Here is a 144,179-nt window from a genome sequence, read left to right as displayed (position 1 = left end):
AAGCATGCACCAGGAATGTTTGAAGCTACAGTATTACCTTTTCTTGTTCTTTTTTTTTTTAAAGGCACATGCGGTTAAATTGTGGTTTTCAATTTTTTCGTACATTCTCTTATACTTTTTTCTCTCTCTTGATTATGCAGTTTTAAAGCATTTTAGATCATTAATGAAGGCCTTGGCTTCTAATAAAATAAAATAAAAAACACAGCAATGAATAATATTAAACATTTACTAAGGTAAACTTGGAATACTTTTTAAGGCACCTGAGACAAATGGTGTCTAGCAAAGTTCACTTGGGTAGTATTTTTATTAAAATTTTTATTTAAAATACTGTGTCTTTGGTTGAAATGGCTTGGCAGGAATGTATTGATAATTTTACAGCCTTTTCTAAGCAAGAAAAGACAACCTACATTTGGCTTCACCTATAAAGAAAGCTGATAATGCTTCTTCCTTTAGATTACTTGAAATGTCATGCATGGCATCTTTCCCCATATTTCGGAATTCACACTTAAGAATGCAAATGTATGGCTGAACAGAAACTACTTAAAGCTCATTTCTACTGACATTCTAAGTTCTTCCACTAGTTTATTTGTTTGCTTGTTTGGTGGTGTTTTGGTTTGTTGGTTTTTTTTTGTTGCTTTGTTTTTTTGTTTGTTTTGTTGTTTTGTTTTTTTTTTTGGCTGACGAGTAGATGAGAAAATGCCTTTGGATTTCTACTTATCATTTGGAACAGGAGTGGAGAAATGCATCGAGTCCAGGTAAACATTGACTGCATGACTCAATGTGCTACACAGCAGCCAGACTCCTCATGTTTGTGCAGAAGAGACATTCTGGAGAAAGTTTTGGAGCAATTTTTACACTGGTATTTCTTCACATCTGAGTGGGTCTGCAGATGAGCCCTCAGATTGGATCTGTCTGCAAAAGCCCTGTTGCAGTGAGGACAGGAAAACGGCTTCTCTCCTGCAAAGGGAACATCAAGAGAAAATAGGATAAAGTTTTTTTAGAAAAACACATGTTTAGGACAGGTAAAACCTGCTTTTATCCTAAGAAACAAATGAGAAACAAAATTGACTTGTTATAATAAAAATATGTGTAATAAAAGGTTAATCAGGCCACAGATACAGCAGCTTTCTGTACTGCTGGCTGTACTTGCAGAACTCTAGTCTACTCAGAATATGCTGCTAGGTGCAGTCTCTGAAGACAAGCTGCTGACACCTTCTGCATCTACAGGTGCAGTACTTCTAGACTGGGCTCCTCCCAACATTTTCAAATATTTTCATAGAACTTTTTCTGCTTACTGCTGTATGGATTACTAGGGAACAAGGCCTTTGACTGAAAAGCAGCAAACAGCTGTACAGACATTACATCGTACCCAGTGTTATACTCAAAACCCAGTTTTTGCCTCAATAGAAAAAAACCATCCACTTGGCTGATGATGTGTTTCTAATTCTTAAGGATTTGAGACAGTGCATGCAAAACTTGCCAGCTGCTTAAGGAGTCAGAAAGCAGCCCCTCATGCACTGCCATTCTGTTTTTTGCTGCCTGATTTCAGAGTCAACTGGAACCTTCTCAAAGTTAGTAGTTTCCAAAGCCTAAAAGTTAACATAACATTCTTAAAGCAAAACCTTCAGCTAGTGGAAATGGGCTAAACCATCCTAAAATTATCAGGACAGCAATGCTGATTTATGCCAGTATCTGGGCCTCAGTTATGAGACCATGCTACACTCCCCCCTCCCACCCTCCCTCCAAGAGGGAGAAGTTAGCCTTTTAATGATTTAGTTGAAATTCAGTGGATGCATTTCAAGGTTAGTTAAGAAGCACTGCTGGTTTTACCACCTGTGGAGAAAAATAGCAAAAGGCATCCTGATGTTATAGTGACAAAAAACTACAAATGTAATGCTTGTTCTTACCAGTGTGAGTTCTAATGTGTCCTTGAAGTAGCCAGGGTCTAGAGAAAGCCTTCCCACAGATCTTGCAGACACAAGGTAGTGTGTGGGTCCTGATGTGCATCTTAAGCGCTCCCAGGCTGACATACTCCTTGTCACAGTACTTGCAGCTGAACGATTTCCTAGACTGGGCATCACAGTGCAGTTGCTTATGTTTGGCCAACCCAGAGAAAGTTGAATAGGTCTTGTTGCATAAACTGCACTGAAACTTTTCAGCTTCAATTGCATGAGGGTCTGAAAGCTTTGACTGGATTCTCTCTTCTTCATCGCTAATGGGACTTTCTGAACCGCTGTGATCTTTGGAGGAGGTGTCAGAAGGTGGAGGTGGGCTGACTCTTCCCAAAGATGAGGGGTATCCAGAAAGTGGAGACAGGTCATTGGGTAATGGAGACGGTAGCAGCCCAGTTGTAGTCCACACGGTAATGGGATTGTAAGCTACTGAGCTCAGGATCTCTGGCTGTGGTATGATAGGGACTGGATAGCTTTCGTACAGGTAGGGGGATATAATCACTGGAGAAAGAAGAACATTTTAAGGTAAGAGAACTAAAAAGTACTTCAAAAGGCAGCAAAATTAACATTCTGGGGATTAAAAGCTGGATAAATTAAACAGGATAATCTGAACATAACAGTTAAGAAAATACTCTTTCATACCCATATTCTGATGGGTAGAGACAGTGCCCTTGAACAGGCAAATTGCAGTTGGAGAGTCTCTTCAAGGCAGCATGCTGCTTCTAAATCCGTGCAGCCTGACACAATGAAACAGTGAAACTTCCTGAAGGATTTGTGTAAAATTTCAATTCCACCACCAGCAGATATAGAACAGGAAAGCTCCAAATCCTCTTTAAGTAACTTGAGTTCAAGTGGATGGGTAAACTTTCATGATTCATTCTGGTCAGCACTGACATATTTCTCACAGATATTTCTCCTTGTAAGCAGGAGAAAATAGAGCAAGCAGTGAACTAACCCGTCCCCTGCAGGCTGCAAAGCAATCCCACCCCTCCTCAGAACTGCCACGCAACGACCGCAGCCTCAGAAGAGATGCGGTGGCACTAGATTTCGTTTGGTTACCTGTATGTGTGTCCAGCTCGCTGTAATTCGGCTTCTTGGATGAATTGAAATGTTTCTTGACCAGGAAGGAGCGTGGCATTTTGGTTGTAGGGTTTCTGCTTCTTCCAGACTCTCTTTCCGTGCGGGTGGGTGTAGCGGTCCCGGATGGCGCCCAGCACACAGGCACACGCTGTATCACTGCGGGCGCATTGGTCCCGGTCCCGGTCCTGGTCCTGGTCCCTACAGCGCTGCCGGCCCCACGCAGCCCATCCACTCCCGGTTGTGCAGTGGCAGTGCCGAGGCGCCTTGAAAAGTGCTGTAAATACTCTAGAGTCAGGTGCAGGGGGGAAGGGTTTTCCGCTCCTCCAATCGCTTCGGGATGTTCTCAAGCACTTTTCCAAAGAGGCTGTTTTTCTGGGAGGGCTCTGGGGCTGCTGGCTGAAGGATCCAATCCCACTCGAGGGGTTTGGTTCAGATTTCAGCTCCTCCCGCTGGAGACAGCTGTGAACGAGGGAGCGAGCTCTAGCAGAGTGCGTTACCCTGCTCCGAAGCGGGGGCATGTGGCTCCGTAGAACTGCAGACTAGAAAAATGTGTTGGTTAAAGTGCTTGAAAATTAAAGGTCAGTTTACTGATTCAGCTGAATTCTTTTTTTTTTTCTGTCTGACGGAGACCTGGATAAGTCATAAGCACCGAAACTCCCCACTCTTATTTTTCTTTCCCCCCCTTTCTTTTTTTCTACCCCTCTTTTTCTTTTCTTTTTTTTTTTCCATTTTTTTTTCTTTTTTTTTTTCTTTTCCCCAGTCTTTCCTTCTTTCTTTCTTTTTATTTCTTTCTCTGTTTTTCCTTTTTTTTTCTTTTTATTCTTCTTATTTTTTTCTTTTTTTTTTTTTAAACAAGTCTGGTTTCCAGATGTTTGATACGAAAATTATGATGGAACAAACTAATCGTTAGGGGCAGAACAGGGACATACACACACACATACAAAGCATTACAAGACAACAAGTTCGCTGGGAGAGCTAATGGAAGCCTTTGAACTGACTGAGTGCCTGCTACATTTGGGAGCTTCCTTTGAATGGCTGCACTTAAGAAAGGCTGGAGATGAGCAGCCATCCTCCCTAATCTGCAGCCTTCCAGGTAGAAGGACCAGACAGATACTGTAAGGGACCAAGGAGAGGAAGAAGCCCTGTAAAGGATTACATTTCAGAGCAGGGTGATAGGTTTTATACAATATGCATACTACTTCAGATTGTTCATATGAAGAATACTTTCTCTTTTTCTTTAAAAATCTGCAGAATGCAAAACCTCGACCTTTCCTTCCTTGGGAGTAGTTATGTCACTCTTTTGCCTATCCTCTTAGGACACACAAGGAAATTTTCCTAATTATCCAAAGCAGTTAAAAGATGCACAGATAAGCAAACCCCCTAAAATTATAGACTGGGTAATTTAATGTCTCTTAAATGTCCTTCTCCATTAGTATATTTAGGACCTCTTGATTTCCTATGAAGGTGTAATCTGTGTTGTGTATTTCATTTAAGATGAAAGCCTCTTAAATGTGCCACAGAGTTTTCTGGTTATCTAGATTGATTTAGGGGAGATATTTAGTCACAGATAGGTTTTTTAATTTTAAAATATTTGCATTTTGGAAATATGGACAGCTGAGTGCTGGTAAATTTCTAACACAAATTACGCTCTGATTGACTCTTGGTCTGCCTTCCCCACCCCTTCCCCCCTCCTTGTGTATTAACTACACCTGCCTGGGCACATACTGGTATGCCGTGCTGGTGTGACGCTAGGGCTCTCTTCTGTTGGGAGGAGGCAAGGAGGGGTGTTTTACAGAGACCACCCCCGCCCATTTTTGCAGCAGGTGTTGGAATAGATGTGAAGAAAAAAAACACCCCGTGGGTCTTTTAAGACATGCAAGAGCAAAGTGCTTTGTCAAGCTTCATGACTTCTTAATCTTGGGGAATGCCAAAACAAGTGCAGAGAAAGTTAGCCATTTGTAAGAATTGATTAAAAAAATAATCTGTTCTGCATCTAACTCTGGTGTCTGTTAATGAAAGGTGTCATATGGATTTCTAAATGGTGAGAAACATACCCAGGCTATGGGAAGAAAGGGAGAGTGGCAAGGAAAGGGACTTCCCAGGTGTCTGCTTTGCAGCTGGGGCAAAAGGAACAGAGGTTGCTTTTCTCAGAAGGGAGAGCAGTGCTTGCAGAGACACAAGCTGTTATTTTCCTTAACTCCACAGAAATGAAGAAATCCACAAAGAATTTTTAGAAGGTTGCATTTGTGGTCCTGCTTCCCTCTCAACTCTGTTCCATCTGAGAAGTCCCTGTCCTCTGCCAACTCTGGGAAAGCATTGCATTTCAGGATGTGAGGCATTAGTCTGTATCTAAATAGTGTGTTACATGAGCTGTGATTCAGACCTTGAGCTGGTTTGTGTGTTGAAATGAATGGAGCCATGCAGATTTTCACTGGCTCAGGATCTGTTCTTTTGTATGTTTTTTAAAAGTAAAGGGTCTGATTCACCAGTGAGGTACTCCCTCTCAGGATATTTTCACCAGCATTACACTGGAGTGATGCAGTTAAATTAATTGCACTTATATAAATTACAGGAGCGTAAGCAGTTAGCCCACTGGCTGAGGTGATTGGAGGATGTTAGGAATTGGATAGAAGGCATGTTATTACATGGTCCTGAAAGGATATTAGCAGCACATACTACCTGAGTGAGGTCTGCTGTCAAAAAAAGGGAGAGTCTGCGTGAGGAGTGGGTGAGTCAGAGTAAACAGGTGTTCTGGGTGTTTACAGCAAATGTGGATGAGAGGGCACTTGGAGATGTGTGGCATCAATCCCCATTCAGGGAAGGCAATATAAAGGTCGAATGCAGAAGACAGGAAGTTTCCCCTCCTTGAAGGAGCCAGGGAGGTGTAGAAGGTGGCAGGTGGCTCTGATAGTCATGCTGCCTGCAATCAAAGCCTTGCATCTACCTCCAAAAAATCAGATCTAGAGCTTCCCTCTCACATTTTACAAGTAGTTGGTCTTGTAGGGATTCTTTTTGATTTTACTTTGAAAGCTTGTGAGCTTGTGTAAAGCTGTCTTGTTAATGCCATTGCGCTGCTAATTGCTGCTCTGCAAAGTGTGTAGGAAATGATACAAGCAATTCTGCTGCCTGAAACCTTGGCATGTGCTTTGCAGCACCTAAATGATTAGGACCAGAGTTTCAACCATGCAGCAGAAATGACTCTTTTTTTTTTTTTTTTTTAAAAAGGCCACTTGTTCATGTGCACAGATAACAAGCTGTGAGCCTCACTTTAATCTTCCCATTTCTGACAGCTCTACCAAATCCCTTTCCTTGTCAGGTTTTTTGAGAAGGGCAGCAACTTCATTACTTGGCCTTCTGGAAATGGCAGGGTGCCAGAACTATGTTTATTATCAGAGGGAAGAAGAACCCAAGCTAAGCAATCAGCACCTTAATTCTTCTCATGACAATATTTACGTCCTTACCGAACATCAATAGCAAGCAAGAGAGTGGATCAGAAAATGTTAAATATCTGGATAAACCACAGCAGAATCAAGAAAAATAGTTTCAGAATAGCAAATAAGTTGTGTTGGATCACTGTTCCCATATTTCTCAGGCAGCACACTTAATTACATTTTGACTGCTATGGAGTCCACAGCGAGGTTTGGAAGAACCCCCAGGAGGCACTGAGCGCAGCGGACCATACCAAAAATAGCACTGGAGGTTTATTGATGAAGGTGATGACTGTATCCTGGAAGAGGTAAAAGCGCAAGTAACTCTCTCCTACAGTGTAGCTCCTGCCATGCATAAGGCTCCTACATTTCAAAAGAAAGTGTGAAATGGTTAATATGAGAAAAAAAAAAGGTGAGTTTTCAGTAGCCAGTTGAATGTAGAACATTTCAACTCAGCTTCGATGTTACCATTATGCTTTCATATTTCCCTCTTAGTGCCACTGATGTATCCTGGAAAGTATATACATGGTGTAGCTTTCAGTAGCACTAGAAGCTGAGGAGTACCTCAAATGTGATTAGATTGGATGTCAGAGAGAAATAAGCCCAAAATTAACAGAGTAGAAGGAAAAAATTAGGCAATGGTATTAATTTCTCTTGCCCCAGCATATATGCCTTAATTAATTTTGAAACACACTTTTAGAATACCTTTTCTTTCATGTTTTGCTCATCCTTCCAAATGCTCACCTGAATTATCAGCATAAATGGTAGCAAATTTAAAGAAGGACTACTAAAAAATCACATCAAGCTCCAGACTTGTAGGCTCTATCATAGGTCATGATAAATGTATGCAGTTTGGAAAGTTTTTCCCAGTCAAGCAAGAAATCTCCACATTTTGAATTTTTGCACCAATAGACATATTTTCTTCTAAAATCGGTAACTTTGCCAGAGTTTGGGCCTATTTAAGAGATGGTCTTTGAACAGCAAAAATCTAGTTCAGTCTGAACTTTCCAATAAGCCAAGGCTCTTTGAAGTGGGTCTCTTAGAGATCTAAGCCCATCTATATTTTATATATATCTATATGAAAATAATTTTTCTAACAAATCAAGTTGCATTTATTAATAGATGCAAAATGGTTCCTTTTGGATTAAGCAGTTCAAATAGTCCTGGCTTCTGTGTGCTCTCTCTTTCACACCTGTCTAGCTTCACTGACTTAAGAGAGGTCAATTTAAAGTCAAAGTAGCCCATAATAAAGGAACCTGGTCATAGTTCAATTTTCCTACGTTGTTTCTACATTAAGATATTTCAACAATGGGCCAAATTCCCCTGTCATTCCCATCTGTAATGTCTCCACTGGCTCCAGCTGAGCTATTTCAGATTTACTCAAGCAGAACTGAGATCAAATTCTAGTCCAATAAATACAACTCTGTTTACATGTGTAGTGCTGTGACAAGTATTCGTTAAACAAAAGTGTGTTACATCCCAGCTCAAGCTATTGCACTCTAGAAAGCAATGCTGATCTTCCAGTATGCCACTGCATTATTCATACGAGGAAGAAAAGATTTGAAAACGCTGACCTTGGGATCCAGGGAGCGAAGCGAGAGCTCGCACAGCGTTATGTGGTTGGAAAGAGCCACCTGCTGGGCACAGCTGCCGCCGAGAGCGGGATGCTCCGCGGAGCCAGCACCGGGCCGGCCGCCCCACCGTGTGGCCAGCCCGGGAAATGGGGATGCTGCCGGCACCGGGATGGACCGCCGCCCTGCTGGTTGCGGGAGGCTCTGGGGAAGAGAAAGACGGGGGGGCCAGCATTGGCAACGAAAGGGCTAAATCGCTTTCTGAAATTTGTAATATGGCTGAGATCTATCACTTGTGCACAATTTTCATCATTACTTTTCGTTGCCTAGAGCAGTGGGACGTGAAGGCATCATAGGAGATTTCCTCTTCTGGGAAATGCGTGTCTGCATGTGTGTGTGTACATGCCCAATAGATGTCATAGAATGGTTTGCGTTGGAAGGGACCTTAAAGATCATCTACTTCCAACCCCCATGCCATAGGAGGGACACCTTTCACTAGATCAAGTTGCTCAGAGCCCTATCCAGCCTGCTCTTGAGCACTTCCAGGGAGAGACCATCCACAACTTCCAGTTCATATTAAGAATTTCTTCCTAACACCTAATCTAAACCTACTCTCTTTCAATTTGAGGCCATCTTCTCCCTTGTCCTATCACTACACGCTCCAGTAAAAACTCCCTCTCTTTCCTGTGGGCTCTCTTTAGGCACTGAAAGGCTAAGGTCTGCACTATATACTTATTTGGCAGTTGTTGTACATACCTCATTACAGTCTATAACTTCCTCATGTGGGGAAGCAGAGGGGCAGGATTTTATCTCTTCTCTCTAGTGGCTAGTGACATGTCCAAAGGGAACAGTATAAAGCTGTGTTACAGGAGGTTTAGGTTAGATATTATGAAAAAGTTCTCCACCTGGTGGGTAGTTTGGCACTTCGACAGGCTCCTCAGGGAAGCGGTCACAGCCCCAAACCTGCCAGAGTTCGAGAAGGGTTTGGACAATGCTCTTAGGCACATGTTGTGATTCTTGGGGCTGTCCTGTGCAACAGAGTTAATATTTCTGTTTCAGTATATATTCGTCATTTTGCTGTGTCAAGAGAAGGTGAGAGCTGCTGGATTTTCTTCAGTGGCACTCTGTTTCATCCCGAGGCCTAAGGACTTTCTCTAATCCCTGGTGCTCAAAATGACAATAGTGCCACAAGGCTGGTTCACCACCTATATTGCCTATTCTTCATTCCCTCATTTAATTTTATGTATTACATGTACACTGGATCCCAGGTAAATGCTGTACTTGACTTCTCTTATACTTCTTAGATTGACTTCAAGAACTGGGTCTTTCTCAAGGTCTGTTTGGAAGTTCCCGGAACCCCAGAGATTTCTGATGGTGAAGATCTGTGTTCTCCTGAGAACCAGCTTCTTTGCATTTAGACTAGTACTCTGCTTCTGGCTCTGTTAAGCTTGATAAAGGCATCCTGCTGTATCTTCTGCTATCGCTTTAGACAATAACTGTTGCCAGCTGCAGGCCTGATGTCTGAAAGTCCTGTTTTGTCTTTATCTGTTATCGCTGGAATAGCTTTGAGGGCAGGCTGATGTCTGGAGCCTTTGTTTTTCCTTCAGCAGTACCTGGCAAAAGGCACAGTGCAGACTGTAAGGGACTGGGTGATTCAGCATGCCAGAACCTATTTTTGACATTGCAACCAGAGACCTTTTTAGTCCCAGACAAATCAAGCAGTATATCTTCAGGATTACCACACAGTGACTCCTTTGCAGGGCTCTGTTCCTGATGGGAGGTTTCCCAAACATCCAAGACATTTTTGAGGGCTTTTCACCACTGTAAAAATGCTAAAGTCTGCAAAAATGAAAAGACACAAATGCCAACTCTGGTTTCCATGAGTATGAGGATGACTGGGCCTTCTGCTTTCCCCACTTCCTTCCTCAGCAACTCCACCAGACCTGAGGGATGTCTGCACTTTGAGTTTCTTACTAGCTCTTGTGGGAGCCTTCATCTGACTACAGCATGTGCTGGAGGAGTTGATCTCCTTACAGCACATCTCTGTTAGGCTGCTAGAGAGGGCACCAAGTGACCATAATCTTTTCCTTTCATGGTGTGGACAGTCAGACATAGTATTTCAACCAAACTGCTGGTTTGCTTTAGTAATGTTCTCTGGCAATTGTACGGTGTTTGCACCAACTACTGTACATTTCAAGTAATAGTAACTTTGTTTGTTTGTTTGTTTGTTTTCTGTGTTAACATCTGGCTTCAAAACTGTTTTACTGCATACTGCCAGCACTTGGTTACATTTCTTCACCCTCATGTTGTGCTGCCTATCGGTACTGGTGGGAATGCGCTGCATCTGTCTCTGCACGTTGGCTAGAACTGGATACATCACTGATCTCAAAGTTCATTTGTAGCTCTGTTGGTATGGCTGATTTTTGGATCAGCTGAATTTTTGCTGATCTGTCTCTCCAGCATTTTTTTCCGTGGTCCTGAACATTTCCTCTGCAATAAGTTGGTGCTCACGTACTTTTCCTGTTCTTCCGTTTTTTAGTAACACTTGTGCAGGATTAGTGTTTCTTCAGTACTCAGCTCTGTAAGGTGGTATGAAGTGCACAGTGAATGACTGTCTCTAGGCAGATCACTTGTATGCCTCCAGTACTACATGAAGAAGTCTTAATTTTTTGATACAAGTATCTAATTTTTTTCCTTTTTGGGGACATGAAACCTGTGTTTCTCTGCAGTCCTCTTCTGTTTAATACTGCTCATTCTGCCAAGGAACTGTGACCTGGAGGTGTGGTCTCACCAGCACCTCAGCAGCCTTCCCCACAGAGACTGCTGAGGATTTACCCTCATCCCTGCTTCAATTGCATTTTAACTCGTGGAGTGTCTGTGCTTATAGGTAGCGTATACCAAGAAGCCTTGTACTGCCTTTTCCTCTAGTTCTTACCAATGCTTTAGTTCTTAGTGAATTGTGTCTTTTAACTCCACTCTTATAAGAAACAGAGAGACAGACCTTTTCTGGACTCACCAGTGCCAGTAGGGTTTATGAATAAGATGGATAAGAAGACTGAGAAACTGCATTGCCACAGATAAACTGTATATATATGAATAGATATTAATATATATTCCACATGGAAGAGGTTAGAAACTGCCTTGAGGCTTAGCATCACAGATGACTTCATGTCTTCAAGTGTAAACTGGTCTTTTTTCCCCAAAACTGGGTGGCTACAGCTAAACTGTCTATTAGAAACAGTCTTGTAAAATGACGAATAATGTCTAGCCCTCAGCTAGGAGGATGCTGAAGCTTACTGTCCAAAGCCATGATAGTAAAACGTTAAAAATGAAATAGTGTAGACATTTGTAATCCTGTGCCTTGTCTCTGTTTCGTCTGCTAATCCAGACGTAGTTCATATTCCCAAAATCAGATTGATTCTTCATTGAAGGAAATATTTCCAAGATGTTGAACGCAGTTACTAAAACAGGACAAATCCTTCTCTAGTGCCTCATATACACATTTCTTTATAAACTTCTTGTCTTCCTAACAAGTTATATGCATTATACTGTGTATTATGACCTGACACGTATCTGTCCAGTGGAAAAAAAAAAAAAAGAAAAAAATTGATGTATTTTACTCAAATTATGCTGTAATTTTCTTATGTGTAATTTCAAAACTTCTATATGAGCCAGTGAATTTCTAAAATTCAGGCTATAGATTTTTCCACCTCTACCCCTGTTTTTCAAAACTTTGTGTCAGCTTCATCCACTCATTATGAAGCACCTATTTCTGCTTATTTTGTATCAGTTTTGTCATAGCCTCTTATCCATTGTTATCCTCCTATCCTCTTATCGATACAGCTATTGAAAAATCTCTAGGTACTTGGTAAATGACTTCAAGAAGATATAGATATTCATGATATCTGGAGAACAACTACCATTGATCCTGAATGTCTCACTGTTCCTCACGGCAGATGTGATAGAGGCAGGTGATAAGGTGAAAATGCTGAGTCCCATATTATAAGCATCATCAGGAAGAAGAAGGAGTAACCAGTATGATCAGCTGACATCTTTTGAAGTGGGAGTAATAAAAACTTGCAAGAGGAGGTGGCCTGTTGCAAAATCACAACTAACAAGCATTCCGTGGCTGGTACTATTTCAATAAAGAAAGCAAAGACTTTGTGGTGACACTCTATATGTGATAGCCTACATTTCAAGTGCACAGATGTTTGAACCTTGAAAGAGTAATATCCTTAAAACTTTAGAGATTACCCTACATCCTTTTCACTTGTGATAGAACAGCAGTCCAAACAGCAGGTTTTCAAGATGAAAGGTAACTCTATATTTAAGGCTTGATTCACTTCATCCTGAGAAAAGTTTCATGTTTCATCATCCCAAAAAACAGCTCCCATTTCTTCAGCAGTTTACTTCTGTTTGTGTTTCAGTTACTGTTTCTCATTTCAAAAATAGGACTTAAGACATTTCCCTATCTTCTAAGAAGTTTTCAAGACTACTGCTTTAAAACACAGACAATATTAATGAGGAAATTAGTGATGCCTTGGAGTGGATTAAAGCCTGGAAGAAAATTCAGATGTGGAAGAGGCATACGGCAAGTGAACGAAGGGTGGAGAAGACAGATGCAGCTGGAATGTGCACCCTGGAATTCCTTCAAGGTTGCATCATTTCCCACCCCAGAAGCAAGTGGTGGTGCCATATTATTTTACTTTTTTTTTACGCTGCCTTAGGTGTGCTTGTCCTACCCTTTCCCTTCAGCCACTCTGCTCCTGTACCTTTTGTTCACATGTTCTTATTCTTTGGCAGAGTAACTATCTGAGGTACCATTTTAAGAGATTGTGTGCTGGACAAAAAAAAAATCTCAAGCTGGAGCTGAGGCTTGCCTCCTGGTGAAGGAGAGATATGAATGAATTTCTCCTGCCATGTGTTATTGCATAATTCATGAGTTGAAATAACTGTGAAATGCTTTGCCGAAATTTTACAGATCAGCCAAGAAAATGTGCATTGCAAAATTCATGATTGATAAATACAGAATATAGAAAAGAGAAGCCTTCAGGGCTTTTAAGAGGATTGCTTTTCATGTTTTTTTTTTTCTTTATTGCAGTTTTGTTTTCTCATTAATTAGACTTAATATGCAAGTCAATATTTATGTGGGTGATAACACTGGCTTTACCAGCTGCTAGAAATTGCTCATTTCAGGCAATTACCTGTTTTGAAATTGCTTAATCCCCAGTTTATTTATCCCCATGCAGAATAAATTGCTTTGAAGTGAAGTTGAAACTTTTTTAGTGACTTGAGCAGATTGCAGAGGCTGATCCTTGAGGAGGTGAAAGGCAATTTTACCTGAAGTTTTGTCTTGATCTCTGCCCCCATCAGTGGTGGCTGCCAAATTGCCTACATTCCACATGGTGATTTTTCTCATTTGATCACTTTTTCCTTATGGAATTAAATGATGTACCCAAAAATAACCTTGTGGTCTAAGGAAGCTTAAGAAAACCCAAACCCAAACGAAACCCTAATAAAATGAGCTCAGCATTACTTTTAAGCCATCACTGAAAGAAGGAGATTCCATCAGCAGGCCTTTGGTTTGCATGCACTTGGGAAAGTCCCCAAGTGCAAAGACAGCTGCGTGGGCAGTGACTGAATAGCACATTTTGCTATGATCCGTGTAATCAAGTTATTTCTCCAGTTACATGCAATGTCAACTGATGTGATACCTCACGTCTCATTAAAATCTAGAGAATTAAACTACCTGGAGAATCGGAGTAACATTTGAGAAGACATAATAGCACAAAAGATCAAGGGAATTCACTCTTAAGCATTGTCAGGGATGTTAACAAAATTACCAGTGAAGAAGAAAAAATGAATCAATGATGAATAATCATGTACTATATCAGGTAAGTCAAGCCTTTGTCTCTGCGGTAATTAACTGTTCCAATGATATAGGCTGGCAATGTAATGAGGAAGCATCAGTGAACATGCACTAATTACATTTGCTTTCAAATTCAACAGAAGCTGAACAGCTGTTTGGTGCAGTAGGTAAATTAAGTGCACTAGTCAGATCCAATTTTGAAGTGAATCCTTGATGTCACTCAATGATTAATGTGTAGGCTGAATGTTTAAGGGCATGATTCAGCTAAAAAATACTTTCACTCTGTGTCTTATTACTTCTTGCTGTCTTGATCACATCTTCCCTATACAAAAGTGTGTATGTCTGAAGGGGGTAAGAAAGAAGCAGCTGAGGAAAGTGATTTCTGTTCTCCTTGCTGAAATTTCTTATCAATCATTTGTGGGGAGCAAAAGAAGAACAGAATTTATTCTTTCCTGCTGAGAAAGCAGCTGTGGAGATAGTTTGCAAGACTTGTAGTTATAACCTGTACCTGGAAGTAAACTAGGGCACTCCTCAGAGGAAAGATCACATTAAAAGACATTTTAAGCAGGAAAGGAAAATTTTAACTATATTATGTTAACACATGAAATCCTCATGAATTGACTGAGTGGCTCCATGACCTGGACCATTCCATACTCCCAGCTTTTCTATTACAGAGCCAACGCCTATACTAGGGACTAGAACTCTGGCCTGGAGTAATAAATTGTAATAACAAGAATTTTTCTTACTGTCTCCTGCTATGGCTGAAAAATATATTCAAAATTCTAGTTATCCTGGTTTCAGCTGAGACAGAGGTAATTTCTTCTTAGTAGATTGTACAGTGCTGTGGTTTGGATTCAATATGGAAATAATGTCAATAACACACTAAAGTTTTAGCTGTTGCTAAGTAGTGCTTACTGTAAGCCAAAGACTTTTCAGTTTCTCATTTTCTCATGCTCTGCCAGGGAGCAGGTGCACAAGAAATCGGGAGGGAGCACAGCCAGGACAGCTGACCTGAATGGGCCCCCTGAAAGGGATATTCTGTATCACAGAATGTCATACTCAGTGTATAAACTGGGAGGGCTATGAGGGGCTGATCTCTGCTTGTGGTTAGTGGGTGGTGAGCAATTGTATCAAACTGTTCTTATCTCAACCCACAGGTTTTGCATTTTTCCAATTCTCCTCGTCATCCTATGGGGTCGGGGAGGGAGGAGGGAGTGGCAGGGTAGGGATGTGTGAGGAGTGAGGTTGCCATTTTGGACTGTTGTGGTTCAACCCCAGCCAGCAACTGAGTACCACGCAGCTGTTCACTCACTTTACTTGAAATAAAGTGAAATACAAAACTGCTACTAGTATTAACAATGAAAAGAAGAGAAAGAAAACGCTAGAAACACAAGTGATGCACCATAGAATTGCTTGGGAAGAGCATGGGAAGCTGTAAAGTCCTCGGCTTAGGGTAAGCACTCCTTAGCAACAGCTAAAGCATCAGTGTTATCAATGATTCTCATACTAAATGGAAAACAGAGCACTGTACCAGCTACTAAGTAGAATATTTTCTCTATCCCAGCCAAATCGGGACACTGATATTGCGCATTTTTTCTCCCCAGCTTGTAATGAATCTGGAGGGACAGTGGTTTTCCTTAGGAGCTGATATTGCAACTGACATTGTCTAACATGTCAACATGGACACTGCAATTGAGCGCACCCTCAGCAAGTTTGCCAATGACACCAATCTGTGTGGTGTGGTTGACATGCTGGAGGGAAGGGATGCCATTCTGAGGGACCTAGATAGGCTTAAGAGATGGGTCTATGTGAACCTCATGAAGTTCAACAAGTCCAAGCGTAAGGTTCTGCACCTGGGTGGGGGCAATCCTAAGCTCAAATACAGGCTGGACAGAGAATGGATTGAGAGCAACCATGAGGAGAAGGACTTGGGCGTGCTGGTAGATGAGAGGCGAACATGACCTGTCAATGTGTCCTTACTGCTCAGAAACCCAACCATATCCTGGGCTTCATTGAAAGAAATGTGACCAGCAGGTCAAGGGAGGTGGTTTTGCCCTTCTACTCTGCCTTTGTGAGACTCCACCTGGAGTTCTGTGTCCAACTCTGGGCCCTGAACACAACAAAGATACTGACCTGTTGAAACGAGTCCAGAGGAGGACCATATATATGATAATATGATCAGAGGCCTGGAACACCTCTCTTCTGAAAACAGGCTGAGAGAATTGAGGCTGTTTAGGCTGGAGAAGAGAAGACTTCAGGGTGAACTTAGAGCAGCCTTTCAGTACCTAAAGGGGGCCTGCAAGAAAGATGAAAATGGACTTTTCAGAAGGTCATGTAGTAATAGGACAAAGGGGAATGGCCTTAAGTTGAAGGAAGGTAGTTTTACATTAGTTTTTCGGAAGAAACTCTTTACTATAAGCGTGGTGAGGCACCAGAACAGATTGCCCAGAGAGGTTGTGGACTCCCCATCCCTGGAAGTGTTCAAGACCAAGCTGGATGGGGCTCTGAGTAACTTGGTCTAGTGGAAAGTTCCCTGCCCATGGCAGAGTGGTTGGAACTAGATGATCTTTAAGGTCCCTTCCAACACAAACCATTCTATGATTCCATTATTCTATGGTTCTATAATTGATGGTACTTAATCTCTGGTGACTTTTTCTGTGCTTCATAAAAAATCCCAGTCTCAGAGTTTGATTTGGAGTGGGTTAGCACTGGTCAGTAAGACCTGAAGAGCCACCACAGCTGCTGCTTCTCTATGTAAAGGTTGGTAAGACAGTCAGAAATCAGGAGAAAACATATTTACTGTCAGCCATGTGCATTGTCAGAGAGAAAAAATCAGGATTTACTTATTTAACACCTTTTCTTATTTGCATTCATCTTTACATAATGTATGAAGGCTATTTTCCTTCTTCTAATTTTTAAACCCAGAGTAAATCCATAGTAAAACACTAAGTGTAATGAATGGCATAATCTATTATCCTTGTATTAGAGAAGGGATTTTCTGGTTAGTGACATATGACAAGTCATTGCCTGTTGTCATCTGAAATTCAGGTCTTGGTCTTTCTCCATGTCTTGATTAGCAAGTGCCTTTCCTTTATCAGTTTACTTCAGCCAGTGCCCTGTTGTGTCTGTCACAGTGATAGACTCCTTTAACTGTTTAACGTAACTATTATTTTTTAAAGGAAAAAAGACTCTTTCTAATAGGTCAATGTTATTTTTGAAAATGAATTAGTTATGTTCAGAGATTCTTGTCTCAGGGCAGCACAGAGAATATATAAGGAATTTACATTCAGCATTTTTGTCTGGATGCTACTTCCCTCAGAGCTCATCAGCAGTCCTGCTCCGAAGCATGACTTTGATTTAGGTGCATTTGTTAGCTGCATATAGATGAGAATTAGTTTTAGGATTATTAATGAGTCTACAAAGACAGAATCATGGCAGTGAAAGACAGAAAACAGCCTGTCATCCTCCTTTCAATGAAAGATTGTATGGTTTCCAGAAATGAACTAACTTGGTTAGTTCAGTACTCACAGGGTCAGGTGCAAATTTATGGTCCCTAAGTCCTCTCTAAATGCAAATACTCTGACTAGAATCAGTACTTTGCTTAAGAATCAGGTATTGGCGATTTCAGCATGTACTGATACAGGCTTGGTTAAAAGAGTTTTAGTGGAATCAAGCTACATCTTTAAAACTGATCTCCTTGTCATAAAATTATAGTTCCTCTCTCTGATGTCACAGAATCACAGAAAGCCAGGAATAAAGAAGTCAGTACACTCAAAACTTCTTAGACATCCCTCTTCTGGAAGCACAACAAGGGTACAGAAAAAGAAAAGGTTATACAGACTTGCTCAATAAACCCTATGTTGTAGTCAAGATATGAAAATGTGGTCTGCAAGGCCACACTGAACAAGATCACATCCATCTCAGAAAATAAATTGCAGATGCTTTGCAGAGCTCCTTGAAGGTTAAACTGAAGGTCTGCACAATTGAATACCAAGTATAATCAGAAACAGCGAAAGCCAAAAACCACCCCCTCTGTGCTTAAACACAAATACATTGTGGCAAACTGCCTCTAAGAAGTGTTCATGTGTGATTGGGCGATCAGAGAGAATTGACCTTGAATTAAGGAGGCTATCTCAACCTATAAGTCATAACCTTGAGGTTGGGATTTCCTTCTGAAAACCAACCCTTCAGTGAAGAGGAGGAGGAAAACACCTTCAGCTGCCTCTGGTTTGGGCAAATTACACCATTTCTGTCACTTGTAATCTGTGACATAGACACATTGGGGACAATATTGGCAAGATAGAGAGCCTAAAGCTAAGAAGAGCGCATGTTGAGGGTGTGGAGGGAGACCATAAGGGAAAAGCATGTTTTTTAAATTCCTTTACAGTTAGATAACTTACTCCATCCTTTTTTTTAATTGAATCATCTTTGGAACTGTTACCTTTCAAGTCTGCCTTAAAAATATTTGTGTTCTGTGGCTTTTCACTGCTCATCTATCAGTATGTCTCCAAATGTCATGAGGAAGGCATTCACCTAAATTGGTATACAGCACATGTATTATATCACACATTACTTATCATGCCATTCAACAGTGAGAAAGAATAACATCTCTATGCTAAAAGAAAAGGCTTTGCTGACATCTCAAAAATTCTTCCTATAATCTTACCAGATCAACATTATTTTAAAAGCGGAAACTATTTAATGGAGATTAGGACATAACACCTACAGACTTGCATTGATGCTCACAGAAAAAATGTAGACCAAGAGAAGAGAAGTGGAATTCAAGGAGAAACACATAGCATCTCTAAGGCAGCAGAAATCCCTATGCTTAACTTCCTTCTCGAGGGCTGGTCTTTTCTTAGGGATGCTAATACACAGTTTATTTTGTGAAGGGAAATGGCTTTATCACGGTGTCAAATGAACAGCTATGCAATAAGTGCTCTTTGCATAAACATACATACACTCCCTCCTGTTAAAAAGTAGTGACTTATTTTCATCCATTTGTATAATGTTTACCTTTTGAAATTTACTGCTAAACCCAGCAATTTCTAAGGAACATTATAGATTCTATTTGGTTTGAAATTTACACTAAAGTCTTGATATTTGTCTCCAAATCCAAGGAAAAGATTAGCTTAATGGCAAAAACCACTTTTTGAAATAGGCAGAATATTCTCCCTCCTCACCAAAAGAGTTAGATAATGAAACCGAAAAAATGAGAATCTGAAAGGAACTGAAAACAGACTCTGAAAAAGATTGAGTAACACAGAACATAACAATATAAATGAATGTGGTGGGTAAAATCACATTGGACAGAATAGAAACAAAATTAAAGGAAAACAGAGTTTAACAAGATAGGGGGCATGATGTCAAATGAAAAATATGGACAAAACCATAAAGGAGACAGGGTGGAATAATAAGATGATGATTGCAAAAGATACTGATTGAAAATGGAATAATGTAGAAGAATGTAAAAGGGAGCAATGACAAAGTGTAAATGAAAGGGAAGGAGTAGGTAAAGAAATTTAAAGAGGCCTATGTCCTAAGGCACTAAAATGAATAATTTCCATTATAATGTTAAAATCCATAAAATAAAATAAAAATCTATAGATCTGGATAAAAATCCATAGATATACACTACCGAAGAAAAGTAGGAAATGGACATTGCAATAAAATAACTGTGTTCAGAAAGTGGACCTTCTAAGTTTTGTCTTTGGAAAGAGACAGAAAGGCAAATGTAAAGAAATTAAACACATCTGTAAGTTTCCCTTCCATGGGTATGGCTAAGATGTGATAAGCTAACACTGACAATAAGACTTTTCTTAGTCATCATGATATGTTAAATTTTGGAAGAAAAGAAAAAAGTATAGCATGTCACATTGTTAAGAGTTTGATTTCAGATAAATTGTGCCTCTCGGCTTTTACATGAAATGAATTTTGCAGTCCCAGGGTACTCAGGCATGGATGAATACCAAATCATGCAATGTCTGTGGTACTGTGAGAACTCATCACACTTGGGAAATCCATCCTTTTTCAAACCTAAGAGTGTAATAAAAGAAGGGAAAGAGACTATATTTAAGCTGCTGTAGCATAGGAGTATATTGGATAAAGCTTGTAAAATATAGTCACTGTGTCTATGACGGGCAGTTCTTTTGTGATTTCCTTTTTATAAGCTCAGAGAATAAGCAAAATTTTTACCAAATAATTCCAACAAAGACCCACAGGTGTCTATCGTTATGACTAAGAAGAAAAAACAGGAAAAGTTTTTTTTGCTGAGAATGGCATCTCATTAGCAATAAGACCATGAAACAGAGAGTATACTGTTGCAACTGACCTTTTTCCTGTTTGGAACTCTGCATTTAATGTTATGAAAGTGAGATATGACTGTATCTCTCAACATATGACTATCTTGTGATTCTGATATCCGACAACCTCTGCCTAGACTTTGGAAAATCACTTAATCTTTAGTATGATTTGATATGTCTGAAGAGACTTATGACTCATAAAATACTTAATCCATTCGTATTGATATACAGAAGTGATGTGTTTTGCTTTTTCATTGACGCTGTCATACTTTCCACGTTTTCCCTATAGAAAAGTAACTTTCTGTTTGGACACCTTTCATTCTAGAGCAAAGCCTTCAAGAGATCCAAAACAAATGTTCAGATTTTTAAGAGAGAGTGTAGTATTTTCATATCTGCCTGTCACACTGGCCACCTTGAATTCATTGCACTTTTGGTTTTCAAGATTCAGTGGGATCAATTTAAGCTGCCTTCCAAAAAGAGAGAAAAATCAATCACATTCACCAGTTACATATTTATATATAAAACTGAGGACAAATGTTCTGCAAATAAAGCTTTTTAAGCTACTCAACAATATCTATGTGATTGAAATCCATAATAGTCCGTAATTCACTCATAAAGTTTTGCCATTGTTTACAATACAGAGTGATGACTAAAACTTAGATTTGCTCACTATCTGCCTGCTTGACTTTCTGGTTTGAGAAAAACAAGTGTATATTTTACTAATATAAAGAAACCTCAACAGACATAAAAAGGAAATGTTCATTAGTTTATATTATTGCTGCAACATCATCCAAAATTCAGAAGGAAAAAAAGTTGTAAAATGCACATAGGAATACTATAGCTGTAGTGTAGGGTAGCTATAGCTTCTTTGCTTTAAGTTGCCAGAAACTGTAATTTAAGTCTCAATATCTTTACCTAGCTATTATTTCATATTCCTCCAATTTTTTTTCTAAGCTTCCATTGTGATACACTAAAATTTGCGTTTCCTGGCAACCTTCAGTGAAGTCTATCACTATACCCTTGGTTAAGACTGAGGAAATGCTGTATAATGCTCAAATGTTTTTTCTAGTTTAAGAGTGATTCTCTTCTTCTGTAAGATAGAAGGATGTATGACTTGCAGGAAAAGGCCTTGCCCATTTGTGATTTTGAGCATAGATGCAATTTGTTTTTGAGACCCCAATTTCATGGGTAAGAGTGGAACTGAAATATCGCTTGCTGTCTGTTCCTGCTCATGCTTGCTCTCAGGAGCTCTAGAAAGGGAATTATCAAAGGGTGAGTTAGGCAGGGTTAAAGTACATATTGCGGTCACATGATGTGGAACTTTCCTTCCATATTCATTAGAATATTCTATGAATTTTGCAATATTTTATACAGTTTTTCCAGTTAAGTCTCCAGGTTGTGTGTAGTGGCATCACAGCTGTACACTACTCTGTCAGCATAGCAGTGTACGCATTTAACACAGAAGACTGCATTGACCGTCTGGCTGTGATTCTTCAGGATTTCTTGCGTTGCAATTCAATGTATTTCCTTCTGGTTGCCTTGTCTTTCAAAAAAAAAAAAAAATCTTATAGATTTTATTGGTCTTCAAGCCCAGAGAGCCCAACTGTGTATTTCTGAAATTTTCTTGTTTGAAATGCTAAGGAGCCTCATACAGCTATCTCATGTTGACATCAGTGTTGATACGTTGCTGCCTTTCATAAAGTGTTCTTCGAAAGAAAGCCATCTCACCAAGTTTGCTTTTAACAACGAGCTATAGGAACACCAAAGAATGAAACCAAGAAGAACTGCAACAAGTGAAGAAATGTGGGTGCAATTTTTTAAGCCAGCCAGGTCAAAAAGAAACTTGAACAGGCCCTCTGGAAGGCTAGTGGCAAAAAGATGATTCTGTTAAAGCTCACATCTGCTTCAGCATGTGACAGGAGCAGCTGCTTACCCGCACCAAAAGGCTACACAACACAGCACTGTACTAAAAGACTTGAGGTAAAATGTTAGCAGTATAGTCTTTTCTGTAGCTCATTTAATGTAATATTGACATTTCAATATGCTTATACAGTAAAATAATTTTTTGGCAAGGCTTTTTAAAAATACACCGTAGTCTTAATTAATTCACTTCTCTGATCCAAAAATTGGCATATGAATGGCCACAGATATGGCAGAACCAAACACATATTCATGCAAATTAATGATATGTAATGTCGGTTGTATTTTAAGGGAATTTGACACTTTTCATCCTGAAGTTTATATATGAAACCTAAACCCATAGTAACGTTGAAAAGCTACTAGCATGTATTAAATGATCACATTTGTGTTCAGTTTTTTTGTTCATTTTTCAGCAGTTTTTCTCTTTGGAAGTGGTAGAATAACACACTGAGATTATTATAATTTTATTTTTATGTAAAATTTAAAATGAATTTAAAAAGTAAACAAAATAAAAATAAAGGAAACTGTAAAGTAACAGAGGTATTTCAATGTCATCAATGGTTTACCATTATAATGCCCTTGTGCAAAAACAAGCAGCATCATGGGAAGCAGAAATTATTATGAAGTCTGGTTTTTAGAATTGCTTCCTCTGCTTCTTTTGCTGCTGTCAAATAAGCAGCGAGTTCCAACTACAGCATTTCCATGGCTGGATATTTCATAACGTTCCTCTTCTCAATGGATTTCTGAATGATTTTTTGAGAGATCAAACTACATGCTCTCAGTGAAGGTACTAAGAAAGCCATCCTTGTCCAAATGACTGCCTTTTTTTTTTCTTTAAATTTTAGAAACTCAGCACATTAGAATTTGTTTTATCTGTCAAATTTAATAGTGTATACTATAAGCAAAAATTACAGGACGTGCAGACTCACATATGCTATGTATACATAAAAGATGATTACATAAGTCTTGTTTCTTTTTGGATAAAAATGAATTATGACTTGCCAGAAGCTTGAAAAATAATTTAAGGAGATTAGGAGAAAAAAAAATAATTTAAACTGTTTCATCCATCCACTTTCTGGTGTTTATGTGCATAGTTACCTATACAGAGCTAAGAATTATATCTTCAAATTTCAAGATGTTCAAAGTGATCTAGTACCTGCGAGGATATGTAGCATGCAACATAAAAGAAAATAATTTTAATGATGCTATATACTGCTAATGGATAATTTATTAAACAAAATATTTTTATGTTTTTTACTTAACACTCTGCAGCATGCTTTTGAACAGAAAAACCTATCATGCAAGGTGGTAAAAGGTTACAGTGTCTTTGAAACAAGTATATCTGCTCTTTAAAAGCAGATGTTTGGTATTGCAAAGACATAATGATTGCAAGGAAGAATTTTAAGTCTTATCCTTTGGTTTACATTTAGTAATTTGACTAGTGTCTGTAAAAATGAAAAATCTTCTTAGAGGTTAGTTTTGTGTTTCTTTATTTTTCAAGGCAATTATTCACCAACTGTTCAACAGTCATGCTAAAATTACCTATGCAGTAAGAGAGAGGAAGAATGTCAAGGTTATATACAAACTCTGAAATATTTGAAGGGCAATCCAAATTTAGCAAGAAGAGAACAAAATCAGGAAGAAAAAAACCCGTTCTTGTCCTTGAATTTTCTCTTTGAAAATTGTATATGAAGCAGGCTTAAATATTGCACTTCATACACTGCATTTTATGTTTCTTTTGAGCTGCTATTTTTACTCTGTTAGTAAAACCGGTGAAATAAAATTAGATTTTTTTTAAAGCAAAATGCCCAAATCAGTGAGAGATGCTAATTAGCACTAAATAAGTGCTCAGCTCACTGGAGTTTTTCTCCTCTTGGTTTTGGATTTCCTACATTTCTTCCTTTCTTGCCTCTATTTTTTCCTAACTTCTCATGGATGAGGTTGAATCTGGTAAATACAAAATCGTTGTAGCCTAATGGAGAGATTCTTCATAAGTTATGCTTTTGAAGTTAGAAGATTTACTGATCAAATGAATAATTGAACATCATCAACAGTATTTTGTCTCTTTACATAAATGCCTGTGAGTCAATGACTTTGGAAGATTTTGAGAACTTGAGGCATCATCCCAGAATATGCTGAATTGGAACGGACCCACAAGGATCATTGAGTCCAACTCTTAGTCCTGCACAGGACCATCCCTAAGAGTCACACCATGTGCCTGAGAGTATTGTCCAAACACTTCTTGAACTCTCTCAGGCTTGGTGCTGTGATCGCTTCCTTGGGGAGCCTGTTCCAGTGCCCAACCACCCTCTTCGTGAAGAACATTTTCCCTAACATCCAACCTAAACCTCAGGCCACTCTCTTGGATCTTATCATTGGTCACTACAGAGAAGAAATCAATGCCTGCCCCTCCTCTTCCCCTCAGGAAGAAGCTGTATTATGTACATGTGAAAGATTTTGGGGTTTATACTTAATTAGACACAAGTGAAAATACCACGCTCCTGCAGACTTCAGCATTTTCTTTCTAATGCAGATTGACAGAGAAGGTATTTCCCACCAAGTCATTTGATGTTGGTATGTTCTTGAGCTCAATGGCAGTTTATTGCCCACCTCTCTCTGCGTCTGAGATTAATGAGACAGTTAATTGGGCAGTTTCCACTTGGTAAAGCGAGCAAAAGGGGAGCACTGTGAAGGGCTGCATGGGGCTGTGAAGTGAGCAGACTGTGTAGCACGATGGACCCCTCTGCTTTGCCTTGTCATGAGTACATGGGTGTCACCAGAGTGTGATTCTGTGGTACCAGTCTGCCTACAGCCCTGCCGTGTCTGCCTCACACGCACTCTCATGTCCCACCTTATTGCATGAGAAAATGCAGGTCTGGAAACTTTGCTCAGTACACATTTGAAATGGAGGAGCATGGAGGTAGATCTGGGCTGTGCACACAATGGCAGGATGAATAATTTTCCTCAATTCTATGTACATTTATTTTTTAACATTGAACTTGTGGTTCTCAAGAAGACTCATTAATATATCTGAAAACTGATAGTCCAGGTGATATAACCTGATGTTCAGGAAAGTAGACTTTGGCCTCTTCAGGGATCTGCTTGATAGAGTACCATGGGATAGAGCCCTGGAGGGAAGAGGAGTCCGAGAGAGCTGGTTGATAGTCAAGGATCACCTCCTCTAAGCTCAGCAGAGATGCATCCCAACAAAAAGGAAGTCAGGCAAAACTGCCAGGAGTCCTGTGTGGATGACAAGGAGCTCCTGGATGAACTCAAACACAAAAAGGAAGCCTACAGAGGATGGAATAAAGGACAGATAGCCTGTGAGAAATGCAGATGAATTGTCCTAGCAGCCACGGATCAGGTTAGGAAAGCTAAAGACCTGATAGAATTAAATCTGGTCAGTGATGTCATGGGAACAAGAAAAGCTTCTCTAGGTATGTTTGTGAAAAAAAAAGAAGACTGGGAAAAATGTGGTTCCTCTCTGAAAGGAAATGGGAGACCTGGCTACCTGGGATATGGAGGAGGCTGAGGTACTCAATGACTTTTTGCCTCAGTCTTCACCAGTGTGGCTCCAGCCACACTGCCCAAGACACAGAAGGTAAAGACAGGGACTGAGGGAATGATGAACCACCTACTGTAGGAGAAGATCGTGTTTGAGACCGTCTAAGAAGTCTGATGGTGCACAAGCCCATGGGACCTGATGAGATGCATCCATGGATGCTGAGGGAACTGCCAGAGGACGTGGTTACGCCACTCTTCATGATATCTGAGAGTTTGTAGCACTCCAATGAAGTTCCCACTGACTGGAAAAGGGGAAGCATAACTGCCATTTTTAAAAAGAGAAAGCCAATCATATCCTGGGTTGCATCAAAAGAAATATAACCAGCAGGTCAAGGGAGGTGGTTCTGCCCTTCTACTCTGCTTTTGTGAGACCCCACCCAGAGCATTGCATCAAGTTCTGGGGTCCCCAAAATAAGAGGAATGTGAACCTTCTGGACCAAGTCCAGAGGGGAGCCATGGAGGTGATTAGAAGATTGGAACACCCCTCCTATGAAGACAGGCTAAGAGACTTGGTGCTGTTTAGCCTAGAGAAGAAAAGGTTCCAGGGAGACCTTATAGTACCTTTCCAGTACCTAAAATGGGCCTGCAAGAAAGATGGCAATGGACTTTATACAAAGACGTGTAGTGGCAGGACATGGGATAATGGCTTTGAACTAAAAAAAGAGTAGGTTTAGACTTCTTTACTGTATGGTTGGTGAGACACTGGAACATGTTTCCCAGATCAGCTGTGGATGCCCCATCCCTGGAAGTTTATAAGGCTAAGTAAGATGGGGCTTTAAGCAACCAGTCCAAACCATTCTGTGATACTGTGAAAACCTATGAATAATAGACTTTAAAAATGCACATTAAAATTAATATTTTTTAAAGTAAATGTCATATTAAATTATTCTTTCAATGGCAGGAGCAACCTTTTTCTTTTCTCCACATGGTTTTCAAATAGTTAAGTATTTGGATAGTGCTTTTGCTAAATGGACAACCTGGGCAACTTGCCCAGTGGGGGGAAAAAAAAAGAGCACACCTCTCTAAAACATCAGTTTTGGCAGATTTTGACATTTTTAATATTCTGTGACAATTTGAGAATGACCATAACAGCCAAAAAGACTAAGGATATTCTTAGGGTAGCAGATTATTGTCTTGTAGATGCCTGATCTAGCCACAAGAGAGCACTGTAATCCAAAGAAGGCCAGTTTCCGTAAATTAAGTTCATGAGACCCGAATGTGTTGTTTTCCCCCACTTCTTTCAGAAAGCTCAAGAAATGATGACTATGATTATTGATGTTTGCACCAGTCAGATAATTAATTATTTAGGGTTTTCCTGAGAAGTGAAAAGGTCACCTTCATTACACATAACTTTGAAAAATATTGTGCATGATATTGCAGATCATGAAACATTAAAAGGCAAACAGTAATTGAGAATTTCAGCTCTCATATATTTGTCTTACATGTCCTTTCAGGTTTGAAATGCTTACATTTATGCATTAATGAACGGTGTGTATTAAGAAAAATATGATTAACAAACCCTACATTGGAAAAGCAAAGGCTGAGTTCTTTTCTGTTGTGTCTGTAAGGAAGATGAGAATTGCTGAAAAGAAAGACTGAGAGAGATTGTACAGTATTACTTTTCAGCTTCAAGAAAGAACAGAAGCCTAGTAAACAAAGGGTCCAGAAAAGACCAGACAAGCAGGAAAATTGAAAATCAGGAAAGAAAAAGAAGAAATTAAGCTCTAGGCAAGAAATATTTAAAGGGTGGGCTAGAAGGCAACATAAGAAACTTGATTTCCAGTTGTACATCCTACCAGCCTCTGGGCATGCACATGACTGCTCACTGCACATCTCTTTTTCTCTGAGCTTCTTCAGTAAGCAATGGCTGTATTCCAACTCTGCTGTTAGCTGCTGTAGCGGTGCATCCCCTCCACCCCCATCCTTGGGCCTGATCTCAGAAGCTCCTGATAAGCCTTGACCAAACTCTCTGAACGGTGAAGTATCTCTTGACCTTATCAGTTGAGCTGTGAAGCATGCCCTGATCATACTAGGAGCTCTTGCATGGTAGAGGTGGGAACTATCAGAAGCATCAGCTGCCCAATCATGGTAGGAAACAAAGGATAAGCTCCTTTGTAGCCTTGGCAAACCATTTACCTGAATTATAGGCTGAGTGTAGCGGTACCATTGTGAATTTTAGCCTTAGTGGAATGGTACCATTTTTACTCTAGTCTGGGAAAAAAGCCTATTGGTTACTGACTTGGGTTATGGCCAGGATGAAAACCAAAGTCAATCATCTTGTGACACTATAAAGAGGAGTCCTAAGTGAGACCCTCAGAGCTCTCCTGGATTGTAGTGAGCTGTGTCAGCACCTCCCTCTGAGTGAGATGCCCCTCAGAGCTTGCAAACTCTCAAGCTTGTGATACTTGAAGAACCGTTGCTGATAATGAGGCCCAGACTTATAACTCCCACACACAAGTCTCCACACTCCTCAAGGTGCAACCCTTGCCTCTTGGGAAACCTAAATTTGCTGTGAGTGTTTCATTGAGACCAAGGGGAATTTTTTGGTAAATACCTTTACATACAGAAATAGGTGTATACATCATTTTACCAGTGTGCTTGTGACTTGATTATTGTATGAATGTTACTATCTCAAATCTATAGAAATAGTTCTAGTTGTAATAAACCCTATAGGATCACTTTGTAAATGTTAAAGTACTTAATGATTAAGTGCTGATAGACCTTTTTGCACTCTTATCTACATCTCTATCCTTTGCACCCTTACCCCCTTTTGCATTACCAGCTTCATGTAAATCATTCCAAATTGCTTTTAATTTGATCTTCCTTTGTATGCTTTACCCTGTGTAGTAAGTAATAGAGTGAACCTTCAAACTCTGTCAAGTGCCATCAAACTCTGTCAAGTTGCATTTTCACAAATTCATATTAAACACTGCTTTTGCCAAGATCTTTCATGGTGTTTCTTTAAGCAACCAAACCAGTCATTTGCAACAGATGCCAGATAGTTCTAACAGCTCTCCTTGGTTTAGCCTTGGGAAGATCCATATCCCTCTTCCCATCTTCTTGCTAATACTGTGTGGTGAGGCTGCTGAGAGAGTCTCACCTTATTTACTCAGCTTCCTTGGGTGTCATTTCCAGATATGGAGTTATTTCTTGTGTAAGTTTGAAGAAAGCGCAATGCCCTTTCTCCTCATTGCCTTGCAATCTCCGTCTCCACTCCCATGGCATCACACTGCCATAGAGACCTGTGACCATCTGCAGGATGGGGTTGATTTCTGGGAGGCATAATATCCTGCCTGGGGCCATGTGACTGTGAAAATGGAAGAATACCACAGTAGGACAAGTACCTCTGATCAGAGTTTATGGCAGAGACATTTCGGTAGGGAAAAGGTGGCATAAAGAGTGGGTTGAAATAATAATGAAAAAGATTTTAAAAATATAAAAATTTATGTATTACATCTCCCAGGCTAAAGAAGTCTATTTAGAAGGGTTAACAGGGAGAAATTTCAATAAATGTATGCCAAACATGCCAGCTGCAGGGTCTTCCATCAGTGATTCTTCTAACATTTGAGTATACAAGCAGCTTGAGAGTTTTATCCAGATACATAGAGTACAAACTTCTGAAACTCACTGAAAATAAATAATCAGTGAAAGATCAGTGTGAATAAAAGGATGGTTCTATGATATAAACAAATTATGTAAATTCTGTAGAGATCATATTTTAACTGTCAGAGACATCAGATTAAAATAGTCTGTAATTTATTTCATACTTTATGTCTGTTCTCTGCTAGATGGCTCTAGCCTTTTGGAAGTACCTTGACAAGGAGAAATAGAAGGTATAGGACTGTAGGACTGGAAATGAAACTGAGAGAAACAACTTTAACAATACGACAAAGACAAGATTCTGCAATAAATTTCTTGATTATTTTTGTGCCTGAACTTATAAGAAACTTGAAATGAAACTAGTAATAGAATTAAATTCACCTTTCAGGGTTGTTTACAGTGAGGCTCAATGATGTACAGTGGGTGCTGAAAATGGAATTTCTTCTACTAAAGCTGAAATATTCTTGTTAAGGTGAGTGTCTGACCCACTCTGCATGCAAAGCTACATTTTTATGACCATAATTGCAAGATTTAGTGGTGTCATCCTGGTGCCAGTGGCAGTTTGGAAGAGGTCCTCAGTAGCACTCGTGGTCACTTATTTGAAGGGTTATATCTAGTGACTGGACGTATTGTGTATTATGCCAATTCAACTTCTTCCATACAGTGGAAGGATAAACAAAGCTTCCATATTATGGTTACATCTAAAAACCAGTGGAGGCAAAGGGTACATTTTGCAGCTAAAAACTGATCAGGAGGGCACATGCGGTAGTTAAGACTGCCGGCACTTCTGTTTTAGTGCTGGTATATTTTCCCTTCTACATTAGGTTGGAGGCTGACTGGAATTAAGTGGCTTTGGGAGGGAATTTCATAATGGAAGATGGAAGGACCATCATTCACGTCTCAAGAAGGTGGTACCAGAAAACAATATATAATGTTGTGCCACGGGAGGTTTAGGTTAGATATTAGAATTTCTTTACAGAGGGGGTGATCAGACATTGGAATGGGCTGCCCAGGGAAGTAGTGGATTCTCTGTCCCTGGAGATTTTTAAAAAGAGACTGGATGTGGCACTTAGTGCTATGGTCTAATAATCGCAGCAATAGTGGATCAAGGGTTGGACTTGATGATCTCGGAGGTCCCTTCCAACCCAGCTGATTCTATGATTCTATGTTTTCAGTATTTACAGAAAAGAAGAAAATCAAATACAACATGCATTTAAAAGTGATGTGAGAAGGAGTTGCATGGTTTGTCATCTGGTAGGGTAAATGCTTTGAAGTATTCTGACAGAGCATTGAAGACCAGGCTTAGTTGCCAAGTTCATTGGTCCAGACCAGAGGAAACCCTGTAGATTTGCAGTGCAAGATGTGAAATAATATTTTTTTATACCTTAAATATACCTTTTCTCTTAGATGCTCTCAAAATCTTTCTTGGTAACCTGTTTGGTTATAAACTCAGCAAAATACAGACAGCTATTCCACTTTCTTTGCTTGTGATCTTAGTATAGCTGCAGGTGTGTTATTTACAAATCCTTTATTAAAGAGTTATGTTTGTTGGTTTTTTTCCTTGTGAATTTTTTCAAATGTTACTTGCTAACTGTCCTGTAAGTGAGAATAAAAAATTTAGTAGCTCTCTAGGAAAAGTAAAGAAGAAAATGGGGAAAATAAGAGACCTGGAGGAGAATCTCTAGGGTAGCTGTGAATCTTTGGCTGTGGGTTTTTGTTACTGACCCTGCATTGCTAAGAAGAGAAGCCTCAAGACAGGGTGTAAGCTTAGCCTCTATGTTCTGCTGAGGACAGGATGGGTACTTGCTGTTCAGACGTGAGGTTTGGCTCGGACAGTGAGAACCTGGCATGGATCACTGGCATCGGTACTTTGATGATGGAAGCCTTAAGACAGTCTCACCATGGAAGACCATGCCAAGGGATATGTCAAAACACATTTTTGTGACAGGAAACACCAACTCCTCCCTACTAGTCAGGGAAGTGGCTAGCTCTCTGACTATAACTGTGGTAAGTGAAACTGTCAGATAGTCCTAGCTACAACATTTTCTTGCATGAAAACGGGAAACACACAGCACACTTGGCTTCTTGCAAGTTAATCCGGGAGGGAAGCTCAGGATTATTTGACTTCCATTTTTTGCTATTGGATCCCAAATCTCAAACAGTGATTCAGCTCCCAGAACACCACACTAATTTGATACTAATCCATGAAAGGTCATTGCTAGCATAACAATATCCTGTAATAGTAGAACAAGAATATTCAGTGGCATTTTACATGTGTTTGCTGCTGTTAAACTAGCATTTAGTGACACTATAGATCTTATGCAGTGGTGAATGTTAAAATTCCCCCCCCTTAATTCTATCCCCTGGTGCAAATACAAATACTGGCTAAGATAAAAACACATTGAGAACACTGAGAGGGTGATAGATGCATTGTGAATGTAATGTTAATCTGAATCTGATCTTTGACAAGATGCTATTTGATGAGGCAAAACAGAAGCTCTGGGTCTTGATAACTGAGCCAGGAGGGTCTGTCACAGATGAAAGACTATGAAAGTTGGGATGTCCCCAGAGCCTTAAGAATCTGGAGAAACTACTCAAAGTAGAACTGACAGGGATGTTGATTTCACTGAGGCATTGATTTTGCTGCAGGCTGAAGAAGTTCCAGTTTTATGAGAAATGTCAAAAAATGTTGGGTTTAGCCTCATTCAGACCTAGTGCTTCTGCATTTTCATCTTCACCTTCTCACTAGATATCTCTGTGTTCCCTTACTAGCACGTCTTCTAACAGACAGCCAGAAGAAATTGTGAGAAGGACTAAAAACAGTTGCTGTTCTCAAGTTCATTATATGCCCAGCATGAAACGCTTAACACGTAACTTATTTTCATAATGCTTGGACCATTATTTGAATAAAAGAGTAAGCCTTTCTTGTATTCATGTTGAAAAAGTGACAGTCATTAAAATGAACAAGTGCCTGTTACCTATGAAGTAAGCCTTGGAGCAAGTTTCTCTCTGATCCCAACATCCAAATGAAGAAGGAGATGAGAACGGGAATCATAATGAGAAAGTGGATGGAAGTTAATAAACAGTTGCCTTTGGCATGTTTTTATTAATTTTTGGTTGATATGGGGAAAAGGGAAAGTGTTTAGTGAAGTTTTTGTGCTTCACAAAATTATGATGAAAATAGCAGTTCCAGTAAATAAGTGTTGAAGTAAAAATTGCTCAGGAAATATTTATATGAAGAGTGAAAAATCAGGCAGCAATTTTTTTTTTAAAAAACAGCTGCTTTATGTAGTTATCCCTATCAAAGTAACAATTAATATCCAAGTAACACACAGCAGCACTTTGTGCTGTTGTGTGAGAAAAATGTTTTCTGGCTGTTCAATAAAGCTATCAAGAGAGAGGAAAAGCCAGATTGTTGTTCCTTTCCTAACATTGTGCTGTTGAATGAGAAGAAAAGCCAGCTTTGCCCTCTGCAAGTCTCCTTGCCCCAGGCTGTGATTATATTTGTTTTAAACTTTCTTCCAAAATCTTACTTCCTAGAGTTAAACCAAAAGAAAACATTTTGATATCGCAAATGTAGGGGGGCTTTTTTTTTAAAGGTAAAGTCTTTTTATTTTTTAAAGTGAACTTAGTGTGTTAGAGCCTGCTTTGACTTTTGCCAGTTTTATATTCACAGGTTACAGGTCTCTGTTGTTGCATAGAAGGAAACACATTAATTCTTTTTGCATTAGGAATCGCCTTGGAAACATCCACTGAAAGTTTGATTTTTTACTACCTGTTGCAACATCACAAGACTGGAGCTCCTTCAATTCTTTCATTTTCTAAAACTCTCAGTGAGAATTTCATCAACAGTAATCTGGTAGCCTGAGCGCAAGTGCACTTGTGCAAGTGGCTACAGAAGGCCTTTCCATTGCATTTTTGTTTTCAGATAAGCAGTTCCGTTGAACCAGAGCTCCTTTTTCTATCCTCTGTGTGTCACTCGTATGTCTTTTGCTGGTGCATGGAAACTCTTGTAAAAGAGTTGCCTATTGCAATTCTGGGAAATTTTTTTTCCAAATACAAGATATTGCCTTGGTCTGTGTAATTATATACTCTGACTCTGTCAATGCCTTTGTAGTTAAGGTATTCTTTGGGTAGTGTTGTAGATTCTCTGCTGTGTTCACAGGCATACATACACTGACAGAGATGAATGATGTGGAAAAAATGGAAAGCAAGAACAAAAAGTCAATTGCATACTCAATAAGCCCACAGTTCTCCCAATAGAATAAATTACTTCTTTCAGGAATGTGGAATTTCTTTAGACTCATAAATGCTTTTACGTCTTTTTGTGCTTGTCTGAGTTTTGGATCTATAATCTGTATAAACCACATCTGTTGCAGAGATGAGATGAACTTGAATTGCAACAAAGAACTTTTTTCGCATTACAGGAGAAAAGAAGTACACAGACTTCTAATTAAAATATTCATTGACACTGTATATTATGAGTAGATTTGGTTCATGTTTTGAAGAATTTACAAAGGTAAATTTTACAAAGGAAAGGACCTCAAAAATGGGACTTCAAAATGAAGAGAATCTTTTCAGCTGGAAAATAATGAGCAGCATAAAGAAATTGTGCATTGCATATCGCTTTCATCATGGAAACAGTCTGGTGATATTTTCCTTACCCTTATTTTTTTCCTGTAAATTTAGGTGTCTGAAGCTTGGTCTTCCTGTGTGAACTTTTATACATTGAGTAGATAGGCTGAATATACTAGACACATTAGACTTCAGCTGAGCATTTCCGCAACATGAGAGCTCAGTATGGATGTTTTTGGCCAGCTGGATGCTCTGTGCAATTTCACATTTGCACAACAAAGATTTATTAACCTGTTATCATATTAACTTAACTTAATTTTAATACAGTTGGAAAAGTTACTTGAGACAAATATGTTTAAAGGTACTTTAAATTTCCTAATCAAATGATTATCAGATTAGGTCTTGAATAATTTCAGACTCTCCAGGACAGGTGCTATTACATTTCAACACCACAAAAATTTTGAATACTCTCAAGAAATAGTCAATGAAATAAATGAATAGTTTTGATAAAATTATTATTTATTTTCTTTAAGATTACCAGGAATACTTTGCCAAGGTTTACGTATGTGATGAGATGTTCAAAATCTTCAGTCAAACGCATCCATACAGAATCATAAAATCATTTAGATTTGAAAAGATGCTTCAGATTGAGTCCAATTGTAAGCCTAACACTACCAAGTCTGCCACTAAACCACGTCCCTAAGTCCCTTGTCCACGTGTCTTTTAAATACCTCCAGGGATTGTAACTCAGCCACTTCCTTGGGTAGCCTGTTCCAGGGCTTGAAAACACATTTGGTGAAGAAATTTTTCCTTATATCCAAACTAAACCTCACGTGACACAACTTGAGTATGTTTCTTCTTGTCTTATCGCTTCCAACCCTATCACACTCACTTAGCTACAGCCTCCTTTAAAGTAGTTGTAGAGAGTGATAAGGTCTCCCCTACGAGCCTCCTTTTCTCCACACTACGCAAACCCAGCTCCCTCAGCTGCTCCTCATAAGAGTTGTACTTTATATTTTATATTCATAACAAAATAGCTAATTCTCAAATAAACATATTCATATTGTATGTGAGATTAATGTGGAGTCACAGGACATCAAGTATATTGCATTCAGTGAAGGCACAACAAAATCAATGAGCAACTTAAAGTATGTTGAATATTGTAATTAAAAATATGTATTTTAAAATATCACTAAGCAAGATACTATTGGCTCTTCTAAAGGCAGATCTTGAATCTGTAATAATGACAGATATGCACAAAGATTGAATAGTATTTTACAAACTGATCTGCTAAGGTTTAAGGTGAGAAAGGACAGACTTCAAAAATTTTGATTCATTTCATTTTAGGATAAGTCCTGGAAAATTTGGATGTTATTTCATAAAAAGTTTACTGCAATGTACTGCCGTCTCTTATTATTTCTTCGACATTCTCCTGCCTTGACTTCTGAAATTTCTATCTTCTATCAGTTTTGACCTTTATTACACTCAGATTATTTGCTGTATCTAAAATTTTTACTCTACCTATTGTGTGAGTCAGCACAAGCAAGCAGCTAGGACAAGCACAAACCCATGGCTAAAACACAAAGAGTAAATTTATTTCTGTTATTCCACTAACTGAGGTATCCCTGAAGCAACACCACTAAGAAGTACATGCAAGTGGAGATGCATGCACTGTTTAACTCAGTCCACGCTAGAGGAATATTGGCCTGCTGTTCAAACCTGTTTATCAAGGGCTGTTTCCAACTACAAAGTCACTTGAGTATATTTACAATCCTCCTTGCCAGTCTTCCACTTTTAAGCTGTTCCTCCCAACATCTGTAGTTTAATGAGATCCTATGAGGAAAGGCTAAGAGGATTGGGATTGTTCAGCCTGGAAAAAGAAGGCTTAGGGGGGACCTAATTGTGTCCTTCCAGTTACTAAAGAGAGCCTACAAGAATAATGTGGAGAGAGTATTTACAAGAGCATGTAGAGATAGGACAAGACGTTATGGTTTCAGACTGAAAGAGAGCAGATTTAGTTAGGATATTAGGAAGAAACTCTTTACTATGAAGGTGTTGAGACACTGGAACAGGTTGCCCAGAGATGTGGATGCCCCATCCTTGGAAGTATTCAAGGCCAGGCTGGATGTTGCTCTGAGCAACCTGGTCTACTGAAAGGTGTCCCTGCCCACAGCAGGGGTGTTGGAACTAGATGATCTTTAAGGTCCCTTCCAACCCAGGCCATTCCATGACTCTGTGACTCTTCTGATGAAGTATATAGCTTCTGCCAACACAGAGTAAAGATGTTGAAGATTACAAGGGCTATGTCTACACTGGCAAGCAGAACAGAACAATAGCACTGATTCAGTTGGCAAAAATAAAATATAAGGTATTATTTAGATATGAAGGGGCCTCTGGAGGTCATCTAGTTCAGCATCTTGCTCAAAGCAGGTCCATCTCAATCAGGTTGCTAAGTAATAGTACAGTTGTTTTAAGTATCTGTAAGGATGGAGATTCCCCACCAGCTCTCATAGTAAAATAAACACATAAACTACTAGGATAGTGATGTTATATTTTTTTTTTTTGTATTTTGTAGTTCTTCTAGTCTCATGCCATGACTGAATACCCATAAGTAGCAGGAAATTTCAGGTTTGCTAGTAGAGCAACTCTTTAGGCTTACTTTTAGCTAAAGAAATCAAGTGCATGTAAGAACGGTTTGCCATGGGAACCAAGATAAGATAATCACTTCAGAAGGACTCTTCTGAGCTCAACTAAAATGCTTATGCTATCACACAAGGTTTTCTTTTAGGAGGACCTTCCTGTCATGACCACCTGGTTGATTCATTTCAGTTTCTTCATCTTCTCTGTTGACAGCTTTAATGAAAAATATGTCTGATTTTCTGCATTATAATCTGATAACAGTGATGACTCCTCCAATTTTGTGGGCATTGCTAGAAGACATATATAAGCCTTGGAGTTCTCCAAAAAGGCTATAGGATTTTTAATGTGTGCTAGAATAAGGAGATGAGACAGATTTCTTGCTTGATAATGATATCTGCTGGAAAGGTATATCCCTATCTGATTCTCTCCGAAACAGCAGATTAAGGAGAAAATTCTGGGATAGAGTAATATGACAGGTAAATATAAGCTACACCAAACAGAAACATTTTTTAAATTTAGGCAAAAATTAGAGATTTTTTTTTCTCCAACAAAAGAAACTTTGTTGAACAATGGAATTTTGATTATATATTTTTATCCCCACAGATAAGTGAGAGTCAAATCAGCTTCTGCTTTAATGATGTGAACCATGCTAGGGATCCTAAGAGTCAAGACATGGAGTTTTTCAGGAAAATGAGTTTTTCTCTGCCTTACTTTGATTCTGAAGAAAGTCCTTATCACATAATCGTTCAAAAAAGTGAAATCTTGCCAGAGTCCTGACTGAAGTTTAACATTTTGACTGTTAATTGAAATCTGTAAATTACAGCCAATGAAGAAATTATGCTCTTGGTTATGCTGTATAGCCAAGCAGTCACTCAGGGCTGTTATATTTCTCACAGCTGCAGTACACAGTAGTTTTCAATCTAAACTCAATTTAAGGAAAAATAGGCAAGCTAAGAATGAACCTGAAACTTTATGACAATATAACATGAATTTTCTGTAACATAGTATAAAATTCTCCTTCAAAAATGACCTTTGCCCCTGCACAAATGGCTTTGTGAGGATTTATAGGTATAGCACCAAAGAAAGCTTTACAAATATGTAGCTACATATGCTGTGGTTACACTGTGGTAATTTAAACCTCACAGGCATGTTTGTACACTGTTCTTTTTTCCTGAAGTCTTGTAAAAAGGTTCAAAAGTTTTGGTGGCTTGGCAGTATGTTACTTTGATGCTGAGTTCTCTTTCTTCCCATTTGAGTACTCAGCCTCGGGTCTGACTATAAGGTCAATCTTAATAGATAAAGCTATCATGGCTAGGCTTCGCGAACGAAGATTTGGGAAGGGCTCTACCCATTTTTCATGCAAGCGCGTTGGTGGCTAAAAAGGCCAATACGAGAAAGGCAAGTCCGGTTGCAAAAGACACAGCAGAAAGACTCCTTAGATGGTATATTCTGCAAGGTTCGATTCTTTCTGCGTTGTCTTTTCTCCTCAAGAGTGATCCTGCGTGCCTTCTCAAAAGTATCAGCAGCGTTATAAATGGTCTGTCTCCAGGCCTCCCGATTAGAGGCCAGAGTGGACCAGTTATGGTGATCAATATGCCCGAGGCTGAGTTGTTGCTTCAGGGAGTCCTTGTATCTTTTCTTTGGAGCTCCTCTCTTGCGGCAGCCAGTGGCAAGTTCACCATAGAGCAGGATCTTAGGGAGGCGGTGGTCCTTCATCCTAGAGATGTGCCCTGCCCAACGCAGTTGCGTTCTCAGGAGCATGGCCTCAATACTCGTAATTGCTGCCTGTTCGAGAACAGATGTATTGGTCACATAGTCTGACCAATGGATGTTAAGGATTGTACGGAGGCAGCGTTGATGGAAGCGTTCTAGGAGACGCAGGTGGTGGCGGTAGATGACCCATGATTCGGAACCATATAAAAGAGTAGACAGCACTATGGCTCTGTAAACACTGATCTTGGTGCTTTTCTTCAAGTGTTTATTACGCCAAACTCGTTTATGGAGTTTTCCAAAAGCACTGTATGCCTTCGCTAACCTATTGTCTATCTCCCCATCAATCTTACCATCTGAGGAGATGAGGCTGCCTAGGTAATTAAACTGTTGGACTGAATTGAGTTCTGACTGGCCGATGGTGATGTGGGGACGGTGGGGGACTTCCTGAGGTGCAGGCTGATGGAGAACTTCTGTCTTCTTTAAGCTGACTTCCAGCCCAAAGAGCTCAGCAGCCTCTGCAAAGCAGGATGTTAAACGCTGCAGAGCTGCTTCTGTGTGGGCAACAAGGGCGGCGTCATCAGCATAGAGCAGCTCCCGGACAAGATGGTTTAGGGTCTTAGTATGGGCCTTCAGTCGCCTTAGGTTGAATAGGCTTCCATCAGTACGATATCGAATGTAGATACCGTCCTGATCATCGAGGTCTGCCAAGGCCCTTTGAAGCATCATACTGAAAAAGACTGTGAATAGGGTAGGAGCGAGAACGCAGCCTTGTTTCACACCATTCTTTATTAGAAAGGGCTCAGAAAGTGTGTTGCCATATCTGACTTGGCCGTGCTGATCCTCATGAAGTGAGATGATCATTTTAAGGAACTTGGGGGGACAACCTAAACGTTCCAAAATCTGCCAAAGACCTTTTCTGCTCACAGTATCGAAAGCCTTGGTGAGGTCGACAAAGGTTACATAGAGACCTTTGTTCTGTTCCCTACACTTCTCTTGCAGTTGTCTGAGAACAAATATCATGTCTGTGGTGCTCCTGTTGGCTCTGAAGCCACACTGACTTTCAGGTAGAATTTCTTCTGCTATAGCGGGTATTAGTCTGTTCAGGAGTATTCTTGCCAAGATTTTGCCAGCAATGGAGAGCAGAGTAATACCACGGTAATTTGAACAGTCTGATTTAGTACCTTTCTTCTTATACAAGGTGATGATGACTGCATCACGAAGGTCTGAAGGTAGTTCGCCTAGTTCCCAACAGCGCACCACAAGCTCATGAAATTTAGCATGGAGTGCAAGGCCCCCATGTTTCCAGACTTCAGGTGGGATTCCATCAACCCCAGCTGCCTTGCCGATTTTCACCTGCTGTATGGCCTTGAGGGTTTCTCCTAGAGTGGGGGCAGTATCCAATTCGTATTTCACCGGTTGTTGTGTGATGGACTGAATTGCTGAGTCTTGTACTACACGGTTGGTACTGAAAAGAGTCTGAAAGTGTTCAGACCATCTATTCAGAATGGAGGTTTGATCTGTTAGAAGCGTTTGACCATCTGCACTGAGTAGTGGGCTTTGGACTTGGTATGTAGGCCCGTATGCTGTTTTCAGGGCCTCATAGAATCCTTTGTGATCCCCTGTATCTGCACAGAGTTGAGTTTTTGCAGCTAGATCGGTCCACCATTTGTTCTGGATGTCACGGAGTTTCTGTTGGAGTTTGCTGCAAGCAAGACGAAAGGCTGTTTTTCTAGCGTGACAGGAAGGCAGTGCAAGGTGTGCTTGGTGGGCGGTTCTCTTCTTCCTCAACAATTCCTGGATTTCTTGATTATTTTCATCAAACCAGTCCTTGTTCTTCTTGAGGGAGAACCCTAAGGATTCTTCAGAGGATTGCAGGATGCTACTTTTAATATGCTGCCAAATTGTTTCGGGAGAGGAAACTGCAGAATCTGTGGAATGGTTATCAAGCTTAGTTTGAAGGTTTGCCTGGAATCTTTCTCTTACTGTGGCTGATTGGAGATCGTTAACTTGGAGTCTTAGATAAAGCTATAATACCCAGAAAATAATACAAAACCCCCTCAACTATCTTCGGTTTTGTTGTGATTTTTTTTCTTAGTCTTTAGGTCCCAGGTCTTGTGATAATTAGCATACAAAATATAGTGAATATCATGGTAGTATATCAGGTCTGTTATCCTTTCTTAACTGAAAACCAGCTCTATATTCTGTTTAGGTGCTGAGGAAAATGCTATTGATGGTTCCTCCTAGTTACCATGCGTGTGTGACTACTTGTGGCATCTCAGGAGAAATGGCAAGAGTGACATGAACAGAAACAAACACAACAGGATGGATGCACATGAGCAGGAATGGGAAGGAATATTTGAACACTAAATTTCCCACATTATCTAGTGCTGTCTGTAGGTCTGTTCCATATTTCCATGAGTTCCTCAAACACTCCAAGCAGTCTACAAGACTCTCCACAGAGAGATGCTTTGTGATACCTGTTGTATAAATAAATATATCTAACATGAAAATATACAATTTAAGAAGATGAGCAATGTATAAAATGTGAAGGAGAAAAAAATGTAATTCATTAAAATAACAGTGGTGCAATAGGAACTGATATTAGTTTAAATTTTTAAAAATAAAATCAGTTTTACAAAGGTATGATATAGTCTTTCTTTAATCTATTTTTCTGCTGACTTCAGTGCAATACCATGGGGGATAAATCTGGTTGCAATCCTCAAGCAACAAACAACTTCTCTTCATTAAAAATGAAACATCCCACTTAATAGAAGACATCAATTATTCTATGCTTTGTTTTGAGGGTAAATCAGGGGTAACATAATGAAATCAACAGAGTGGTACTGGAGTTAAACTGTTTGAAGATTTCATTTTTCCAGATCAGATTCTTTCCAGAATTTCTCATTATCAACAGATTTTTATGATTTTTCAGTTGAAATTAAACCTACACAGAAACTGAGTAGAGTATATCGTGTTCTTTAGTCTCTATGTAAACAAAGAAAAGGGTATATAGTGTTTCCTAGGTGTCATTCCCCTTGTTTATTTGACTGCCGAGATTATATTTTCCTTTCTACCTTGATTTCAGTAAAGTTGTTTTTGCGTGTTTGTGTGACATTTCACCATGTAAGAGAAGCACTCTGAATTCTTGACAAAACCATAAATATTGCCCATAATTAGAACCACAAATTATTTACTGATCAGAAGACACGATGTAAAACACTGCCATCTCAATGAGATATCTTATTTCAGGACAGTTCTTAAGGATGTAGACATGCCAGAGCCTACATGACCACTTGACTTCTTGGTGTCAAAGGCTATGACTCAACACTAATGCGCAGAGTTATTTTTGTCTTTACTGCTACCTAATGGTAACGTGAGTAACAGTGCAGGACTTGAAAATAGTTCTGCATTTTATCAAAATTAAAGTGCTACTCAAAAGCTCCAAATTGTTCCTCTCCAGAGCCAGTGCTTAATAAATCTGACAATAAATCTGAAGTGCAGGAAATGATATGCAGATGAACAGCTTACCTAGTTTGTACTTAGGAGGGAAGATTTTCATATACAAATGACTTAATCCAGATATAATTTGGTTATATGTTTAGGATCATTTTATAGAAGAAACCAGAACAGGACAGATAAGGTTCCTTACATTCCTTTAACATCATAGTCAGTGATACATTTTCTCTGTCAGGTTGAAATGATACCTTTTTCAGGCTTCACCTCTGGTGCCCTGATTCTTCATTCTAAATTAATGCTATTTTTTCATTTGGGAGACTGGAAAAACTAGGTGTGTTTCAGAAGTATGGATACATACTATGTGAAGGCAAAATCTGTCAGCATTTTCCAAGCATGTCTTTTGTGCAGAGAAAGTCCAAATACACCTTGTGTGAACCACTACACTAAGATCAAGTCTCGCTTTTCCCAAAGCAGCTCTTTTAGCACTTGCTCATTCTCTTTATTTTGTGTTTGGCTAGTTTCCTTCAGTAACAGCATAGACTTTTACCTAAGACACCTCAAAAAGCAATCAGAAAAAAACAGTGGAGTGTTTCCTAAAAGTCTGATGCTAAAGGTTGCTGAGGATCTTGCTGCTTCTCAACATAAAAGGTATATAGGGCAGAGTAGGTTCAGCACCAAGAGAAAACAGGTGATCTGCAAGAAAATCCATAACAACAGGAAGCAGTTATTCCCTTAACATGAGAAGTTTTGGCCACAATGACACCTTGGTATCACTGGCTGTCCTAAGCTTTCTGGGAATGAGGCCAGCTGTGGTCAGGTGATGATCTCTTTATGCCCTATATCCATCACACACATTGCTTTCCAAGTTGTTTAATTGTGGTGTTATAAACTTTTGTACTGTGCTTATATAGGAGAATTTGATTAGGTTTTCTAGATGATAATGAGTACAATAAATATATGCCTTACTATTGCCATGTGTATTTGAAAGTAGTAAATTGCTCATCATTATTCTATTGCAGAAATGAAATTAGAAGACTCTGTCATTAGCCAAATGATGATGGCTATCACTTTTTAATCAAAACATATAATTTTATGGCTTATGAGTTAACTAATGATTGTGGAGCCTGATCTGAGGTTGATACATGACCATAACACAGATCTCAGGGGCAATCCTGGTTGATATGACAAAAAAAAAAAAAGCAGGTTTTTTTGGGTAGTGCCTTGTTTTGCATTGGTAATAATCTTTTACTATTTCTAGAGGCAAAAACAAAGACAGGTGTATCTAGATTTGAACCCTGATGGTTATTCTCCTTAATATAATCTTTTCTGTCTATAGCCCACTTTGTAGTAAAGTGGGAGGAAGACTTCAGCTGTCAATGTTTCAAGAATCCACAGCCCACCTCTGACACGTCCTGGCTGCACAGCCTTGACCCAGGCTGCTGAGAAAGTTGCTAAATTGAGACAAAGTTGTGCCAAAGTCTGTCAAGTCTTTAAGAACTTTTGAGACATGGCTAAAGAGCTGCTCAATAATTTGCTGAGAAAAATATTGCCCCAACACAGTGCAAAATCTTAAAGGTGATAAGGATTAGTCCAGCTGTCAGTGCTATTGGTGTGTTGGTATTGATGGAACTGATGGATGAGGGCAGCTCAGCAGCAGTTAGCAGCTCTCTTCCAGCTCCCTGGAAGAAAGCTGCAGACTCTCTTCCTCCACAGCTGATCCTCACTTCACCAGCAAAGTCTCTTTAAGTATCTTATTGGGACGGAGAAGGTGTTAACGCCTAGCCTAGCAGCCTGTGAAATCCTAGCCAGCTTCTGTGTGAGTTGACCAATAAATCATTGCTTTGTACTTTTAAGTATACTGCTTACAGATCACCTTTGTACAGCCCAGGATACCTAAACAAACCGGCTCCCAAACATTTAAAAAATACTTTTTTTTTTAACATAGAGCTGTGCACCCCTTATCATGAACAAAACACTGCGTTTGCCTAGAAGAATACATAAGAAAACATATGGTTTCATGCCATTCCCTCAGGTCCCATCACTGTCACCAGGGAGATTAGTGGTTGTCCCTCCTCTTCCTCTCATGAGGAAGTTGTAGACTGCAATGAGGTCTCCATTCAGTCTCATCTTCTCCAGGCTGAACAAACTAAGTGACCTCAGCTGCTCCTCATGCAGCTTCTCCTCTAGACCCTTAACCATCTTCGTAGCCCTTCTTTGGATGCTTTCTAATTGCTTTATATCTTTCTTATATTGTGATACCCTAAACTTGGATAAGGAAAAAAGCATGAAAATCGATTTCCTACTTTGGAGATCCAGATATTATTTAAATATATGAGACTAGACAAAGTTTCATTTCCTTCACTTTAAAATCAGAAAGAGAACATAAAGCTGAGAAAACGAAGATTGCCCTTAGTATTCAGAAGTGGAAGTGGGAGTCAGCAGGTTGATCTACACCTTTAAATCAATCTTTTGTTTGTTCTCAAGCTTGGATTATATTTTCTGATTTGGAGCGATTTTTAACTTGTTTGCAAGTTGAGTAACGGTGTAAAAAGGATGAATTGCCTATAGTACAAGATCAATACAGATATTGAATTGAAATAATGGAGATGATTTTATGCTTTGGCAAATGTCAGAGGAGCTCAAAGAGAGCTTGACTGTAAATACCTGGGACAGGATTTTACCTTGTTTATAGAGGTGGCTGTAGCATAAGCAGTTTAACTGTTCAATGTGATAAATGGAGAAATGGTTTCTACTTTTTTCTACTATCTTTGTTCTTTATTTTCAGAACTTAAAAAGTTTTGATTCTGTATATGTATTTTCAAGCAAGTTCTACTGTTGCAGGGGTGTACAGTCTCTTTTTCTATTAAAATCTGTTATTAAAATAGTATTGTAGCAGTGTTATCTAATGAGAGTGTTGCTTGCCTCTCTCTAGACTTCTTGATGGAGGGTGAAAGCTCCAGGGCACTTGTGCTCTGGAGGACAGTGAGTGGCTGCGAAGCTGGCTAAAAACCCAAATTTTCACTAGGGGGGAAATTTTGACACTCTGTAATGATTTCATCCTAAATAATAAAACTTAACATTTCTCTCAGGAGATAAATTTCCCGAAAATTTTGATTTGGAAAGATCAAAATCATCATGCTAAAATGCTTTCTTCTCCGAAATTATGTCCAAATGTTTAATTTTGATAATGCTTGCTGTAAAAACACTAGCTCCAAATTCCCATCTATGGAATACATTTTAAGATTTGAGACAGAACCGTAGAGAGAAATCAAGGCTAAACACTGTGTTTTGAGTTTGAATAAATCTAATAATTTCCCACCAGAAATATACTCCAAGTGAACATTTTGGTTTTTGACCAAATACCATTTTTTTGTAACAGACAGCTGTGCTGTAAAAATAAACATTTGAACAGTTCTTTTTGTTATTTCTTAGTTTCAGCCTCATATTGCTCAAGTCAGCATTACGAAAAGATCTACTATTTCAGCATGCAGTCGTTGGTGCTAGCTGCTCTCTTTGCTTGTTATTGAGCTTTCTTTTTTTTTTTTTTTTGAAGATGCAGCTCAACCCTATATATATTCAAAACTCAGTGTCCTTAAAATATTAGAACGATTGCAAACTATTACATCATGTAAGTGATACACACAAACAGAATTACTCCAGGATAAAGTTCACTGTAGCTTACATCTGCCATCAAACTTAATGTGTGTATCATGGTTCTTTTCTGCTCCCAAGGCTCACTCGTGTTGTAATTTTTTTTTTACATTGAGGCTGGTTCATCATAAAAAGAACAACTGCTCTTTGTCATCCTTAATCTTTTCAAGGTGATTTAGATTGTTGTGTTTTTTTTTTTTTAAACACATAAGAGACAAATAACTGTCTCATGTACCCAGGGACCTGAGATATTTTTTCCATCCCTTCTGTTCCTTAACGGATATTCTCCAAGCAACCCTGACAAGTAATTTCTGCCCTTTCAGAACTGAGCAGGTAAATCAGCCAATTCCCAAAGCTTTGCTAGTGCTTATAACATAGATTGTAACTACAGAAAATGAAATAAAAACATAGAAGCACACAAAAGCATAAGCGTAAGCTTTATCAGCTTGAAGATGAGTTGGTGATGAGCATTGCAGTAATACTAATAAGAATGCGATTGCATTGGCACATGTTGTGTCTATGCTTTGAAGATTAATAACCTTAATTTCAAAACTGATTGCTACAATAAAAGTCAGATTGAAATAACAAAAAATTATTTCATTGGTGAAATTATTTTCTTACTGGAATTATTATTATATTTGTCAAAAATTTTCTTAGAAATTGAAAGGGAAAAACACTTTGGAGAGCCAAAATTATTAGATGAGAGTGGAATGTAGTTCAGTTTTTTCCTTAATGAAAGGGGAATGTATTTCGGTCTTTTTCTTACATGTTGAAGTGTGAGAAATCTTAACATTATTGGCAGTATGTAAATAATATCAAACGCAAACTCTTGGCAAATTTCAGCTGCAATTTCTCATGAAAAACAGCTGTAAGATCAGAACCAGTAGTACGATACAAATTGCAAAGATTATTATTATTTTTAAATTTTACTAAGCAGTGCAAATATGGAGAGCAAGTTCTGAAGTATTACAGAGTGACTTCTAGCATTTGTGCAATGTGTAGGAGCTGACTCTATAACTACTCAATAATACGAGGCAAGGAAACTAGCTCAAGAATCATCACATAATTACAGCATGTTGTTGAATCAAATAAAAAAAAAATAATTGTTAGTGTGCTTCCTGGCATGATTTCAGTTCAGGGCAAATAATCTTTCCCACACAATTCCTGAATGTAGTCTTGGGACTGGCATAGACCAGGGTTTCTGTTACAGGTCAGTGTAAGTGAGGCAATCTACTCTGGAAAGCTGAAAGTATACCCACATGGTTAGAAAGCATGCCATGACCTTTCCCAGAAACGAGACCCTGTTCTATTTGTTTTTAAGTATGCATCCATTGATCTCACTATATTGCCAGCTGACCTTAAATGACACTCCCTCTTTAATGAATCATGCATATAAAATAGGCTCTCTCTTTTCTCCCACTTGACATCAAGTATTATGAGCCTTTGAGAAGAGGTACTAAGGACCTGATACAATCTTGAGCAGGAGAAGGAGCAAGAACAAGCGCTAACAAACATTCTGGCTCTAATTTTCTTCAGTCTGCAGTAGGGGAGAGGTGGTAGGTAGGGGAAGATTGTTTCTGACCTCAGCAGCTCCCCTATATATCAAGGACCAGAAAATGAAAAGGTCTCATTACAATCAGATGAGATAATGGGGAAAAAGGTAAAGCAATAGTATTTTGGTATTAAGTTAAAAACTCAGCTAGTGCTATGAGTCATTACACACCAATCAGTTCAACTCTGCTCCCTTTCCTGTTATTTTCAACAAGACGAGCATAATAAAAGACTTTTCTAAATTCTAAGCATACATATGCACATGCATATACACCTATTTTAATCATAAAGTGCAGAGATATATTAGATGTTTCATGAACAGTACTTATATTAAGTACTCTTAATGTAATATTCTTAGCATGTTCTTCTACAAAATAGCTCACAGATCATCTGCATGCTTTAAAAGAAAACAGCTGGGGCTGGTTTGTGGTGAAGAATAGCTTACTTGCTTGTGTCTCTTAATAGAAAGTATGTAAAGATAATTTACGTGCATGGCAGTGACAAGAGATTTTGAGCAGAAAACACTCCACTATAGTGTCATCAATTAATTTGTCAACATATTAGAACTTCTTCAATGGCACAGAAGAATCTGCCAGGACATCCTGTTTACAAAATAGCACCTAAGTAGCAAGTAAAATCTGATTCTTACTGATTTTGCAAAAGATGTTCTGAGTGTATAACTGTATAACATAAAGGAGAATGTATTAAACTAACAAGCTAATTTGTGAACAACAGAGAAAAGCTGAGACAGGATTATTAAACAGTCAACAGAAACTGATAATTACCATTGAAAAATCCTGAATGCCTTTGAAGAAAGTAATGAGTTGGATGTGTTGCCTATGGCACTATGCATTAATACAGAATTTATTTTTGCTTTCAAAATATCTTTGACAACATTAGAAATTACTAAGTTGGAACAGTCTGCCTTTGCCTATCTCACTGTGCAGTCAGGACAAACAATTTAAGATGACCTACTGAATCACTGCGCTTAGTCCTACACTGTTGTGGATGAGAAAACCAGGGTCATTGCCAAAGATGCTGCAGTCCATCATGTGGCAGTGTTCATCCAGTCACTACAAAAAGCTGCTTGTGGATTGCTTTACGCTCATTTGGCTGCACCACAGTTTCTTCTTATATTTCAGCTTGGCTTTAATTGCCAGCTTCAAATAATAACATGTAAATAATTGTCTCAGTACATGATCAGCTCTATCCTTCACCTTCACAGTTTTGATAGATTTGGGCAGAGTCCTAATCCTGGACTCTGGCAGAGCTTTGAACTTCAGATTAAAAGGAAAGCTGAGGGTGACTATGTTCCAGTACTGCAGAGTTACAGATGAATGATAATACTGTATATATAGGATGAAGAAATGTGCATTAATCTGTCATTACACTTAATGAAATGGAATTGGTTTCAGAAAAAAGATAAATTACAAGACTTAAGGGTTTTTCCATCTGAAAAGAAATACAATATGTAAAAGCATACTTCATATCTAGAGAAGCATCTTAGTATGGAGAAAGACAGAAAACTGGTCTGGAAGGGATCCAAAAAGGTTAGTTAGCCTATCCCCTGTTCCAAGGCAGAATAAGTTATATATAAATCATCCCTGAGAGATGGCTGTGTTATGACCTCCTGAAAAAAACCCCAGTGAGGCAGACACTACAGCTCCCTGGGCAGTCTACTCTATTACTCAATGATCTTGCCATTAGAGAGTTTATCTCTGGCTGCAGTGTAAGACCCTGCTTCTTTTACTTTTGTTGCTCAATAGAGGTAAAAAAAAAAAAAGGGTTTATTCCCTTTCTCTTTACAACAAATGTGTGCTACAGAAGAGCAGAACACTCTCAGGGGAGTACTCTACATACAGAGACTGTGATATGGGCCATATTGCTTTCCCAATTTTAGCAAAGTCAGCAATTAGCCTATTCAGCAATTAAAGTCATGTAATAAGTTATCTATCTTTACAAGTTCCTGAACAGAAAGCTAAAGTGTTCATTTAAATCTTGCTGGCAACTGCCCGCCACTTTTCCCTGTGGGTATTTTTAGCTCTGACTGCACGACAGGTGCACACATGCACTCCGTACTCACGCTGCCCTGGCCGCAGACCAGGCGTTCATGAGCCGTGTGTGATGGATCGTGTTAGCAGGACACAGTTATTGAGCCTGCAAGTCTGTGCGTCACCTCATATAGCAACCAGAGCACACTCACACCCTTCTTGAGCTGTCTTTTTTAGTACTAAAGGACTGCCTGCCTAGGGAGGTTAGAGTGAGTCAAGTCAAGCCAGAACATAGGCATGGCAGGGCATGAGCTGACCCATAAGAAATGTCTGTGTAGGAGGCATGCACAGAACATCAAGTACGAAGGAGTGGTAGGTTGACTAATTAAAATACTTCTCCCTGTGTTCCTGACCCAATTTCGAAACTCTGAGTGTTGGGTAGAAGTCAGACTGCCATGTGTCTTGGGTGATCTGGCAAGAGCTCAGCTACAAAGTGACATGGAAGAGGCATAAGGATGTGCATGGAGACAACCTGGTGCCTAGAGGGGCCTGTTAACTTGAGAGCCTTGCACAGAGGTAAGGCTAATGGCCTTGGCTCCTGAGAAGCTCTAGATCCTGTATATGAGGTGCTGTTGGTTGGTGAGTCAATGCACGAGTGGGTTCATGGGTGAACTGGACCACCAGGAATAGGATGTGTGAGGGTCTCAGTGTAGTGAAGGAAATGTCCTCTAATTTCACACACTCTCTTACTTCTCAGAAATGAGATGTCACTCCCATATGGGACCCCTGGTGGCCTAGTGGTTAGCATGCAGGACTCTCACTGCTGCGACCCAGGTTCGATTCCCAGTCCCCCGGGCAGATGGAGCTCGTTAGCCCTGTGAGGCCATCCATCTATGAGGTCACTCTAAACAAACCTACGTCCTGAGGACCTCACTGCCATTGTCCAAGCTTGCTTGGCCCCGGCAGATGAACCTTAGGATTAAAGGGTGGGCTCAGTTCAGCGCATGCTGTGTCTCACCTAAAAAATCCATTGCGCAGGCTTGAAAGGTAAAAGACCTTTCCCAAAATCTTCGTTCGCGAAGACTGGCCATTAAATGTTAACCCTAGAAGTACTTTTGTGTGATGCAGCTGAGTTGACATTCAGTATAGGGCAAATTATTTTTGTCTTAATGTACATTAAAGAGGAACTGGAACACGACATAACCTAGCACACTGATGTCCCCATGTAGATATGTCCACATGGGTAAAAGTAGAATTTAGTTCAAGCATATTTGTCTTTCACCTGACATTTTATCTTTACTCTTTTTTGATTTTTTTCACTGTGTTTCTAACTGACCTCAGTTTCCTCAAAGAAGGGTAGTAGTTCAATATCTTTCACACGTGATTGAAATTAGAGTTCACCCTTCTTTAATATTAAAGGTAAACAAGAAAATTAGAAAAGTACACAAATTTAGGTTTAGTACTTTTTCTAATCTAAGATTAATCTAAATCTTCATCCTTTATAACATATATAAGTCATAAAACTATGTACTGATATAAGATAATTATAAGAACAAGAAATACTGCTAAGTGGCTGTGTCAGCAGTTTTTGTCCCAATAATGAATTTTCTAGCTTTTAAGCTTGTGTCCACATTAAAACAGTAAACACATTATTCTGCCAAAGAATTCCCATTCCCACCAACCGAACAAAATAATAATCATGTAATAAGCTAGGCATAACTTTCAGACATGCATAGGTATACACTTTTTTCTTTCAGAAACTTACAGTATTTTCTTCACTTCTATGCATACATTAATACTGTGAACACATGACATGATAATGAAATAAGACTAATGGTTTGCAGTAGGATTCTAGAGCTTCTTAATGAAATTGAAGAAATTGGTGATAACATTCAATTGTATAGTGTGTTTGAACTATGGATTCTGTTCTGTTCTTGAACAAGTCTGAAAACAACTCTATATTGATAGACATGTAACAGACACTAGAAAAATACCTCCTGCCTTCAGAAGCAGTCCACCTCGGTGCTTTAAACGTAACCAGTCGAAGCTTTGCAAATTGTACTCTTCTGTCAGTCAAGGAGTTGATATTTTTTTCCCTCAGAACATGTATATTTTATGAATGTAGAAGATTGGCATGTCTGTACCTAAGAAAAACTTTCCTGATGAAAGCTTGCCTGAAATCCATCTTTCTTTGACATCTGGGCACAAGGCTGAGGAAGAAGAAGAGTGGTTTTTTCTTTCCAGTTTCTGGAGAGTATTTTGTTTTCCTCTGGCAAACTGCTGATTTCAGTCTTATGATAAATTTTTTAGATGTCACTTGTATTTATGAATAATTAAATTATATATATGTGTGACTTTTTGACATTTAGTTTTAAGGTGGAGTGTATGTGTTAGAATACACAAATAGAGAGTACATTAAGAGAAAATGTTGTTTCTACAATACTATATTTTAAAAAGAATTAAATGTGCACATAGGGAGAGATTTTGTACAACAGAAAATAAGTTAAGGACAGAATATCCCCAGTGGTTCTAGCTGCAGAGATGCGTTCTTTCTCAGCTTTAAATCCAATATCAACAGACTTGGTTAAGCCATTAAAATCCACAGAGATTTTGTATTGTTCACGTTGCTAGGAATCCCAGAACATACACATTATTAAAACAATATGTTTTTGAGAATATCCCACATTGGTTTTCTATGAAAAATACATTAAAACCTGAAATAGAGGAAAAAGCCTAAAATATGGCTTCAAGCCACAGAGACAAAGAACCTTACATGAGGAACAATGCAATTAGGAATTTGCAATACAATAATGTTTAATGCCTTCCCAATCTGCAGGCTAATCAGAATGGTGTAGATCATTTATTCTATGGCCTGATGCAGCCTATAATTGTTACCTTTGCAACCTTGTCCAGTCTGCAATGGCTGCTTTTCTTACTAGTCTTTCAGGACATGGCTGTTGAATCAGGGAATAGTCCTGAATTCTGAAATTGTGACTGTGACCTTGACTGTCTGTTTGAGGGTAAATACTCCTTTTAGTCAAGACTACAATGACATATTGCATTCTGGGTTTTAATATTTATAAAACCCTTTGTGCTGGTTTAAAAGTTAACCAGCAAGGCAAAATGAACTCAATTCAAAAGAGAGATTTATAAGTCAGAATAACAATTTATTAAAATAATGCAATAAGTACAATTATACAGACAGACAATTGGTTTTAACCCACAAAACCCAAATGTATAAACCAGCACCCTGGGGTATGAACAAGAGTGGTGTACCTTGGCCCACCCCCGAGTCCAAAGCAAAGGGAGAGGGAATAAACCTGCTGGTGGGAGAGCTGCTGCAGTCTGGTCAGAAGTGGTGATTGCAGTCCAGTCGAGGGTGGTGGTCTCAGTCTAGTTGAAGGCAGTGGTCTGGAGTCTTCCTCTGGGTCCCACGAGAGAGAGCCCCAAGGCTCTGAAACTCCCAGTTATATACTCTCCAGTTCAGGCGGGAGTGCTCAGTCCCTCTCTCAGAGTAGGGAATTCCATAAAAGGGCATGCAGATGCTCAGTCCCTCTTCCATATAAGGGTATCAGAGCGGGGAATTCCATATAAGGATATCAGAGCAGGGAATTCCATAAAAGGGTACAGGAACATCTTCCCACCTTGCAGGCCTCTACTGACAGCAGTTTTTGGGAAATGGCATGGAGGCTATAGAATACACAGTTTTGGGTTACACCCATCCAGGGATGAATTGGTCCCAGCCGTTCTAACCAGGACACCCTTAGACAAAAGGTGCTGCATATTCCAAATTACAGTTATAGGTCTATGCCCTGAAGTCTTTCTTTTCAGTTAACCTGATCAGTGGGATTTTAGTTGAATTTGCCTGTTTTCAGGAGGATTTAAGCTGTTCTAAGCTGCATTAAAGAAGGTGAAATCAGAGTCATTCATTTTTCTCATAGTTATGGCAACATCCTGAGGCATGTTAGCTTGTTACACATTAAAATTCCTTGCTTATACATTAAACCAAATATAGACATTTATAGGGAATAAAGCAGAGAATGGATAGAAAATGCTTTAGCTATGACTTGTGATCATGAGTGTTGAGTTCAGAAATCTGAACTTGCGTTTGCCTAAATGTCAGAGGACGTTGCTTGTACGTAGGATTAAACTTTCAGTGTTTTCCTCTCGCTGTTTTTGCTGTATTCCATTGGGTTACCTTTGCCCTACAAAAGGCTGTTTATTACTACATAATAAGTAGAGTACGTGATCAGCAAATTAAAAGCAGAGAAACACATCTACAGCACAACAGTCTATTTTAGTACCCAGTGAAACTAGGGTAAAGGTTACAGCTGGTTAGCAAATATTTTGGCAGCACATATAAAGGAGCGAAAAAGGAAATCCAGAGTGCTGAGCTTTGCACTATCAAATGCTTTTCAATCCATATTAATTTTTAAACACCATAAATTGCTTGGCTTGAGCATACAGGCATAAAATAGCATTGACAATGTTTTTTAATATGAAGGCTTGAAACAAGCTGCTGACATAGATCTTTTGAAGACAATTCCACCATTACATATCAATGAAGAAACTTTACTTTTGAGCTATTTCATATCAAGGCAGTTGAATACCTTGGCTGGAAATATAAAATAGGATCAACCAGTTTATTCCTGTTGCTGTGCTCCTCCCAAGTATGGTTCAGCAGAAACAGGAAAATATTCTTTTAGGGCTTGACTTTACTGCACTGGTTAGCTTAAATTACACTACTTGAACAATACCCACAGGGTTTAATTCAAAGGAATGTAAATAAAGAGAGCAATGAGATGGGCAGAAATGGTTTGGAGTGCAGAATGTAGCAGTTTTTACAGAGGGACCATGTGATTGCTCCCGCTCCACATGAACACCAACAGATCTGAGTTGAAAACTGTCCCCTAGTCTGATAGCATTAATACCCCCTCGTGTACAACTCAGTTTGAACTGGAAGGCTTTACTGGTATGGATGGGTACTCAAACAGGCACTGAGCTGGCCTTGGACTCTGGGCTGACACTCTTGGTGAGACAGGCCATTAGTCCTGTGCCATGGTCTGAGGCGGGATGGGGCCGTGACGCAGCACAGATGGGTTCGGGAGACAAGGTAGGGTGCAGATGGAATGCTTTATTGAGGCATGCACAGGATTTTTTATCAGTTCAGGTGGGGAAAGGGCCAGAACATGGGGTAGAGCATGAGACAGATAAACGGGGGAACAAATCGGGATAGGGGCACAGGCAAAAGAGGGAGGAACGTGGGAGGAACCTGGGAAGGAAAGGACGAATGGAGGCTGCCTCCTCTCTGCAGCTTCTCCAGCCAATCAGCAGGGAAGCAGGGAAGTGGACAAGCCTGGGCATGCCCGGGAGATACAAATTCTGGGGAAACATACAATGTGTATATACATAATAACTGTAAAGTCTGTATCATAAAGTCCTTTCAATCTCTGTACATCTTTTTCCACTTCTGAAGTTGTTCCCATTCTGATTCCTGGTCCTTCACAGTCCTGAGTGTGTCTCACAGCGTGGGAAGACCTTTACTCCTGCCCACCTTGCAAAGCCAGACTTGAGGCAGCTCTGAGCCTAGCAGCCCATGTCATGCTCAGTCTATGGGGTGGGGTAATTCACTGCAAGTGAATAATATAAGAATTTACAGTAGCCTATGGAAGGTGTACTCATTATTACTTATTTACTTTATACTGGAGACTGTGTTTGAGCCAAGTCAACTTTTCCTTAAAGAGTACTGTGTAGAGACTACTCACAGCAGGCTGGGCAGAGAGTAAAACTTTGTTTACACCTGAAAAACAGAGAGTTTCAGGGTAAAGTTACTTTGTTTTCTGTTTCTCAGAATATTAGTGAACTTTGACCAGTGCAGTATGTAACTTGGCATGCTGTGCTTCCAGGTGCTCTAGTGCATATTTGCTCTAGTTCTTCCAGCAACCCTCTGTATCTCGCTTGATGCTGGGAAGAGAGACAGGAGAGGTTACATCTGAAAAGTACATGATGCTGTTTTGAACACATTTTTGGAAGATGGAATAATATTCTGAACTTATAAATTCAATCTCTCTCCAACTGAATTAACACCAGGGACTAACAACAGCAGTCCTTGATGCAACAGAACCAGTGTTTGGGGTTTTGCTTCAAACATAATAAAAGTATTTTCCAAAAGAACCTATAAGCAATTTAAAATGTAATATTTGGCCTACCATATATGAAGCAGCTTTATATAAACATGATATAAAATGTTAGCAGGGGGAACCTTTTGAGATATCCAGTTAGATGAATAGTCAGTCCGCCTTCCAAACAGATTTTCTTATAATTACATTATGTGATTTTCATGCACGCTATAAAACATAAGGCAGTGGCAGAAGAGATTGCAGACTCCGAGTAAATAGAATCTATAGGCCAAACTACACAACAGATGTATGCTATCACAAGACTTCCACAACATACGTTACATGCATTCAGTAGGTGTTTTGTACCAAATATATCTTTGAAAGTTACTTCCCTAAAGAGGCTCAGCACAGAGTCTGTACGTAGATTTTATCATCACAATGTTGTTTACCTTGCTTTCCTGACTTGTAAGCACAAACAGTGAAAAAAACTCCCAACAGTACCCCATCATGGTGTCAAAGCGGGGCATGGCCAAAAATGTTTTTTTCTCTGAAGACCTATCTGCTTGTGACAGCAGGTCATACGAATTGTTTTGTTCATCCTTTACGTAGTTTTAAATGAATTTAGCAGATCTAGGAGTTCATGGATTTTGGGAGGTAACACTGTGTTCCAGGACTTTCTTCAGAATGAGGTGCACACATTAGAATAACTGAAAAACCCCAAACATTGACGCAAAGACATATTTTCCCTCAAATGCACTGGAAAATGCTAGAATTTATCGCTGCATCTGTAACAAAAATAAATATGTTTATCAGAAAAATGATGCAAAAATAGTTGAACAGAAGACTGTGTAAAGCACCAGATACTACAGGGTAGACCTAGCAAGGGATTTTGACTTTTGAGGACTACAACAGTCTTGCTTTTTAACTCATAGTACTAAAAATGGTACCAGACAAGTACCAAGATCAAAGCATATTAGTCTTGAAGACTAAAAACCTTTGTAAGGACTGTGTAAGCTTTAAACTTCCCATACAGAGGCTAACTCAGAGTTCCATACAGAGGGATTGCCACAGTTGTTGTCTAAGTTCAGAGATCCTTTCTGAGATGAATTAGGTGGCGCAAGAGATTCCCTGCTGTGCTAAGCATTAGAGTTAGAGAAAAAATATACAATCCAAACTCCTTCCTGTCCCTGTGGAATTCTACGTGTCCCAGCAGAGAAGTGGATGTTGCAGCCCTTGTTTCCCAGAGTGTAAAGCCTGCAGTGATTTTGGGCCTAGTTACCAAGGAGGGAAGAGCACTCTAGTGGGGTTTATTCAAAAATAGAAAAGGATTCTGGGCTTTTGAAAGTTTTTTCATGAAAGCTGACCATACTTATTCTGCCATACCAGAACTCAGCCAGAAAATTTTGCTTTTTTAAACTAAAAAGTAAATTCCATTAAAATCAACTCCTGCTCTAGTTGATGAGATTGCTATAAGAAAGGCTCCTTTCTTGTGCATCACCTTTACTAGAGCTCTATATATGTTTAACAATTAACAGTGGCCAAAATTCAGGAAAGATATCATTCTGGATGACATTGTCTATAAAATGGAAAACTGAGATCACAGGAAAATGCAGACAGGTTGGCAAAGGAAATGCCAGAGTCTCCCTCTTTTGCTACCTTCAATCATATCTTCCTGGAAGATATAATTCAGACAGATATAAGACTTTGGGCTCAGCAGAAGCCAAAATCCTGTGGCTGCTGTTGTACAGGTGCTTGGATGAGTTTATTTACTATTCTTTAAATTTAATGAATATGAAACACAAGAGAAAGGGCTCCAGCCCAATCAGTATGGGCTGTATGAGCTGAAAGAAAGGCAGCAGTGAGGAGAGGAAAGAGATAGAACCTTTCCAGCCTTAGAAATCAGAAGTGAATCCCTTGCTGCCAATACTCTTACATTGATGTAACAGCAAAACAAGATGTATATGCAGCTATTTAAAAAGCCTTGCAAGGAAGGGAAAGTATAATGTTTCTCAAAGATGAAATAAGCAACCATAAAGGATTTTTTACCTTTAGTAGTATATAAACCAAATTAGTATATTTTTGGATGTGTACAGGTAACAGTGTTGCGTTGCTGCATTTCCCCAGTATCACATGATCTGTGAGTAAATTTTTTCCTCCTGCTAGCTTATAAAACATGGATGGTAAGATGCGTGAGTAGTGCCGTAAATACTAGAAAAAGGATTGGAGTGCATATTGCAGAGAAGCAATAAGCAACCAACAATGTATGGGTAAATGTGAAATGACTGGCTGCTCTTCAGCAGCGCCCTAGGAAAATTGTGATTTTCAGTTACGATCTGTTCAGTCAAATTAAAGTCTGATGACTGCCTCAAGATGTTCATTTATCACCCAAAATAAATCAAACGGAGAGAACAGGCAACAATACGTGATTGTATTCAAAGACAACGCATCAGCACCTATGGGTAAAATTTCTAGCAGCAGCCAGATAACAGGGGCTAGAAATAAAAGTGCAACAATAGATCACATCAGGACAGGATATTATAGAATCTCATCTTGGTTCATAAATATAAAATAATGAAGTACACTTTCATGGTCTTACCTGCCAAACTGTATTAAAAACTTGAAAAGATGTTATTGTTGCCTGTTAAAGCTGAAGATTTGGTCAAAAAATTAAACAGATTGTACTGAAATGGGTAGACCTGCTTTTTCTATATATGCAGACCTGAAAAAAAGATGAAGAAAGATAATAGAGTATGTAATGCTCATTTTTAAATTATGATTTCCTCCTTGATTTTTGTTTTTGGATTCAGATTAAAATCTTATGAAACCTTTTGGTGATCTTCAAATTTGAAAGCTCTACTAGCAAACCTGAAATATTCCACAGAGCTATGGTCAGTTACCATTCAAAAGACCAGGAAAAAAAATCTGAAAAATTAGGTGAAAATCTGTGTGGAATTACAATTCTTCCTCCAAGCATTAGTTGGAAAGCATAAAGAGTGCTTGAACAGAAAGTCTGGCTACCAGATGGAGGATCAAGGTAATTGGAGATAATGCAGATTAACAGATGGAAGCCTAAGAAACTGCTGAAAACAAAACTTTAAGAAAGTAATTTTTTGTACCAAGCCCTTTTCATTTTTCCTTCTTTTGCAAAATGTGCAAGATGCAAAGCAAGTATGTGCCCAAAGTTGACATGGAAGTGCTAGGCTGAGTATTAGAAATGCAAAAAGTACTTCTTTCCCACATGTCAAACAGTTTCTCTGTAAGTTGGTGCAGGCTTGTGGGCTGTGCTCCAGCACAGTAAGATGTGCCCTTCTCAAGCACTGATATGAAGGACTTCTATTTGAATTTGAATTTGAATCAGCACTGAGCTTCACAACAGGAGAAGGTCTACACCACTGGTCAGACACCTGTATATATGTACACAACCTCATTCCTTGCAGGACTCTAGAGTACAAAGCCTAATTTTCCATGTTGTTCAGTCTGTGAAATGTTCCTGAGGGTGGACTGAAAGCAAACACTGGCAGAAAAACTCTGGAAGCACTCCCACACAAAATCTGAGTAGCTCGCCAACTGGATCTTCCCTACTTAGACTAGGACCCCTGGATGAGAAACGTTTTTGAAGACTGCTGACAAGAAGGGACAACTTAGTTAGACATGAATGAGAAACTGCTTCCAGGTAAGGCTGCACAATTGAGGTAGAATGAACCTGTGTATGTGCTTAGGATTTGTGAAAGAACAAGATAAATATTTCTACTTCTACAGACCCCTAGGCTAGAAGAGAGCTCCCTACCCTAATTGCACAGTCTCTGAAATACTCATTACATTTCAGAGAATGTGATAGCATTTTCATAGAAATGACATTTTCTAGGAAGGACATGTCTTGCTCCCTAGCACCTCAATAACCATTCAGACTTATCTATGTGCCTGCAGTCCCCATGGACACAGGAGTCAGCTGTCTGAAGAGGACATGACTATCTGAACCATGCGTGTAGGCACCTACACATCACAAGTACCAATTTCACTGGGATGAGTGTGTTCCCTCTTGTGGACAAGAAAATGCAGTAATTCTGAAACCTGTAGTAGATGTGTGCATGGCTCAGTCTTTAGTGCATGAATTGCATGTGGCTTCTCAGCTCATGAGGCTGTATTAAGCACAGGCCTTGTACAGGGAAAAATGTGGGGTAAAATGTCACCGTGATATCCTACCCAGAATAGATGAATGTGCTATCCCATCTGAATATAACAAAGATGTTCAGGGCAGCGTAGACTTTCACCAGACAGGAAAGTAGCAACTGTGGCTTGCAGGCTTTCATTGCATCCACAGCCTCAACAGATTTGCTAACACCAGATTGCTGTGTCATGGATCTATAGGAGTCTGGCAGAAACAGATTTCAAAAAGAAATGCCCATACGTTTCTAGATTTGGAAAGGGGAAACAGAAAGAGGTGTGATACCTCTCCAGTAATGAGCAATTTTTGAGATAGATCCATGAAGATAATCTTTTGTGTCCAGAAATTAGCAATACATGAATGTCAATCATCAGGAGAGGCTCACGATGCATATTCAGAACTATTAAGACTTGGAAAAACTGAGTTTGATGGTGACATCTGTCATACTTTTGGTGCATCAGAAAACCACAGAGTTTCAGTTGGTGCTGACACAACTTTTGAAGAGTGCAGTCTAGGAGATTCAGTAGCCAAATGGCCTCCAGAAACCATACAGGGGGATAGGTTTTACTGTCCTTGAATCTGAAGATACTTGGAGCTTTTTGCCACCTCTGTTGTCCTTTGTCGGTCCCATAAGCTGTAGCTTGCTGTAATACAGTGATCACAGTGCAGATGCTGTAAGACAGCAGCAGGCAGTGGTCCTAGAGGCCCTGTAGTCTGTGCAAGAGCAAAAGACGTCTTTCAAGGGAGGTATAAGAGCTTGCATGATTGCAATCATGGCCTTGCGGACTTTGTCGTTGCCAAAGCAGGAACATACCTGTGGCAAACTAAGGGAATAACTGCAGACACAGACAAGGCACTACAGCCTAGGGCCTCCTTACTATAATCATGGGAATGGTGCCAACAGGTGTTAATTCTGCCTGCTTGCCTTGCAGCACTACAGATCTGTGAAAGAAATAGCTGAACAGGAAAATATCTACATGTCAGATTTCCACGCAGCTCAGATGGGTATATATATAAGACTAGTGCTAATGATTACTTGCTTCCAGATCTTCAACTCTACTAAAAAAAAAAGGTGAGGTTTTTTACGTGCCTATTAAGGTTGTGTTTTTTTCCTCCTACAAGCCCAAAATGACAAAAATTACTATAATGATCCTTTGGTAAGATGCAAATTTGCAGAAAATGGAATTTGGAGCCATAAGGCAACCAAGAGATGTTCCTTTCCAAGCTGAGCTTGCTGCCAGTTCAGAGAACAGGGTGAGCCAAATTTCATTTAGTACCTGGAAGAGCACAGCAGGGAAACCACAGGGAGAGGAGTTTGCTCACTGGTAACACAGCTGCTTCATAGACACTCTTGTGCTTCTGAGGTGCTGCCAGGGCCACCTTGGTCATTATTGTTAACCCTACTCCTTTGGCAGATGCCTCCACTTGTTCAGCCTCCTGTTTTTGAGTTCCAGTATTTGTAGTGAGGGGGTGACAGGACCAAATTACACAATTAGCTCCTAATTTCTAAGGTTACTTAAGTAAAACAAAAATGAAAGGTTTGACATGGATTGAGTGCTTGAGTTTAAACAATTAATTTGAGAAACCCTAAATAAATAAGTCAAGAGAAAGGAGACAGTGCTTTTAAAATTATCAAAATGCTATCAATTTCAGAACTATCAAAGTTCCTATTAATTTCAAAGCCATAAAATCACATACACTTTGATACAAATCACTGTTAGAACAATATTTTGCAACTATATTTTGTGATAAAACTGGAAAGTTTTCCAGTAAGATTTTTTGATTGTACTTTTGCTCATTTTTTGTACCTCTGGCAAATTAAAGAAGTCATTATAGTGTAATAGAAAAGGACATAATTTTGGACTGAGTTACAATTGAAATTAATTAGGTTAATGAACTGTGTCTGAATCATTGCTTTCATACTCAGAAATGCTGTTTGGTTCAGATCGTATTTTATGCCTCTGTTATAAGTACTACACTTTCAGACAAATCAAAACCTGTAAAACTGTATCTGTGATATACAGACAAAATCACAGTAATTACATGCAAAATTTAAGTGTCTGAGCACAGGATTTGTTCATACTTGTTGGCTTTTAATTTATCTCTGACTAGCTGTTCCTACTCTATATGCCTCTTGTGACTGATGTGCAACTATCTTGTCTGCATTTGCCTGAAATTCTGCACATTGCAAATTGTGCATAAAAGAATATGCTTAAAGATGTAAACAACTGAATTTGAACTGCACTTATTTGTGGATATTTTCTTTAATGAGCTAATTAGGAAACAACATTTTATTAAAAAGTTACAGGTTTTAGGAAATAAAATACAAAAGTGGGTTTTTGAGGATGAGTGTCTCCAATAATATTCATAAAAAAAGCTTTAACATCAGGTGTTTGGGTCACCCAAATGAGATTACAGAGCTAGAGCTCTGTTGTTAAACCAAAAAATACCTGTACCCAGATCCTCAGAAGTATTTAGAAATACTCCTCTTGTATTCTGTTCAGGCACTGGTCCTTCCAAAGGCTGACAGCACCAAGCTGGTGAGTTATGGAGCAGATGTGTGAGAACTGAAGCCAATGCTGAGTAAATGACTTCGTTCTGGCAGCTTGCCTAACTTCAACCTTGCTGCGCATGACCCAGCTCCAATACCAAAGCTCTTTCAGACACACAGAACTACTTTTTCCCAAAGGTGACGTGTAAGAAAACTGCAGCTGTAATGGCAAGCTGCTCTTTTTAACAATTATTTCCCAAACTGCAGGCCAGTACCTTTCTGGCTGTCCTGAAAGGGCTTAAAGTGGATTGGTCAAATATCATGTGGCAGCAGTTCTCTCTCAGATTGGCAGTAGCTGATACAGTAACAAGTGATGACTTGCGGTTGCAGGATTGATAACAACCCTAAACTGCTGACAGAAGTTAATTTTCTCCAAAGTGAAGGAGTGAATATGAATACTTTTAGCCAATTATAAGAGATGGACTGATATGGACTGATAGGGAAGATCTAAGCTGCTGGAAAATCTATTGGAGCCAAGTGAACCAAGCGGAGGTGATTTTTTCAGAGTTGCATAACCCTGTTCTAGATATTTCTAAATTCTCTTGCTGTGTTCAAATAATCTATTATCTGCATTTGTTCTGACAATGATATGTAAAATTTATCCAGCACTTCTACCAGCTTCTTTTGCTCCGACTTTTCTCTGGTTATACAAGCAAGTGAAGCACTACAAAAACAGAAGCAAAGTTGGTTACAAAATGGGAAAAAAACCATAACCCATAATAATGCAGACATGAAGCCTCAATCATTTGAGTTTGACACTTTATATTGACTGAGAATTTACAGAATTTGTCAGGGATGAAGACAGACAATGAAAGATTTGATCACATAGTTTTTCTGTCCTGAAGAGAGCCTGCTTTCTGGAAGCACAGAGTAGGTCAAGACACTGCATGGCTCATTTGTGGATAATAATGAGATCTTCAAGCATTTAATGGGACTTGTAGATAATTGCAGGTATCAAAGAAAGGCAAATGTTTGAAAAGCGTATATCTATTTCCACATAAAAGTCTCTGATGGCCTTCTTTTCATAGACAGAGTATCACAGAATATTCCAAGTTGGAAGGGACCCACAAGGATCATCAAGTCCAACTGTCAAGCAAATGGCCCATACAGGGATTGAACCCACAACCTTGGCATTATTAGCACCACATTGGATGCTGGCAGCGCAAATCTCCTGTTTTACGTGGCATTCTTATTACTCTTATTCTAAAACAATTAGGATTAGATGTGAAATGATAGCATCTCCTCATTTCTTCAGTCATTTGCTGAGGCTGTCAAAATGCATCCAGGCAATATCAGTTGCACAGGGGAATTTTATCTGTATTACCATATCAATTTCACATGGAAAGAACTCGTGACAGTTACTCATGTCAACAAAATAATCATTCAATCATAACTCTTATAATCATTGTAAATGGCAACTTTTAATCAAAAGCAACAAATCTATTGCTTCTCTTGACCTGACAATCTGCAGACAACAATTTTCATTCCATTATCAACTACAGTAGTGGTACTGTTATTAAATAGACAGTATTTTTTTTCAGTGACTGAAAGAATGAAATGTATGTATAAAACATCATAGAATCATAGAATTGTTTGGGTTAGAATGGACCTTAAAGATCATCAAGTTCCAGCTCCCAGCCATGGGCAGGGACACTTTCCACTATACTAGGTTGCTCAGGTAACATCCAGCTTGGCCTTGGACAGTTTCAGGGATAGGGTATCCACAACTTTTCTGGGCAGCCTGTTCCAGTGTCTCACCACCTTCACATTCTTTACTATCTTCACAGTAAAGAATGTCTTCCTAATATCTAATCTAAAGCTACTCTCAGTTTGAAGCCATTCTCCCTTGTCCTGTCATGACATGCTCTTGTGTAAAGTCCCTCTCCATCTTTCTTGCAGGCTCCCTTCAGGTACCAGAAGGCAACAATTAGGTCACTCCTAAGTTTCCAGGTGTCTCTGGATGGAATCCTGTCATTCAGGTGTGTCAACCACACCGCTCAGCTTGGTGTCACCTGCAAATTTGCCAAGGGTGCACTTGATTCCTTTGCCTATGTCATTAGTGAAGATATTGAATAACTGGTCGAAACACAGACCCCTAAGTGACACCACTTTTCACTGATGTCGATTGGGACTCAGCCATTTACACTATCCTCTGAATGTGAGCTAAGGCCCACTGTCATCCCTGATTTCCTCCTGCCTGCTGCCTGTGTTGCAGAAGATAAACTTCTATAGTAAAACTTCTGAGAAGTCCGTATCACAAGATTTGTGAATTGTTAATGCCGAGCAGTGCACATTATGAAAGGCTACAGTTTCAATTGCAGCATTGTATTTTTTTGGACATGTATGATCTATTAAGTTTTAGAGAAACTCTGGATTAATGGATCCCTTGCCATCTTTCATTTCCTCTTCTGTGTTTCTAGGACTGTAAACCTGTACTTATACTGTTTTGAGCTTTATCTGTACTGGTTTAGCAGTAGTGAATATGACCTCAGGTTCTCAATTGCGTGTAAACAGAATATCCTGACACAGACAAACCAATTACATCCACATTATGGCCCCAATTTGGTGGGATGTTTGTGGGTTTTCATTGCAGAATTTGTGGTATGTTTGTATATTTAAAGCTGTCTGCCTCATTCACATCCTGAAACTATGAAGCATATTGAAAAGAAGAGGTCCTGTTCTCTGTGGTTACTCTGGAATTGCTGAAAAGAAAGATAAAATCTTCAATTAGGAATCTTTCCTCATGGCTATCTATGCCCCCAACCTATTCTATGATTCTGTGAAATATAATGTTTTTCCTGTCTTGAATTCAAACAGAGTAATTTTCTGCTAGTCTGACCTTCAGATCTTGGGTTCTGGCATACCTGAACAAGATACCTCTAACTGTTAAAACTAAGTTTCCAGTTCAAAAATGCAGTCTCTGTCTGGGCTATATTTCTTTCTCCTTTTCTGAAAGCCTTTCTTATCCTTTTGTAGTTCCTCACTCTGTTCTTTATGCTGTTTTCTATTTTGGGACCCTAAATTTCACGAGAGATGGGTGTGCTGCCTTGTAGGAGCTGATCATACAAGGAGACGAAGCCTTAGGAGCCCTAGAATTACTTTGAAAGACAAGATGGATCAACAGACCTTTAACAGTTCAAACATGTTTATCCAAACAGGATAAGGGAAAGCTAGGTCAAAGACAAATTACAAACTTAAGAAAGCAAAACAAGATAGGAAAACAAGAGCATGCAGATAAGATGCACAGTACATCACATAACAAACAAATCATGTCAACAAGAGCTTCCAGAGATAAACATGAGGATATGTAGACAAGGGGATGTAAAGAAGTCCCTCATTGTCTTTCCTCAGCTCCAGGAAATGCTGCCAACTATACCTTCATTGCCAGTCAGATGAGTTTATAGTTAGAATAAATTCTGCTGGGATGCTGGGCGCTTTTATCTTGTGAAGTGCTCAGCTTGGCTACCTTTCCTTTCTCATGAAGTCAGCTTGAAGTGTAGTATCAGTATGTCATGCTTAGAGGCTCAGCACTGGTGTCAGTTTGGACTGAGACTGGGATGAATGGTTTCAAAAAGAAGTGGCTTTTATGGTTCTTTTCTCTCTTTCTCTCTCTTTTTTTTTTTCTCCTAAATTGTCACAGAAGCAGAGATTGGCAGTACCTGTTCTCTGCTTTTTTATTGTTAACATGTTGCATATTTAAGGCAGAAAACACTCCCAGTTGTCTGAATGGGACTGTGCTCCAGCTCTTGCTGGACTAAGACTCGGCACTGTAGCAGCCTGAGCAAAAGACTTTCCACCAGCAGCATTTGTGGAGATGGAAACTGTATTAGATTAAGATCTAAGGAAATACAATAACCGGACCCTAATTAGCCATCTACACAGAAATTTTGAACATGGTATGTTTGCAAATGGATGCCCAGGAGAGACTCATTTGTTTGCCAGCTTATCGGGCTCTGGATCTCTTACACTAGGCAGCAGTGACATCACATTAAATTGACTAACCCTAGAATTAATGCCAGGGTACCTTGTCAGGGAACAGAACATGATTGTCCATGCAATTAAAATATTAGAAAGGTCCTGGAATGGCTTAGGGTTTTCTCTGGCTTCTTCCCAAAAAATTCCCAAGCAGCTTGGGATTTAATGCAAGCAAGAGACAATTCTTCACAAACATTTTGGATGTAAACATATTACTTTGCAGTATAAAACAGTGTGGCTAGAGACTATTCTATACGAGTTGTCTTCAGGGCCAAAGAATGGTACCAAGTATATTTAAACTACTAGTTCAGACAAATTCTAAGCGTGTGGAACTCTAGAAAAAATGGTGGAGTCCCTAGGTCAGTCCTAATGATGTTTGCACTTCTGAGGCTGGCTGGTTAAATTGTGGGAGAAGAAGGAAATAACAAGTATAATGAACTGAAGATCTGACCTGATGTTGTTGTGTGATAAATCCTCCACAGCCAGCATTTCTCCTCTGCATGCTGGTATGATTTGTGAGTGGATTAACACCTGCATTTTTCTTCAGGTGTCCCAGTACAAAATGCAGCAGGTATCTGAGACATATGAATGACATGCTGGATGTGTTTAACGCAATAAAGAAGATGGAGATATACAAGGACATACTGTGTGTGTTTACTGTATAGTGGCTTTGGAGGAGACAAAAGGAGAACAAGATGTTACAAGAATGAGCCTCTATGCCAGGCTATTTGGTCCTCCTGATAACATGGCTTTCATTAAATGTAGGGCTAAGATAACTGTCATTTTCTTGTTCTTGGGTGTGTGTTCCCATTCACTACAGCAGAGTAAGCTCCTAAAGTAACAATGAATGCAAGTGCCAGAACTCCCAGTAAGGAACCACTTTGACTACCAGGAGTGGTCATTACTAAAAAGCTTATGATTTGCAGTGGTGCCACACACTGCAGTCATGAAGAAAAAGGCCTTTTTTGTCCCTTCTATGCTCAGATTCTCCCAAGCAGCTTTATGGCCCTGTGTCTCTTTCGCAGGCTATATGCAGTATAAATTTCCATTCCCCTCCCAACTCTTACTCTGCCATTTAATTCTTCATCAATACCTCAAATTCTCTTGTTTTTGATAGATGAGCCCTGCATTCCTGGTGAGCTGTTTGGCTTGGAAGAATATTTGAAGAGTAAAACAAATAAATGAAAATGATAAGTGATGGTACTGGTCCCTGGAAGTAGCTAACAAATCAAACAGGTTTCAATAATAATTTTTGCATAGCAAAGTTTTGTTACTTTATATAGTGGAAGTACTTAATTTCTTTAATGCAAGCCTCTTTTACAGACTCCTTCCAAAATTTCACAGAACAGGTATGGAAAATTATTTGTTGAGATAGCAAATAATTAGAGTCACTGAAAGATCCATGAAGGAAATATTTCTGAAAATTCTCTAAAAATGTTAATACACCCATTACAAAATACTATCCAGGAAAGTTCAGTCTTCTCATGGAGAGTCATTTCATGACACAATTCCCTTAAAATAAGAATGATTAATAATGATTAATAATTTCTTTTAAAATTTGATTGAAATGCTAATTGCAGATGAGTAATAAGACTTATTAATAAAAAGATAAAAAATTTGCTCTTCCAGAAGATTGTTTTGTGGGAAAACTCAATCTTCATGTTCCAAAACTGTATTTTTCTGCATATCCACGTGGAAAGATACTTTCACTCAAATTGTTCATATCTCTCTAAACATTATTAGAGTACCCATACAGTCATTCAAAGAACACAGCCATGAAGCAGCACTCTACAGTTTCTGATGCCACACTACTCTTACAGAAGTGTAAGTAACATGGAAAAGTAAAAAATTTTCACAAAAGTTCATGAAAAGAAAACATCCAAACCAAGTCCCCAGAAAGATTGGCATCACGCTTACAGATATTCCAGGAAGTGAAAGAGTAGGCAAGTTTATTAGATAAACCTTGTCTAGTGAATAATTAACAGGTCAGCTTTAAGGTCAAGCTTAATATAAACTCTTTGTTTGGTTTTGTTGTTGTGACTGTGATGTTTTACTTTTAATGTCTAATAAAGGGTTATACCAGGTAATCCTCACAGAATTAGGTGGGAGACTTATTTATTTAATGGGTCATATTGATTTAATTTTTAAATTTAAGTTACTGTTTTGATAAGTGTCCATGTTTCATGGGATCGCATATAATTCAGTGTTGTGCCCATTTTATAGTTAAGCATACACAAATGTTAAATGAACACTGTTGTTAAGGTCACAATATTAGTCAGCCAAAAGGCTGGAAATGTATATGTTCTGTAAATGCATTTTTATAAAATTGCAGATTATATATTATTTATTTCATAGGGCCCTTGCCTCTTTTTGCATAAATCAGGGATATGAACTGAGTTTGTGATGTCAGAGAGATTATGGTAGGCATTTAGTAGGATTTCATCCATATTTGTGACAGAATTTGAGTAGTGATGCAGCAAAGGCTTCCAGGGAGAAAAGAACAGGTCAGTGGATAAGGCAATTGAATTCTGTCTTGAAAGCTAAATTGTAACCTTGCCCCTGAGTTTGTAATTGATGCTATGTGAGTTACTTAGATTTATCATAGGTAGCCACTAACCATTTTTTTCAATGTCTGATGAGAATCTGATTTATCAACATGCTGAGTACTTAAATCTGGATCTGAAGTGAATGACAGTTATAAGTGGGTAAATGAAGTATGGCATAGTGCTAAATAGTTATAAAAAAATAAAGGCCATGAGAGCTCTCATATGAGACACCTAAGATTTCTGGATTCTTTTATCTTATCTCCTTTGGATCTCAGAATTCCCGTGTGTTAACTGAAGATAATAGCATGCTTTGGTTTTGTAGTAGTGCTTTAAAATAAATGTGCCAGTGTTTTAGAAGTACTCTGCCAGAATGACCATGTAAGAAAAAACACTGGTGAAATCTGTAGTTCTACATTCAAAAATTCTGCATTCTTACTTGAAGGAAATCTAAGAGATAGAACATAATGCCAGATTGAGTGAGAGAAGTAGTGGAAAATTTCTCATTAAATAAGTACTTCCTATTCCAGTGCAATGCATGAAAGAAGTGTCCAGAACAAAACTGGTAAATGGCCATGTATGTTAAATGATATAGTAAAATAATATGCGTGGAGCAGGGAAGCAATTAAAAATTTCACAGACCTGGTGTTCCCCAGCTCTTGAGTGTTTTGGCATGGCTCCAAAATGAATGAATATTTGTGGTGTTTGCAAGAGTACTATTTAAGTCAGTGTTCTTGCCAAATACAGTGCCTAGACCATGGATATGTTAAAGCCTAAACGGCTTTTCTAATAGTGTCCTTGACAAACGTATGAGTAGATTTAAACAGGATTTTAGAGCTAAAAGAGAATGGCAGATGCTATTCTTGATAATGTTACTAGCTCTGTGTAGAACACAGTGCTATCACTGCAAACGCCCACTACCACGGCCCAAGAGGAGCACTTCCTATGACTTTTGGGGGAGAAGCTTCCCTTCTTTCAGAAATGGATCTGACAGTTATATAGAGTGCTCAGTGTGAGGGCATTTATGGTGCTGCAAATGTTTATTGCCCACAAATAGAACAAGAAATGTTGACCATTTCAAAATGGAAATTCACTATTAAGACAGGAAAAGAGGCGATTGCTATATGACAAGCTAATAGTTCAGTTACATTTACGTGTCCATTACCAAGTAGTAGGGATGTAATTTCCTACTCTTACAGTGCTTTTTGACATAACAAGATAAACATATGAGGTAACTGGAGCTAGTACTTGGTACCAAACCATCTGCAAAGTATTTTCTGTGTCAATCTTGCAGATTTCACAAAGATGAGCCTTCAAGCTTTGCTTGGGAAAGACCACAATGTTGTCATGACAGAAGGTCAATAAAAAGGCCTAGGAAAATACACAATGCTTATCTGTTACAACAGCTGTATGAGTATTGTCTTACGAGCAGTGTCCCTGTGGTATGGTTTATACCCTTACAAATATGCTAGGAGCTATTATGAACTATGTCATTTGAGATAGAACGCAGTATTTAAGCAGATGCGTGGCAGTGACATGGTATCTCACACCACATATGGCTGCATTCTTACCCACAGCTCCTGCTAGGAAAAAAAAAAGAGAACAAACTTTTTGTCGTGCAGTAGGAGAAAGTCAAATAGCCACAGCTGTTTGTTACTTTTTCTGTTGATCATTACGAATGATAAGGACACACACGAATGATAAGGACAGGTTTTGCCACGATATAGGATTGCAACAATGTAAAGGAGTTGTGCAGTTATCTGTGGGAAAGTAAAAGTTATTTTGTTATCTATCTTGGATCACCAAGTTTTTTACCAAGACTAGGTGATCGTGGGTTTTGCTCTTTACCATGAGAGTGGACATCATTCCTCTGGCTTAATTTTCTTTAGCGTATATGCGCAGTCATGTTCTAAACAGCCGTGTTTTTGCATAGCCAAAAATCTCTACCGAAACAGGTGCCTGTCTGCTCACTCCTCTTTTCCCATTCCCCACAGAGAATAACTAAAGCTCCGGCTCTTAGTCCCCGCCTGTGGCACTCCAGAGAAGTGCTCAGAAATGACAGGCAGGAAGAGAGACCGAGGGGATCGGGGCGGGGATGCGGGGCTCTCCGCGGACCGTGCCGGGGCGACCCGAGCACGGGGTAGGCGACAGCAGCCAGGGGCTCTCCTTCTCCTCCTGCCTCCTTACCTCTCTCCCTCTTTCCTTCCCTCCCTCTCTTCCGTCCCGCCCCACCGCCCCCTGGGCGGGCCGCCCGCCGCGGCCCATATAGGAGCGGCTCGGGTTGCTGGCGGCACAGCGCATCCTTCCACCCGCGGGCTCCTCTCGGAAAAGAGGCGGATTCCCCATTGCGCCGCTGCCATGGCCTCGGTACCCTCCGCCGGCTGCCTCCTGGCCAAGAACCAGTACTACAGAAGTGAGTGCTCAGAGGGGCAGGGAGCTGCCTGTCGTCCACAAACACACCCTCCGTTCTTCTCCCCCTCTTCCCTTCTCTCGGACTAAGGAGCTCTTCTGGAGGAGGAAGGCTGAGCTCATCGAGCCTCTCCCGAGGAGATGCCCGGGTTGTTGGCACTCGGGAAAGGTCAGAAGGTGTTTCAGATGATGTCTGGATGAGCTAGAGGCAAAGGCATGTCTTTATGCAGTAGTTTTTAATTTCTTGGAGAGGTTTTCATACGAAGGAATTTAGTGTTAATGAGCATTTGCTTCTAGCTATTTACCTATTCACAGCTTCTAGCTGTGCTTCATATTTACTTTGCAAGCTTGAACGCAACACAAAATCAATTCACATTTTGTTTCTAAATATGTGAAATAATATGGTGTATTAGGATTCCATTGTACAGGATGGACACTGTTGTGCGAGTGTAGTATATAGTTGTATTACAATGGAAACTATAGCAATTAGGTTGTTTTGGACTTGAATGTTCAAGTATAGACTTTTTTGTTTTGATAGCAATGTGGAGGATCATAAGCTTTTTCAGTAATTTTGGTAAAAGTTATCCAGATAGATCTCAGTATATTTTCAAGTGAAGCATAAGTAGACTGAGAGATGAACTGATATAAAAGTTTTTATAAAAACAACTGTAGTAAAATGGTGTATATAATATAGAAGTTATACTCTGTTGCTCAGTAAACTTGATTCCTTCAATATAGCAGCAGGTCTGAAAAACTCTTGACATAGAAATAGAGTAGGCTCTCAAAGCACTTTTTAAATTATGTGTGTCTCTGTTTTCCATGAACAGCAAGACTGAACTCTGAATCCAGCGTTTCTTCCAGCTCCTCCTGCTGTTCAGATGCTGTGAACGTTACAGACCAGGAAAAAATATTTCACGGTATTCTTCCCTTCATTGAAACACTCTTCAGTTTTGCCTGTTTGTTATGCAGACAGTATCTAATAATGTGGTCTTTTCCTCCTTTGGCAGGGTTACCTGACTTAATTGATAAATATTGGTGGATAAAAAGTTTCTTCCATAGTGAACCATCTCCACCACCTGTTGGCAGAAAAACACTATCAGCAAGCAGGTGAGTTCTGTTTTTACAATGGTGGGGAAAACTTATTGCATTTTCCTTTTGCTCTAAACAAGTCATAATTCACTAAAACCCTCTGCGGGGTGCAATGCTATTTTCATGACTTACACTTGGAGTATCTTTTGTTCAGGGGTATAGAAGCTTCCTGTGTTTTCATTTTAATAAATGGAATCATATGCTACTACACATTATGAAGGTGTTACAGTCTATTACTCTTTCACATTTATGGTGCTATTTATTTAATCTTCTACCCATAGAACTTGCACACCCATTTATACAGTTTACCAATTTTACTTTATGGTAAAAAGATGATACTAATGCATTTGAAAATACTTAAACACATAAATATCTTTGAGGATAATACAATGAAAATTCTACTCATAACAGTTTTATATGTATTTCTGCAGTACCAACAGTTGAAAAGAATAGCGTGATGGCCTTACTGACTGAGATGCTATGTACAGACCGGTTTTTCCAAGAGGCTTGGGATCTTCCTAATGTCTGGGTTCAGCTGCAAGAAGAAAACAAAACCTTTAGGAAAGTGGAGAAGTGTATTTTCAAAATATTTGTCAGTAGCTTAAATGATATTGCTTAATGGATATGTCCATGGCCCACTGTGTTCTTTACAGAATTGTATGATTTGAGATGTCTCTCTAATAGAAGTAACCAGGATTATATATCCAGATGAACTGAATAATCAGAGAAAAAATTACAATAAAGGTAAGATATTGTAGGTTTAGGAGAAGAATCTGTGTTGGATGACTGCAATAGGTTAAGTTACCTTTAAGATATCAACTCTACAGGCAGTCACACTGATACAAAGATTCAGATCTATAGTCCGGAGTAGGACTGCTATATTGTACATGTCTTCCATCAAGTATTTGTGTACCAGTTACAGAGAGTAAGTTTACAAGAATGATTGTCAATTGCTTTGATTTTAGAAAGCCCAGTTACATGAAGAAACAGTAATCTGTTTGGCCTCTTTGATCAAGGAGGGTGCATAGATCCTAACCTCAAATATCCACGTACAACTTTCATTCATATCTATGCATGTTGGTTTCTGAGGACAGAATATAGGAGATGGACAAGGAACCAGTAATCCTAGTGGACACTGACATTTTCCAAGGAGAAAAGCAACCTTAATCAGAGTTCATACTCCCAGCTCCATTTTAGATTTCTCTCATTCACTTTGTTGTGGCTTGAAGAGCTACTTGTTCTTAGTTGACTAATTCTATCAATATTCTGCTCTCTGTCAGCTTAGTTATGTGCTAGATCTGGCAAAATGTTCCACTCAAGGTAATGACACTGTTATTATCCAAGTCTATCTTTGTTGTGATTCGTGCTCTTGAAAGACACTGTACTATTGCAATGCTGAAGACCAAATGAAGCTAATTAGTACATCAGATTACTTATTCTACTGGGTATGACTGAAATGCATCAGAGAATATGGCAAATAACATATTTGGCTGGATGATAAAATTTGTGTCAATTATCTATGTAACTCTTTGATGTATTATCAGTAAACCTGCCTGATGTTTATCCATCACTGGATGAACTAACAGTAGCCAATATTAATGTAACCAACATGTTTTTACTATGGGTTAACGGTTGTCATGGATGTGCATAACTCCAAAGTGTATCAAGTGGCTTCTTCAGGAGGCTTACAGTCTCTGTGAAGACAAAAAATGCATGGCAGGTGACAACAGACAAGAACACAATTCTGAAAGCATAATTTCAAGGGTCTTTAAATTGACTTGTTATGTGTCTTACTTTACTTCTATTGTATAGTTTTATCTTTCTCCTTTAAGTGTACAGAATGAGCTTTTTTATGCTAAGATTTTTTTATTAATAAATATTTAATCAGTAGTTGGTCTGATTTTTTTTTTTTTTTGGCCTTCAACAACAACCTGGTGTTCCATGTTTCTTGTGGTGCAGTTGGTGGGTGGTCTGGGAGTTTTTGGAATGTATATGTATTTTTTTTTTTTTTAACTTGAAGAATTTGTAAAATTTAAAATTCCCTCAGAGGTCTGTGTTGTGTGTGTCACATTCTTCCTTTAGTCACTTCAAAGTCTGATGTGAGGTGAAAAAGGAATGCAGGCTAGGAAAAAGACCCTAACAACTTTTTATATAAGATCATGTTGTAAAGGAAGAGAAAAAGACAACTTACAAGTTTCAAGAAGGTGATTATGTCTCTCTTTGAAGATGTTTTAATCACAGGAGAAATATTATTACACATGAGAAATATCCGTTTCAGAATTGACAAGCTTCCCTACTACTTGTTGAGCTTAAGGTGTTTCTGTTCTTATATAGTCAAAAAATGGGGTGCAGAAGAGGCTTAAAGAGCTGATAAGCTGTTAAGACCCACAAAAAAATCAAAGCACTTTTGTTGTTGGGGGGGGTCAAGGCTGGCAGAAGAAAAGGGAGACTGCATGTTCTTTACTTTCATCTCCTTAGGTTCTCTGAGCTACTTGTTTTTGTAATGGCATCATGCTGATAGAAACCTCTACTCTAGAGAGGTGTCCTCCTGCCATCCACATCACCTTTTACTGTGATCAGCTCAGCATTGGAGCAGCACCACTGACAACTCGTAGTGATTTCTGTCAGTTCTTCAAAGTATGCAATGAATCAATTCAATTAAATAACTTCCAATGTTGCTGTAACAAACTCCTGAGAGTACATGGGTTAATGGGACATGAAAGTGCTTGCTATCAAAGGGCTGCATCTTGTTACTTCATGGTAATAGGGAAATGTTAATTTTCTTGATTTAAATGCCAATACAATGTAACTTTGGGAGGAGGGGAAAGCCAAAGTTTAAAAGATTTATAGAGAAGCTGTGATAAATACGAAGGGGAAGCTATATTGTATAGTTTAAATACAACTTACAATAAGAAAAAATAGGAAAATAATATGATTTCATATACCTATCTGGGCAAGACAGGTACAAATGTTTAATTACAGTACAAAAAAATGCTTTTTCCTGTTATAAGATCTACAGGTAGAGATTTATTTTGATGAAGTTAATTTGTGTGTTGCTATCCATCTGGAAAAAAATGAGTATCAGAAACAGGACTTGTGCCAGTATGGAAGTATTAAGTTAGATCCAATTACCAAAACCAAATTAGGAATGGACAGCTGGACTTGAGAAAGACTTTCTTTTTTTTCCTCAAACATGCATATAGCAATGATATTTAATAATGGGCTTCCATTTCTTTCCTAAGAGAAAACTGAAGTCATATTCTCCCGATCCTAGTACTACTCTATTTTAGGAGTCAAAATAAAAGAAAAATCTTATATAATTTGTTTTGGTTCAAGAAGGAAGAAATCTTTCTGTTGACCACATTTGGAGAGAGAAATTCATTATAATGAAATATTTTTCCCCCATTTGTTGTGGTTTGGAAGAAAAGCCATAAAGTTACATTTCTTTCCAAAGGCTTTTTTGCCTGTATGTGAGGTAAGCAATACTACATATTGAGGATGGACAATAGTGAGGATTAACTCTAAAGACTATAGCTATTGCAGTCTAATGGGATTTTTTGGCATAATTGCTTTTTCTGCAGAAGCAAGAATGATAAACGAACCCAAGTAAATAAAACTGGTTTTCAAATAAGAATGAAGAGCAAATCAAACAGCAAGTCAAACTCATTTTGAGTTGTTAGGAGTAAGTAATATCTCTGTAATTTATTTGTTAAGGTCACCTCTTTGTGATATTACAACATTCTGATATTTTAAAATAATTGCAAATCCCTCTTTATTTTTTTCATGATCTTAACTAATCATGTATTATTTCTTCTTGAAAGCAGACTCTCTATAATTGTCACTTCTCAACTCTTCCATGAAGGAAAACCCAAGCAGGGTTTATTCAGCCATTTCTACCAGGATTAATGCTGTTTGCAAAACATTTCTCAGATTATTGCACTTACAACTGGTGGCTGAAAATTTTGACCATGACCATGTTAGGTGCCCTGGTTGACTCTTCAGTGATGGAGGGATTTCTGTCACATCTCTTTTGTCATGCACTCTGTCATATGCCATTTTAAGCTGTTCTGGCAGTACCAAATGTGAAATATACTGCATGTAATCACTGGAAGATAGGTCTTTGTAATAGAAAGAGGCTATCGCTAATGGGGAAGAGAATCATATCAGTGTATTGGGAGGAAGTTGTGGAAAGGCATATTTTTCCTTTTTTCCCCATTCCATCTCTCTCAGAAACTGGGAAGAAATAGATCAGTTTTCCAAACCTACACCAAAAGAGAAGATTCAGATCCTGATTGCAGTACTCAGTGATATGTGCAGAGGCACTCGATTGGCTTTTTCTCAAAAATGGAATTCCAAAAGTGCTTGTAGCCAAAATGGCAGGGCATGATCTGGACAGAGATATACTGCTAGAGTAACTCATAACATGAAAAAAAAGGACTCATGCAGTCAAACAGTTTCTTTTCTCAGCTGTATTAGCCACTGCATTTCTTTCAAACTTGAACCATCTTTGGCTTCAACAAAATTAATTTTCATTTATACCTGTAAAGCAGAACCTATAATCTCCCTTTACATATTTCTTTGAGGTAGCCCTACTGGATGCAAGATAAAACTGTTTTGTCAGTTTGTAGAGGAGCACCAAGGTACAGCTTGATGTCAATCATCCTACAGGGATCATCTCCTGGGCATACTGAAGCCAAGATGTCCAGGAGAAATGCATCAATACCGGAAATAGCTTTTTAAAAAGACATTATTCAGATTTTGTTTTCTTTTTGTTTTGTTTTCTGGGTTTTTTTTGTTTTATTGTGAAAAAACAGCTCATCCTGACTTTGAAGTAGTCAGTGATGGAGAGTTCTGTAAAACACCCTAGTAAAATTTTTAGGGGTTGATCACCCTCACTTTTAAAGGTCTTCCCCACTGGTACCAAATTGAATTTCTCTATGAACAGCAGTTCTGGGGTTATGCAGGAATGCATGACCCAAATAACGAGTAAAGTTTTAAAGTGCTGATTCCACCTCCTCTTGGAGGATCTTGACACTGATTTCCAAAGAGGTTGCATCATTTTGTTTAATATCCAGCTACACTGTCTTCAAGAAATATTTCAGCACAATAGGAGTGGATCAATAGGTGGAAGCAGCTGGAGATGTGCTTTTTGCTTCTGTGACTCAAAGCTAAAAGCCAGGCTCCTAGAGCATGTTTTGGACTCTGTAGTTTACAAACTAAGGGAGCCAAATGACAAGGAAAAAGGTGATGGTGCAGTTTGACATGGCATCAAAATGTTGGCCAGTTTGAAATCTTGGACCCTGAAGCACCACTCAATTCACTTGTAAATGGAATTTAATGAATAGATTTCTTAATATCACAAATAATAATATGTTTGAAGAGTTCTACTCATTGCAACTAACTACTTGTAAGAAATATGATAAAAATTAATCTTTTAAAAATTTAATTTAAAAAAAATTCAATCCTCTCTTTGATGACACGTATCACACATTTTTTTGTTTTTAATTCCATTATTACATTGTATATAGAGTCGCTTCTTCATCTTGAAAATAAACATTCTACATTTTAAATATATTTGGATATATCTTTCTAAGAACCTATACCTTTCACATTTCACTATCTCATAATAGTGCAGTAGTGAAAAGATAACACTAGGGGTAAAATACACAATGAAATAAGTTCCTTTGAATAGGTATTTTCCCATTGTATTGTACCCAGGTTAATTTAATGCTGTCATGACTCCAGCTCAGACTCACCATATATTTAAGTTCAGGTGAAACCGAGAGGCGCTATAGAATCAAATTGACAGGATGTGTTAGTGGCTACATGATTTCTCCATGGCAGTAGCAGACTGAGTGAAGTCTTGAATATAAAAGGCAAGGTAAATGTACGTTATATGTAGTAATCCTTTCACATTCTGTCACAATAAAATGCCCACCTGCAAACCCCACAATAACTTTAGGAAAAAAACAGCATAACCCTCCACCTAAAAATTCTCTTTCTTCTCATTTTGTGCTTTCCAGAAACATATTTTTCTAATCAAGCATTAGTTGCTTTATAATTCTAATGTTGTTGCAAAAGACTGGCAAGCTGAAATGCATTACACAAACAGATTGTTACTTTCACTAGTAGTTTTAATTGATGTTAAAATTATTGTCCTACATTAGTCTTATGCCATTATTGTTTAATGTATTTAGTGGGGGAGTTGTTCTCTGTTTATCTGTCAGCATGCTGTGAATGTAGCTGGTTTGTCGTCTGGAGAGGGCAGCTTTGTGGTATAAACACTTTTTAAACACCTACACGCCACTAAAATAGAGCTCCAGTTACTAAGCGGGTCAGCTCAGACCTTCTGAGGTAAATGTGCATAGGCTGTAACTCTCTCGTGTAAGGACTGATTTTTATTCTGCACTTTTACAACATAGCATTAAACATTAATCTTGAAAGGCATCAACAGCTAGGCATTATAAAATTATATGAGGCCTTTATGACTAATTCTGAAAATGGATGTCTCTTCTCTTCTCTTTGGACATTAAACATCCACAACATTTATTATATATTTTAAAGAAAGGCTTACCAAGAGTAAAGACTAAAATTTATTGGCTAAAAATTCTTCAGCAGGCCTTTTTCTGTACAATAACAGTCAAAAACTGATATCCTCTGTATATTTATCTTGCTTGCACTGACACCATTTAGTTCCACCCCCAAACAGGAAAGTCTCTTGAGATTTTTTTAAACCGGAGGCATTTCTTCTTCAATGTCACTTAATATTGAAATACACTGAAATCAAAAGTGCTTTGCATAATAAATAAATAAATGTAAATTCATTGATGGTGGATTTGAAGTAAAAAAACCCCAAAAACATCACAAGGTGAATGGTGTCGATAGTCATTTACAGTTACGTGAAATCTTAATGTTATGTAGGGAGCACTATGGCTCAAGGATTCACGGAGGTTAAGTTGATCTCAATGCTCATTCAATCTTTCTCCTCTCCTACAGTTGTTCTCTGAACTAATTAAAAAAATCAATGCAGAAACAAGCACTATTTTAGCACCTACAAAGAAATAATAGAGAAATGAGATAGAAAGGATAGCCAGGACAAACAGCAGTTCTTTTAATCCTAGAATGGATCAGCCTGTCTCCAGGACATACATCTTTCTGTCTCTGGTTAAGAAAAAAAAATGCCAACAAAACCTCACAAGTATTTTGCTGTGGCCAGGAAATAATCTAGATCATATTAGAAGCTCAGAAAGATCAGGTACTCGTATCATTTATATTGAGCCAACTCTAAAGAAGGAAAATGGATTGAAAGAATCCACAGTGTGGCTGTAAAACAGGGGGCAGGATTGAAGCACAATCTTTTGCTTCAATAAAACCTTGACTTTTAGGCTGAAAAATAGCATTCCTGAAACATGCTGACAGGATATGTTCCTGCGATGTCTAGTGGGAATTTTGTTTAAGACCTCTTTTATAGGCTAGTCTTCTCAGAAATTGCTTCTCTTGTCGGCGTGTTGTCCCATGTCTCCCTCAACCCTGTCCTCCCATGTTTTATGCACGTTAAAATAAAGTGGATGAAGTCTTTATGGGGCACATGGTGATGGACTGCAGGCAAGTAAAACGTCCTTGAGACATACCCCAAGTGTGTATCTAATTCAAAATGTTGTGAATTTCAGAGCAAACATAATTCTAAAAAAATATGTAGTATTTCAGTGAAAGAACATATAAAATATATGACAAAACATTTTGACTGCTCATAACAATGACTGTTACAAGATGCAGTGTGAGGAATAAATTGAATTTAACATTGACCTGCAACATCAGAGAGAGCAAAAATTTTACTAATCTCTGATAAAGCAACCCTAAAAGCAACAGTAAATTGCATATGGAGGCTTTATTCTCTCTTCCTTTCAACAAACAGCACTAGCAGTCATGTCCCTGCTTAGACCAGAGCCATCTGGGGCAGGCTGAGAGTAGGTGAGGAGGATGAATAAATGAAGCTCTAATTGACAGCTGCAGATTATCAGAAGGAAAATCTGCAGGTTTATCTAGGGTCTGGATTTAACATGATGAATTTCTCATCACAGAATTACTGAGGGTTGTTCACCCTTTTACAGTAAGAGTCAGACCTTTTTTTATTTATTTATTAAACCTGATGAACACTTTAGCTATAGGGACTGGAATCTCTACTGAAATGAAAATTCTCAGCCAAATGGACACTGAGAGAGTGATGTTGATAACTCTTAGTTCCTGAGAATTTATGCCTGAAACACAGCTATATATATTAAATATCATTTTGATGTATATTAGTTTAAAATAATCAAATTCATTAATTGAAGTTATTTTTTATTTACATAATTTACAATTTGAAGAATGACTATGCAGTGTATGGCAGAATATATGCAAGGACATATTTTTAGAAGGATTTCTTCTATTTTGGTATCCATTTTGTTGATGAGAGGAAAGCACTTTCAGTGTGGAAAAATAAAGGATATTTTCAGGATTGAAAAAACTGTACAGATGAATGTAAATTTCACTTAGTAAACCTCACTTTCATTTCTCTCATGTGAAGGAATGACCCTGGAAGAGTACCGCTTATGTTTGGCTGCTGAAATAGTGTACTACAAATACAAGACAAGCAGTTCCTCTCACATAGCTCCTTATTTCCAAGAAATCCAAGTACCTCTAGTATATACATAAATCATCCTGGACACTACAGTTGAAGTTACTGTAATGAGGCTTGCTTAACACTGTTCTATAATTAGTTAGAAAGTCAATTCAACATTTATTTCAAGTGTATAAGGGAGAAGCAGGTTCATGAATAGATAATAGACAAGGCATAAATTGTCTGAACACGTTAGTTTAAAAAAGTGTTCTTAAAATACTGTTTTATTGAAAGCGTGCATTTGAAGATCTGAGGTTATTCCATTTGCAAGTCGACACATTATGTGCATTACACTTATATTAAATTATTATACCTCAGCTAAATAAAGGCCCTCATCCCTGGTGCTTCACTTTTATGAGCCTCCTACATTAATGTGTGTAAAGGCACATGGGAGAGGAGGAGAGAAAGAAGTCTTTGTACTTTCAGTGTTTACTGAACCACAGTTTTTGGGTCATCTCAAAGAGTAGGCACAATTTGAGCAGTAAAAACATAAGCAAGATCTCCCTTTTGAGAATTTTCTTTTGTGACTTGCCAAGATTTCCTTTAGTATTGTGTCATTATTCCTGCTTTCTGTTAAAGCACAAAATGAAGATACAAAGAGTTTTCAACTTGTGAGGCAGCGTGGGGCTGTTTCATGAGTAGTACATTAAAAAATTGACAGAATGTAAGACTTACAGTCAGTATTTAAAGATATACAAAGCTAGAAATGTTTGAGAAGGGAGAAACAGGAGCAGAGAAGGTGGAATATAAACTCTCTGCCTTTAGTTGTTGTCTTTTGCAGTTCTCTGAAAATCCTGAAGTTTATTATTAATTGATTTTTTTTCCACATTATAACTGTTCTACTCCTGTCAGTGAAGACTCTAGCTGGACAGGAATAGGAATACTTAACATGAGTGATTTCTAGCATATGGGTTCTAAAGGTTGGAATTAAAATCTAATATCAGTAGGTACAAGCTTTTTCTTATCAGGTAAATGTTATTGAAAAACCTATATTAATATAAAGTAAAGCAACAATGTTCTATCTTACCAAATGCAAAAGCCAATATTTCTGGAACTGATTTAGAAATTTGATATACATACATACTTTATAATCCTCATTTAAGAGTAAAATATGTATTTATTGAACTACAGCCCCTCCCCCTAAAATTAGCAACACACTGTTTAGCACTTCCATTTAAACTCTTACTAGCATATAACAACTTTTTTGGATGTGTAATCTTCAAAATGTGTTAGTCTCTTTTCTTTCATATAAAATATGTAATGCTACATGTATTTCACAGAGCAATCTATTTAATTTGCCAGTTCCTCCTCTTCAGTTTCATACCAAACCACCAAAGCACCGCTAATGATGCCTTTGCCTAATTAGTGGGGCCTGTACTAGAAGAGTTTATAATCAAGGATGTTATGTAATGGTGTCTGCATTTCTGCAGGGAAAACTGTTTCTGAACATAGTATATTATTATACAGCAGTTTTCTTTTTCCTAGCAGATTGCTACATTTTTGTAAAAAAACACACTTTCATACAAGTTTTTGTGTGTACATATAAACACATGGGTATATATTGTGTATTTAAAAATTGCTTTTATTTTTAATATATAACAGTAATAATATTAAATCCAGTAATTTTTATACTCATTATAATGCTTATGCAAGCATTAAAATATTATTTAATTCAAACTGAGCTTCAGACTGAAATAAAACTTTACATTTACAATTTTCCAGGTGAGTTACCTTTTAGGCACCATAGTTAATGATAGCTTTCTTAATAACTTTTACTGAGCCAGCTGAAAATATACAAAATTTATCTTCTGTTATACTGATGAGGCGGTATATTAAAATAATTGTGTGGATGAAGTTTCCTGGCCTATATTATGGTCCTCACAGACCCACTGGATTAAGAATCATGAATCTGGACTCAGTTTTGCCTGCTCTTCTACCAAAGGCGTGTTGCTTTAGGTTTTCGTGATTGATTAAGAAGGCTGATGCATATGTCATCCTCCTTTCATATCTACTTCAGATCTCCCTGTGGCTAAAGATCCATCAACGAATTAAATGACCCCTCAGTTAATCAAGTTAATCAGCAAGTCCAGAGATGTTCCCAGTTTTATGCATGATTGCTAAGACATGCACTGAATACTGTAGTAAAAGCTGTAGTGCTATCTGCAGTAGTAATGATCTTAAGTCATAAGATCCTAATTGGAAAAATTGGTATCTGCGTCAGGGTACCTAACATCAGCTCTGCTGGCCCAAGATGTTCTCTAGTTCTCTTATGTGATAGTAATAGCCAATGTCTAACTCGTCTGTGCTTTGCTCAAGATTTAATCTTATTTCCACTAAAATAATAATTATTATCATAGTAATAACAAACAACAATAATAGAGCCCTCACCTCTAGCTCACTCGAAGAGGTTGGCCCCATAATAAAGCAGGAAAGAAAAATCATCTTGGTGAAATTATGCATTAAAGCAGGTTTTGAACTTTTTTTTTTTCTGAAAGATACATTTATTCTTGAGCATATAATTTGCCCTTACATTTACCAGGGTCAGGTATGCCCTTCCTTCTCATACATTTATCATATTTAGGACAGTTAACCAAAAATGAAAATCAAAGAGATTGCAAAGGTGCTGAATTTTGCTAGAAGTCTTTCATAATGGGAGTTGCTTTTGCTGGTGGATCTAAGACTCAAGAGTTTCACCTGCTGGGTCTAAATGGTGTTCCATAATGGGAAAAGGATCAACAGGTAAAAGGACTAAGTAGAACAGTAGTCCTCGAGATTTACTATTTGACTTAGTGTGCTGATGTATATTTATTTTTAGTGGCATAATATGTCATTAATCTTATCTTTTTATATATAAGTCCTATCCTTTTCCTTGTAGAATTCATGCAGTGTGGAAGTAGGAATTTTGTTTATTGAGCCCTTGTAATCCCATACATGGATTTCTGAGCATGTGTGCTTACAAATGCTGCAGGGATGACCGATTTTTATGAAAATACATCACTGAGGAGCCAACATGCCAATTTCAAATAGTGCAGGTGTTATAAATGGAAGTGAGAACAGCAGCTAATTTAAATAGCTTCCCACTGCCAAGCCATCTCCCACCCGAAGAGGATTCTAAAACACATTTTGCCCTAGAATGAATGATGTTGTTTGTTATTTTTCTATGCAGCTGAATTACAAATTACTTCTTCAGCATAGACCAGAGGGGAGAAAAATAGTCATGTGGGATACTGATATCCAAACAAGATTTTGGTAAATAGACAAATAAAAAATATTCTATCAGTAGTTGATTATGGCCACTCATTCACATTTTTTACTATACACTAGGTACCAATTATGTGCTCAGAGCTATATAAAATGCATACTGCCTACTCTTTAAGGCTAGGAGTCAGACAGTACAGATACAAAGAGGGAAAGGTGTTTGTGAAATTCCTAGAGAAAAAAATAATTGGAATTATTTTATTTTAATAGTGGATTTCTGTATTGCTTCAGTGGAAAATGCCACATAGTCTTTTAAAGACAGAAAGTATTTTATAAACTTTTCAGAAGATATCACTTCTAATAATGTCATGACCTCACTTGTCTTGATGAGCTGAATAATGTGATTTTCAGACAGCCACCTAAATCTGTCCAGATGAGATGGTAGCTGTCCAATTTACTCAAGTTTCCATTTAGTATGTGGTTTATAAATCACAGTTTCTAATTGCCATTTAATGAATCAAAAGTATATACACGAATGTCTAAGTACAATAATTTCCTAATTATTTTTGTACTTATGCTTTTACATGAGTGCAGTTAGCATGAAAAACTTTTGAATTCCAGCCTGAAAGAGCACTGAACCCATCCAAGGTTCATGACATAGGAATCATGGCTAAATAAGCAATGTACCTGATGTCCATGGTTCTGGTTTGAGGTATTCTCTCTGTTTTTCTAGAATTTCTATGGTTTGTTTCCTGGGATCTTTATGCCAACTTTGAATCAGGATTTATGTCAGTTAATTTTTGCATCTACCACTTTCTTAAGCTATGTGGAGACACAGGATTGAAATCTGGTCTCATTGAAATCTCAGCCAAGAGTCCATGAACAATTTTTCTTCGGGGTTTAGGTGAGAACTCTTTATGCAAATCAAATGGCTTTTGAGACAGCAAAGTCTTCCGACTTTGATGGGAGATAATTTTTTTCCCAGATTTTTTCAGCATAGTAACCAGACTCAAAATTAACATGCAATATCTTACTTGTCTTTAAGAATTTAAGTCAGTTTTGTAAAAGTCACTTATTAAGGTATAAAATTAAAGCCAAACAACAATTAAAAAAAAATCACACTTTTTCAGAAGTGTAAAAGAGTGAAATATTAGATTAGTGAAGGCACATCTGAAGGAGAAAGCCATATTCATGAATTATTAGTGCAAGAAAAGCTAAATGTTTAACTTTCTATTAGAAGTCAGTTCAGCTCACATACGATCACAAAGTTAATCCCATATTTCTTTAATTTTGACAATTCCAAATCAGGTGCAACAGGACTGAAACCTCTGAGGGTTTCAGTCATAATTTCTCCATCACTTTACTCAATAGTGATCTACATACGAAAAGAAAAATACTTTAAAACTTAGACTGAAGGACTTTGTTCAAAAAATTACATTTTGCCAGACATTGACTTGAAACATGACTAACCTTTGATGTCCTGTCTGTCACTGTTTATTGTATAGGAAATCTAAGGAGATCAGTGTTATAACTGAAGGCACTGAGATAGGTGTCCAAGGTATAAGTAGGAACAGACTCCTGGCAATTAGAAGGATTCTCAAAAAGGAGGTAAAGTAACCATTTTATATTTAGTTTATATCTGACTTCCAACTTCAGTTGCTTCTAAGTAGTTAGCTTAAATATCTTATAACTCAACATCATTGTAGAACTCTCTAGAAGTGGTTCCATGTGGTTTACTTCCATTATATTTATATATAGGCAGAGGGGATGTGATACCCTTATTGTTGGTTCTACTATGTGTTGCTGAAAATTATGCTTTTAAAAGGGTGGGACACAGGTCTCTCCTGCGAGGTTTAGTGGAAAGAACTGGTGGTGGAGATAAAACAGGAGTAATTTGGAAATGAAGCTTTTTTAACATAAAGCATTTTTAGGGAACTGTATTTTTACCAGACTCACATCAGTGGTTGTGTGTCAAGCCATAGCTTCATGTTAAACAAAAAGAGTATGTTTTAAGGGACATTGATTGCAATAGACTCCTCTGGACCTCAGTGGTTGTGAGTAAATACCAGATGACAGTAAAAGAAACTAAACAGTTGGTAGAAGAATAGCTTAAAGTAAGCTGAAATGCTATGGCAGTGTAACAAAATAAGTGGAGAAGGATTAAGCAATCTCTATTAATGTGGTATTAGCAAGAAACAGTTGTCATAAAAAATTAGAAAATCATAGGCAGCCTTTCCAGAATACCCTTTGAAGTTGTTGTGGACTTCACAGCTACCCAGAGTGGAGGAGAGTAATCTTGATAATGTATTACATACTTGTGAGCCCTCATTAAATAAGAGACATAAAAGGGACAATGTTTGATAATACTCAGAGAGAAAATGTTGTCCATCTTTTGGTTAAAAATGGGACACATCATCAAGAGCACCTGGAGCAACAGTGAGACAAATCCTCTGAGAAATCATTTGAGGTTTTTTCCCAAGGATAAGGAAACCCTGAACAAAAAGCATATATATGTGAAGGCTTTTACTTTCATTCATTTTCCCTGGAAGCATTTCCCCCTTTCTAATTAAGAGCTGAAAGAGGAGTAAGCAGATTTCTTGCCATCTATGTTGCTTACCAAAGAAAAATATGATTCTCACTAGTCACTGAACAAAGTAAACCTGATGAATTAGCTGACCAAAAGAGGACTGAAATGGGCAGGTTACCAAAATTCCAGCACTTAAATTTAAGAAGTACTAACTCTGCTGCTGATGTGAAATATTGGGAAAGAAGAGCCACAGAGTAGTTTGGAAGCTGCAGAGACAGGTTGAAAACAGTAAAGAGCAGCGTTCATATTAACCTTCTAAAGAGGTGATGGTCCAGCCTGAGCTCAAGAGAGAAAGAGGAATGGTGCAGCATGACATTAAGACATGACATAGGAACAGGCACTTCACCAGCCTATCCAAGAGAGAAAGCTAATAATTGTGAGAAACCTATGCCTCTTTCTGAGGTCCACATTTATTTTAATCTAAGAGGGAAGAGTCTGCTCATCTACGGGGCAATGTGTGGAGCAACTGCATTTGCAGCAATTCTACACTGTCCTGACACACTGAAACCAAGAGTTCACTCAGTGTTTCTATTGCTCATGAGAATCAACTCATGCTGTATTCTGAGAATCAACTGTGTTAGTTTTAGGAGTTTAATGATAAAACCTTCTGAAGCAAAAATCCATCATAAAGCAGTTAAGAATTAATGTAATTGCTGCAGAACTATTTCCATACCCTATTCACAGTCTTTTTCAGTATGATGCTTCAAAGGGCCTCGGCAGACCTCGATGATCAGGACGGTATCTACATTCGATATCGTACTGATGGAAGCCTATTCAACCTAAGGCGACTGAAGGCCCATACTAAGACCCTAAACCATCTTGTCCGGGAGCTGCTCTATGCTGATGACGCCGCCCTTGTTGCCCACACAGAAGCAGCTCTGCAGCGTTTAACATCCTGCTTTGCAGAGGCTGCTGAGCTCTTTGGGCTGGAAGTCAGCTTAAAGAAGACAGAAGTTCTCCATCAGCCTGCACCTCAGGAAGTCCCCCACCGTCCCCACATCACCATCGGCCAGTCAGAACTCAATTCAGTCCAACAGTTTAATTACCTAGGCAGCCTCATCTCCTCAGATGGTAAGATCGACGGGGAGATAGACAATAGGTTAGCGAAGGCATACAGTGCTTTTGGAAAACTCCATAAACGAGTTTGGCGTAATAAACACTTGAAGAAAAGCACCAAGATCAGTGTTTACAGAGCCATAGTGCTGTCTACTCTTTTATATGGTTCCGAATCATGGGTCATCTACCGCCACCACCTGCGTCTCCTAGAACGCTTCCATCAACGCTGCCTCCGTACAATCCTTAACATCCATTGGTCAGACTATGTGACCAATACATCTGTTCTCGAACAGGCAGCAATTACGAGTATTGAGGCCATGCTCCTGAGAACGCAACTGCGTTGGGCAGGGCACATCTCTAGGATGAAGGACCACCGCCTCCCTAAGATCCTGCTCTATGGTGAACTTGCCACTGGCTGCCGCAAGAGAGGAGCTCCAAAGAAAAGATACAAGGACTCCCTGAAGCAACAACTCAGCCTTGGGCATATTGATCACCATAACTGGTCCACTCTGGCCTCTAATCGGGAGGCCTGGAGACAGACCATTTATAACGCTGCTGATGCTTTTGAGAAGGCACGCAGGATCACTCTTGAGGAGAAAAGACAACGCAGAAAGAATCGAACCTTGCAGAATATACCATCTAAGGAGTCTTTCTGCTGTGTCTTTTGCAACCGGACTTGCCTTTCTCGTATTGGCCTTTTTAGCCACCAACGCGCTTGCATGAAAAATGGGTAGAGCCCTTCCCAAATCTTCGTTCGCGAAGCCTAGCCATGATGATGATGATGATTTCCATACCACATGCATTACCTACTGCAACCTGAAAATATCTTCCATGAAACTTCACCTGCAAGAGGAATCAAAAGGAATTACTGGAAAATGGGAGGGACACGCCTCCTGCCATTAGGAAGCAATAGAACTGAAAAAAAGACCTGGGAAAAGTAGGAAATACAATTTTATTCATTTATGTACCGTATTGTCATCCAAATCTGACCTTGTTGCACAGGCATTTGGATAAAGTGTTTGTTAAAAGGAAAAATAATAATTTACTGGAATCTTGGTATAGGGTAACACCTGCGTGGAGAACCAAATCTCTAAAGCAGAACTACTAATGTCTGACCAGTGGTGAGGGGAGGTTTAATTGCAAGGATCCTCCTAGTGGAGCATTCAGCTGAATCAGGAGAGACTCCCTAAATTACCATTTTGTTCTGTTCTTACAATTCAGCTGACCACAATGTTATGTGACCACCCCAGTGCATACAGAACTCATTGTCATTGATACATCACAACTATGCACAGAGCACTTCTTAAGGACTGCATTAAGAAGACTAAACTTGTGACCATTTTTTCAGGAAGAGTTTCTGTTGACTTTTACAAATGTCTTATCTATGCACAACCTGACACTTCTGCGGTAGTGACACTTTGGGACACTCCAGCACGGATGTTAATAAGCACATCTTGGCATACAAATTGGGCTAGACACAGAGGGAGTTGCTGTGGGGCAATTTCTTCAACCATTCAAAACCACCTACTGGAGGGCTGCTGTAACCATCAGTAAAATAATTAAAGGTGAAAGGTCAGTCAGTTTTCAGGTTAGTCCATTGTCTCAAGCTGATCTATTATCTCAGCTATGCACCTGGCTGACTGGGGAGTTCCTTAACCACTCAAGGATTTAAGTGTGCACTGTCATGCATAAGAGTGCAGCACCAGAACCCAGCCACACCACAATTATAACATAAAAGCTAACTTTATTTTTATACTTTGAACCCACTTTCAACTAAAGTCACATAGCCACAGTTTGAGAGAGATCATATTACCAAAATTATTGATAAATATTCTGCATACAGGTGTTGCTTGTCAAGGCTGAGTCCTAACGAACATTTCTCAGGTCATAGTGAGGCTGGGGGGGGATTGTGGTGAAATTGTTCTTTGAATTGTTTTTAGATATATTTCTACAAGTTTGACAAAGAGAGATAAAAGGACAGCATCTCTTGAAAGACTTGATAGGTGAAAAGGCTGTTAATTGAAAAAGACAAATATTTATGGAATGATAGTTCCTGTTTCAATAAATGGTAAATAAGTAAAAAAAAAAAAAGAAGACAGCAATATTGATGTATTTGGAAGATTTCAAGAGCAGGAAAATAAAAAGAGAAGTTAGCTCAATAAAAAATGTGCAACCACAGAAAAGAATGAATTTTTTTAATGGGACAAAAGAAATACAAACCTTTTTACTAATTCACAGTTTGCTGCTGAAAAAGAATAGCTTGCTTGCATATAAAATTATTAGAGATGGCAGTGGGAATAAAGTGGGGAAAATAGCCCTCGCAGGGAGGAAACCAAAGAGGCAACAAACTTCCAGATTTCTGGTTTATGCAGCTGCTTCCATGAAAAAGGGGTTAACTATGGACAATAACAACAATGAATTTTTTTTTGCATACTTTTCTTTTTAAGATGAAAAAGCCTAAATTGTTAAAACTCAGTGAACATGAAAGCATATAAACTGCTCTTAAACTGTGTAGCAGTTCCTCAGGGCTACATCAGCTTTTACTCAAGAATTAAAGAGTTACAAACATGGCAGAAGTAGAATAGCTGGCTTTCAGGATGTGGCTTGATGTTAGTGCAGGCATGGACCACATATGAACCAGACCCAAAATACAAAACGTATTAACTTGTTTATCTAGGCTAGACTACTGTTGTTGCCTCCTGGTTCCATCACTTTAGACAGTAAAAAGCTGCATTGTTTTATTTGAAATAATTATAGTAGTTTGGAAAATGATAGTGTTTTATTAGGATACTGTAATTTTCAGAATGTGTAGTTCTATCATGCCTCCTAAGATGAAATTCCTGACTGATCATCTCAAAATAATCATTTACCTTAAAAATTCTGATTTGACTTGACAGAACTTCCAGTGATTACAAATCTGACTAATAGTAGTCTGTGGTAGCTTGTTTTAGATCTGAAGCTACTTTCACCTCTGAAAAAGAGAGTGAAACTGTACCCAAAAAGCTCTGAAGATGAGTAGACCTGTGCTGTGTCTCTGAAAAATAACATTTTCAGCCTTTGCCCTCATGTGTGACTGAAGAGACTGAAGCGGATTAAACATGCTTTAGACCCAATTCCAAATACTTGGGATTAGAGTATTTTTAAACTGTCTGCAGATGCTAAGAACAATTCTAGTTAAGCCCAGGTTATTATATCTGCTGTAAAACTGATCATTTCTATTATTAATAATAGTATTATTTTTTTAGGCTAGACTTTTTTGGACTACTTGACAACTGTATGAGAGCTCTCATGTAAAAAAACACAAGAAGTAACATGGAATCCAGGCCATTTCTATATGTCCAAAAGGTGCTAAAACATTTTTTTTTTTATTTTAGTAAAATTTTGTACAAAATAATTATCTTTTTTTCTTTTTCTGAGAATTCATTCTCATCAAGTTTTCAGTGGTTAGGATTCTCAGCTCTAACATTAACACTTTCTGTCTTTACCTACTGTGTCTTGTTCTGTCTAGAAATGATATTTTAGACCAGATGAATTTAACTTGACTTCTCTTTCATCCTTTCTCCAATTTCCTTTTCAATTGACTGCTCAAATATGTCCAAAAACTATAATCACTTCAATAAGAGAAGTTAACTTTGTTCCAGCTTTCTTTCTTTTCCTTTCTTTCTTTTTCTATTTTTGGAAACTTTTCCAAAGGTATTTTGTTGTTCCTAATGAGAAACAAAATGCATTTCTGAAATGTCTCTTCCTCTCACCAGTTCTACAAAGATCTGGTTCAGGAAGAAGGCGAATGGGTCCATCTTTGATCGTTGGCTTTCTTGTGTTCTGGATGTGAAGCCAGAAACAGCTTGTTTTATGGGAACTTGAAAATCGGATAATGTCTAAAACTAAACTTTTCTAAAAAAAAGGTATGATGCACTTCGGCTCCAAGAAATAGGTTTTGATATTTTTCTCTCATATTTTAAGAAGCCCACTCCCACAATTTCTTAGGACATGACTAATCCTGACAACTTTGCAAGAACAAGACATGCAGGATCAGACCTTACGATTTATTCATGAGTTGCTATTGTGTTGAGTTTTCTCTCTAAAGGTCATTGGAATTACTGTTCTTACTGATAGCAAAAGAAAAAAAAAACTAATTTATTTTAGGCTAGCTTCAAACTAGGTTTTTAATTAAATGACTGCTTTTTTCTCACCATGACTTGTTATATCAGGTAAGAAGTTGTGGGTACCCAGATTAGAGATAATGAAGTATATTTTTAAAACAGATCTGACTATCATTTAAATATTACTTTAGACTCCTATTGCAGACTCCAGGCTTCAGTATTCTATATAGCCCCAAGTGAAATCTCTAAATCTGAAAGCCTCTACCATCTATTCTTTGTCAGAGGCTACCAGCATCAGCTAAGCTAAAAGTAATTATTATACATAAATGAATGGAAAGAATTTGCTTTACCACAGACTTTAATATCACAATATTTATTAGAAGTATCAAAAAAATTTCTTGTAGAGCACTGCATTGGAATTTAAAAAAAGCTAACAGAAAATCACATTCTCAGATCCAGTCAAAGCTTTGTTATTCATACAGAACCTAAAATTACATAAACATATATTAGAAATATGTAATAGAAGTTAACTGACTCTTTTAAGTCTTGAAGACCATCTCCTTTGAAGCATTTAGGGCTGTTCTATAGTAGTGGCTTTAAAGTCCCTCCTCCCCTCGGTGAACTCATTAATTAGGGCAACAAGCAAGTATTTAAAAAATTTGTTATGAGCTGTGCATGCTTGATACTATTTATTGCCTTCAGAAACTTCTGAAACATTATCACTTCATTAAAATAGAATTTTGCTCTATCATACCCTGTATATACATAATCACTGTGCAATATTCACTAAGCTTTCTGAAAAGAGACATCTCATTGGCATACACAAGTAAAAGCTTGTGAGGATTAAATAAAACAGAACTCTTGGTTTTATTTAACTCAGTGGGATCATTACTGAGCTATGAAATTACTTAATTAAAGGAAATTTAAATATAATGCGATGCCTGAGCATGTCTTTATTTGGCTAACCAATCAGGAGCCATTATTAGGAATCTTGTCTCCAAAAGAAGCAATCACTATTATTGGGTTTATATACATCACAATTCCTTCATAGGTGGATGAATTAGCCATGGGAAAATGTGTGCTAGAGTGCGTATGTGTGAACATTTAGGCTGTTAGATAGGAAGAAACAAGAAGGGGATATGGAAAAGAAACTGCAACTGGGAGCACACTCAGGATTCCAAGCTGATGAAGACAGATGTTTCATGTGGGCCCTGGGGCAATGTTATTTCCTGCAACCCCAAATGTCACTGGAAGTTGCTGGACTGAGATTAACTTTGGAACAACCTGCAAGGTCTCACTGGCTATGAGGGATATATGTGTTCCCAGAGCATTTTATTTTGATCTGCCAATTGATCAGAAACTTATTGTGCTTAGCAACGTTTTCTATCCTGTTCCTTTTGACATATTCTCCTTAAGAAAAATAGCAGATAGATTCCTCTCAAGGCTTCAGCTGAATTTAGGTCCTGTCACAAAATATTTCACTTTTTTCCCAGGATATTATTTTCCCTAATTTCAGATATACACCTTCTTAGAGCCATAAATCATAGGTCCACACTTGCAGTCCTAAATACTTAAAACCACACATCTTAAAATACATCCTGGTCATGGATTTGCCAAATTAGAGGTCTACTGAAAATTTTTTAGTGTTCTGTTCCTTCTGTCTTGCAGTCTATCTTTGCAACCGAAAAGCACGATCACAGTACTACTGAAGGTTAAATAAAAGTAATGTCAATAACATCTCCTTCTATAAATGAGTGAGAAATAGTTTCTGCTGAGTGCTCAGGCACTGTAATGAACTGTAGGGAAGAAATGGTTAGCTCTTTAAACAAGCTTTGGGAGCACTGAAGTATAAGCTATTAGGAACTGAATTTACCTTAAACTTATCTTAACCCATCCATGTAGATTCATATCATGAAAGCTAAAAACTCTAGACCTTAAGATGGGAAATGAACACTTACCCTTCTCATTATCTGCCTGCATCTCCGTTTTCACAGGCAGACAGAACTGTTGTGAGACTCATGAGGGCCAGGGCATAGAGCAGTAAGAGTTGAAATCCCTCATCTTTCATTTAGCTACTAAATGACAGACATTGCCATCTAACTCAGGGTAACAACTGCTACACCGCCTCTCAGCAACTGCCAGAGCTACAGGAAGCTATAACATTTTAAAGCTAGACTATTAGAGGGAACTGTGGTTACTCCCTACCCTTTGGAGGAGTATATTTAAATTTGAAATTCTTTTGACTTTTTATTATAGAGACTGCAGTCACCTGTCCTGGATAGATGCTACATGGGAAGCACTCCTGTGCTTTTCTACTTCTGTATCCATGTAAAAAAAGACATAATTTAGCACTGGACACTTTAACATTCAGTTTTGATCTGTAGCAAGACCTATATAGGAGTTGCACAGCACACAGGCAAAACTGTGCTTAGTCTGCCTAATGTCAAGGAAACTAAGTTTTTTATTATTATTATTATTACTACTACTAATAATAATGAAGTTACTCTTAATATTATTAACTTTCTTGTGCCTCTAGTAAGTCCTGAGTGTTTTAAAACTAATCTTTAAGAGCAGGCATAGACATAGGCATCTGACATTTTTTTCAATTGGGTTGATGGGTCGTAGGATGCAGCAAGTTGAAGCGCTTTCAGCTTTAATACATACCTTCATATGCTCATGTTCCATTGTAGTGTTTCTTTAGAAAACCCCTGAACTTAATAATTAAGTTATTTTCTTTGTATTCCACAACTAGCCTTGGCAGCAGTAATATTCTTAAATCTATAATCAACGAAAGCAGGGAAGATACTTCATTTTTTCCCCTTACAAGAGCTGGAAAGATAGATATGGTCATAAAATAAAGTGTTCTGAAAGAGAAATTTTTACTAAAAAAAAAAAAAGGAAGAATTCAGTAACAGTTAGCTCTAAACAATCATCTCATGATCAAACTCCAAGGACCTAAATTTAGCTTTTCCTACATTGACCCGGACTTGTGAAAGGCTGCTGTACTCCTTGAGGGCATTTAAAGAAATAAACACACTGAACCAAGTTTTGTTTATTACCAAGCTGATATTACCAAATATTCTGATTTTAAGCACTCTCTTTTTCTACTGTTTAAACAATAGAAACTAATGATACAGATATTACAAGATACAGATGCTCCTGTAAGTCTTATTAAATTAAAACTCAATAAAGTATTGGTTTTATACGTGTTCATTTTGTATGACACTTTTTGAAGCAGTTATTGGAATAGTTTTTCTGAGTAATCTAATTTTCAAGTTATTTTGCAAGACAAACATGGCTCGCAATACAAACACAAAACCTCCCCTCTGATTTTAAAATAAATTATAATTGAATTGAGCCTTACACATGTTTATGCAGGTGCTAAAACTGTTTGGTATATTCCTGAGAATCAGCTTGATCTTTTATGCACTGTTTGAACATCAGTTGAGAGTATTTGCTTCTCCTCTTGTTGAAAACATCTGCTGCTGCTGTTGCTACTACTGCAACAGGCACAATTTAAATTTACTGTTGTTGTAACCAAACATATTTTAATATGCTAATTTTATTGTTGTATGTGGGCACTCTAAAAATGTCTTTGTTACTGTGCCTCTAAACTTAGAATTTGATTTATGCTAACAGTAATCCTTTCATGAAGAAATTTTATGTTTCAGTGCTCTGTAGGATGTCTCAGTATTGAATTTCAACACTTGTTAGCCATTAGACAACCAGAACCTTTTATCTGACATTATGTCCTGCAAGAAAAAAAGGTGATAACTTGGTTCTGTAATACTTCTGAATGAACCAAATAAAGATTTTTGTCTTGAATGCAGATAATTATAATACATCGATGTCATTGCAAAAGAGAAGTTTTAGTCCATCAGAATTTGAAACTAGTACTTTTAATTTTTTGCTTTACCACAGTAAAAGAATATGTACCAAAAAATAAAGTGTCATAGCCATATATCTTTTTATTTTAAAATGAGCTTCAGATTTCCATTTCAGAATACGCAGTGGGCCAAAAGAGAAATGCTTTAAAAATACCAGTAACATAACAACCTTGCATTTTATTGCAATCAAAAAGCTGAAACAGAATTGATAGCACAGTCGCTGTTTCAATGCATCTGCCCTGTTCAGCTTTACCTTCTGTTGTATATAGTGAAGTCCCATTGAAAAGCTGGTCCACAGTAAACATTTTTTTAAATTGCCTGTGATGTTGAGCTTTAATAAAGCATTATGTTTTCTCTAGAATTAGCAGGGGGCTAAATTCCACCCTATGAAACACAGATTAACTCTCAGTAGTATTTGCATAAATTTGCTCCTTCTCAGTTTGATTATGAGACAGTTCAGATGGATATGAAAGATAAAGCCTTGAAAAAAATGGAAATAGAGCATGATATATAAGTAACTGTGAAGAAGATGACTACAGACTTTTTCTCTGCTCTATTCTTGCAATGCCTCATGAAGCTTCTAAAGGACAAATGGATTCCCACAGGTAATAAGGAAAACTTCAGCCTTTTCTTTCTTTGTTCTGGGAGCAAAATACTATTATTTACTGAAATTTTTAAAAGCACAGTGTATCACAAGGTAGTAAGACAAAACCTGTTCTTACATGAAACAGGAAACCACAGGGAGTGGCTCTGCAAAACTGCTTCTTTAAGCAGTGGTTAGTAATATGATTATGAGTAGCTGAAATAAATATTCTGCAGCTGAAGTGCAAGCAGAGATGCAATCTTGTGTCCTGAATCTGGAGAACTTCTAATATCAGCTAGAGACTAAACCAAAATACACAGCTTGTGCTTTCCATTTTAGTATTGAATAGACTTCGTCCAGTAAGCACTCAGGTATTCACAAAAAATATGCACATGAAAGCACTTTACACACACAGAGATATCACTCTTGGAGGAAATGCTTTGCATCCAGAAAAACAGCCGAATTAGCATATCTGCATGACAGGGAAAAGTGACATATTGCTTTCTATAAAGCAATTATACAACTCACATTGGCAACTGTTTGGTATGCTCCAGCACTATTGATCCAGGAGCCACGTCACAATCAATCAGACTCTCAGAGGACTGTGAAAGAATTGCAAATGCTTAAGTTAACTAAGCACACAGTAAAAGGTTTTATTGGAATAAAAAGTGACTGTTTTCAGCTGCAGATACCTACCCACTTATTTTTTACCTTAGCTTGCTTGAAAAAAATAATTATGTGAGCTTAACAACTCTTTCAAAATACTGAGATCATAAACCAGCTCACTAAGGGTGCTGTTCTCTAATAGGAATGCCAAATCACATCAGACTAACAAAATGTGCCAAAACAAATCTCATAAACCACTATTTAATTCTAAGCTTTCCTCAAAATAATAACACTCTTCTGCACCATTTTTATGCTGAAAATCAGGGTGCAAGACCATTGGCTACTTATGCAGATCAGCAATATATATGCAGAAGTGTCTAGTCCCTTATCTGTATATTACTATTTGTTCTGTAGGCACCACCTTTACTAGTAATGGGACTTTCTTTACATGAAGAACCCCATGTTGAGGTTGCTGTAACTTAACTAGAAATGGCTGACATTATCTGTGACTCTGCCTGGTGCCACAATGTAGACTTACTCTCTCTTCTCTCCACCTCTGCTTGTTTTACTACAGCAAGACCAAACTTGGGCACCTCATAATGCCATGAAACATCCTGGCTCCACATGGTAACCTGACAAGGACTTGTCAGTCTTTTGTAAGTGTACATAAGTATTTCTCTATTTTTCCTCCATATTAGGTCTGATTTTTGCCAAGTGTGCATGAGTTGTGGGTCATAGGAAGATATTTTGCTATTAATCCTTCCACACCTGTCTATTCACATGTGCCTTCTCTATTAGAACTTGTAATGTCGTTTTTAGTGAAAATTGGATATTTTTGTTTAATGCCTTTAATCATAGTCTTACATTTCAGATGTAAATTTATGAGAAAACAAAGCTCTGCTGTAGGTGATATATATTCCAGATTGTAAGGAACTAAAATTCCAACTGGTGTTTCTAGAAGTTCTATATCTTGTCTATAGGCTGCCTCTTTAAAAAGGTTATGCAAAATCTTTCTTGGATGTTTTTAAAACTAGACACTGCCTGATATATTGTTGTAAACTACTTTCAAAAGTCCTCTAGAAGAAAGCAATCTAAGATTTGATTCCCCCTAATAAGTTTGTAGCGTCATCTAAGGTTTCCCCGTACTTCCTCTCAAGAGCAAGTCTGCAGGTCAAGGCCTCCCCCAATAGTATAAAATTATTTGAAAGACTTAACAGAAATATTGTGAAATAAAATTCAAAGCTTCAGAAACTGCTGTATGCAGTAAACTTTCATTAAATGTACATTAATAGAACAGATTCTGTTAAGTATGGCAGCATATTTCCCATAAGGTGTAAACTGAATAAAAACAAAATGCTGTTAATGTGTGTTTGAGCGCTTAAAAGGATTCATTGTTCAAAATCGTCATGACAGAATTACATTTGCCTTTGAATATATGATTGAATATAATCTAATGCTTGAGAATTGTTTGTTAAAATACTTGTCTAAATTGTTTAGTGTTGCACAGAGAGATATATACACAAGAACTACACTCCTACGTGCAATTTCCCTTTGAGGTCTTAATTTAGCTCTTTTTTAAATAACCACAACACTTTAACCTCTGAAAAGTAACATAGAGGAGATGCAGAACACATTTTAAGAAGCTGGAAATTTCAGAACCTGAAGGCTAGATGGTGACTCAGAGAATAAGAAATCAAAGCTTACCTTATGCCTGTAAGGTATCAAACTCAAATTTGGGTTTAGGTATGTGATCCCAGGAGCTTTGGACATATCCCCAGCATTCCCTGGTCAAAGTACCTGTGAAAGCATCCTTATCCAAGTAAGAGTGGTCCTTTGCTGTTACTTTTAATAAAGTAAAACTGTTAATGCTTAAAACAAGACCAAGAAGGTCTGCTGTGTAACTCAGTATGTGCAATAAATTTCAGCTGATTCTACTAGGGTGACAGAGCTGTTATGAAACAGAAAAATGTACATTAACTGCATAGCCCAGGAAGAAACAAACTATGTAATAGCCCATTACTTGGAAAGCTTCTGGAGTAGCTTTGGTAGCCACAGAACAGCTAGTCAGAAACTAGATAGAATCACTTAGAGATGTGGTAAAGAGAAATTATCACAGTGATATGAAAATAGCATTTTTTTGAGCCAGTATCAGCTTCCAGCCTATCCGGTAATTTGACCTTCTCTAAAGACTTGAGGTATAGTATGACACATTAAGTTCCTTGAATAGAAATAACCCCGAACACATAACAGAAACCCCACACACTTTATTTGCTGAAAACATGATGGGGGTGGGGGGGAGGGTGGTGTGGGGGTAGGGTCTGGTCACAGCTGAATCCCTGTGACCTTCAGTGAGGTAAGTTTTCTTCCTTAGGTAACTGTATCTAGGTCACATGGAAAAGAATAACAAGAAATCCCTAGAAAAAAATGAAAGGACCACCTGGCAATTTCAGGACTTTGAAGCAGTATTACTGATTAAAAAAAAAAATCAAAAACAAACTCAAAAAAAGAATGTAAATGTACACACTGAGAGTGAAAATGTGATGGGTACAAAGGATCAATCTTTTGGATGGTACAAGGATATGACATAGCATGTCATGTTTCTCATTCACCTAGAAAATCCTCCTACGTTTTCACTTACAAGTGCAGTTTTTCATGTTTGAAATGCAGATTTGGTGCTCAAAATCACAGGAATATTTTTGACCCACCAGACAAAAGTGCAGTGAACCTTGCGCTAAAGGAATTTTAAAATGGTGATCAAGCTGTAACACTTTTGTCTTCTGCTGTATGTCCTATTTCTTAAAGATGATAACGTAGCTGTTTAAGATCAGCTCCCCTGTGATCCTGATAACATGTAACAGAAAGATTAAGGATAAAGCTTAAGAAGTTCAAAGCTTGGTCATTAGCTTTCCCTGAGAAAGCAGAAATGCTCAGCTTCAACTCTTATTGTATGATTTTTCCCTGTGTCAGCCAACAGAGTCATTTCCTCAAACAACTCTCCTCCATGGGTCTTATTCCCATTTTGAAGATCTCATATTTTCTCTTTTAAAAATACAGTTTTCCTGCAAATGTCTGTGACTAACATCTTTTCTACAGGACTGAACAAAAAAAAAAAAAGGCAGGAAAACCCTACTGAACAAACGAGTTTGTACTAAGTCTTATCAGCCTTGCCCTCAGGGCTACTTCACACATTTACCGTGTGTCTGCAACAGAGGAAACTGCTCTTGGCAATGACCTTTCTGAATCTGTGGCGTATCTGTATCTGAAATCTGCAGCAGAGCACAACATTTCTCACCAGTAACCTTTTTTCCTACTTGTAAATGGTTCCTTTCACTGTTTTAATCCTTGTGGATTTACTCAACACTTTCTCTCTCTTGATCACTCACACACACACACGCACACGCACACGCACACGCACACGCACATACACTTGCTCATTCATTCTCCATAGCCTCATGCCCTGATAGGTTCTCTGTGTCTCTCCATGCAGACATCCCTTCAAAACATGGTACATCTTTCTTTTATTTTCCTCACATCTCTTTGCGTACAGTACCCTAACCACAGTAACCGTCTGTCTGAATTTCCGTATCTTGGCATTAATAAGGACAGGATGAGACATAGATGTTAGGTCTCACCTATTCTTTAAGCAAAACGGAATTACTCTGACTACATATACCCCTAATAAATTAGCATTTCTTTAAATCTGACAAGTGGGAAATAAAAAATATATCCTATTCATGTATCTGGCCAGAGTCTTAATTTCCAAGAGGTTTTTAACAAACAATTGGATTACTAAGCATTTAGCAGACACAGTCTTGAATTTCAGACTCCGCTTTCTATGAAAGCAGTTTGGTTCGTGTTTGGCAGTATTTGTTTATGGAAGTTTTAGTTCCATAGAAGGCTTCTCATTCCTCACCATCCAAGTTGTAATGCAATAAAGAGGATTGACTTGTATTAAATCCAGCTCTTATGTTTAACAGAATCAATAAGAGTAATATACCAAATAGCACAGAGATATCAAAACCATGCAGATGATACCATCACTTCAGCTGAGCCCAAATTCTTGATTCCTCACACCACTGCCAACCTGCTGGCTGGCAGCTAAGCTCTAGGTTTGAGAGGGTCAGCTGACTCACAAGATTAGGAAAACAACCAGGACAGCTCATATTCAAGTTTTGTCTCTACTGACTGTATGGCTGCAAGTGACTCTGTACACTTAGTTCTATGACCTTGAGTCTGAAAACAAGTAGTTACCACAGAAGGTACAGATGTAGGACATACATGTAGTAGGAGGCAAGGGATCACTTTACCAATGAATTTCTTACGTGAATGTGTACACCAGTTGGTTTGTGCCAATCTCTAATACATCATTGATAAGCAGCTGTTACTTTTACCAGCACAAGAATGTCAAACACTGCTAGGAGTGTCAATGCTTGCCAGTGTAAATTTTCCAACAGATCAAAATTTAATTTTACATCTGCATGTTGTTTTTTGTCAATGCCTATGAAGCTGTCAGATCTACGAGGGAGAAAGGCAGATCAAATACACACCAACAGCAGTGCTGTGTGATTGCATTTACAATCCAATAATACAGCAAACTGATAAAAAGGAGCAGTCTGTTGCAACAAATGATTGATGAATTTGGAGTGTAACACAGGCTTCAAATACAAAATACACTAATCGAGAGTTCTACAGCATCAAATGGAATATTAAAGCTGAAAATTAGGAATCAATACAAAATGCTTCAAATAAAACAAGAAATACCTACTCACATACTCTGATTTTATCTTACTAGGCAAATACAATTAACTTATCTCTAGAAATTAAGTATTAATCTTGCAGAAAAACTCTAGATAACTTGGAGGCTGATTCTAATGATACTATGGGTTCATCAGAGCTTAGACAATCACAATAACCAGTTTCTATTAAAGGAATAGGGAGAAAAGCCACAGACAAAAGATTTTTAAATTATTCTTTATGAGTGGAGAGCTTGTGTTTGAAAAAAAGGTTGAAAAGAAATGTTTAAAAATAAATAAATAAATTTGGAATAAATAAAATTGGAAATAATCCAATGTAGATTGAAGACAGACTAAAAATGGATAAAACGTAGCATGTTGTACTGTCAGGGAGGAAGAAACACTGTAAATGACATTAATGATTTCTTAAAATGAACTGGAAATTAGGCATTTATTCAACACAATGTTCTGAGGGTTTGGTACCTGCGGAGGACTGGAAGAGCCATGGCTTGAGAGAGCAGTTATAGCTTCTTACCTAAAACATCTTGAAAGTTCAGTGTGGGTGGGTTAGAGAAAAAAAACACAAAAAAGCAAAAAGTTAAATCCCAGTTCCTCAAATCTTTGTAACATAAGGATCCGAGATACAACAGCGCGTGGTCGGACTTTGGCCAAGAGCTGAGCACAGTGCAAACTGGCTGACTCTGCTGAGCCATGCCATGGATCAGCAGGGGACAGGAGAGCAATAGCAGAAACTGCTGGGAAGACACACCACCATATCACTTTGGGCTGCTCTCAGTGGTGTCTGACACTGACAACTGGATGTGAAAATCCTTGGCTGATGGTGCATGTGTGTGTGCACACGTGTGTGCTTTTCCTGACAGCTGATCTCTTGCTTGGACCACTTTAGAAACTTAGCTTTGTGGTGTCAGCTTGTTCCACGATCTTTTCCTTCCATCCTTGGTACACAGACTAATTTCCTGGCATTGTGTACTCTAATCACTGCTTTCAGAAATAATAAGACATTTATCAGCATCGCCATGAAGCCAGGATTTAATCTCTAGTATCTAAGTAGGCAGACCTTTGCAGTCTGGCCATTCTGGTAATAAAATTATGGGGAAAAAAGAGGTAAGTCTCGTGGCTATATGTTTGGATTAACAGTTTAAAATTGAATCCCATATGCAAAGATATAGAAAATACTCTGATATAGAAATATCAGCTACTGCTTTTGGAAATTGGTATTTTAATTAAGAGTTGATAGTATTTTTGTGGAGCTAAAGATGCACTGAAAGGTAACATTGTTTTGACACAGCATAACACAATTTAAGAGTCTCTATTATGCCTCTAAGAAATACAATTTGCCATTAGTCTGTTCTGTTGAATAACTACAAATCAATAAAGTTGTGTAAAACATTAAACAACTGTAAATACCACTTATCATTTCCATAGAAAAATCCTGGATGGTATCCCTTTCTTCTGTTATGTCAACTGCACCTCTCAGCTTGGTCATCTGCAAATTTACTGAGGAATTTTTACATTTAAAAATATCTGAAAATTTATTTATGACTCAGTAACATACATCTAGCATACACAAAATGAGTGCAGAAGCAAACTCCTCTGCAATAGAAGTATATGCTATCCTCAGCATTGTTTAACATCGATATTAACCACATGGAGTCTCCCCTGCTGTCACCACCCGCCTCCCCCACCAGTCCACCTGCATGGCTGCTTTAGTGACCCACTTCATCAGGGAAATGGGAGGAGTTTGTGCATGATCCCTCTGCCTTAGTGCTGCTGTGACTTTGATGCTGAGTCTGGTCAGATCTAGGAAGCAGAAGATGCGATTTCACAGTTTCTTTGCAATCCTACTGTCTCCTGGATGATGTTAGATGCTTTCATATCAGGTTTGACCTCAAGTTTTCTGGTCCTGCGAGGTAAGAAACCTCCTCTCCTGCAGCATGTTTCCACCCCTCTCTGGTCACTCATGCTCCCCATTTCAGGGTAACAGTAAACAGACAGATTCTCTGTGAGTGTAAGCTTGTGTTTCTTTTTCCTTAGTTTTTTGATATAGTTTGAGCACACAGAAGTTAGAATAGACCCACATGTAGATATTTGCAATCATAAATAGTAGTTCCATATTTGATTTATTTTGCCATCTATAACAGAAATGTTACAGGGGTAATTACCATTACATGGTAATTAAAAAAAAAAGAAATTAAAAAAGATATCTTGGTATTTTATACCAGAACTCTCTGTTTTTCTTTTCAACGCAGCCTGTCATCATTCTACACAAACACACACAAATGCAAAAGCTGCAAAACTGGAAAGAAATTCTATTTCAATATGATGATGAAGTTAATATGTTGGTGTGTTTTTTCTCTAAATCAAACCCTATTATTCTGTTAGAATGTAGAAATTTTCACATTTATAAAAATAAATATTTTTCTGTTGGCTTGGCTTCATTAGAAGAGAGATGGAATGCGGAGGAACAATAGTTTTACTCATTTAAAGGAAAAATATAAATGCAAGCCTGGAAGCTTGTTACATAATAAAATATTATTAATTATGCAAAAGGTTAATTAGGTATTTTGCTGTTATATCTGAATAGTGGCAACAGTTAAGAATAAAAATAAGTAAGAGAGAGAAAGAAATGTAGCCACATGGGAATATTAAGCAATACACTTAAGTGCCCTTATATTTCCAACTGCAAAACTTCATGAGAATCCCCATGAAGGAATTTTCTTTGTGTGTTTTTTTACAAGTGTGCAAAAAGAGACAGAGAATCAGAACTTATGCTGACTGCTCAGTCCCTATAAACAAAATTTATCACAGTGTAGTTTAATTTCCTGTGTATCTGAGCCCCGATGGAGGAACTTATATTTTGTCAGAATGTGTCTTATATGCCCATGCTCCTGCTGATTTCAGTCCACCCTGACTAACACCTGATATTTATCTCAAGATAAAAATATTTGTCTTAAGAGATAGATGCAAGTATAGGATTAAATTTTTCCTGAATCAGGGCTAGAACCACAGAAACATAGTTTATGTTGGTACTCTGGAATTTATCTAGTTGAATTCCCTGCTCAAAACAGATCTCATTAATTCGAGGCCATCCCACACTTATGGTAAAACCATGCAAGCAAACAAACCACCTAATATTTGATTAGAATTTCCCATACTCTAGCTTGTGTCAATTGTCCTATTCCCAGGTACTTCTAAGAATAGTCTAACTTCTTCTCCCCTGATCAAAAAAATATTTAATAAAGAAATAGGTCTCAAATTAGTCCTTATTGTCCAGTCTAATTAGGAAGTATGCATTCTTAAATCATGGTCATCTTGACCAGTGTGACATCCAGTTCCTTGTCTCTGGAGATTCTTTCTCAATTGTGCTGTTGCACTGGATCCGACTGGGTTGGAGTTGACTTTCTTCACAACAGTGACGAACCGTTTCCCTACTGTGCTGTGGTTTTGGATTTGTGGCTAAAACAATGTTGATAGCACACCAACTATTTTGGCTGCTGCCGAACAGTGCTTGCACACCATCAAGGTGCTCTCTTCTTACTATTCTCCCTCCCCCCACCCCCTTCCAAGAGTCAACTGGAGGTAGAGAAGAGTTTGGGAAAGGACAGAGCCAGGAGAGTTGACCTGAATTGTCCAAAGAGATATTCTATACTATATAATGTCATGCTCAGCAATAAAAACTGGGGTAGAGGAAGAAGCTTCTTCCCCCTCCACTGAAACAGCTATTGTTTGAAGACTGGCTGGGTCTCAGTCTGCCTAATGGTGGTGCTGAGAGATTTTAATTTCTTTGCCTTGCTTTCTTTTTATTTTCCTATCCCTATTAAATTGTCTTTATCCCGACCCATGAGTTTCCGAACTTCCAGTCTTCCTACTTTCTCTCCCGTCCTGCTGTGGGATAGGAAGGGGAAGGTGAGCAAGCAGCTGTGTAGATGCTTGGCTTCTGGCTTGGGTCTACCCATCACATCCAGCTCAGGTGCAACTTGCTCTTGTTGAACTTCACAAGGAAGTTCATGAGGCCCATTTCTACCAAGGTGTCTCTGAGTCACAGCCCTGTCCAGCAGCTGTAGGGCTCTGAACCTTGACAGCTAATTCTAGAACTAAGATAGATTTGTGTGGTCAAATTTGCTACTAAAAACTTTTTGCAAATAAACTGTTTGGAAGGATCAATAAACTCACTGAGAGGCATATAAAATATGTCCAGTAAAAGAAAAACATGGAAGCATCTGAAATAATTGTTGAACAGGTGAGATATATAGTTTAAAAAATAATGAGAATAATACTTTTCAGGTAATGAGCAAATCAATTTTCTCAAGACTATAAATTCTTGACATTAACTACTTAAGCCAATACCTACAGATGTTGCCTGAAATCAGATTAAATAGAAAATAAAACTATACATATAATTATTTTAGAGTTGTTTTTTAAGTGATTCCCCTTTTATTTGTAAGGTTTTCTGAGCATTACTCCTTATTTAAACCACAGTGTTTTGTAATATGATATCCATAGTAGGTGTGACTTCAATGGATGGTTTCAATCCTACATTTGTGGGTGAGAAAACAAACCCTCTAAAACTTGAAAGAATTAAAAATTCTTTTTTACTTTGAGCAGCTAATTGCCTGTGGTAGAAGGAAATACACAAGAAGGTTGTTCCTCAAAATCCTCATCTCTAGCAGATGACATGGTGGTTTGAAGAACATTCTCACCTGACAAGCTGAAACACACTGCAGCTTGTGACCACTGTTTTGACAAAAAATTCTTCCTCTAGTTTTACCATTAATATAATTACTGCTTTCCATTAGCTATTCTCTAACAAATTAAAGTCTTAATGGTTTCACAAAAAGTAATTGCAAAATATCCTACACAACAATGGGAAATCTAATGCTTAAATTTAAAAGAATTTTTGCTTTTTTGGGTAATATAGAAAAAAAGTTCATGCACTATACACATCTTCAGGATCAGAAATGCTGTTCTTCTGCAGGTATGGTTTACCAGCTTGGAACAGGAACATCTGAAAGGAAAAAAAGATTGCAGTGTATGAAAAATTAAGCTGATGATTATCCCAGGACTGTGCTAGAGGCAGTTTTGACTGGTTTAGAGATTATTAAAAATCTAGTGGTTCCTGGCTACTAAACTAGCTGCTAAATGTGACCTGTCAAGCTGTATTGCCTGCTGCCGCTCTCACAGAAGGTATCACATTGCTCATGTTCATGATTCTCCTTCTCCACTCAGTGTTTCTGTCTTGCAATTGGAAGACAATGTTGCTGTAGAAACCTGTCCAGCATGCTGCACATAGAGTTGATGGCTGAAATTTTATTTGTACCTGATACCAAAGCAGGGCATGATAAAATTGGCTGGAATACATATAAATCTGCTCTGGTCATGTGTTCTACTCCCGTGTAGATGTACACTGTAGATATGAATTTTTCAGAGCAGTACTCTAACTTGCAAGTTAATTAGAATTACCAATTATTTTGTGTTTACTTGTACATGACAGTAACTGTCACCACAGGCTATATGTGACTGGTTCAATTACTAACAAAATAGTGTTTTACTATAAATATTATCCACAGCTTCCTGATCCAAAAAAGGCAATGCAAGCACAGACACCTATTCCTACAGATGAATGTGATCCCTGCTCTAGAATCATGTACTGAAAATACAAACACTTTTCCACCTCACTTGTCCCAGAGAAGTTTAAGGTTTGAAGGCTCAGTCATCAATGTATCAGTGAAGTCTGTTTGAATAATGGGTGTATAGCTGTGATGCAGACACCAAGTGGCCTTCAACACACTGCACAAACTGCAATCCATGAGAAACTGCGTTCATCGATTTATTTTGATCTGTTTAGGACCTAGACTGATGAAGTCCCTTACTTTCTGTATATACATTGCTTATACAGTGCTTTAATTGAAGCTCTGGTGGTTGCAACAAGGCACCTTAAATGTGCACACGCACATTTACACACGTTTCAAACTTGGAACAAACTAAATTTTGTTAAAAATAAGTGCAGGGTTGACTGGATTCTTTTATGTTATCTATGCTGTACTTACAGAACTGAGATGATTTTAAAGTCTTGTAGAAGCATATCTGTTCAAAGATTATTGCTCATACACAATGAGGAAGACAAAGTGAAATTCAAAGTATTCTACCCTTTTCTTGTTTTACTGAAATGGGATTATTTATTTATGTTTCTATTTACTTTGCTGTCTGTTAACGTTTTGAGACACCCTATTATACATTTAGCTTCCTTGTAAAAAATCTTAGCTGTATATTTTATGGATTTTCCTATGAACATGGGGTTTTGCCTTATGATTCTACAAGAACCAGAGTTGTTGTAGAAAATAATAGAGTGATAATGAAATACAGGGGTTTTTTTACATTGAAGAAGCTTTCAATTTAAAGACTTGTAAAACAATTTTTTAGATTTGCAAGATAGCATAAAGCATTAACCATTACTAGTCCTAATTAAATGTCAGGAGAATTCCATGACAATTTCTACAAGAGAAGAATCTTCTCTTTTCATTTTGGATCTTTGTTTGGCACTTTTATTTGGATGAAGTTTATAAGATAGAAGTCTGCTGTTAGCTTCATACAAGCTTCAGTGTAATCTTCAAAGAATTCTCAATCTTCCTACACATTGATGGCATTTCTTTTGTCTCTTTCCTCTACACTTTTATATACCACCTCCTTTATGAAATATATTTCGTTATGCTTAGCATTCAAAGCCATAAAGTCTGTCAATTGATTTCAGTTTTTGTCTCTGCTCAAGCATAAAAATGCTAATAATTTTCCCCTTTATTGCAGTCTTAGAGACTTCCTAGACCATTTGACTATTTACTTTTCCCACCAAAGTCTATCATAAAATATCGAATGAAGTAATTCTTTATGATCTTCATTATATCAGAATCTTCACTGCCTTATGTGTTTTCCAGGAGTAGGTCAACACTTCAGAGTCACTTTAATTAGTACATGATCTAACTGTGTAATTAACTCACTGGCTATATATTCTCCTCAGATCAATGTTATAGAATATATTCATAGATAGATGGTCTTGGAAGATAATGATTCGACTTTGTGGAATGCACTAGGTAAAGAGAGATTATAGCATCTCAAAAGACCAGTGTTTTGTGCTGTTACCTATTCTTCTGTGCCTCTAAAAAGAGTCCCTGAAGAATTATTTGAACTGTTCATTCAAGATGACAATATATATTGCAGGTGAAGGCTGGGATGCTCATGTAAAGAAAGCTACAGAGCTGCATATTGATTAGATGAAGGTATATTTGTTATCTGGTACTGCAGCATGCATAGTGGGCCTGCTAATTAAAACATTTCACCCATCCTTGCTTTTCTGTTCAAAATGAAACTACGATGGAAATTAGTGTAGCAAGTCCACTTAGTTTTAAATGAGAAAAGTATAATGGCTTGTTTTGCATAACTCTCTGTAGGTTACCTCTGTTATTGTGGACTTGATTACTTTCCAGTACAGGCAGAGGCAGTTAGAGGCTAGAATAGAGAGAAAATGTACAAAATCTTGGCTATGTCACTTCCATACATTCTTCCACCCGAGGATATGTATGCAGCATGGACTCTGTAGGAGGGAGCAGTTTGAAGAAGATTAGGACTATCTCATGTACAGAGCGGCAGATGCCACTAAAAAGTGCTGTGTGTCACTAACAGTAATTTCAACACTGAGAAGAAGCAAATCCGTGAGATTCTGCAGATTGCTGCACGGCTCAACTGGATAAAAAGAATAGCAGTAGAACACTTCAGACATGAGAAAGAAGAAATTCTGTTGACACAGTGTGGACATCCACAAAGTAGACTAGGGGATCCCCTGAACAGCCACTGTGAGGACAAGGATACTTCAAATCTGAGGTTCATGTCATGCTATTGCAGATGACATGGGTCAGAGGAACTTTACTTTAGGTTTGGCAATTTTCCTCAATGAGCTATAGAAGTTACTCAAATGACTATCATCTCAGATGAATAAGACTACACTGCAGATATCTAAAGTCAGAAAAACCAAATTCCACTTAGATTGAATGAAAAACAGATTATGATGGAGTTCTATGGAATTTTCACGGTTACAAAAATATTCATAGTTTCTGTGGAGGGTAGTAGAAAATACGCATCTGGCAAAACAAGATTTGGATTTCTTTGTGGCAACTACTGGGTGTAGTTAACATACTAAGATAATACTGAAAATCCTTTTTAATTGTTTCTTCATTAAATCTGGCAAGTAATTCCTAAGTCACAGAAAATAAAACACCTAATGAGAACTTACAGTATGAGTTGGCATTAGAATAGGCTGAAGAAAAAGAAAAAAGAAAACAAACAAACTGAATTTTCATGTGTATGGAATTTCTCGTATTCCTCAGAAGTACAGAGGATGACCCAGGAGAAAAATATTTCAATATGAGAGTAGTTTATTCAGACACTAGTAGAATAAAATAAAAATTGAGAAAGAAGCTGGCATTGTAGGCTTTATTTTTTTAATGAAGTAAAAACTTTAAAAGTCAAAGTATGTGTCAACTATGTCAACTGATAAAGGAAAATGAACTATCAAAGCAGAACACTCTAATATGATAAAATATAAACTTGCTCATGAATTTGCAAAAAAAGATTAAATGCCAAAATGAGAAAAAGCTTGTGTTAGAGAAATAAAAGGCAGTATAATGCAAAAGGAAAAAAAATTATAAAACAAAGAAACCTGCCTCTTTGAGATACTCCTCAGTTCTGTGATTGTCCTGGATGCTCAGCAGATGCTTAGCATTTTGTTAATGCATAAGACAGAGTGAAGCTCCATCTACCATGGAATATCCTAGTGTTCTCTTAATATCATGTGATTTGGTGATTCCAGGCTAAGAAAACAATTACATTTAAATTGATTAGCATAATATACCAACCTGAGGTTATAATAGAGAAGGGATAATACAGGGGAGAAGAAAGTAATGAAGCTAATTATATTTTGTATTAGTGTAGACAGAAAATAGCTGGAGAGGGGATATTAATAGTAAAAATCTAGAATCACACTTTCCTGTTGGGTAAGACTAGTAGCAATGAAGTCAGTAGCCTGTTTTTATTCTGATGAGACAGAGATTGTGGTACAGGATTCAGAGATGAGTTCAACACTGGGTTTCCATGGCCAGATTTTTGTAGTGAGAGCTACAGGAGTGGTGGCTTCTGTGAGAAGCTGCCAGAAGGTTCCCCCATGTCTGACAGGGCTAATGCCAGCCAGCTCCAAGAGGGACCTGCCGCTGGCCAAGGACAAGCCTATCAGTGACAGTTGTAGTGCCTCTGGGATAATAGATTTAAGAAGGGGAATAAACCTACAAAACCACAGTGAGAGAGAGGAGTGAAAATATCTGAGAGAAACAGCTCTACAGGCACCAAGGTTAGTAAAGAGGGAACAGCAGGAGGTGCTCCAGGTGCCAGAGCTGAAGTTCCCCTGCAGTTTGTGGTGAAGACCATGGTGAGGCAGGCTGCCCTCTGCAGTCTCTGGAAGTCCATGGGGAAGCAGAGATCCACCTGCAGTCCATGGAGGAGCCCACACTGAAGCAGGTGGATGTCTGAAGGAGGCTGTGACCCCATGGGAGGTGTACACTGGAGCAGACTCCTGGCAGCACCTGTGGACCCATGAAGAGAACCCACATGGGAGCAGGCTTGCTGGGAGGACCTGTGAGCCCACAGGGGACCCACACCGGAGCAGTTGGTTCCTGAAGGACTGCACCACATGGAAAGGACCCACACTGAAGCAGTTCAGGAAGAACTGCAGTCCATGGGAAGGACTCACATTGGAAAAGTTTATGGAGAACTGTCTCCTGTGGGAGGGACCCCATGCTGGAGAAAGGGAAGAGTGTGAGGAGTCCTCCTCTGGAGGAGGAAGGAGCAGCAGAAATAACATGTAATTAACTGACCCCAGCCTCCATTCCCCAACCCCCTATGCCTCCAGCAGGGAGGAGGTAGAGAAAATCAGGAGTGAAGTCAAGCCTAGTAGGAAGGGAGAGGGGGGGGGAACGTGTTTTAAGGTTAGGATATCCTACTGTAATTCGACTGGCAATAAATCAAACTAATTTCTGCATGTTGAGTCTGTTTTGCCCATGATGGCAATTGGTGAGTGACCTCTTCCTACCCTTATCTTGACCCACGACCCTTCCGTTCCATTTTCTGTCCCATCCAGCTGAGGAGGGGAGAGATAGAGCAGCTTTGGTGGGCACCTGGTGTTGAGCCAGGGTCAACCCACCATACCTGGATGGACACACAGCATAAAATCAGGATGGCTTTACAGAAAGTACTACAATTCATGCATTGAAAATTGCACATTTCTTACCCTGTGCTCACTAACCGTAAGAATCTCATCATTCCCTCTGAAAGGAAAACATAACATAGTTTTTCATAACTGTGGCAGAACTGCAGATATTTACAGACACTTCTGAAAATTGTCACTACCAAAAGTTCCCTCCAGATTAATTCTCATTTCAGTTTAAATCTCCTCTGCTGTTATCTGACCATTAGGTATAGGAATACCAATTCAACCAATTGTCTCTGAGAACAAAAAAAAAATCCTTATTTCCAAATTTTAATTACATGTATTTGATTCAGATCTAATACATTTTCTTACAAATTTTAAGCATTTACATGATTCTAAGATAAAACTGAATATACAATTGAAATTACATCAGTCTAAAAATTCTACTTGTTGAACCTCTTGAATCATTTATAAGTATTATAATCAACGGAGAGCTGTTTTCTAGAGTCTGACCTAGCTAGTGTGAATAGCTGTAATTTCTTTTAAAATGAGTAATGCCTCAAACTCACCAAGGGATCGCCTTTGTTAGTGTGACAGGAAATGGAGGTGGACATTTCTATTAGCAAAAACCTATTAGACTGTCCAGATTGAAAAATGCAACTCTTAATCAATGGCTGTAAATAAATTCATCAAAAATAATGAAAAAGAAAGCCTAGCCAGGTCAAATAAGAAGTCTGGCTGTCTTTCAGTTAAGTTTTCCCAAGGACATAATGAGAAATAAATCCACTCCCCTACATTAATGAAGCCTCAATGAGAAGCAGCAGCAGAATATCAACCTCTCATGTCAGGAGGAAAATACCTCCTATGAGATAAATAATGTTTCTGGCAGGGAAGTATGTATTTACTGAATTAGCTTCAATAAAATAACATTTACATAAAATCATATTAATTTCAGCAGGGTGTTTAACATTTCTCTGCATCCATCTGACAAAACAAAAATGGTGTGTAATGAAAATTTGTGTTGAAGTTGTTACTCACTCTTGGAATTAGAGTAATATTAACTAAGTTTAACTCAAATGTTTCAGTTTATACATAGCTCTTTCACCAAATTACAGTCTTGCCATGAACTGTTAAGGGCACATTATTCCATATTTTTAATTGGAACTGCCCAAAATTTATAGTTTGTCAACATAAGAAAAATTAAACTTTTCTAATGCCTGCAGAGAGCTATATTTCACTAGCTGTCCTACTCCCTGGGTACTGCTGTTGTCAATTATAGGCATTTCTGAAGTGCAAAACAAACACAGGAACACTTTGTTCCTTGGTACTGTCTGTTTCACTGTCTGACTAATTCCCAGATGACTCCACTACACTCTAAGGGGACACATTGGATTGGTTTTAGAACTGGAGAACAGCTATTTGACTGTGTTTGAAACCAAAAAAGTTTCATTTCCATCGGTGTATTCCTGCCTGAGTATCTCTGATGTTGTGCTGTAAGATTTCTAGAGATGTTTTCAAAATTTTTTATGGCCACTTCTGTAGTTCCTCTGAACATTAGTTTCATTTATTAGAAAATTCTTGCTAGAACATAATCCTTTGTAGGTAGACCTATTTGCAGAAGCATACAAAAACTGCAACAGAGGCAACAGAGATGAATTTCATATAATTCCTATGTAATTCTGATAGTACAGAAGGAATAAACAATGCATGAGAGTGCAAAAATAACCCCAAACCTCTCCAAATGGACTCCTTCCTGCCCTCATCCATTTTCTCACGTTTACAAAGCATTAGTCAAATCATATCACCTGTGATATACAGGTGATAAACAGATGTCTGAAAGTACTCCACATAAGAGTTTTTCCTGATTCAAATCAGAGCTATTTAATAATCTTCTATTAATCACCACTTGTAAAAGTTCACAATTATAACTGTATTTTAGAAAGGTTCTGGATATACTTTATTTGATCAGTCCTGGCTCCTAAACTGGTAGTTGACAGAAGTCTGCATCCAAACTGTGGGGCAGGAAAGTTTTGTGGTGTTCCCTGCGCTTCTGGTTCCACTCCTTTGCTCATGATAGGAGATCTGTCAGAGGGTCTCCTATCATTTTTAGATAAAAACATAAGTATGCTGCTGCATACTTATGTTTTTATCTAAAAAAAAGATAGGGCATTGGAAAAACACAGGAGAAAGGTGAACAAACCTCAAAGAAAGGATGGTGCATTCCTTGGTCTCATCCCAACATTTAATCAGGATGCATCTGGTATTTATTTCCAGAATGGGAGGCTGGTGAGTGTTTCCAAGTTTATTGGTTACCTACTGCATCAAAGTTTTGTCTGTCCTTTCTAAGCTGCCAGATAATTCCTCTTCTTTGCATAGGCACTATTATAACAATGGGTGCCTGAGGTGCAATGGAGGCACCCGACACCAGCATCTGTCCTTGCTTCTCCAGGGCAGAAGCAGATCATAAATCAAAGACAAATATCAAAGGAAATTGCTAGTCATGTTCTATGCAGAGCCTCATTTCTATAGGGACTGTTTACTGAATACTCAGGAAGCAAAAATTCCTCAGCAGACAGACTCTATCTCTCTTAGATATCTGTCTTCTGTTTTGAACTCTGAATCCTCCTTTCCACCTCCGTGATAACCCAGAATTTCAAGTGCTATTCAGAAATATATTCCCTTTATTGACAAAATACTACAAATAATCAGTCTGCTAAAGAGACAGAGTACATCCAGTTCCATAGACCTGAAGAAATTATTTCTATGTTTCAACAAAGTACTTCCATGTTTTTAATTCTTTCTTCAATCAAAAATCTCCCACTAACAATCCCAAAGTAATGTGCAGATGGACATTCTTATGAGTTTAGCAGTATTATTAGTGTTAACACACTAAAACTTCTGCATGTGGCGTAACCTATGAAGTGAAAGATGTTGCTATATACTATTTCCCAATATGTCAATAAAAACGGAGACTTCATGGATGGTAAAGAAAAAGGGACAGGCATAAATGGCCCTCTAAGTTCCAAATGCTTTGCTTATTAAGGGAAACGTCTTGTAAAGTTTATAATAACTTAGGGTTTTTTTTAAATTAAGATGCTAACAATAAATAATTTAATATGAAATTGATGACTTTTCTTATAAAATTCAATGAATTTAAATATCTATATTTGAAATGAAGGCATTACAACTGAAATAGCAATTCTATATGTTCAAGGGTGAAATCTTGCTTAGTGCACTATTCTGTATGTAACTATGCACGTATATAAAAATACTATTAATGCAATTTTAGCAATACATAGACCCATGCAAGTACAAAGAAATGGTAATAATGAGATCAAGCTACACAAGGGGCATGGGTTTCTATTCCCTTTTATGATTTTGATGGGTTTTATATATCCATCAACACAAACATCACCATCTGCCATGAAATACAAAGAATTTGCAAAAAATCAAGAGATATAATTGTTACATTTCCCTTTGCAAAGGCAGATTATTATGGTTTTATGTCTCAGGATGCTTCCTTGACACAAAATACTAATAAAAAATTTTGAATCATTTTAGTGTTTAAGTAGTAGATGTTGTTCAAAATGCTGGTGGTTTGAGAAGTGTCAATCCTCGTGCACCTTTAATTACCTTCTTGGTGCATCTTTAGCTTTCTTTTTTTCAGACAGTACATCCAGGAGAGTTGCAAAGGCAGTAGTTAAAATCTACCAGAAGCTCCTGTAGGAACCAAAGAACTGGCAAAAATCTTTTCAAACAATACTGTCACCTACTTAAGTTCCTAGATTTATAATGGAGGATTACTAACCAGTGGATAAATTATCAACTTTTCAATAAAGTGTGATTTGCACAGTTTCTTTTTTCCATTATCCTTCTTGATTCTTCTGTATAAACATTTAGCTGATATCATAAAGTACTACCATTTGTGAAGACTATTTTCTTCCTCTTGCAAAGCAGTTTAAAATGTCATACAGATATTATAATTCAAATAACTCAATATGTAGGATACCAAGGATAGAAATTCAAAGACTAAATAGCTTTATAGGTCACTTTCCTCCTGACATGTGCCTAAAGCCCTCTAAAGCTCAGTTTTCCATAGGCTTCCTTTGTGATCCTTCTCAAACTGCATCCACAAAAGAAACATTCAGTTCTCTGGAAAACACCAAAAAAATTTCAATGTTGACAGTTTGATCATTATCACAAACTGAGACTTTTATTGAGGAAACCCAATTATTAGCCTATCTGTCAGATGATGCACAGTCCATAGAAATCATACATTATATACCTGTACATATCTTCATATACTTGTACAGAAAACTGTAGATTCAGATCATAAAACTGGGTAGTGTGCAAAGCAAAAGGCAGACTTTAACACAACTGCTCATTAGTGCACAGCAGTACAACATTCCAGAGCAAGGTTACTGCAGGTTTTTTATTGATATTTGCTTGTTTTTTGCAGTTATAATATAATGTTTCACATTAAAGGGGGAAAAAAAAGTGAAATGTATTTAGAATCAGAGAATGGTTTGGGTTGGAAGGGACCTTAAAGATCATCTAGTTCCAACTTCCTTGCCATGAGCAGCAGCATCATCCACTAGACCAGGTTAATCAAAACCCCATCCAATCTGGGTTTGAACAGTTCTAGGGATGTGTCATCCACAACTTCTCTGGGCAACCTGTTCCAGTGCCTCACCGCCCTCACAGTAAAGAATTTCTTCCTAATATCTAATCTAAGGCTGCCCTCTTTCTGTTCAAAGCCATTGCCTCTTGTCCAATCTAGTAAATGTAGCAGAACATTGTCTTTTCAGGAAGAATCAGGTTAAAAATACTGTTCCTATTTTTTAGTGATTTTTATAAAGTTTTTTTAAAATGATCATAATTGAATATTGGAGACAATAGAGTGAATACATACTTGTTATAACTGACCATTATCTAGAGACTTTTCCCTGCCTCTTCTTCACATAGGTGTGACTCCTTTAAATTAATCCCTAATACTTGAAGAATTAACTCTTCTTAGTATCTTGGGATATGCTTTTTAAAACCAGTCATAAATCACCCTGTGCCTTCAGTGACACAAGACCTGTGGTCCAACACTCCAATATTAGTCCTTTTATAAAGAGTGAATTCACAGATATTTTAAGTATAGTCATTTTAGAACAGGTTGAAAAGACACAAAGTCTTCTTGAATAAGTGTAATGCGAATTAGAAGACAAATGAAACCTACTATCTCTTAACTACAAGTGTCTGTTGTCAAAGAGAAGGTAACTTGTTAAATTTATTGGTAGATGCTTCCTTATGAAAGGAAGAGAATAGAATGAAGACAACAAAGAGAAAAAAAGGAAGACTAGAGGGCAGTGATGAAAGAAGAGTCTTAGAAAAATAGCTTTTTTCACAAATTAAACATTTGCACTGGTATGCAGCAGATTGTAGAACAGAAAATGCTGAAATTATGATGATCAAGGAACCATCATATACATCAAATAGTTACATCACACATTTTGACATTTAAAAAATTAAATCCATTGACTCCCCAAGACAGATGTCACTAACAGATGAATACTATACTTTCCTTAAGATGGAAATAGAAGAAAAATGCAGATGAGAAGACTTTGTTGAAGCAATGCCACTGACTTTAACAAAGTTACTGAGGTTATAAATGTAAGCCCTGGAGATCTATTTAGGTCATACCTGAAAAAGAGTTCAGTATCTCTAAAAATAACTTAGGTACTTTGAAAGTGAGAGCTGACTAAGGAGATACCAGTAGTTGTTGAACATTTTAAAACAAGAGAAATAGAAAAAACCCCCAAACAATAAAGCCTCATATGAAAGGTGATATTAGGAAAGAAATTGAGAGGTAATATTTTGCTGCTGTAACTCTGACATGAAGTTTTATACTTGCACTGATCTTCTTTCTAAACTATTCTGCAAAAAGATTCTCCATCCAGGCCAATCAACAGCAAATCTTCAAATCAATTTCTAAAAAATTCACTTTTGTTTTTTCTGTAGCTTTTCTAAGTGGCTGCAGCTAGAAAGCTGCTCTTCTTTTTTTGGTGCAACTGCTTAACAGAAGCCCGAGACATTTCCTGTCAGCTGAGATGCAGTCAACAGAATTGGGTACCCCCTGAGGCCACCCTGTTTCCTTCTGTGGGATCTGCAGTGCCCTGTATGCTGGTGAGGTGCATGGCAGCAGAAAAGGCACCTTCCTCCCTGCTCCTGGGTGCCCACAGCCAGCATGAGAAGGCATCTGTGGGTGGGTATGCCACCTGGATGGGCTGGTGGGTGTTTAGACAGGCTGGTGGCCCGGGAAGAAGGCACCTAGTGATGCAGGAAGCCTTGCCCAGATGTGGTGGACACCTGTGTACAGCTGGGTTTGGTGGCAGTTTGGCAGTTTGTAGGTCTGGGCATGACCTAAGAGAAGGGCTCTAGGGGTGTGTTTGGACAGGAATACGCATTGCAGCTCAATATTGTTCTTGACACCTGTATGCATAAAGGAGCTTACTGGAATGGATGTTTTTGTAAAGGTTTGTGATGGGATTTGCATCTCTTTTACTGGCTTTTCTAAACGTGTGTTTTGGGGCTTTTTAGGCATCCAGATCTGTGAAGCCCATGAGAAGGTGGGGACTGCTCTTTCGTTTAGCCCTTTGCTCAGAGGAGAAAATGACAGATGGAAAGGTAAGAGAGGCAAGAGTCACCACATTGAGCTGGGAGTCCACAGCTCATGCTTAAATAAATAGTGCAGTGAGGAGCAGAGAGCCAGCTTTCAGCAGTGACTCGGATCTTCCCAGGGGCCAGAGTATATTGCAGTTCACTCCAAATAAAAAAATTGCTGAGATGCCTGGAAGCAAGAACTCACCTTTGAGCACGTAGTGAGAAAAAGAGTTGAGTCCAAGAACTTGTAATTCTACCCTGTCTTACCTACTTTTTCCTGAGCCAGCTTTCTTTGAGAGTTTAATTTCCAGGCTTTTTTTTTTTTGACTGTTTAAGAACTTTTGTGGAGAGATCGCAGAGAGGAAGAAGTCTAGCTACAACCACTGTAAAACTGAGGTTGTTTCAGGGTCTGGCTCCAAAAAGATCAGGTGTCCATTGAGAGAAAGGACTTTGCAGTTTGAAAGCAGGTTAGTACTGTCACATTCGGCAAAATGAATCAAAATTGCTGTTGGCTCCAGTAGAAGAGATAATAGGAACTTACTGAGGCTTTCCACCCTACAGAAACTGTGATTTATAAGGCAGGAGTGGATAGTATTGTCATTTTCTAAGTTGTTTGGGTTTCCAAGTTTCATATGCTGTATATTTATCATTCAACTAATGTCGCTTACAACTTTGAAGAGGAAAATGAAATCACTATGTTGTCCATGAAGTATGCAATTAAAAAATTTTCCTCAGCATGCTTTTTTATTCACAGTAATGAGGGATAGTGATGATGAAACAAGTAAGAATATTCCTTTTCAGTAGAGTTACTTTGGTCTCTGGGTCTCTGTTATCATGTCAGCAGGAATGTTAAGGAGAACTGAAATCTCTGTTTTATGCAAGACACTTCTATAATTTTTCTGTATCAAATTTAATTTCAGGAACCTGACATTTTTATGATTAAGCAATTTGTCAAGCTTGCTATCTAAAGATTTGTAAGCTTATTCCATACAGATTCAAATTATTTCACACCATTTCCATATTGGGATACTGATGAGTACAATCATTTTGTCTTGGGTTTTTATTATTTACAGTAGTAATTGTACATCATAGAAACTCCAATAAAACTAATTCATAAAAGTTGCATCATGGACTCAAAGTTATGCTATTTGATGTGAAAAAAATAAAATAATAACCCTTTTTAAGAAAATTTTAATCACAAGAACAGCTAGTGAATTGCAAATTAGCTTTAATTTAAAGCAAATTTAAAGAAGGGCATTTTTTGTGATGCAGAGATCATTTTAAGTTGTTATTGATAAACTTTGCTCTTTTCTGGACTTGCTGTAGGTATTGAAGGACACCTGAAGTAGCCAGATATATCTTTCCTAATACTACTGTTTCTCCTTCCTCCTAAGTGGTTGATTGGTAGACCTTTTAGTGGCAAACTGAAATGCAGGCTTCTTTATGCTTCTGACAGTTTTTCTGTTATTTCTACTTGGATCTCTGTCATTTTTTGTAGAGCTGAGTCATATAGCTCTATTATTATTATAATGATTTCTGCATTAGTATACAAATAAAAAGGTGGGTTAGAAAACCCAGCTAAACAAATTATATTTAGGTTACTTTCTTTTTTCCTGCAAAGAAAACTAAATTTCTATTTGCTGTGCTTACTGTTTCCTGTGGCGGGACTAAATTTTTTTTTTTTAATGCTCAGTGGAAACTTTCTTCTTATGTGAATGTAAGAGGACACAATCCTCTTCATGAAATAAAAATAGGGGAGAAAAATCTTTAAGAACCATAGAACATGATTTGATTTCAAATAAACACTTCTGTGAAACCACATTTCCATTTTTTCTTGAATGAAAGCAAGAGAAGCTATTTTTGAAAATTACAATGAAGAAATCAAGCAGTACAAAACAGGTGGAGTGTTTCAGCTAAAATCAATGCCACTCACTAGTTCACATACAATATGTCTACATAGGCAGATTAATCTATTCATGAGTTCCAAATAAAGAATCCTCATGTTGCATGTCTTCTTGGGAATCCTAAGTTATGTCATAGTCTGAAAATCCTTGCAGTTTTTCATTAAGTTTATATTTCTTTTACTTAATATTTTTCCTGTTTATTATTTCATTAAATATTTTAATGGGTTTGATCTCATCAATTTGTAAAAAGATATCCACTAAGTTGTATCAGCAATTAATTCGGGGATAGAAGAGAACAGAGATGGCAAATGTGTTCTTAACACAAGAACATCACGAGATGTCTGGACAAAGAAACAGTACAATTACAAAGAAATGTAACATCTTGACACAGATTTTTCTTGTACACTGTCACCCCTCAACTGAATGAAGATGTATGAGGGAAGATGTAGTCAGTGTTATCACTTTTCTAGCCCAAAGCAAACAGCAAAGTTTATCTTCAAGTATTTGTTACATCCCCTGCTTTTTTGTTGCGAAAGAGTACTCTTTGTCACTTTTCTAGGTTTAACCATACTAGTGAAATACCTGCTCTTTCTGTCTTAACTCTGTTCATGAAATGTTCCACAAAAGTGTAATACAGTTAAAGTTTCTATGCTAACAGTCTCTTTTTTATCCCCTGTAAAGTGACAAAGCATAAATATATATAAAGAAGAAAACAATTTCATACTTGGTAGTCTCCCTCCTCCTTCCCTCTGCCCCTGCAAATGTGTGGATAGAAAATATGAGCAGTCAGTTCAGCATCATTCTTCCTCTGCTGTCATTATTTGCAGTTTCTCACAAGTGGTAAATGTGTTTAAAGGACTGCTATTCTTATTTACAACCTTCATATTGTTTACACATAATAAAAAGCAAAAGAAAGTAAATACTTGGAATTAAAAAGTTGTCTTGCTGTAGTTGTATAACGTAACATTTATTTCGCAAATAAAAAAGAAATTTGATGCAAACATGAAACTCCCTCCTCTAGCAAATTATTAAATATCAGCCTAGAAGTATTTGATGTTTGCTGGGATTTATTAAATACTGAAGTATTTAATACTTAAGTATGTATCTTTCTCAGCCAGATTCACTAGATCCATTATGGGGTTTAGAGAGAATGTTTTTTACCCCATGAGAAAGTATTTTCAGTATTTTGAAATTCAGTATTAATGCATAATAAATCCAGGATCAAAGACTAAAGAGTCATCTCTTTCTACCACTATAACTGTAGCATATTTGTACTTTTTGATTCTTACAGGAATATTCCTATGTAATATGTTTAATCTTACAACCCTTGATATTTATTTTAAAATTAATTTCAGTAGTTTTTCAAATGTCATAACAATGCAGGTTTTCACAATAGTGGTTCACATATTGCTATGCCCACTGACAATACCTGTGCCTGGTCTTTGCTTTTTTTTTTTTTGTTATTTTGTTGGTTTTATTTGGTGGTTTGGGTTTTTTCTTTTTTTTTTTTTTAATTAGTACTAAGGCTTGTGCTGTAGATACTCTGTCTTCATAACTGACAGTCTCTCTGTGGAAACATGTTGTTTTTTTCCAAACCTTCTAGTAGGGTCCCTGAGGGAGATTGTTTTGGGAAGATACTGGAGCTAGGGACAGGTTTTGTTTGATAGACTAAATTCTATCATATCAAAAGAATATGTACAGAAGAACTGAGGCATAGCTTACCTTTTTCTTACTTGTTTTCCTAGTGAATGTTGGGAATTAGAGTTAGGAAACATTCAGGGATATGCTATATAGGAAAGAGTTGTCTGGAAAGAGGCAGAGGTAAGTTATTACTTCACATAAGCAAATCTCAGTACTTTGCAGAAGAAATTTGTTCCATTTGTGCCTTTTTGTCGTGGAAAAAATAGGGGCAGAGGTTAAAAATGCTAATTTTGATGAAAGAAGGCAGATCTTCCCAGATTTATAGTCTCAGTGGAAAAGTTGCTTTTTAAAGTCTAAGCAAAAGCAGTCTAAGCAGACCCTTAGAACTGTCTAGGAAGAAGTTGAACTCTTCCTGCAGACTCTGTCCCAAAGATCCCTCCACAAGATAAAGACAGTCTTTATGAGTATCCCTTTGAATGTTTAGTTATATGTCGTTCTCCTCATAGAGCACTGGCAATCATAAAACAAGCTTCAATCTGGAGTGGAGACAATAATAATTCTGAAGCTGTGATGGTTAGCATGCCTGCCATTCCTGATAAACTTTGACTGTGCTAGCTATGGTAGTTAATGATGTCAATACTCACGTCCTCCTCAGTTACATGCAGCTACTCAGGCGGATGTATACTTGAATGGATTGTCTGTTTACTTGGATGTAGGTCTGAGTTTAAGCCAGGGAAAAACATGTTAGAGAGGACTATCTTCCACTGAAGTGTTTGGGAGAACAAAACACTCTGGAAGTTCTGGTATGAAACATCTGCTGAATAAAATAAGAAAAAACAACAAAAACTCCAGGGAAGTTTTGGGATATTTTCTTTGGTTTTGTTTCTCAAAGTAGGAAGCAAATAATTTTTAAAATATATTTCAAATGAAAGCTCGTGTAACCAAATGCATGACTCTAATTTGGTAAATGATAGTATTTCTCAAGCATAACAAAGTAGTGGAAAAATTAATCTCAAATTTGTTTTGAGTTAATAGTTTTACAAAGTGAAGAAGTGGTTGCATAATGAAACAAGGTTATCTGAATATGCAGTTCAAGAAAGTAATTTTTGTTGTCTGACTTATCTCCTCAAATTAAAATCCTCCTTGGTTCTCGTAACATTTCTACTGCTCTGGTAGACACAACATCTTAATGCTTTACAGCTACAGTGATAAAATCGTCACATCAAACATGATCACCTGCATTGTATGAGATCTGATAGAGAATAAATTTCATTGTCTCAATTGTTTCACAGACAAGTGCTTATGAAATTAAAGTCACTATGCAGATTCGCTGTGTAGAGTAAAGAAAAGTGTCTTTCTTTGTTTTAAAGTGTATTAATATTTTTTGTTGTTTTTTTAATGACTCTATTATGAAAGATGGAAAACAACTATTCATTATTGAATTTCTTTACGCCACACAAAGTTACTCTATGATATCCCGCCCTTCTCTGTCTCTTAGTTGACACATCCTGCTTTGTTTCATTGTTACTATTATGGTAGGTGTTTCATACTTATAATAATCTCTGTTAACCCTGATAATTTACAATTCTTCCTGGGAATGAGTGGCATCAGAAAATCAGAACCTGTTTGAAATATTGTTATGCATTGATTTATTTGGCTTGTTCTCAGAAGGAAACCATAGAATCATTGAATGGGTTGGAAGGGACCTTGAAAATCTCCTTGTTCCAACTCCCCTGCCATGAGCAGGGACACCTTCTACTAGACCACAGTGTTCAGAGCAACATCGAGCCTGGGCTTGAACACTTCCAGGGATGGGTCATCCACAGTGTTTCTGGGCAACCTCTCCCCTTAAAAAACCCCAAACTTACCTGCTCAACCAAAACAACCAGAGGTATATATTCACACAGAAAAGTTCTGGTCATCACTGATTCTTTCCCAGGCCATTAGTATCTCATATCAGCCTGTCATACATGACCTATCTACTTTGCCTCTCAATGCTGGTGAAAGAATCTTGACTGGAAGTGGCCAGGAGTAGTGGCTTCTCCTCTCAACTCAAGGTTAATTTATCGGGATATGAACTCTTCCTAGGCCCGTATTTTTTTTTAATCCACTTATACCCTCTCTTCAATTTTCTTAAAGTTTCTTTAATGGGTTAAAAGTAGTACCTTCTAAGAAATCAGCATGTGTTCCTCCAAACAGTGTACACCTTTTCACACTGATGCCTTAAACCCCTAAGGCTTTTTCATTTTTCTAATTTTATAAGCCTTACAAGTTTTATAGGTAATAGAAGTAGATTTTAGAAATAAACCCCTTTCTCCCTCCTCCCTGTAGTATCCCTTAGTTTATATTCCTCAATCCTTTCACCCCATTCCATACTCCCTATATCACCCTATCCCCATATCTAGTAGAAAATGTTTAGTCTTTTAGTCAAGGCAGGCCTGTCCTGTTTGGAGAACGCTTGTATCTTGGCCTAAACCGCAGGACAGAGTCAAAGAACTGGGTCACCCTGCTCTCTGTACGCTGAAGATGAAGAAGATGATGAAGAGGGGGTCCCAAAAAGCACCCCAGACCCAATTTCGAGAGGCGGGCCAGGGGGTGGACCAGGCCAAAAGTTAGAGGATGGACACACCTGGGATTGGCCAAATATTACTATAAATGTAACATCTCGGGCACAGCCCGGCGCACGCGCCGTGTAACATCTATTGCCTTGGCATAATTAAATCCCTTTCTTATCTCACCCCAGCTTACGGCTCCTGAATTTTTTCGTAACACCAGCTGAGCAGGCATCACACAAACCTTCAAAAGGATGAATTAAATTTTGCATTTAAGCTTTAAAAAAGTCATCCTTTACAATCTTGGTATTGTCAAAAGTCACTTAGTTGGTTTATAAAATGCCAGGATCATCCATTTTCTATATAACTGAATAGTAAAATGAAGGAAGGCTCAGTATTCTAAACACATTTTTCTTGCAACTTGTAGGTAGGTATCTGATTTTAGAGAAACCTAAGAATATAATAATAATTTTTGGTTTGTATGTAGCAATCCCTGATTTAAATATGATGTGCATAATTCCTTTTTTGGCAAGCTAGAAGGTAAGCATATAAGTGTGTATATAAACATAATGGCAGTTTATCTAGATTTTTTCTAATGTAAAACTCAGGCAAATTTATCATTTGTAGAAGGGGGATAGCAGCAGAGGGGAGAGGTTTTTCACAGGACAGCCTGAAGGACTTTGGCTTCAGGACAGCAGATTCAGTTAAGCTGTTGTTTGAAGACCATCTTCAGTATAATGCTGTTCTATATGTGGATACAGACCTTTTGCTATGTCAGTGTACTTGTCAACTCTTAAATGACTATAATTTCCTTAAATTATTATCTCTTCTCAGTACAGGAAAGAATAAAATTCTCTGTGAGTACAATTGTCTTGTCTTAGGCAATGTGAAGAGGCTGGTCCTCATGAAAGAGACAAATAAGTGTTCCTAATGAATCCCACATGCTATAGTACAAGATTCTTATTGGAGAAAGGATTGGGTAGAGACAGCTACCTAAAGCAGCTCTTTGAAGACAAGGTCAATATATAGTTCTTATAAATGCTGTGATGTAAATAGTTGTCTGATAAACTTTTAACTTAATTTTTGCCTCACTAATTTCCCATTAATCTTTCTTAAAAGCTGAGGTGTGTTAATTTACTTTGTGATTAAAATACTATGGTGGTTTTTATTTTTGTAACTTATTTTGTAGAATTAATAAAATAACAGATAATTGTTTTATTTAAACTTTACTTAATTACAGCTGGTATGATGTATTGTTTAACAAGTACCTAGGTGCCATGTTGGTAAGAATAGTAACTACATAAGCACCTAACTCAGATTGAATCTTCTAAAGCTTTTGGATATATGCTAGACTTGCCAAGTTTCAAAATAGTTTAAGAATGCTCAAGCTTTTATTAAAAGCACACAACTTTATTTCTACAGCAATCCAGTGCCATAAATTTAATGCCTCTTTTTATTTGTGAAGGTGACTCTACCATGATTCGTAGACCTGCAAGGCAATATGAAATGCACACAATAAAGATGACACTGTACTTTACCTTCTTCCATTTGCTGGGTGATGTTTTTAAAGCTCAAAGAAAAAAAAGATATTTGGAACCATATGGGCAGGATCATTTTTATGTTTAATATAAATGACTAAGAGCTGAACCAGCAGTGTGGGTCTTGTTACACTCACCCCCTTCAAGAGAAGTTGTCTCCAAACCACAAATCAGTCTTCACCTCCCCCATTTTTCATAAATGTACTGACTCGATTGACCACAATGACTGTGTGGGATTCAGGTGTTGTTCTAAGGTGCCTGCCCTCTTGCTGGTCTCCAGCTGGCTTTAGAAATAGCACTGGATTTTGTCCAAGATGATGAAAAGTAAATCTACACAAATAAAGCTGTCTTCTCACTACTATGAGTTTAAGTCCCAGAGCCAAGAATAAAGTCTAATGCTGTTCAGCTTCAACTTCACAGCCTCTAGGATGGTTTAAGGCAGAAGTCTGACATTTATGAAGTCTTTATAATTTTTGAAGACTGCTGAAACAGTAAAAGATAAAAGTAGTGCTTCTGAAGCCATAATTTTTTGCTGAATCCCCAGGGCTTGTTTCTCTCTCTTGAACAGTGTATGACTTTCCTCAGTGCTGGTGTTTTTCATGTAGAAGAAAAGGCAATTTTGAAGTATGCTTTGTGCTGAAATATATAATACAACAAAGTACCCTTTAGGTGGAGAAGAAAAGCCCCAGAGACTGTGATCCTAACACATGTATATATTTCTTTACCTATTCCTCTTTTGAGAATGTTTTAGACTAGACTACAGAAAATGTTCTGCTTAAAAATTGAGAGATTTGCAAAGATTCTGTAAAGGTGAACAAAGAATTGTGAATTCTTTCCTAGTGACTAGACATTAGAGTTTTCTATACGTGAGGGTGGCATCTCATGAATTATATTTGCATTGCTGTACTAAGGATGCCATATTATAAAATGTGAAATTAGTCAAATTGAACTAATTTTTCTTCTTTACTGTTAAAAACAATACTGAATAAAAATGGTTACTTAAGTGTACAGTAAGAATCACACTCTTGCAGTCATTGGATACAATTTAGTAGTTTGGTGAAGCCACTAACATGAAAAATTCAAATATTGAAGAAGTGTTGAAAAATTTAAGAATCTGTGTACTGTAAGAGTGGGAGTTGGACTTTATGGGACAGAGTTCTGAAAACCTAATGGAGACACTGATGAATTCAATTGAAGATCTCTTTAGAGGAGGAAGGCTGATTTGACATTGTGAAACCTGAAACCTATTAACCTGTACTTCTTGTTGTGATTTTAACTTTTTTGTTGCTTTATTGCTCTCACAGTCACAGTTGCAAATAACATACCTCACTTGTAAACAACATATTTCCTCTGCTTGTTTCTGTAAAAAACAAAACAAAACAAAAAAAAACCAAAAAAAAAAGTTGAGTGCTTCCATAGTTGTCTGTCAGTATATATAGTTATTCCTTCTGACGATGTAGAAATATTGCAGACTAAAAAAGGTCAGTTTCATACACTAAAACTTTCAAAAGACTTTTGAGGTTAGAATGGCCTATTTCTAGTTGTTTTTCTATTCTTACCATTTTTACTATAATGCCCACTCTTTACAAATTTTTATTACCGTCTTTAAAAAAAACAACAAACACATCAAACTTTAATTTTGAAAATTAAATCTATTTTCCAGGATGATGCAGAGGAAGCAAAGAACCGATAGAGGACTTCAGTTTTCCTGTGGATAGCAGTTTATGATTTGGAACAAGCACTCATTAATTCAGGAAGGTAGAATGAAATGTTAACATTTAAGTATATTGCTGTAAGAAATACTATAAATGTCCAGAAAAGTAAAGTGTGTTGCCATATTATTTCCCTATAAAGCTTAATCAGTCATGTTCAAATTCAGGAGACAATTCAGTAACTTCATTATCCAGCACAGTAACTTGGAAAGCCCCATTCAGCTTTACGGATTTAGTACATTGTTCAAAATGGAATCCTGAAAGTCGTTCAATTTGAAATAAGAAAAAAGTTGTTTTTTTTCATACTTTAAAATTGATCATCTACAAAATTCATCCAACATTTTATGCTGAGTTTTATTTTCCATTTCTTATGGCCTGCAAAGAGTCCCTGAACTTTTAGTGAACTCATTACAAGCTATTTGCAACCACACTTAGACAGTTGTAGTTATTAAAACGTAGCTTGACATATATGTTGGAAATGTGCATAAATGAAGAAATGAAAGTTGGAAAAGACACCAATAAGGAATAAACCACATGTATTTGCACATACCCACACCTCACATGTATATATATTCACACATGTATGTGGGCATTCTTGCACACATGTGCCTACATGCATGTTTATATGTTCATGCACATATATGCTTATCTGCACCCATATCTATACACTTACACATCTCTACATACACATCCATGTTTATGTGCATGCACATACATGTGTACACCCATGCCCATTTGTGCACACATATATGTTCGCATACATGTGTGCATATTTCCCTCCACATGTGTGGATATTTCGGTAATACTGCAGCCAAATAGTATCTTCCAAGATGTAAATAGAATAATGAAATACTTTGGTAAGGTCTTCCTGTCCATAAAAAAAAAATAGGGAAGGAAGAATAAAGATAATTGTTGGGTAACATGAACACAAAGGAACTGTTAGAAGCAAAGATTAAAATTTGGTGACAAATATGAGAGGAAGAAGTGTCATCAATCAGCGAGGAACTCCTAGACTATAAGCCACCTGGAAAGGGAATCAAGGCAACCTAGTCGACACATGAAGAAGTTAGTTCTTAGAACCATTTTTAAAAGCTATGGTAGGACATGATTATTTTTGCCAAGTGGAAGTGATGATTCAAGAAACAGAATAAAATAGGATGAAGATTTAAGCACCCGCTTTGACTGAATAGGGGTATAGAAAAGGTTGTATTTAGCAATCTTGTGCAAAAAAAAGAAAACTCAGAAAGATTTAGACATATCCTGCAGCTGAGGATTTATCAGGGTCAAAAAAAGATGCCTGGAATTATATGCCTGGCAGGCCATATAGCAGTTAATAGGATCTACAGTCTTACAGTGTTACATTGATGGATAGGAGAGCTGGCTCAGAGGGGTAAGGAAGGAATTAAGAGCTTTGTTTAGTCAAATTGTGCATGAGCTAATAGTTAGCCATCTAGGAGAAAGTATTGGAAAAAGAAGCCAGAATTCTGGTTAGCTTATTATTTCTGCACTGAAGTTGAACTCCAACTATAGAATATTCACAGACATTGGTAATTATGATAGAAATTTTTTATATCTTGTTATACCAGAGGGAAAATACATGAAAAGATGAATGGGCCACCTCTTTGAGGTAAGGAAAAGCAGGAAAGATTAAGAGAAAGGGAAAAGCAAGAAGAGAAATAAGATAGGAAAACAATGAATTTATGAGAACAGAGGGGATATAAAATAAGTGAACTATGAAAATGTCAAATGAGTAATTCAATCAGCATTTTTCAGTGGCATATTAGTAACACTGGTTGCATTCTGCAGAGAAATACTGAGGTAAAATAAAGCTTGAGGACTTGATGGGCTTTGTGTAGCATGCTAATGGTGCAATGAAAAACTGATTTTAGATCTTATGTCTCCCTGTGCTGCAATCTGCCCAAAAAGTGGTACTGTGTGAAAAAAAACTATGAAATAAAGCAAGCATAAAAATGTGCAAAAAAGATATTTTTTTAAGTCAAGATAGGCAGAATGGGTATAAGAGATTGACATATTGAAGAGAAATAGTGAACGTAAGAAAAAGTGTAATTGCAGTAGTGTCAAAAGAAACCTATAACATGCCATGGTAAAAAAGGCAGGAAATGAAAAAAATATATTCATGGACATATACATCTGTGACAGTGGCCCCTCAGGAAGCTTTTAGTGGATGTGAGCTTGGGGAAGAAAGGGAAGGTTGGGTGAAGGCAACAGTGTTGTGGAAGCAGATAGGCAGCTAAGTGTGGATGGAAGTAGAAGATAGCCAGAGCTATGATAGGCGAGAGAAAAATAGGCAAAGGCTAGTAATAGAAAGCTCAGTGGAATAACTAATTGTGAAAACTTGTGCAAAAAAAAGAAAACTCAGAAAGATTTAGACATATCCTGCAGCTGAGAATTTATCAGGGTGTTTAACAAATAAATGTAAGTAATAATAAACCTAGAAAGGGGCACTGATATCTGATAACTTAGTGCTACTTACAGAATACTGAAGAGTTGTGTAGATGGGGCCATAAGTAGAAGAAAAGAAAAAAAAATGAGGGCAAAAAAAGCCTGTTTGCAGAACTGAAGAGTTTCGTAACTGTTTTTCTGTGATTTACTTGTGCTTTACTAGAAACTTGAAATTATAATTTTTGAGGGATAGTTTTTTAAATTAATTACTATGTCTTACATGTGTTGTCTGTCTTTGAAAGTAATGTCCCTTAGTATGAGAAAAAATTCCAAAATTCCCTTGATTAAAGACTTCTGGTGGAGCCAGAGTCAATTTTCAGAGAGCAGCAATGAACTAAACTCAGTTTTCAAGTATATTGTGTTATGTGGTTGGAAAATTTTTTCCATAGGGAGGAAGCACACAGCTGTAGCTTTCATGATCATCTAATGATTTTGCCTTTATTTTCTTTCAAGAAAGTGACACTCATATGTTTGAGTAACTTTAAAAAAGTGTTTTACAATTTTCTTATAAAGATTCTATATGTGTAAGATACATAATGTTAATATCAATAGGTTCTATGGAATCATATAGCTCGGCACCCCTTTCTCCAAATGGGACTTACAAATTCAAATTTTACTGATATTAATATTTGATGGAAGCAGCCTGCAAGATTTTTATATCTGTCAGTCTGCCTGCTTCACATGTGTGAGTTGAATTAATGACAGCTTCTGAAAACGCACTTAGGCATTTGTGCTTAGCCTTGTAGCATGTTATACAAACAGCCTAATGGTAAGCAAAACTGGAAGAAGATGTGGGAGGGCTAGAAGGGAACAGTGCTCTGTAACTTCTGCTCTTTGGTCAAAGCATTGCGGCTCTGCCTGGGGTTTTCTGTTATTACTGTCATTTATTCTTGTGATGGAACTCTTCCAAATCCCAACCTTAACTAAGCCGTATTTTAATATGCAGCCTAATGAACCACGGTTTTGTTTTTTCTTTTTTTAAAAACATTTTTATCTATCTATCTATCTATGTATCTGTCTATATCAACATCAAGGTATGAACTGCCAGTTTGGTAGGAGGAGCCACTATTACGTCATATAAATGAGACTGTTTATTGACTATCCAGGTATTAATCTTGTCTGTGTCTGCTCAGACAGAGGCTTACATATTTCAAAGGCATATATGCCTACCAAGGACTATCGCCGTAACAAACAGCATCTCATTACCAAGAAAGCTATAAGTCAGTACTGCTTAAGAGAGGTAGCCAAAGCAGCACTTGTATTTAATTGTGTTTTTGGTGAATATGTAAAGGAAATAAATTCTAGAGGTTTCCAGGCTTTCAGAAATTTGAGAAGACAATCTCTAAGTGAAGATGCACAAAATTACTCTGTCATCTGCTTCGATTTCTCTGCCAGGTGAATGACTTACAAAGATTATTCTTTAGCTAAGGATAAAATTACCAAGTATTAGGAAATATTGTTCCTAGTTATGTGCCTTCAAATGTAATGACTGCATTTGGTTAGAATACAGTAATGGTTTTTACTCATTAGAATTGTGTTGAGTGATTTCCAGACTAAATGATCTAGATATTTGACTTGTTCTCATGGTGCCTCTACCTCAGAGTCTTAGCTGAGACAAGGGGTGCACAGTTGCAGGGAATCTTTCAGTCATCTTCACTTTTTACATGAGACTGAGGCAGTCTCAGTAGCAAGCTCACTCATGGAGCACACAAACTGGATTCCTTTTCAGATGGATGCCATATGTGGTTTAGTATAGCTGGAATTATTAATGGATGTTCAACTTCCCAAACTTGCTGAGAAATCTACAGGAAAAATTGCTGGAGGTGTGTATAATATGTATATTAGGTTATAGTTAACAACCACTTCACTGTATAAATCTAGTTGCAGTATGTGTGTGAGTGACAACTTTGTGAAGAGAAACCTCCATTAGCTGCTGTGTGCTGTAGTGTGCCCTAGCATCCAACAGATAAATGTGGGATTCAGTTCTCACAGTGTAGTTGGGAGGATCAGTCCCATCAGTGTGATAGCAGACTGATCTTGTTGATCTGTTACTGCAGCTGGGGAAAAGGCTGCATTCCCATGAGTTCTCCACCCTCTGCTGCTTTGGATATCAATCTTCCTGCTTGTTCAAGCCTGCAGCTGGGATTTAGCTTTACTTCAGGCTTGGATCATTTCTGAGTGCTTTCTAGAGAAGTTTTTCAATGTTTACTTTCATGAACAAACTAATGGGACTGAAAATAATGTTCAGTCCTGTTGTAACAGAAGTCTCCTGAACATCTCCACTAGAAAAGAGTGAATTGGGACAGGCATTTTTTTCATTTAAGCTTTGAATGAACTGTTGGAGCCTTGAATGAAATGCACTGTATTTTGTTTCAGATATGGAAAAAAGCAGGTAAGTGAATTTCTACCTATTTGGTGTTCTATTTCCACTAATTCTAAAAGGAGAGACTGTGTAAAGTTATAGCCTTGCTTTAAATTGATATGGATTTTACTATCTTACTAATGAAGGATGATGAGCAATGCAATGATAGCTGTGTTCGGAAACTTCTCAACCATAAAATGTTCAGCTCTGTAGCTTCCTGAATATTTTATCAACCTGTTTGCAAGCTTTTCTTAACCACTGTAAGCTGATCATCCTGCTGAATTTCTTGTGCTGAAAGCAATTTACCTGTAGCTATTTTTCCTCTAGGGACTAGCTGTGTATTTGATCCAAAATAAAATTTATGCAAATGATTATTCTGTATTGAAATTTGATTATTTAAATCTTCACTTTTTCTAATTCACTACTTGTGCTTATTAAACTGCTTAGAGCAAAAGTAACTGACTATGAAAGCATCCTTTTCAGAAGACATGATCATTTGCTCTCAAAAAATAATGATTAAGAATATGGTTTTGTAATGTTATCTATCTCTCAAACATATTGTGATGACTACTTCTACCTCTGTAAGATAGGTTGTCCTGGGATGTGTAGTTGATGTGTATCTCGACAAACTTTTTGTACTCCTTCTGTCTGTGATAAGATTTTTCTCCATACCATGGATGTATTGCTGTGTTTAGCAATTGACTTGGATTTGTCATACTCTTTTTCCAGTGCAACAATAATTTCATAAAACTTTCTTTAACTGCATGGGAGCCAATCCTTAGCTTTTATTAATAGTAGAGGATATCGGTAGACAGAGAACCCACAGTGAACTCAGGGAAGCATGGGCACATTGCTGTCTCCAGCGCAAGTATAACCATATGAGAATTGGCAGAAGCTTACTGGTGAGGCCATCTGAAGCTCGAGATTTTAAAGTGTAACTGGAGAGCAGCGAACCTTCCGTAGATACTCAGAGGTACTGCACCTCTCTCGAAAGTAATTTATAATTTCATTGAAACCTCTTCCCCTACATTTGTAGTGCATTGCCAGAGGTCTAACTGTGAGACCTGAGAACACAGCTGCGTTGGGCAGGATGAAGGACCACTGCCTCCCTAAGATCCTGTTTTATGGTGAACTTGCCACTGGCTGCCGAAAGAGAGGAGCCCCGAAGAAAAGATACAAGGACTCCCTGAAACAACATCTCAGCCTTGGCCATATTGACCACCATAGCTGGTCAACTCTGGCCTCCAATTGGGAGGCCTGGAGACACACCATCTATAACACTGCTGATGCTTTTGAGAAAGCACGCAGGATCACCCTTGAGGAGAAAAGACAACGCAGAAAGAATCGTGCCTTGCAGAATATACCATCTAAGGAGTCTTTCTGCTGTGCCTTTTGCAACCGGACATGCCTTTCTCGTATTGGCCTTTTTAGTCACCAACGCGCTTGCAAGAAACGTGGGTAGAGCCCTTCCCAAATCTTCGTTCGCGAAGCCTAGCCATGATGATGAACTGTGAGACCTGTTTGACTGCAGAAGCTGTCCAAAGTATTCTTCATAGTCAGTAGAGATAAATAAGCACACGGATCTCTTAAGATTGGTTCATTCTTGGTTAGGAGTCTAAACGGAAAAGGGACAATTATGTCTGCTTCTCTTTACTGACTGTAAGAGACTATGGTGACTAACTCAAGCTTTGATGCATATAGGTATAGGTATATAGGATATAGGTATAGGTATACAGGATAGAGTCATCATGTACAGTTTTAGATACTGTATTTCTCTTATATTTAGTGTGTGATAGCAATTTTGGTTTGCTCAATGAAGTCTTTTCTCTATTGCATTTCTCTTATAAATTCTGTCCCCAGAAGCATAACCTAATAAATGAATAGCTTTTAAAAAATATTACACAAAGAAACATACCTCTTTTTGAAATCTGCAATATTTAAGCTTAATGGGGTACAGAAAAGAGGCATTCTCAGCTGTGATTTTGGTACAGAATGGAGAATCTTATAGAATAGCAGAGGAGATTGATCAATGTGAAACAAACACTGTAGATGACTTTTGCTTTTCCAAAGAAGAGGTGGCATAGAAATCCATGTCATAGTGGGTTGGTGGGCTTTTTAAGCATTATTCCTTGAAACAGTCTTACATACACATTTTGCTTGGAAACAAAATAGAGCATAATATAAATGTAATATGTTATTAATTTCTATTCAGAAAAAAATGATCCAAGAAACACCCAACTCCTTGTGACTTCTGAACACCTTTTAGGTTTTGCTTTGACACAGAAAAGGAATGGATCATGCTAAAGGATATTTTTTCTACCTGAATGAAGACTAGCAGGATAACATGATAATGATTAAAACACTATCCTTCTTTTCTACCATTACTTCCAGGGTAATACTTGCTTTTGCTTACAAGCACATTTAGAGTAAGTTTTGTCTGTGCTTGTTTAATGGAACTTGGGAATTACCGTAATGATGTGCTAGCCTTCTACTTGAATAATGGTTTTTGCTGCTTGCAAAGGTTTGCAAGTTCATGAGACAGAAAAACCAAGATAAGTAAATGCTAGCTATCCACACTGTTACTATTTCTCCTCCCCTGCAGGAAGGAAGATCATCAGCATGTGAAGAAAACAAAAAAGTAAAAGAAAAGTAGCTGTAATGACAGTAAATTTTAAAATGAGAAACTACTTCTGCATGGACTTGAAGTTCTTATGCCTGTACAGGGAGTGCCCAGAGTAGATGGAAGTATTTCTTTAGAGGTACATAATGTGGAAGTGGTGAAGATGAGCTGACACATTATTTCATGCACATGGAATCTAGGACATTACTGCAAGTACTTAGTAATTGGGCTTTTTGTATACCCTAACTTACGCAGCGAAAAAAGAGGCTATCCTCTTTCTGTCTGGGGCAGAGTAGTTGTATACTAAATTATTTTCTGAACATGTCACTAGGTTTGCATAAGGTAAATCAAATAGACTTTCATTCCAGAATCTTTTTATGTGGTGTGAACCATTACTCAGGTTTGCCTGTTTAGCTTTTGGAGATCTGTGTTAGTGAGACAAGTTGCACCAGGAGAGGCCAGAGGTCTGTGACTAAAAGTACTGCTGTTTGTGATGCCTGAAGCCTCATAGGGTTTTCCACAGGGCTTGAATTTCCTCCTCCACAATTGATTTCTACCATGCTCACCTGTCCTGTGATTTAGAACTATTTCATGGACTAAATTTCAATTGCCTGTACCTGTGCATGATTTGGATGAAACAGAAGAGTTCATTATCTTCTCTATTTGTTTGTAGATGAGCAAACATCCTCAAGGTATTCTGTCAAACACAGGCTGTAATTATGAATCTCTTTGACTTATAGCACTGGTCCCTACACTGTTTGCAAGGTATACTTTTGGGACACATTTGAGGAGAGGAAAGACATTCTGTGATTAAACCACAGAACTGGGAAAACTGATTTATCATCTGTTCAGTCCTAGCTTTCCTGTGTAATCTTGATCAAGGTACTTGAAATACACTTCTATCCTGAAAAAGTACTTATATTTAAAACTAGCACCTTGTTCTTCAGGAGAATGAAAGCCTTTGGGTGTTCAAAGTGTTATGTACCAACTCTACTATCACATAGACAAAAAAAACCAATCAAAACCCCCAAACATTTCCCTTCGCCAGCCCAAAAAACAACCACTACTGTTCTTTTATGATTATTTCTGTTCACCCTGAAGAATTATTTCTCAGGAAGAGAAACTGGTGTTCTGTCTTGTACATCAGGTAAATGGGAACCACAGGGCTCCCCTGCCTTCTGTTATACATCCAGCCTTATCACCAAAGGCGATCACACTATTTTTCAATTATCTGTGCACAGAAAGCATCTCACTTTATTACCAATATTTTTTGACTTCTTTCTGGCCTTCAATGAGATTATGTGGTTTAAATAGCCTGCTTCTAATGAGTAGGAGGTGGGTCCAATTAAAAATATTCCCAGCTTGCAAAGCAAAGGAAGACTTCATCAAGAAAAAATGTTATATGCAAATCCTGATTTAACTTTACTCAGCACTTGCAATACATAGCTTCTTAAACTTACATATTGTGGATATTTCCAAACGTAATATTCTTGTTTTATAAAAATATCAAACTAATGATCTGTTAGCAAATTTTTTTTTGGCCACCCTAGTAACAGTAGAGAAGATGCAAAACCAGGGATCATAAATTACCAGCCAACGTGAACAGATATATGGCACGGCTTGACTTCACTTGGTCTCCTCTAATCAAAACAAAGCATTTCAATATGGCTTTGATGTTTATGCACTGTACTCAGTCTGGAGATATGACCACCACTTCAGAATCAGGAATTTGATATATTTTTCCGGGAAATTTTATAAAATTTCAAGAAAATGCACAGAGCTCAATTCTTGATTTCTGTGCTATCACTTCCATGCATGAATAATTCCAACAAAACAACAGAAAAGAAATGAAAAATCTTTTGTATCATAGTACTTGGATTTGAGCTTCAATGATATTCAGTATTAACTGTAGTCCACTATTGAATAATCATTATACACAATATGTGACAATAAGCCAGCTGTAAATAGTAAAAGATCAAGAGATTCGCATTTTCTTTCATCATCTAGCATAAATTACAACTACAGTTTAGAATGGAAGTGTTTATAAAATGGTAACTTTTCTCTTTTGCCTAGAAAACACAGGATCACCCCTGGAAGCACTTGAGGTAGAACATATAAAGGAAAATGACAAAGGAAAACAAAGAAAAAGAAAACCAAATTTGATGTTTACAAAATACTCAGCCTTATTATGCACTCTGATGCTCTAGCAGATATTCAAGTACTGAGGGATAAAAATCAATGACTGACAAAGAAAATAGTAACAGTGTCCTTAAAGGGCAAGCTTTTGTGAATGGAAGTTTTAGATTAGACTAGAGATATGTGTGCACACAAAACTAGGATTCTGGGAAACTACTATTTTATGATCTGATGTCATAAGAAACTTTTTTTATATTACTATGTTTTCTTCCAAATGTTTGTAAGCTATTGATATTCAGATCCAAGAAATGACGCAAGAAAAAATGAATGCAGCACAAGATGTACTGCTCCTAGTCCCAAGAGTATGCTTTCAAACTTTCCTTACCGTCTGTTTCCAGAAATGCTTTTTCACCATCTCACTCATCTTGATCCCTCTTGCCCTCTGTCCCTCTCTCTTAAACACATTTATATAGACAGTAGGTCCTGCATTATTCAACAGGCCTGGCACAGGTTGTTTCTTATGTCTACAGACCTACATGAAATAAAGAAATAGCAGTGATTATAACAGAAAAAAATAGTTTATTTCTTTGGATATAGCCAAGAATAAATCAGGAAGGTTTTAATGACAATGGCTCTTAAAGAAACAATGCCATCAGGTGTTTTTCTAAAAGTATGATACAATTCAAAATTAATACACTGCAGGTAGGATGTTTAAATGAGTTCAGAATTTTTAAGAGGGTTATTATCTCCAAACTTCGTCAGTAATTCCAGGAATTGCATTTTGAATAACTTAATTGCTCGGTAGTTTAACTTGATTATATAAAAAAAATTATTTTTGCTTTGTTACCTGTTGAATAAATTTCTTAATTTCTGAAAGTTAATCAAATATATAATCTAAAGCAGTGATAAGTGTTTGAACTCTTTCAGTCTTATGAGTAATATCTTCCAACACGAACAAAAATACTTTATTGTAAACAGAAGACTTTGGAACATAATAGTCTTCTCTGACATAGGCAATTCCTCCCTAGTTGCTTTGGATTATATTTTGATTTCTGAAAAAAATGTGAGCATAGATGAGTGCTTAAACAAATGTTGTTTTAAGCGTTGGAACCTCAACAAACCTGCAAAGCTGAATGAGGAGCTCTAAGTGCTCTAGTTCTTTTGTTATTTACACTACTCAACTGGAAGGCATAAAGAAACACCAAAGACAACTAGGGTCTGTGGTGAAACATGGCTAGGATAAATCATTTAAGAGCAAAAATATTCTGCAAGAACACATAGAATAAATCAGGCTAAAAAGAAACAGGAAACTTCTGTCAGCCCTTTCAAAACAAGTAATAGAGACCTTAGTCTTAACCTATGGTGCTGGTTTTTATCCAGTATTACTGAAAAACAAGAGTAATAATATGTATATGTGCATATCCTTTGTATACTAATAAGAAAAACTGTTTAAGTGTTTCAAGGATTTTTTTTTTAATCAGAATAATTTCTGCTTCTTCTTCTTATCCAGATGGACACTACATATCTTACTTTTTCTGATATAATATAAAAAACAGAATCAGAAAATGAAACACAAAAGAGCAAAGAAATAAACTGGAAATCATCTAACAGTTTCAGAATTTTCTACTTGAATTCACTTACACAAACTTCTGATCCTTGTGGTAAGGAGATAGATCCTTTTTTTGGGGGGTGGGTAGGAGTAACTCTATTCACGTAAGAGCTCATTTTCTACCTAACTGAGATAACTACCTAAGAAAAATACTGCCCAGTTGGAAGTGTTTAGTCTTGCTGCAGTATTTAAACTTAAAATAATTCACTAGATTTCCAACTGCTGAGATGCCAACTAAGATGCACACAAGAACATAACTTTAGCATTGAAATTATATCTCATATATCCCGTACTGAAGGATATTCCATAGCATGGCTAACAGATTGTCCTAAAATGTAATTTAGGCTACCTAATTTGTCTCCTTAGAGTTTCTACATCAGCAAATCTTAGAAGTTTTTATCTACTAGTATCCTTCCAATCCAAGCAATTTTATGATTCTATGATCTATAGCTTCCATTCTTAAAACAGTACTTTGTGTCATTTCCCTAGGCCACAATTAAATTGAACCCATTTACCATTTAGTTAAGCTTTTTCCAAGAAATATTATCCACAGTTAGTTATTATTGCCTTTTCTCATTACTGTGGTGCAACTTAAGGAAGAAAAAGAATGCAAATGTTTTTGAATAACTATTTAGGCTTTTATTGCTCTGTTTAGAAAAGGGGCTAATTTTTTACTCAGACTTAGATGTGCAAGCACATATATTATTTAGTATGTTTTGTTCTAATGGTAGGAACATATTGTTATTGCAAAGGTTGGATTGGTGAATGTTCAGGGACTTGTTCTTGAGTGACTATGTGATAGATTCAACTAGGAGCTCTTACGTGAACAAAACTGTCTGGTGAAAAAGGAAGGAGAATGACAAATGGAAGCCAGGATAGTTTTCTGATTTGCCAGAGTGTAGCAAAGCACAGGTGTCTATGTCTGAATTAATACAAAATGATTGCTCTGTTTTGATTGTTTTGTATGTTTCCAGTATGCATGAGCTTTAAACTGTAATTCTGCAAACAATGCACAATGTTCTCACTCAGTAATCTTGTGGAGTCTACTTTTCTCAGATGGAATTATTCATACATGTTAAGGTAAATAAATTCAAAGTTTTTGCAACATCAGGGTCACATAAAACATAGTGACAGTTTCAGTATGTCAATTTCTGAGAACTTTTTATGTAGAGTATGTTAAAGCTACCTAATAGCCAGTCATTTTAAATGGGTTTGTTTTTCATGTATTTTAAAGCAAATATAAGATACAGACATAAAATTATTTATACACAGCACTGTAATTTTATAAATGTGACTCATGCTTTTGAATTTAATGAGACTCTTTGTATAGCTAAAGTTATTAATGTATTGGGATTTTTTTCAATTTTATTGGAGTCTATGGAGTATAATGGTTGTGTAAAGTATTAATGTGACCATGTATTCAATACTTTTAGACTCTTACGCAAAAATGTAGAGGGTAATTCAGCTTTGTTGTTGGAAATTAGCTAGTCATCTTATGGCACTGTTTCATTCAAGCATCAGTGCTCTTTTATAGTTCCTTTTTTTCCTGAGTTTTAGAGGATGAATGACTCAGCTAGCGTCATGCAACATTTTTAGTGCTCCGGATGCAGATGCAAAGCCAGGTGTATAATTGTTCTGGCCTTTATGCACTGTTGTCGTGTACATCCAGTCTTCTCACCAAAAGGAATAAACACATTCTATAGAGGCATTTGGCCTTTAGGCAGTGCCTAGCTACTCTGTTCTAATTGCAGTTCTCTTCCTTTGATGTGATATTACTGATTCAGCATATGAGGTAAAAGGTATTTTGTTAGTCAGTGTTAGTCAGGCAGGGTTTTCCTTTCTGTGCGTCAAATGAGCTAACTTACATGACTAATATTTCCATTTAATACCTTAACTAGAGGAAGAGCCAAGCATACATCTTTTGTGGTAGTATGTACAAGGGTTCAAATTTAGTACCCTAATTTTCTGCCATTGTTAAGTGTAGCAGTAAACCTGCATTATATGGGAAAACTATGGTTTAAGCATGTTTTAAAATGGCTTTTTTGTGATCTCTGCTAACTCATGTTTCTTCTTCCCAAAATCCCCCACGGCCAGTTCTTATCTCTGTCTCAGGAATGTCCTGAGAAGATATCAAGAAGTCTTCTCATTGGTCTCTTGTTAACCCCTTCCTTATTTGGCTGTTCCCTGCCTGATTGGTGTTTTGTAAGACCCCTTACCTTACACGGTCCCTTTTGACCCTCCCAAGAGCTTTATAAACCCCTAACCACAATAAACTCACTCTCTTGCCTCCTCTTCACGTGCTGTGTGCTGTCTCTCTCCGGCTGCCATGGGAACATGTGGATGGGGGGAGGGGTGAGCACCTAACCCCTCCATGCGTCCAGGACCCTGAAGAAACCCCTGGAGCTGGAGTAACCCCTTCCCTATCCACCTCAAGCCTTCGGAAATGGAACCCCACAATGGGAGGAATGCACCCAGAGTTAAGTTTTTGTTTTAGCATGGGGTTTGTCAAGACTGCTCTGGATACAGCGTAGAGAAATGCCAAGTCAAAAATCCTTCTGCACAGGAGTGGAACTGTGCTCTCTTTGTCTCGCATTTTCAAAAGGACATTTACTATTGCTCATTACCAGTGTATTTGAAACAGGATGACATATTTGGTCATACTAATACTAATTTTTCTCTTTTTGGTATCTCCTTTTAACCAGTGGAAACTGTGGAAGAGATGCTCGCAGGCAGAACTCTTTATCAAAAAACGAAATGGCACCTTGGCAGAAAATAACACTCCTGACAGGAAGCCAGTGTCTTGAACAAGATGATTGTTTTCTGTTTGGTTGCAGGAGCCTCCACTGCAAGAATCCTTGCAGCGGTGTATTCACCTGGATCAGCTTAGATTTCTTGTGATGCTATTTCACTTATTTCCTACAGCTCAGTTGGTCTGCAGTCCTGAATGACCACTCCAACATGTGGAAGACCTGTTTATACTGATTGTTTTAAATTATATACACAACATCTCCTATCTAAATTATGTATAAAATACCGTCCTGTATGACCATTTCTGCATCTGCACAAAAGGTTTCTACTGGCTGTTTACAACTATCTCTGTTATTTTGTCAGTGTTGCATCAGGAACTGGCCAGAGGACACAATGGACCACCCAGATTCTTTATCCAAGGTAGATGCATTTTTAATAAATGCATATTAATAAATTATGCATGAATAGTATATGTATTAAAGCATACAGATGGTGCCTATCAAAAAGTCTAGACACAACAGGGTCTGTTTAGGAAAATTTCATGTCTGTCTGTGATTCCCACCTGGAGAGCACTGGTAACAGAATTTTTATTGTGAAGCTGGCTAAAGGTTCAGTCATTGACTTTGCCCCAAAGTAGTCTCCTCTGTATGGAGATCACTTGGGAAGCTCTTGCACCACCCAGGAATTCACTGACAGAGGGTGTGCATGCAGCCACAGCACTGATACCCAGCTATGCCACAGATGGAATTATTGGATGGACTTGCATTTTATACTTATATCCCTATTGTAATTTATTTTACAGCTTCTATCACAAAACCAATTGAGTCCTGTTGGAATTCTTGCAGACTGATGCATATATTCACATTTCAATTGAATTTTGCCTAAGGTCTTTTACCTGAAAATGTTAAAAAAGTAAGAAACAGGTTTGTGGTTTGGCTTGGGTTTTTTCTGTTTTTTTTTTTTTTTTTTTTTTTTTTTTGTACTTTTAACAATGGGATAAAAAATGAAAAAAGAAAAAGTTCTATTGTAGAAGTATAGCTGGATCAAGTGTGTAAAGATATTAGGTTTGTTCAGTGAGATCAACAGCGTTTTCGCCTTTGTGACACAGAAATAAGCACTCACAGACTGATAAAAATGGTAAATGAAAAAGCAACAAGGCAAGTCATTAGACTTTTAAAGAAAACAGTTTTCACTGTTCAGTTGTACAAATTGAGGATTACTAAATATAAGTAGGAGGTAGAACTTTAATTCAGGCAGGGTTACCAAATTGTAACTAATTGTAGCATGTAATGCTGTTGCATAACTCATCTTCCAAAAATATTTTTGATTGGCTCACTTCTATTAATCTGAAGGAAATTTTACAGCTGATCGTAACAAGTAAAGTAGATACTTGGTATTTTAGGAATTTGTCAGTTGTAACTATATGAACTTTATTATCTCTAACTCAACACTGTCGATGGAGGGGCATAAACATAAAGCGCACAGACCAATGTGGTCGGCCATATGTTCAATTTATTATTTAAATAAGTCAACTTTTATACAGTGTAGTTTGTTTTGGGCACATGCTTACAACAAGGTGATTGGATAGCTCAGTCTGTACACGCGTCTCATGTCTCCAGTTCATTGGACCTGATCTGTCCACGCGGCCTGAAATCATACTTGGCATGTAGAGGCCTTCATAATTAGGGGCTTTCTGAAATCTGCAGGTGTACCTTTATCTGTACTTTCTCAAGGCTTTCTTGCTATAAACATACTATGTTCTCAAACCTTATAATTAGACACACAGCTAACAAGTATAAACATTACATATTTTCACACAGTCTATAAGTATAAACATTACAGCTTACAACTTCAAAAGTCATGTCAAGCAAGGCCTACAGAAATGCAATAGAAATTGTTCACACAATTTGTATCCTGCAACACAACACATGTATGATTATTTGGAAAAGGTATTTTATTGGCAATACTCTGGGAACTTATCCATAAGTATCCATAAATAGAATAAAAGATAAGTAGAATAGCATAGAAGTAGAAGTAGACTAGAATAGAATAATTAATTTGGAAAGGACTGACAACAATCATCACTCCTATTCACCTCTACACCAAAACCTATGCACAATTTAAAAGGGAATCTCTTATCATGTCTATTTGTGACACAGTCACTGGAGTGCAGAAATTACGTGCTATGTAAATTTTGCAAAATTTTATAATCTATAGTTACTGATTCCAAATGGAAGCTATGCACAGAAAATATTTTGTGTCGTCTCACCGCATAACTTGTTTGAATGCTTAAGATTGTTGTTTAAGTGTGATATGCAAGTATACACTTCTGTAGGAAATACCTAGATAGATACTGCTCTATTCAAAGCTATACCTAATATTTCCTGTTACATTTGGTGCTGTATGATGTTGACGTTTGGATTAACAAATTATATGATTAAATCTTTTAAGCAGCACCTGCAAAGTGTTCAATAACTGAGTTCTCATGAAAGCCAAAATGAAAGATATGACACCTTGAATAAAAAGATCTTTAAATAAGAAAATTATTTTCTTGGTTCCAATTTCTATGACTGCATTCCCCCATGTCTGCATTTCTCCCAAAGGTAAGAGTCTAAAAAATAGTATCACATTACTTAAAATTTTTACATGTTTACTGTGGCACACTATTACACATTGCTTCCTGTATTTCATATCAAAAGAAATTATAAATAGTAATGTATGTGTATACATGAGAATGTTAATGAAAAAATAACCATGTACTTACTGTTACATGATGTGTAAATAGATAGTAGAACAAGATCAAGGAGGGATATCCTAGCAAAAGATTATAGAGTAGAAATTCTTGTTTACTGC

The 144,179-nt window shown here is 37.8% G+C and overlaps 2 protein-coding genes and 1 long non-coding RNA gene across 5 annotated transcripts; 2 read left to right on the top strand and 1 right to left on the bottom strand.

The window, feature by feature from the left end:
• Positions 1-664: 664 nt before the first annotated feature.
• On the bottom strand, positions 665-3,347 carry SNAI2 (snail family transcriptional repressor 2). The gene is made up of 3 exons (XM_027674157.1): positions 3,012-3,347; positions 1,908-2,453; positions 665-957 (listed from the first exon to the last, which is right to left on the bottom strand). Exons 1-3 carry the CDS (start codon positions 3,088-3,090, stop codon positions 776-778), a joined length of 807 nt encoding a protein of 268 aa, XP_027529958.1. The 5' UTR covers positions 3,091-3,347; the 3' UTR covers positions 665-775.
• A 63,500-nt stretch (positions 3,348-66,847) lies between these two features.
• PPDPFL (pancreatic progenitor cell differentiation and proliferation factor like) lies at positions 66,848-73,607 on the top strand. 2 transcript variants are annotated; one of them, XM_027674144.1, is made up of 4 exons: positions 66,848-66,863; positions 70,211-70,629; positions 71,633-71,732; positions 72,146-73,607. In XM_027674144.1, exons 2-4 carry the CDS (start codon positions 70,272-70,274, stop codon positions 72,156-72,158), a joined length of 471 nt encoding a protein of 156 aa, XP_027529945.1. In that variant the 5' UTR covers positions 66,848-66,863; positions 70,211-70,271; the 3' UTR covers positions 72,159-73,607. The 2 variants fall into 2 exon arrangements, with proteins under 2 accessions (XP_027529945.1, XP_027529940.1); XM_027674139.1 differs by lacking the exon at positions 66,848-66,863 and adding an exon at positions 71,453-71,542 and having other exon boundaries at positions 70,205-70,629.
• Positions 73,608-96,817: 23,210 nt separating this feature from the next.
• Positions 96,818-121,748, top strand: LOC113976166. 2 transcript variants are annotated; one of them, XR_003537119.1, is made up of 3 exons: positions 96,818-97,049; positions 117,979-118,065; positions 121,691-121,748. It is a non-coding gene; the product is annotated as an uncharacterized LOC113976166 (long non-coding RNA). The 2 variants fall into 2 exon arrangements; XR_003537079.1 differs by lacking the exon at positions 121,691-121,748 and adding an exon at positions 118,378-118,413.
• The last annotated feature ends 22,431 nt before the right edge of the window (positions 121,749-144,179 follow it).

Source organism: Neopelma chrysocephalum, unplaced genomic scaffold (genome assembly GCF_003984885.1).
Source record: "Neopelma chrysocephalum unplaced genomic scaffold, ASM398488v2 Primary Assembly neopelma1_22, whole genome shotgun sequence".
Lineage (NCBI taxonomy): Eukaryota > Metazoa > Chordata > Aves > Passeriformes > Pipridae > Neopelma > Neopelma chrysocephalum.
Note: the sequence above shows the minus strand (reverse complement) of the source record. Positions and strands in the feature narration are given on the sequence as shown.

Excerpts from the sequence above, each read along its gene's own strand:
- SNAI2 (XM_027674157.1), bottom strand. The coding sequence starts at position 3,090 with ATGCCACGCTCCTTCCTGGTCAAGAAACATTTCAATTCATCCAAGAAG. Across the intron at positions 2,454-3,011 it reads CGAGCTGGACACACATACAG|TGATTATATCCCCCTACCTG; the intron begins GTAACCAAACGA and ends TTCTTTCTCCAG. Across the intron at positions 958-1,907 it reads ACACATTAGAACTCACACTG|GAGAGAAGCCGTTTTCCTGT; the intron begins GTAAGAACAAGC and ends TTCCCTTTGCAG.
- PPDPFL (XM_027674139.1), top strand. The coding sequence starts at position 70,272 with ATGACAGGCAGGAAGAGAGACCGAGGGGATCGGGGCGGGGATGCGGGG. Across the intron at positions 70,630-71,452 it reads CAAGAACCAGTACTACAGAA|CAAGACTGAACTCTGAATCC; the intron begins GTGAGTGCTCAG and ends TTCCATGAACAG. Across the intron at positions 71,543-71,632 it reads CCAGGAAAAAATATTTCACG|GGTTACCTGACTTAATTGAT; the intron begins GTATTCTTCCCT and ends CTCCTTTGGCAG.